The sequence below is a fragment of the Ylistrum balloti genome, unplaced genomic scaffold, assembly GCF_031769215.1.
Source record: "Ylistrum balloti isolate Yb309-2 unplaced genomic scaffold, AGI_CSIRO_Ybal_v1 Utg370336, whole genome shotgun sequence".
Lineage (NCBI taxonomy): Eukaryota > Metazoa > Mollusca > Bivalvia > Pectinida > Pectinidae > Ylistrum > Ylistrum balloti.
The window spans coordinates 255,229-399,407 of NW_026782243.1; the positions used below are offsets into that span (position 1 = coordinate 255,229).

The 144,179-nt window shown below is 35.5% G+C and overlaps 2 protein-coding genes across 2 annotated transcripts; one reads left to right on the top strand and one right to left on the bottom strand.

Moving 5' to 3' along the window:
- Positions 1 to 6,003: 6,003 nt before the first annotated feature.
- On the top strand, positions 6,004 to 45,455 carry LOC132553563 (cell adhesion molecule DSCAM-like). The gene is made up of 38 exons (XM_060217818.1): positions 6,004 to 6,034; positions 11,508 to 11,666; positions 11,894 to 12,040; positions 12,418 to 12,711; positions 16,485 to 16,754; positions 17,259 to 17,555; positions 25,450 to 25,560; positions 27,025 to 27,183; positions 27,377 to 27,531; positions 27,900 to 28,026; positions 28,568 to 28,687; positions 29,140 to 29,337; positions 29,835 to 29,982; positions 30,378 to 30,526; positions 30,969 to 31,100; positions 31,575 to 31,813; positions 32,140 to 32,377; positions 32,525 to 32,671; positions 33,400 to 33,555; positions 33,938 to 34,077; positions 34,453 to 34,603; positions 34,944 to 35,058; positions 35,508 to 35,662; positions 36,244 to 36,261; positions 37,669 to 37,767; positions 38,422 to 38,607; positions 39,005 to 39,180; positions 39,507 to 39,627; positions 40,210 to 40,371; positions 40,966 to 41,214; positions 41,475 to 41,614; positions 42,063 to 42,189; positions 42,579 to 42,710; positions 42,954 to 43,208; positions 43,444 to 43,612; positions 44,082 to 44,218; positions 44,937 to 45,102; positions 45,350 to 45,455. Exons 1-38 carry the CDS (start codon positions 6,019 to 6,021, stop codon positions 45,453 to 45,455), a joined length of 6,066 nt encoding a protein of 2,021 aa, XP_060073801.1. The 5' UTR covers positions 6,004 to 6,018.
- A 12,733-nt stretch (positions 45,456 to 58,188) lies between these two features.
- LOC132553562 (uncharacterized) lies at positions 58,189 to 100,819 on the bottom strand. The gene is made up of 6 exons (XM_060217816.1): positions 100,641 to 100,819; positions 96,734 to 96,882; positions 84,383 to 84,495; positions 69,900 to 70,103; positions 61,981 to 62,074; positions 58,189 to 58,310 (listed from the first exon to the last, which is right to left on the bottom strand). Exons 1-6 carry the CDS (start codon positions 100,817 to 100,819, stop codon positions 58,189 to 58,191), a joined length of 861 nt encoding a protein of 286 aa, XP_060073799.1.
- Between the last annotated feature and the right edge of the window lie 43,360 nt (positions 100,820 to 144,179).

The following is a 144,179-nucleotide window of genomic DNA, read 5'->3' on the forward strand; positions in this document are numbered from 1 at the left end:
TATTTGTTTTATTCTTCCCATTTCCCTTCCTCTATCTTCGTCATTTACAACCTCTTTGACATCTTTCTCCTCCCTTCCTTCCTTCAGCCTTTTAACAAGTCATGTCTCTACGCCCAATCCTCCTGTCTTTCCCTTCAGTGTTCCCCCTTTGACTAGCCACTTCATCCTCTTTTCTTTCAATCTTCTGCTTCAATTCACACCGCCATCCATCCGTTTCTCAAAACTCGTCTCTTCAACATCTACCTACGCTTCTTCCTGTAAAATATATTCATGTTACTTGATTGATGTTTTCTCTAATTACAAAATTCTGTACTTCCCTCAACATAACCTCTCCAGATAACTCTGTATTCCTTCTTTTTTCTCCAAACGTCCGGTATCATCCTCTTTTCTTAACAGAATAAAATAAAAATACAAATACCCCGTTAACACCATCTTGATCATCTTTTCCGAACAAATTTTATTTTGATTCGTTTAATGCATTTATCCTTCTTCCGTCCTTCTTTCCATTTTCCCAATCTTGTGATGACTGTCGACTCCAATAATCGTTCCTTCATTACTATCTATCACTTATTTTATCCCCAGTTACGCGCCATTCAGAGAGTTATCTACCTTTGTGACCGCTTAAGATAGCTGTTTATCTCTTTCCCTACTTTATTCTCTCTATTCATATTCCTTCAGTTTCAATTTTCTCTCCTTATCGACTTCCTTTCTTCTCTCCATCACAGTTTGTTTTCACCCGATCTCCATTCTTCACTCCTGGTGTTAAGATTACGTTAACTTTATGACCTTTACCCTTTGCTCTCTGACCCTGCACTTCATTAAGTTTCTTCTGTCATTTTAAACTTCCAGGACCGACAGATCTTTGGTAAACCAACCCCTGGTCAAATCATGACAGAAATTCTGCAAACATTGCTAAGATAAATACAACATACCTAATAGGATATGGGCACGTGACATTGAGCGTTTGTTCCTGGTATGAATACGGTCACTATCTCTGAAATATATTACATAATATTCAAGCCAGTTATGATAAGAAGATGTTCACTAGCGAAAGGAAATAAAAAAAGTATACCAAAATATCCAAAATAAAGATAATAACATCTTATGAACTTGCGTTCTACAATTCAATTAATTGTATGATATACTTATATGTACAATTATAGACATTTTTGAGGGTGATTGAATAATTCATCATCCAAATAAAAAAATTGTTCACCGAAGGAAAGGTATACATGACATTTTAATGGGTCAGTAATAATACGGGTTATACAATACTTTAACAAGTCACGTCTACAGGTAAAGATGGTATTGTAAATTCCAAGATTCCTTGTTTATCTAATATCTAGGTCAAATTTGTTTCCAAGGTAATTTGAAACAAATTGGCTCTTTTCAATGACGGAAAGAAAATGTCTCGACGTCCAATCATGGTGATTACAGAATTGTATGTTTTTCTGCAGCTGATCTATTTCAGAGTGTGACAAGTGCTGAACATTCGTGCCAGAGGCAGATTTTATGATGTCTACACTGTTGCAGAACTTAAGATGAATATTTGATAACAATTGCGGAAACTGAGGTGCACGGCCGATTTGTAAATTATCTACTTCTCTGACGTACCCCTACACATATACAGACTAATATGTTTCCGGTCTTTGCGAATAGACGTTACGTAGACTTGCCACGGACATGTGTCATTAGTCTTGTTTAAATTGAAATCAAAACATTTTCCCGGGCATCAGCTTTGTATAAACCTGTTTTTGTACATTAGATACAGAAAAGATTGATAGGTCACGTAATTCTTAAATCATCCTAAAACCTCAATATTCTTATTGACAGAAATAAGGGTCTGGCTAGGGAATTTCACTCTGCACAATGATAGACTTAACATGAGGTTAACTGTATATCTATCTATGGAATATAATTCGCCGATGTTATGACTAAGGAATATCCTTATTTAACGTGACAGTTTAAATTATTCTCAATTCTCCAATTCCCCATATCTCTCAAATGTTGAAACGCAGAAAAGTTTTTTCCATTTTTGGAATAGGTTAAAAGTAGACTCTGTTTTTTGCAATCACGGTCGATAATCGGCAATGGTTATAAAGTAATATAAATAACATCGATTATATTCCCAAGTACTTATCCAACTCTAGCGTCGGTATGAAGGGTGGTCTCGTGACCTTACTATTGGCGATCGACTACAATAGACCCAAACGGCCATTATCTACGCGGTATAGAGGTTAATGGTATCATCACACGGCTATTTACACTGGATTATATACTATATTGAATATTTGATAACCAGGTATTATATAAAGACTGGAGCGACAAATGATCAATCGTTTGGTCTTTATCACAGGGTGTTATATACAGCTAACTACACGACCCCAGGCTCACACTACACCCGTGTGTAGAGACGACTGCATCAACTAACGGCATTAAACGAAGAAAATATGAAAAAGTGGTGAAGAACTACTAAAATTGTCCAGTGGGGATTATAAAACATAAAAATAAATTAATAAACTAATTTCGAACAATTATGTGGATAATTGATGAAGCTGATGCCTATATCGTCTGTTTGATTTTAAAAGTTCAATATAATGATATGAATGTACAAGAGAATTGAACATTGATCTGTGAAAGAGATAAAGCCTGATTAGTTTATTTTTTTTATAGAAATCAATAATTGCTGAATTGATTAATCACGTGCGCTATATTTTTAGTTGAAAATTATGATGTATTTTATAAAGATATGAAGGTCATGGTTATCATTTTGAGACAATTTCAAATTGGCGATTGCGAAGAATTCGACATCAAGGACTCTGTCATTTTCTGTTCTATAACTTCCCTGAGAAGACGAGTTCGGAAAAACATGGAAGGATGAACATTTCATGGGATTTTCATTTAATCTTTTAAATATTCCACATGACTGGAGAACTAAACAGTGTCAATAATGTGTTTAATCGCTGCTACAAAACAACGACACTGTAAGCGTATTGGTGACCAAGATTTCGCCTCTGATATGCTTAGTGACGTTATTTAAGATTATCGATTAAAGACGACATGAGAACGATTGGTGTCGATAAATATTTAATTCACAAGATATTAAAAAAAACCGCCAATCGTGATCACATCAACACTTCTGCTTGACATATTGAAATCAGAGCACGTTGCTCTCTAGATATAGGTCAAAGGTTATCAGGAAAAGAAATGAAGATTAAAAAAGTTTCAGTCAATATCGAGGGTCCTTGGGTGGGAAACGTCTTTGATTGAATTTTGATACACAGACTTGATTTGCGCTAGAAATCTCGGAGGGCGTAGGCTCTCTCGCGCTGGTTGCCCTCGTTTTGCAAGTGTTTCGAGAGGGCCGCAACGGGGACTTTCAGCTCAACGTTGTAAGAATGGAAACGATGAATGATATTGATGGGGCGTGTAAACATAGAATTACTGGATCAGTTTGTTTTTATAGTATCTCAAAGGTGAGACATATTGTCTTTCGACGTTTCCTCGGGGTTTCGGCAGATCTGTTACCTTACACGCTATTTTTATAGGAATGTTCTATGTATACGAACTGGTCATTAAATGGGGAATGTGCCCGTGGTTTCAAATTACGATCCAAAATGTGCGGAGTGACAAAAAAGTTTTAAACATTAACGTATTTAGGTGAGCTGGTTATACATACATCTTCATTGACAGCCATATTGCGCCAACCTTGGTGCAAGCTGTCTTTAATGACACGTACCCGGTGAACTATTTTATTTTGACGGAGCATTTATACAGGTTTTAACATTTGAACAGTTGATTATGAATATGAACTTAAAGAAAAGGAAAAAAAATACACTTCTCAAATTTCCGTAAAGAAAATCGAAATTTGGTTTACTTGAGACTCAAAGGATGTGTATCATATACAGATATTAAACTAATTTTCAGTTTACGCGAGTTTTCAGGTGATATTGTAAAAATTAAAGCGCGTGATACTCACCAGAATAGTGTTTTGTTCTAGATAAAAAATATGGGTTCAATAACGTACTATATAATGACAATAAAGAAGCCATGAGAGTCCCCATGTGGGGCCCCATTCCTTTATCGTTAATCATGTAGCATTATGGGATGCTGCAATCTGGTCCTGGCTAGCTCACACTGACGGGTGTCATGTCTACTGATAGGTTTTGCGACCAGAACACAATGTACAAATTACACCATCCCGAATGTCGCTTATTGGGCGGGGAATAATTGTGTAAAATACACGCGCACGGAATCAGGAATACGTTTTCATTAAAAACAAAGGAATTGTAACTATATTAATCATAGCAGAAATTAGAATCAAATTCTTCTTTACATGCTCTTTGTGTTTTGTGCACAAGGACCATGAAGTAGAGACGCTTGTATTGCAAGCAAATAAAACCTTTATGGCTTACCTAGGGTACAAATGTAATTGATTCAAAAGATTGACTATGGTCGTCCAATGGAAAGCATTAGAATTAAACCAGAAACTAGCAAGTATTTTATTGTCAAATTGGAAATTTGTTTAGAGTCTTGCTTAATGAGTTAAACTATCTGCCACAAGTCCCTCCCAAAATCTTAATCAATAGTCACGAGACACAAATGAAAACGAGGCATTGTTTATGACGTCATCAATTACGACCTTTTTGATGTTAACCACTTTGCTAATTTACGACGTCAAGATGGCGTCGTGATCCTTTCACAAGAGAAAGTCAGAGATTGTTTTTCACATCAATATCAATTTACTCATTTGATTTCCATTTTATCTCCAAAATTGATTTACGCGGATTTGGTTTCATAGCCATTCACGTTGATTGTTTTTGACTTTGTTAATTACAATTTAATATAAGTCATTCGATACTCTTAGGGACACTACAAGCTTACTCATACACGCTTTTGATTCCCGCCAGTGACGTTTTCGACTCCGTTGGTCCAATGGCTAACGTTCTAATATGAACAGAGATCAAAGCTGTGATCTGAATCAGATTGAAGGATACCACAGCTAGACAGTAACGGTATCCTGGGTAGAGAGATATTAAGACGACGTTTGCTTTCTCGACTTCCAACATTGCCTGATCAAATTTTTAGAAACCTCGTATCTTATGACCTTGTTTGAATTTGATTTAGAGAGATAAACTACACGATGAAACCGGATCACGGGTTTCAAGCTCTAGAGTGTTACTTTTTTCTTGACATCGATATTTAATTTTTGTTACTATTTATAAATATATCACAATCATACCGCATAAAGCATCTTTTCCTGTCATAAAATCAACAGAGGATTCAAAGTTTATCAGTTAACGCAAACGGCCTGTCAGCACTGGTGTTGGTTTTGACGTGAAATAAGATTTTGTTGAGTACAAAATGTATGTGGGAAAACTTTTTATTTATGCATTTCTGCACTTATATAACCTGTATTTGTTTTTGAATTGCCTTTCAGCTAAAAAATATTGAAAATACAATCAGAAAAGAAAAGAAATAAATTCGATTTGATAATTTATAAGATTTTTATATTAAAATATCTTTTAATCTTCCTGAAAAAAACATCAAATTTTATGGTAAAGATCAATTTTACGTAGATGCAAACGTTTGTTTATTGTTTATAAAAGCGAAACTGCATCGAACAATATTCTTGTATAATGGTTTAGACAAAAAGTCTCATATCTCTTTGTCTTCATTGTTAACACGTCATATGTAATTACAGGGCGTTCGACCGAGTCCCCATTGGATAATTTGAGGGGCCCTATATTCATTTCTGAACCTCCAAGTTCGTTGACGTTCGGAAACACGAAAGGGGCCGCCGTTCCATGCACAGCGTTTGGTCGTCCAGCCCCTTCACTAGACTGGATCAAGGAAGATGGCACTGCTGTTGAAGACATTCCGGATATCCTCGAGATTCTTCCAAACAATACCCTGTATTTCTATCCTTTTGATTCCAACGATTTTCTCGCTGAAGTACATACGCACACATACAGATGTGTCGCCTCAAATGACGCGGGAATCATCATCAGCCGAGATATGGATGTCAAAGCAGGTAAGTGATGCTACCAGATGTGTAAAGTGGATTCAGAGTCAGTTAGGCGCTTAAGCTGCAGATAAATATTACCATTTTGTGTTTGTACCAATGCATGAAGTATATTTTTCCACTTTTAAACATGGAAATCTTAAAAATCGAATTAATTTGAAATGAAATTATTATCGATATACAACCTGGTTCTGTTAACAACCATATTGTACTCATATGACTCCACATGGTCTTGCTGGCTCCCACGTGGTCTTGCTCCCAGGTGCTGCTGTTGATTTTGCGAAAAGACCCCAGGCAAGACATATTAGAGCCATACTGCACCAGGTGATATAATCAATGTGGCAACGCTTAATAGTTTGATCAGATTAAGTCTTGAAATAAAAAAAATATCAAAACGTTTACATGTAGATGTTACAACTGTGTGTTTGATATAGTTTATTACCGTTAAATAACAGAAACCCTTCTGTCGGGGTGCCGAGACTTGGTGCCGAGCATCGTGATTGCAGGCAGAAATTATTGATAAGTCCAGAACACAAGAATACGTTCGCGTACTTTCTGATGTTTGTTTGCTGGATCATATTGCGACGGGGTATTCTAGTTGTAGTAGGTGGCTACCTCACTGAACAACATTCGGGAGTTCTGTCACATGCCATCTTAAACAAATAGAACAAAAAAACCTGGACAGGACAAACCGGTCTCTTTTTAGTTGCACCTCGGGTCGTACATGAGGTTCAGATCCGTAATTTCCATCAGTTAACCAAATATTAAGGATGTTTGACTGTCAACAATGCTACACAGTATCAGATATAACTATGTTTTCAGACTTGCTTCTTTAATTGAAAAAGTCTGATTGAATAAGTGATATGAGTTTCAAATATGGCTCACATAGCTGTTTTTTGTTTGTAAATGCCAAGCATTAGAAGAAAACTGCCTTAATTAATAAACTGAACACTGAATATTATACAGTGGCTGCTTTGTCGGTACACTCTGTATATTCATGGATTCTTCACAAAAAAGTATATATATGTACATCTACTGTATTTGAAATAAAATGTATAATTAATGAATGAAGTATGTGTTATGTTGAGTCATCACGTGACTTATGATAACAAGCTGTACTACTGCACAGAATCAAAGAAATATTTGTCCCTGGCCTTAAACAGGCGAGTATTGATTACCTGTAAAGGTAATTACAGGTGGACGGTCGAACGCGCTACACCTGTCAACCATCAGGCCCTGCGATCTTACCTCCACACGGACTGCCACGTGCCGTGATTTACCTGTCCTGTTAGATCGATAATAACACCAATTAAAGCTAATCTCGATTGTGGAATTTATGTAATCGGCCTGGGATAATATTCTTATCAGGTCCAATGCGCATGCGTTTAGTTTTGATACTTTGTGAAGACGTCACGCTTGCACATGCGCGGGTCTGATATGAATGTTTAAAAAAAAAAAAAAAAAACCCACACACAACTTAAAAAATAAAACGAGTCGGCAAATGAAAACTCTTCCTTCGTTTATTTATCTTGTTATCAAATATGTGTGTTAAATTTACGTCATGACGCAAAGGGCGATAACTGTGATAACATGCGCAGTTGAAGAGTAATAACGAAATAGACGGGTTTTCATTTTCATGGCCATGATTTTGTTCTCAGTTAAATAAAAACTTTTTTTTAAAAGTAAACAATTACATGCATTTAAACAAATAATCATAAAGATAATTAAATAATTGAAAAGCAAAATGTCGGGTGGTCGGGTGGCGCAGTGGTAAAAGAACTCGCATTTCACCTAGCCGCCCGGCATTTATTTCCCGGACGTGAAAATAATATTGGGTCACCTGCCCGACCACGTGTGGCTTCCCCGGATACTCCGTTTTCCTCCACTCTAAGACCCCTCGCGCGCTTCCAGAGTGATCAATATAATTAAGAAAAACTTGTTTCACAATTGTTGTAAAGTAAATAGAGAGGATTTATGTTTATTAATTATAAAACTATTTCCGAAGGAAATACGACACTGAGTTGTTTTTTATTGTCAGTTTTGATAGGTGCAAATGTTTAAGACGTATTGCAACTGAGAATATTTCCTGGTGGATTAAAAATTCCTAGAACCTTCTCAGTTATGTTGAACAGGTGAACAGGTAGCCATACATTAAAAAGTCATCTCTTCGAAAGCTAATAAAAAAATGGCGATTATCTATTAGCATATTCGAATTAGGAACAATCATGATGAAGCAGTTTCTCGATTCACATTCGTTCTTTTGTCACAATTAATGATGCGGAAAACGGATTTATCAATAAAGAAATGGACATTACCGGCGAGTTTTGTACAATGAAGCTACGATATGCACAATGGTAGATTTTATTACGAATTTTATAGTTCGAATCGCTCAATAAATATTTCTAATGAGAAAGCAACACACATGGCCTTTTTAGGCTACATAGCCGATCAAGAATATGTTCCAAGTGAGTACACAGGTCGAATTCAATAATAGCTTCTAATTACCTGCACGCAATCAGTCGTAGATAAGTCTCTCATTTATGCAAATATTATTTCTATTTCATTTTCAAACTAATGTAAGAAATCATGTTTACTTCAACAAATCCTTGCAGCTTCTAATGGAAAACCAATGTTTGCCAACCTTTAGGTATTGTCAGTTCGCATGTCACGTGCAAAACCGGAAGCGGTTTAAATAATTCTAACTAGAAAAATGGTTACAGCGGTTTCCGGTTCGTGATTTCTAACTACTAAAATGGGCACTGTACTTTCCGGTGAGTCTAGTGCTCTTAAGACGTAAAACACGTTTCAAAACAAAGTACGCTGTGAATCGGACAGATTTTTATGCAATTCCACCGCCATGTGAGTTGTTAAAGCATTAGACAGTGATTAGAAAATTCAACTCGGTATTTCGTTACATAAAATCCCTTTTAAATGGCTATTAATGGACATATTACTGTATAAATCAGGAGTATTTAATGCAGTGTAGAAAGCGTGCTGACAGCCAACGTCCATTGGGAACGCGAGGCTCTCGAAATATTACTCAATAATCGGGGAATTTAAACAACGTAGTATATTGGTTGTCATTAGCATATGGTTAGTTTTCTTTCAATATATTTATTTTGTATTTCGACCTCTCCTCTCATCCTCCTCATTATATCGAGTATTGTTGTACTCGATTATTGAGCCCAAGCCCTTCGTCACTCCAGGGACCACACCAGTAATACTATGACGTCAGCTTTACTAGGAGTGATTATCTCGAATCTCGGACTTTTTGATGTACATGGTAACTGTGTCCCATTTTTTACTATTATTTTTTATATCCCGATATATGATGGATTTCCCCCTAGGTGATACACAGAGTGTGTTTAAAATGGATCATTGACATAAAACATGCTGCTTTCTAATAATAATAAATCATTATTGTTTCTCAATCCTATCGTTTTATAATGACACATGCAATAACCGCAGTAGAGAGATTTTAAAAAATCCATTTTAAATTCTTTCTCGGATAATTTCATGTTGTCATTTACCATATATCCAATAAAAGCTATTATGCTGTTGCGGATCTATCTAGGTAAATATTTACAAAAAATATAACAAAATTATACATCGTTGAAAAAAATCCTGTTTCAAATTTAAAAAGAGGAGAAACCTCTTAGTAAGGCATATGCTAAATATAATGTCTCTTTTTTTCATTTTGATGTATATTTTTGAAAATTCACCCTTCGGATTTAAAATATACATGATTGAAAATAGATACAGTGTAAAGTTCAGAAAAAAAATAGAAAAAGTATCGAAATTCGCTTTTATATCTCTTACACCTCTGAAAATATATATGTCGCTTATACCCCTATAGATAACTATGAATGTCGCTTATACCCCTAAAGATAAATATGTATGTCGCTTATACCCCTAAAGATAAATATGTATGTCGCTTATACCCCTAAACATAACTTTGTATCTTGCTTATACCCCTAAACATAACTATGTATCTTGCTTATACCCCTAAATATAACTATGTATTCGTAAAACCTGTAAAAACTTAAATAACATGTTTCATAGAAAAACTGAGAAAACACTAAAAACGGAATAAATTAACTTTTATGTTATATTCAAATATTTCGCATTTTATGATTCCTAGTTATTACATTGCAATGAAAGAGTGTGTATGGGGATACTTGTCATTTAAACTCGGTTTTTGCACGTGCTTCTGAAATTTAAATTTTATTTCGCAAAGGCTTTGAAATTCGATAACATGCAAATCTAATATCAAGCGGTTCCAATGACATGTTCCATATGCAATGAAAATTCAGCTACTAGCTTCTGTTAAATTTTACGTGTTTTTTTCTTATTTTATTTTTTATTTTATTTTTTTATTTTTTTGTAATTCGATGATTTGAATTATTGAAATTGTAAGGAACGTGAACAGTTTATTAAAATATGTCGAGATAGTTTAAGCTCGATAATAGGCTTGTAAAGATATAAAATATTCAGACATTTTATTTTAAAATCTGACTATTATACAGCGGTGTTAAGAATGCGTTACAGGTCTGAAATGGGATGTAAATTGCAGTTTTCTCAGCGGCTGTTTTTTTAATAGCAAGCTAATTTACGTTTAACGCGGTATAAAACCTTTTAGGTGACATGCTCTTTTTTAAATTTCAAATGAATGATTCATTGCTAGTCTTTATTGATGGTATCACTAAGGGAAAAAACTAATAAAATATAAAGTCCTATCTATGACTCAATTATTTTTATTATAATTTCAGAAAGAAATAAAATCCCTTATCTAATTTCATTTCATTAAAGTTTTGTATCGATTGGACACTGCACGGCCTGTTTTCACTATATTATATCTTTCGTGAATGGTGTTACATGTAGAACGGATATAGTCATAACTGACATTCGGAATATGAAATGTTTGTACAACTTCCGGAATGTAGAATGGTGTTACGTCTCACGGACTATGAAACATATTTGTTAGTACTTACACTGTATAATGTACCGCATTGCTTTGAAGCGTCTTTGTGAAGTCAGTTTCTTGTGTGTACTAAATGCGACCGCATGTTTATATTAGATGACCTGAAAAAAAAACACACAAAAAAAAAAAAAAAAAAATTTGAAAAAAGCATACACACACAACAAAAGAGCGTAGATAGTCCAGTGTAGTTAAATGTAAACTATGTTTTTTAGACTATTTTCAATTGTTGGTCATAGCGATCTCACTGATAATTATTCTGTTTCTTTGTGCGACATGAAGCTGGACTTATTCGATGCTCGTTAGTTCGTCTGTTGGTTCCGGTGTTGTATACCTTATTCATATTTGAGAACGTGACATCACTTACTTGTATTGACCAAGATTTACATAACAAGTGTCGTCGATGAAGCAGAAAACGCTTACTCTTCTGGAACACATTGTCTCATTCTACATGTACTTTTACTGGAATTTTGTTTCCATGTCGGTATTTCCTTGTCGTTTTAGTGTTGGTGGATGAATACACGACGTACCATCTGACGTCAAATGAAGTGTGGGCGATGCGCGGAAGCACTGCCGTGTTTCGCTGTAGTATAAATCCATATTTCGTCAAAGATTACGTCAAAGTCGTCGGCTGGGTTCAGGGTACTACTCCGATTGTTGAAGGTAAGGACTTAATTACTTCAGCAAACGTCGATACTTGTTAGGGAATAAACATTGGAAATGTTTCTTTACGTTCCACAAATCTTTTCATCTTTTCATATCTATGCACATTTCTATTTTCACTGTTTAACTGCAGCTGATATCTTCAAATAAAATGTAGCAAACATCGTGTTTTCCCGCGCATTTAAAATGATTTTTTTTTTATCTATATCATACCGACTTATTTATAGATGAAAGGACAAGTCTATTGTATGACGGTGAATTACACATCCGGGACATCAGAGATGACGACCAGTTCACCACCTACCGGTGTGTGGCGAGAAACACGCTGACAGGGGAAGAGAAATCAAGCTCATATGCATACCTTACTGTTCACGGTAAGTATCGGTGTACAGTTGTATAATACAAATGAAACATCTATGACAACAACGTCTCTGGAATGTGTCCCGTTATCCAATGCATTTTATTTGAATACTGAGACAAATCTCGCTGCAATTGTTATTAGCCGTTCTCGCAAAGAGCGAAATTGCAATTTCGATGTTCGAGATGAATAACATAATTTTAGGCGAATTAAACATCAGGATGAAATTTTGTTCTGCGATTATGAAGGTAACGTTGCCTCAGATTATGATATAAAGAATAGTATGTCTCAGTTTATGATATTGAAAATAATATGTCTCATTTTATGAAATTAAGAATAATACTTTGTAGTACAACATGAAAGATTTTAATCGATAATCGATCTTATTTCCAGACCCTCCTGTAGGCTGGATGGCCCCGACCATGGATGACGTCTCGCGTACAGTCAAGGTCAAAGAAGGTGAAGCTGTTGAAATCCCATGCGTTGCTAGTAGCAACCCCTTACCGAAGTACCGATGGCACATGAACTCTCCTACCACAAGTATTGTCATCGACAATACACATTTTGTCCAAAAAGGCGGGAATTTAGTGGTCAAAGCGGCGACAGTGAAAGACAGTGGACATTTCATATGTAATGCGTCAAACGAACACGGATCAGCCACGGCTGTGACTGAACTTATCGTCACATGTACGTATCCATAGATACTAAGTTAGCGCCGTTTACCGCATGCCTATTTAAATTTTACACGTGTTTTTATTGTAAATAGTCGACTTTTTGTTATATTTCACGTGTGGCATAACATACATAGATTAACAGAAACTTGATAATTACTTGATACTTCCGATATTTCAGAATTATGATGATGCTGAAATAATTTGATTATCTTTGATATTGAATTATTTGAATTTATTTTAGTATAATTACTGGCATGTATCAACATTTTCACCCCCCCCCGCGAGTTTCGAGAAAGCGAAAAAAATATAACAGCGTAAACATTCATTCGTATTACGTAAATTCTTAGACAAGTTTGCGTTTGTACTGTCTGTTGTCTGTCGTTCTGTGTTGAGAGAAAAGAAGACAAAAATATTTCGCGTAAAAATTCATTCGCATTACAAAATTTCTTTATCATGTCGACGTTTCTGCTGTTCTGTTATCTGTTGTTCTGAGTTTAGAAAAAAAAAAGAATATTGCGCGTAAAAATTAATTCACATAACACAATTTCTTCGACATGTCTGCGTTCCTACTGTTCTATTGTTCAGAACATCAATACAAAGATTACGCGTAAGGTTGTTCCCCAATTAGGCACGACTTGTATCCCTGTTACAAATGTGTGAATTGTGATTATAAACATTTTCTCAAATCATGCAATAATTCAACTAAATTACAATAGTTGATTATCTTTTCACAGCAAATTGAATTTTTCTTTCATTTAACTTATGGTGATTAAGGCTCAATATAAGTTAATAGCTAATTAATGATGATATTTTAAAAGACTTTTCGGTTCAGGGTAAAACACGGTGGTAGGTACGCTGGTGAAGCGATTTAAATAGGAAACAGACAGATGGTGACGCTGTTTTATGTTAAGAATAGATGAACGACTTAATGAATTGCAGTAATAAGTATTTAGTAATTTCTCATCAATTTCTCCTTGTTTACAACACTTTAACAACCTATTATCAAACTAATTGTGTTTTGTGGACCTTTTTCCGACAAAACACGAGTTTAAGAAACCGTAAAAGTTTCATCTGTGTGCCCGAACTTACTAGCGTTCAGACGTTTTTTTCTAAAATTCTAATGACAAATTTACAAGTTTTTATTTCAAGAAAGCGATTAAGCGACAGCAAGTGCTGTGTTTTGGGAATGTAATATAGAGTCCATTTCTTACTTTTACCAATTAGGTTTTCCGCGATCGATCGTTTTACATGGTTAGCTGTGTACAAAAAAAATATTCATTTTCTGCAAACGTTTATGAGGTGTGGTATGACTCGAAGGTCAACGTTGAAATTGCCAAGCAGCTTCGACAAGGGACGCCAAGCTTATCACTCGAGGTAGTGTAGTACAGTCTGTTTTTTCAATTGCTGCAACTGCAAAAAGACGTTTGGTGCACAAGGAATCAACTCATATGTAACCACATTACAAGACCGATTTTGGTTTTTGGAAAAAACAACTGTAGAAATGTATATGATTTGGTGAATTTGAATCAAGCTGTTTGAACATGGTGTCTGTAACCTCTGAAAATGAAACATAAATACAAAATAGCTGCCCTGAGGTATTGCTAATTTGACGCTGGATAGAACCAGTCTTAATAGACTTCGCCAAGTTGAAATTGATAACGGGACCACTCCTGTATGCTTTTTAAAGTTCTGAGGTTTCGCTGACGTTTGTAGTTTTCCCCTAACTCGTAAATTTTTTCCGACGCTTTAAAAAGCGGAGGCGTTTTTAGGAGATTTATGATTAGTTTGTTTCTACTGGTATCAACTTGCCCGAGCCGTTTATTGTTCTAGGTGTTGTTTGCAGTTATGAGGTTCATCTGCGTAAACAAACATAAAACAAGCATTGCCTTATGTCTATACTCCCAAGTTGTCGTCAAGGACAAAAAACGGAGTTTAAAAAAAAACGGAAGTTTAATCCAAAACGTAAAGTACATTGGATGTACTTTTCACGGGAGTGGTAAAAATGCTATGAATTGTTCTAATACGTTATGTTTTGATCTACGTTTTTAGCATTTTTTTTATCCCATCTTTGAAATAGCAACATAAACACCCTCTATAAGATGATAGATTTACAGCAGGATCCATCTTTCCTTCATTTCTTCACATCCATTGATGTCTTACTGCAGTATCCCTATTCTAAGCATTGTTTGCTAATAATCGTGTTGAATTTCTTGGAAAGTAAGTGAATCGAATCAGTATTAAGTTACACTACCAGTATTGTAGCCCCGCCAACACCGGATATTAAGGTTCATTGTCAGTCACTGTAACAAAACGATGGTGTCTTGCCAGTGTTGTAATTCCGCTAACCCACTAATACCAACACACCTTGTCAGTGTTGTAGTCCCGCTAACCCACTAATATCAATACACCTTGCCAGTGTTGTAGCTCCGTTAACCCACTAATATCAATACACCTTGCCAGTGTTGTAGCTCCGTTAACCCACTAATATCAATACACCTTGCCAGTGTTGTAGTCCCGCTAACCAACTAATATCAATACACCTTGCCAGTGTTGTAGTCCCGCTAACCCACTAATATCAATACACCTTGCCAGTGTTGTAGCTCCGTTAACCCACTAATATCAATACACCTTGCGAGTGTTGTAGTCCCGCTAACCCACTAATATCAACACACCTTGCCGGTGTTGTAGTCCCGCTAACCAACTAATACCAACACACCTTGTCAGTGTTGTAGTCCCGCTAATCAACTAATATCAACACACCTTGCCGGTGTTGTAGCTCCGCTAACCCACTAATATCAACACACTTTGCCCGCTAACCCACTAATACCAACACACCTTGCCGGTGCTGTAGTCCCGCTAACCCACTAATATCAACACACCTTGTCAGTGTTATAGTCCCGCTAACCCACCAATATCAACACACCTTGCCGGTGTTGTAGTCCCGCTAACCAACTAATATCAACACACATTGCCGGTGATGTATTCCCGCTAACCCACTAACATCAGCACACCTTGCCAGTGTTGTAGCTCCACTAACCCGCTAATATCAATATACCTTGCCAGTGTTGTAGCTCCACTAACCCGCTAATATCAACACACCTTGCCAGTGTTGTAGCTCCACTAACCCGCTAATATCAACACACCTTGCCGGTGTTGTAGTCCCGCTAACCCACTAATATCAACACACCTTGCCGGTGTTGTAGTCCCGCTAACCAACTAATACCAACACACCTTGTCAGTGTTGTAGTCCCGCTAATCAACTAATATCAACACACCTTGCCGGTGTTGTAGCTCCACTAACCCGCTAATATCAATACACCTTGCCAGTGTTGTAGCTCCACTAACCCGCTAATATCAACACACCTTGCCAGTGTTGTAGCTCCACTAACCCGCTAATATCAACACACCTTGCCAGTGTTGTAGCTCCACTAACCCGCGAATATCAATACACCTTGCCAGTGTTGTAGCTCCACTAACCCGCTAATATCAACACACCTTGCCAGTGTTGTAGCTCCACTAACCCGCTAATATCAATACACCTTGCCAGTGTTGTAGCCCCAGTAATCATTATACTATTATTTTTGTATTAAGTACTTTTAGTGATTTATATCAAGATGTACTGCCAGTGCTATAACCGGCTATTCATTGTACTAATAATTGCCTTGCCAATGTTGAAGCCCTGCTAATAAGTGTACCAATATCTCGCTAATCGTTGCGCTAATATAAAGGAGTGTTGCCAGTGCTGTATCTCGCTAATCATCGTATCATTATTTTTCTGTGTTACAGCCCCACTGATCACGTACATTGACCCTCCGACACAGGTGATTGATTCCGGACAGACAGCTGTCTTCAACTGTACGGTATCTGGTTTCCCAATAACGTCTATCACGTGGTATAAGAATGGAGAGCTATTGGTTGCTGACGATCGGATATCCATCCAATCAGATACTGTTTTAGAGATTGTGGACATTAGTCGCCAGGACCAGGGGATGTACCAGTGTATTGTTACTAATGACGAGGCTAGCTCACAGGGCACTGCACAACTTCTACTCGGATGTAGGCTATTTATAGAACATAATTACACTAAACTAAATAGCCTTTATTAATATGTTTCCATTTCATTTGAAACTTTATGAAACGAGTATAAGAAATTAAGCAAAATCAAGCAAAAATTGAAACTTCAAGACGAGTTTCAATAAAAGCCCAAATTAAATAAAATAAAATAAAAAAAAAAACAAATTTAAGATACTTTTTATGCATAATTTTGAAAATACATTTTGATGAGTTTTGAAGTAAATATGAAGAAAATATATGCAATTATCCTCAGTTAAAATCAATTTACGACGCAGCGACATTGAATATATCACATCGCAACTGCATTCTGACTGGCGAAGCCAGTGTAAAACACTTCAGGGCACATGCCACTAGAGACATATATACAAATTAATACATGGGAATCAATGATTTAAGAATAAAATAATAACTCTTCCTGGTTTGTTTTCATTCGTCTTGATATAATTTTGGAATATTTAATGAATAATGGTTTTTTTTTGTCTATAGCTGCTCATCCGTCCTTTGTCGATACATTTGTCGACCAGTTCGTGCTAAATGGACAGAGAACGTCGTTACGATGTACGGCGGCGGGAAACCCTACGCCGAAGGTCACGTGGACTTTAGACGGCGCCGTAATACCACATGATTCAAACGTTCACGTGGGCAGTTCTGTGAACTCTCTAGGAACCGTTGTTAGTTATGTAAATATCACCAGCGTCCAGATCCAGTTTGGAGGGGAGTACACCTGTACAGCTAGTAACGAAGTGGGTGAGATCTCGTACACTGGGAGAATCAATGTTTATGGTAAGTAATCAGTGAATAGTAAACATAAAATTAATACACACTGGAAATGATAGTCAGAATGGATAATTTCTATTTTTATTAATATAGTTTTGATTATGGAACAAGACATTTGTCTATACTCAGTTCGGAACGAAAATGATTTTAATTAAAGATGTTGAAAAACATATATATATATGTTTAGTTCATTGCTGTCTGTTCTCCTGCATTAGAAAAAAATGCCTTCACTCTTTTCCTTGTAATGAATGTGTTGTGACGCTTCATCCTCTCAAAGGCGTAATGCCTTCATTTAGTACCCGCATTTTTTGTTATTTTAATTCCGTTTCAAATTTATAAGAGAAGAGCGGAATATTTCCCAGGATGATTCTTCAGCATCACCGCTTCAAATTGGTATTATAAACACTACATACATTAACACTAGAGACTAAGGTCGTCTTCGTATTTGAACTGATTAAATAAAATACTTCCAAAGTAAATCTTCGATCGTTACATCACAAACCGACCTGTCTGAACATGGTAGCTAATCAACAACGCACCGACTGTCAGTAGTATTTGTGCCGGTAACGAGAGCTGTCCGTTTAGTTTCGTATCCGGAGGCCTCTGTGATCGTGACGAGAACCACAAGAGATTTCCCTTGTTACATTCGTCATTATGAGGCAATATTCTAAAAGTGGCCATGTGTTAGCGCCGAGTGCGAGATGATATGGCATTTATTCCCAGTCCACTATGGAGTGGATGTTCTTTGTTACACTGACCTGCTGGCGTTCGCAAGGGAGAGTCACTAAATATCTAGTAACCCATGCTTTAATGAACTTACTAATTAATTCCTACTAAGTGAATCGGAATAACAAGATTTCTTATCTTTATGAATAATGTCTTAATTTTTTGCAATCCCTATACGTCTTTTGATTAATTGTTTTGACTTATTGCTTGCTCCAATGTTGATAAACACTTTGCAGTATTCCTATATGTAACAGATCACGATACATGTAGATAATTCAATAAATATTTTGATCAATAGAATCTAGTAAGTAATATCGACGGTATGGTCCAATATTGGTACTGGACCTTCTATATATAGAATCTAGTAAGTAATATCGACGGTATGGTCCAATATTGGTACTGGACCTTCTATATATAGAATCTAGTAAGTAATATCGACGGTATGGTCCAATATTGGTACTGGATCTTCTATATATAGAATCTAGTAAGTAATATCGACGGTATGGTCCAATATTGGTACTGGATCTTCTATATATAACATCTAGTAAGTAATATCGACGGTATGGTCCAATATTGGTACTGGATCTTCTATATATAACATCTAGTAAGTAATATCGACGGTATGGTCCAATATTGGTACTGGATCTTCTATATATAGAATCTAGTAAGTAATATCGACGGTATGGTCCAATATTGGTACTGGATCTTCTATATATAGAATCTAGTAAGTAATATCGACGGTATGGTCCAATATTGGTACTGGATCTTCTATATATAAAATCTAGTAAGTAATATCGACGGTATGGTCCAATATTGGTACTGGACCTTCTATATATAGAATCTAGTAAGTAATATCGACGGTATGGTCCAGTATTGGTACTGGATCTTCTATATATAGAATCTAGTAAGTAACATCGACGGTATGGTCCAATATTGGTACTGGATCTTCTATATATAGAATCTAGTAAATAATATCGACGGTATGGTCCAATATTGGTACTGGATCGTCTATATATAGAATCTGGTAAGTAATATCGACGGTATGGTCCAATATTGGTACTGAATCCTTACAAAAAAAATGGTCATGGAATCCGTATTATTTGAATAGACATATGATCAATGAAGTACTGACGAAAGTGCGGACAAGTAAATCATCAAATTATCAATGCAACCCGCCCCCTTAAACAAGAAACAAATATTACAAAACATTACATACATAGAACATAAAACAAAGAAAAAATCACAAAGTATAATTGAGAACCATATTGTTGTGTCCCAATAATGCCTTCGGCTGGTGGACGCCGAACGTTCTTTATAAATAGCCAAAAAGCATTTTAAGCAAGTGTTAAAATGATGGTGATCCAAATATTAAAGGAAAATAGATAAACCCCAGTATGACGACCATACTAGCCACGGAAATTTTAATGATGTACATATAGCTGAAAACTTAATGCCCTTATCTTTGTCGATTCTTCAAGTCGATCTACCACTTTATGAAGACGAAGACAATACAAAAAATTACTCACACATACCACACATTAAACAATGGTTAGACATATTGGGAAATTTTATAATTATCACAATGATTTCAATGGAAAATGTTATACTTCCATGCACGATATACATTTGGACGTGTTTCATGCTCGTTAGTAGGTCTAGTTATTTCATGTCGTTTCTCTTGTTGTTATTTTAGAACATGACATTATTCACTTGGGGTGACAAATATTACTTTTCTATACAGCAAAAGACGAATTATATTTACAAAAAAAAATAAAAATAAAAAATAAAAAACAAAAACAAAATCAAAACAAAAAACAAAAACAAAAAAAAAAAAAAAAAATGAGAAAACGTAAATCTTAACTGTGAGTCTATTCGATGTTAAAAACAATTACCGACTTCTCCAGGTCGATATCAGCCGAAAGCTATTAAACTATACACTATATGCAACATGGAGATATAAGTTTTGAACTTGAAATACAGATCATACATTATAGATACAATGAACGTTCAATTCAAAGAGTTCTGAAAGACGATGAAAAGTTACACGGAAACCCAAGCAGAATATGACCATGTGTCCCGCGAGGTAATTGTCTTTCACGGCGACAAAAGATGTTCTGTAACAACAAGACCACCACGTATTCATACGAGCACCGCGCTCGTATAGCCTTGTATGCATTCGTTCAATTTTTTTTTCACGGATCGTCATTTTGATAACTCGAAAAGGGTATTCATGACTAAATAAGGTGTAGAAGACACACCATTTACAAAATCGTACAATACTTACGTGTATAGACACATTTTAAGAGTAAAAATATGCACGGACACCACTGAAGTATACACAAATTCCTGTCTTCTTTAGTCTTATGCGATGTATATTATTTTCACGGCTTGTCTATACCTGCGAAAACAACAAAAATGTTAATAGCACCCCTCCTCCCCATCAGTGATCGGACGAAATGTCGAAATCGAGATGGGAGGTGTACTAGTTCAATATGTAGTAAATTTCATATGTCAGATAATTAATAGAATAACGAGAAATGCAATCCTATCACTCGAACGCAATTATAGCTGTAAGTGATTCAACCAACATCCCGCCATTCTGACCTTGTCAAGCGATCATCTGTTACTAATTGTAACGAGCAGACGATACACTAACTTCTAATTTATCATCCTGTCCCGCGAGAGAAGGCGCTATATCGTAGCCTAAACAGACATTGATTTAAAGCAAATCCGTGTGGAAATATTTTGACTTGTAATCCTCATTGAAAGTTTGAGATTGACGAACATTTTCTCAAAATTATAGCAGGCAAGTATTATAAACGGTAGGCTGTTTCCTCGCAAATCGATATGACCCCACTTGCAAAATGTCAATACGAGTTTGCTTTTCGATAAATGGAAGAGCTGAATAACAATAGGCCGGAAATATCCTGGTTGTATCATTTTAATACCATTTCCCTCGATTTACAACGGAAACAGATCTCATCATATCTGCCAATAACTCATAGGACTTATCATATGCAAATCACCAGTTACTGAAACCGTTTTTGAATATGCAATTTTTGTCGCCTTGATCAATCCTGAAAATCGGCGAATATTGTAAATATAAAGACCAGCGGGGGCCACCAGGCGTAGATGTCGACCAAAATCATCCAACAGGGAGTTTTAATCAAAGGTTCACAAATCGATCGGTTAAATGTTTAATCATTTTGATGTAATACTAAAAGGTGGTCGATGTGGATCTAAATTGCACTATTCTTCTCAGAAGATGACAAGATTTTTTTTTACATGAAACTGTATTTGTTTTTAGCTCAAAAGTGATTGCTTAAACGATATGTTGGTGAATGTTTCAAATACGGTATATCGGAATATTTTTGCACCCCTCCTCAATTTTTTAAAATCATTTAAAAATCTGAAAACATCAGAATGGACATTTATACCAGGGAAAATTCTAACATGAACTGGAGCTGACCTGTCATGCTAGATCAGAGATTTACATACTGACTAGAATTACTTGTTATATAAGTATTCACGACTAGTTCAGGTGTATGTAGCTACATCGGCCCCAGGGTTGTATTACTCATGTGTAAACAATAACTAGTAAACAGGCAAATTTTGCGTTTTATATTTTTTGCGGCGTTGAAAGGGTCACCGACATCACTAACATTTAAATTTACCAATATACTGTATGTAAGTAATGAGGTTTCGACGTGGATCAAAACGACACTATTCATTTCAGAAAATGACGAAAAAGTGAAAAAAATGTTTCAAATCGAACTATTTTTGTTTGTTAGAAAAAGTGACTGATATAAGTTGATAAATTAAATGAATTAGTACATGGCTGTTCACCATCTTCACATAGGAGAATACAACTTATTTGGTTAGCAAGATTTACATAACATGTGTCGTCGATGAAACAGAAGACGCTTAACCTTCTTGAACATTTGATCTTATTCTCAGTAGACCTCATCTAGAGTCTCATTTTCTGTAGGTATTTTGTTGCCGTGCTCTCAGCATTGAGCTTTAAGTATAACTCGTAAACATGTTGATACTGCAATAATTTTTTAAAAATGATAATGTGGTCGCTGAACATTTATTTACCCTTTAAATGTTTCTTACATCGATTGGTTTATCTCTCTTGGTGCAAAACGACCCATCGTTCATGTATGTTGGTATATATAGGATTGTCCAGTTTTGGCATAGACATCGTCTTCGTTGCAGTGGAAACATCATCATGCAGATGCACATCCCGAATCGGTCCTCACCTAAAAATTGAATTGGTTGAAGTAGTTAAATACCGGTATCGCCTGATGATGCTTCAAATGTCGGGGAAATTAATCGTGAAAACAAGGAATGACGTTATCTAATGGCGAATGATAGAAGGCAGACATCTCCCGGGTACTAACTATTACAATGGTTCGGAGTTTCTAGTTACACAACAAATTGAAATCACGCTGATACACACAAAGGCGACCTTCTAGTTAAACATTTATTAGTTAACCCAATTTAATTTTCTATTTTGGTTTGTATTTCTACAGAAAACAAATGATTTCAAAAGTAACACCAAATTTTCAACTTCGAAATTTGCAATATTTTACATGAATTTTTACCTGCAAATACTGTAATTCAAATTAACGTGTGCTATGATGTATTGATGTTTTGCATGGAAGCTCAGTGTTGTGTTATGTAAGAGAGAAAATAAACAACAAAGCATACAGCTTGACATACCAATATGCTGGCCACAGGAACCTGTTTTTTTATTTCCGTTTTCACACGGGAAATGTCCTCACGATTGCCTTTGGAGTTTTGATTGATTTTCCCTGTCATGTCAACTGGATCTGGAAAAAGTTATAAAAACACAATTTGCGTTGCTACAAAAAAAACTAAATGTGATCAAGTTATGTAACAAATCATTGACGTGGTGACGTGGCCTTATCGTGCTGAGGCTCCCGACGGGGGGATAGGGCAACGAAAAGGATAATATGTCGCAACCTCACCTTTTTGACCAAACAGTTTGAATTAAGCAAAATAATGAAGGTTTGATTCTCATAGTATTGACAATAAATCGTAGCATTTAGCAGGATGCCGATTACATAACCATTGTAGAAAACTTTAGAAATATTTTCGTGTCCCTTCCCCTGGTCCCATCACAAATGTGCGATAACCAAGTTCGGTGACTTTCAGTGTGATTTTTGTCATTGGAAGAGAAATCGCGGGAATTCCACATAAACATGGCGTCTGTAATCTCATAAAAAGTACCAAATGGCAAGTTAACGTGCCATCACCTTATCATAGTAATTAATCAACCCTTCTTTATGTTTCGCCCTCTTATCGGTCGGTGTTCGAACCCGATCGCCCGCGAACTAATCTATCATATTGTTATGTTGAGGCGATAACGGTGTCGGGACAATGATTTGTGATGGAGGTCGTCTCGATCTGTTTAAAGCAAACTGTTGTGACACTGTGCGTCGTGTGCGATTTCGTCAATTAATTCTCAGAATATTCAAAATAAACAAAATACCCAGATGGAGCAGATATCTAGTTGAAAAAAGTTTTGCCTTTCTGTTCCGATAATTTCGTTTTTTATTCACTTACAATGGTCGAACTCTTATATATTTTTAAACATCAGAATGGGATTGGCATACCTGGCGCAATTGCCATCTTCAAGAACTCCGTCTTTTCTCCACCAATCACGATTGACTCGTCCTTAAATGACTTGTGTTGTTGATAGGACGTAAAACAAACAGTAAACTAAATCGTCGATTATGGTTCACACTCTGTGACGATATATAAAATAATCAACATAGATTACCTGGTAACTATGTGTCACCACGTGCAAACGGTCATCTACAAGCGATTCTTTTACATAAAGCTGTAACACATTGCAAGCCAACTTAATTACTCGCTATAAGTACACCACCTGTAAATATATTTAGGAATAAACACAAGTAGATGTTTGAGCCGTCTTGTCAACTGACATAATTCGATTGTGCTCTTTATGTACATTTTGTGTTTCATGTTCATGAGACCAAAACATAAACATACGGGCGAAAATTAATCATACCGGCGAGTTCGTATGAGATATAAAGACACTATGACGACACACGCGTTTTCATTACTGGATACTAGACCAGATATCTGTAAAGGGTTTATAGGGACGCCAATAATTTTCTCCTCGCGGCTTCATAGCATATTGATAAATGAATAGTGTAGATTGAAGGTGCACAATAAGGAATTATTTTTCAATTTCTTTTCTAGTTTGACTCGACTAGCAACTAACAAATTTAGTCTGTTTCAGTTTTCCATGAATTTGACAAGATTAACATTGATCTGGGCGTATGAATACATCCTTTACTGATTTTGTATGGGGAGAGAACGATTACACATGTTTAATGCTTTGCCATTCATTGAATTTGTCTCAAGGGCCATTCAATTCATCACCCGATGCAATCGACCAAAGCAAGATTCAACCCTTAAATGTATTATGTTCGAAACATGCAATATCGTTTTCACTAAATTGTTAATATATCTTATTGAAATTTTTGTCTTTCGATGTAAAAGTGCATATGCTTTGTGATTTTTCTCCCAAGATATAAACGAAATATTTCTCAATTTTATTAACATTCGTGCATATGTTTTACACCGGGTGATTTTTCTCTTATGATAAAAACAAATGATTTCACAATTGTATTAACATTGTTACAAATGGTTTATGTTCTGTGCTTTTTCTCTTATGATGAAAAGTATTATTAATATTTATTATAAGCATAAGTACATATGCTTTATATTGTATGAATTATCTCTTGAGAGTAAAATATTATGATTAATATTCTGGCCCCACTTGCATAAAACATCTCAACTTGAGATTTCCTCAAGTCGAGATTTTCCTCAGCTAATATCTCCTTGAAAATATCTTGTATGAAAATTCCTCAAGGAATTTCAGGACATCCTAGCCGATGCCTTCCTCCTGTTCCTTGAGGAAATTTTATACAAGCCGTTTTTGAGGAGATATCAGCTGAGGAAAATCTCGACTTGAGGAAATCTCAAGTTGAGATGTTTTATACAAGTGGGGCCTGATTATATAAGATTTATACATAGTAGTATGTGGATATGGCGCATTCTAACGACATCTGGTATTTCAGCTACGTATTGTCTTGCTTTCTTTTCCAAATCTTAGGCATCCCGTATGTGCGTAAGATGCAGAATCTGACCGCTACGGCCGGCGAACCATTGTCCATCAGGTGTTATGTTGCTGGTTACCCAGTGAAGTCAATCAAGTGGTCTAAAGGTATGATATGTAGTACACACACACCGATACGCACGCACCGACACACACACACACTGACACACAGGCACACACTGACACATACACACACCGACACGCACACTGACACACACCGACACGCACACACACACACTGACACACAGGCACACACGAACGTACACACACACCGCATACGACACACACCCACACACACACACACTGACACACAGGCACACACTGACACATACACACACCGACACGCACACTGACACACACCGACACGCACACACACACACTGACACACAGGCACACACGAACGTACACACACACCGATACGCACGCACGCACCGACACACACACACACTGACACACAGGCACACACTGACACATACACACACCGACACGCACACTGACACACACCGACACGCACACACACACACTGACAGACAGGCACACACGAACGTACACACACACCGATACGCACGCACGCACCGACACACACACACTGACACACAGGCACACACTGACACATACACACACCGACACGCACACTGACACACACCGACACGCACACACTGACACACAGGCACACACGAACGTACACACACACACCGATACGCACGCACGCACCGACACACACACACACTGACACACACGCACACACGAACGTACACACACACCGATACGCACGCACCGACACACACACACACTGACACACAGGCACACACTGACACATACACACACCGTCACGCACACTGACACACACCGACACGCACGCATGCACGCACATACACGCACACACGTACGCGAGCACACACACAAACACCCTCACCCCCCTGGCCCCCCCACACACATCCACACATCCACACACACACACACACACACACCCTCACACACACACACACCAATACACATTTGTTGTCTACCAGTGACTGATATCAGCTAAGTTACATAAATTGATAATTGATAAAGTAATTAACAGATACTAAACCAAGCTATTATTCACTTTACCACACGTTATCGATAAGATAATGGGTAATGTTTTAGACTCGGCATCACGATCGTATTGCAGGATATCTAACTTCATTATGCAATGAAGATATAAATGTTAAATGGTTTATATATCATTAACCCGATTCCCTTATTGGGGCATGACATTATTTGGATTCTACGTAAATTATCATTGCGTTTCCTGCCGAAGTTTTATACTATATATGGTAAAAGGTCAAAACAAAATGTTATCAGTTATAGCATTGTTGAAATCAGTTGGAATATAACATATTTGTTATAGCTGGTTTGAAATCTGGCGAAATATTACATATTTGCGATAGCTGGTTTGAAATCTGGAGGAATATTATATATATGTTATAGCTGGGTAGAAATATGTCGGAATATTACATATTTGCTATAACTTGGTGGAAATCGGTTGGAATTTAAAGTGTTTTTTACACTTGTGATTTATGTAAACTGTGTCTGCTTGTTGACTAGGTGGTTTCGTCCTTCCTCGAAATCATCTCCAAGATGTCGTCAATGGAACTCTTTTAATAAAGAAGGTTCAAAAGTATCAGGACATCGGAAAGTACACGTGTACCGCAAAGAATGGTGATGGTCAGGGCAATGGCAGCAGCCTCTACATTACCGTGCTTGGTGAGTACACCCTCAAACATCGTAACATGTCTTAGACAAAGTCAACAAACCGGTCTACCAATTATTGTAGAGATGAGAATCGTAAACTGTTTTTTTTTCCGTATTAATGATTTAATGTGTTATTTTGCTGAATATTTAACGGTTAGTAGAACCTTACAGAGTCTGTTTTGTTTATTTAAATTTTGATTCACAGAGCCACCGAAGATTGATCCGTTCAACTTTCCGCGCAAGAAGCAGGGTGACCGTGTGGTTGTGTCCTGTGTCGTTAGCAGTGGTGACCAGCCATTACAGATTAAGTGGACAAAGGACGGCGAGGAAATTCCTCCAGACATGGGAATCACCATCACGGTAAAATATTGAGAAACAGAGTTGAAGGAGGGAGTGGTGTAAATGTAAGGGAAACACGGTTTTGAGCAAGGGCAGTAAGAAAGATAACTCTTGCAAGCTACAGACTTGCTACAGGGAAAATGTCTTTCATGTGATTTCGTTCTATACGTGTCAATTGTTCACAATTCATTTACTCTACATATTAAATTTCTTGTTATATTTCAAATCACAAAGACGGTTGGTTCACTGTTATTTTATAATACATCAGATGAAATCTTATGTATTTTGCTGCTGATATGTATTTTGTTTTACTGGACAGCCGGGACGGCAGTGAAAAACATTGTCTTTTGTAAAATTAAATCATACCATGACTTGTTTGTATTTGACAGACGGTTGGAAGTTACAGTAGTATGTTGTCTATCGGTGATGTTACTCCCAAACATAACGGTAACTACACTTGTCAGGCTCAGAATGACGCGGCTGGAGTCAACTTCACAGCTCCTCTTCACGTGGACGGTATGGTTTATCAGCCTTGGTATTATATTACTTACTAATTGTTTGGGTAATTCATTGAAAAAGTTGTCAGAATATTAATTTTCGTGTTGTATAGATTTCTGATTTTTACGATAAATTGTCACAAGCCTATGAAAGAAGAGTTGGTGAAAATTTAAAATTCCATCATACAATTAATTCCTCTTTGAAGAAAATATTGTATTTGATAAAATTGAGATAAATCGTTAATAAATCAATAATTAAAACAAACTATGGACAAGTTACGGATATCGCATATTCAGATTTAAATCTACTGTGTAATAAAATATTCCTTTTCTGTAATTTTATACTTAAAAACCATACATATGGAATTCCCTTTTCGCTGATTCCATTTCAAATACAATTTCAAAGTATTTTATTTTTCCCCAAATTTAAAACAACATTGAAAATGTATTTCAGAGAGTCTTTCAGTAAAATTTCTGCCAAATGAGAAAGCACTCATAATTTTCTTTTTATAAAGATATTGTTTCCTCGTTTCCTATATAGTATGTCATGTATATTTCAGTGCCACCTCGTTGGATCATTGAGCCCGAAGATTCGTTTGTAATCCTCGAGGGAACGGTAGCGTTGGATTGTCTTACTGCTGGAACGCCTAGTCCTTACATAATGTGGATGAAAGCAGCTGGTAACTAAGCGTTTGTTTACAATTTCATGTTAAGATGAATCACGTGGTAACAGAACATAACCACCAGTAGTTCTACAAACATTATCTGGAATAATGGTTTGCATATTAGACAGTTTTGCATATCAGAGAATATTATTTTTGCAAATCAGAGAAAACAATATTACAATTAATAATTGCAAAAATTAAATAAAATGTCAGATACGTTCGAAAATATCACTATTGTGGTAGAAATATCGATCTCTTCAACGGAAAGGAAGGTTAATCATTACATTAGGTAAGCATTGCCCTGATTGTTAAATAATGTAGCAGTGAAGTTTTACTTACATTTAGAAATAGCCCTCTCCTGTATATTGTCTTACCAAGCATAACTTCGGTTCCGAATGACAGGAAGAAAGAAATGTCTCTTATCAGTTTAAAAAAATAAATTTACCTGTTCCTATTACTTATCCCAGGTACAAAACCTGGTAACTACATGGCCTTGGAGTATCTGAAGGATGACGCCGAGAATGCTACCGACAGGATGCAGTTGCTTAGCAACGGGACATTGATCATCCGAGAATCTGAAGAATCGGACCATGGTTACTACCTCTGCCACGCAGACAACAGAGTTGGAGTCGGTCTTAGTAAAGTCATCTTTCTAACTGTCCATAGTAAGTCTGAAAACATTTTCTCCGCAAAAAAAAAAAATTAATATATCAACAGTTCCTATCGTGTAGCTAGACAAACTTTGATCACGTGATCTAAATTAATAAAGTCATTGCCATCTCTAAATTCTGTCATTGTTTATCATGAATTTTACCCTAACAATGCTTTAAACTAACATCACGTTTGCCGTCGATACAATTAATTTTTTTTAATTATTCCTGATGAAATTTTCCTTCATTAATAATATAAGCTTATTTTCTGTTAAAAAGTTCTTTGTTTAAGTTTTACTCTACCTTTAAAGCTTGAATTAAACTTGGAAATATTGGTACCGTTTTATCAAAATTATTTAGATATATTTAGCTTTACCAGTCCCTTTTCCTTGTGTTGTCTTTTTACCTTTAGAATTGTTGTTGATCTCTTTCACACTTACCGATAACGATGACTGCTGGGGTAGTGTATGTAAATATCTATTTGATACTCAGGACACATTTTGTACTTGCAGTCCCTGCCCGGTTCGACAGTCATATGAAGAATTACACAGTTCGACGGGATCACAATATCACTATGGATTGTCAAGCAATTGGTGACAAACCATTGGCTGTCACATGGAGTTTCAATGGCCAACAAATAAGTACTCTACCTAATCCAAGGTAAACTGAAAACATAAAATGATTTGGGGAAATAATTTGCATTGATAGTTCTGTTTCACCATTTTCATTCTCAAACGTACATGGGTAACAGTGTTGATAAGCTGCACCCATTACAAAAGTTGGTGGTCGAGAAATGCAGCCAAAATTCGAAATTGCGACTTCGACATTAAAGAAATAATATAATCACTACTAAGATGGAAGATTTGGCCTGTAGTGGAGAAAACTTCTTTCTTGTTATCACAGGTCGAAATAGCGAAATTTGACTGCACACTGTTTCTTTAACATGAATTAAATTATACTGCACGTGCTTTCTAAATCTTATTGCGTCTAACCCTTATCTGTAATATATTAGTTGCTCGTAAGATTAAGTAATGTATATGTGATTTGTTTAACAGGCGAGACATGAAGACGGTCAGTACTACCAGAGGAAAACTATCCACACTCGCCTTACATCCTGCTGTGAGAGCGGACACAGGCTTCTATGTCTGCTTCGCCAAAAATAAGTTCGGGAACGGCGTGCAGTCGATGAGACTCACTGTCCTAGGTAAACACATCTTATGATGTGTTGGTATATCTATTATATATAAATAGAAATAAATATATCGATTTCTTTACATGGTTGCAACTGCAGGTGATTTAAATGGTACATCATTTTCATATCTCCCGAGATCCCATGAATATATTTTTAAAAATTTTGATTTTGACAATTCAATTTAATCTTCATTATGATGGTTTCTGTCTTAAGTTTCTGAACATTTGCTTTCTGTTGATTGCTTCTGGTGAATCAGACACGAGTTCTACATTTTAACATGCAACTGCAAAAACATAGTTAAGGCGAAGTATTGGATTTCTGTAATAATTACCATATTGAGTCTTATCTGTAAAATAAAACCTGAAATATCACGTCCTTCGTAGTTTATTTGCAGTTAAAGTTGTTTGATATTTTCTGTTTTGTTATTTTCTAAAACGTTATTTATCTGTTGCAGAACCCCCTGAACCACCGGCCAACCTCACTCTGGTCAAGGTGTCGAGTAGAAACATGACAGTTTCCTGGTCACAACCCTATAATGGCAACACGCCCCTCCTCTACTATAGCATCGAGTACATAAACTCTTCAGGTAAACACAGCTATATAGTTATTCTTAGCCACAAATCATGTACGTTTACAGTGTATTCACGTCCAAAAGTTTGAACAACTGGTTATTATGATAATACTCTGATAAAAAACGATATTTCAGTATTAATATTGCTATTGTTTCAGCCTGAAACAATAGCAGGTTACTAAAATCAAATAAAAAAGCAATATTTTTACCCTTGCAAGACAATGATTTTCCTAAGGTTTAAATCAAGATCGCATATGATAACATTATGCGTAGTTTTTTTTATGCATTACGATGTCTCATAACGGCACTTATATCCAAAATAGTTGTCAGTGCTTTAATATGTTACATGTCCGCAGAAAATGTATAAAGCACTGCTTACAGTATTTGATATTGTCAATACTATTGTTATATCTGTATTTATATGAATTTGTAAGAAATTTGCATGATTGAATTGAATTACCCTGTTTGTATAAATTATGTTTTATGTAGGTGTATGGCAGGGAGTCCTCCCCAATGTTTCTGTACAGGCCAAGTTCTTGACAGCCGTCATCAGTGACCTTCACCCAGCCTTCCTTTACTACGTAAGAGTCAGGGCCAATAACTCTGTCGGATTTGGACAGCCCGGCGATCAGATATCGGTTTCCATGGATGAGGAACCTCCTTCCGGACCACCCCAAAAAATACAGATCAAGGCAATTGGCTCAGAAGCTCTTAAAATTTCATGGATGGTGAGATTGTTTATCTCGAATGGGTGTTCTCTTTGTACTCACCGTAGTTCACTTTAGTACATAGAGAAGGAACATTATGATGTCATTAAGCTTTTTCTAGTTTATAAGAGGATTATTTTGTACAAGTGTTTTATGATAGTGAACCCATCCTCTTTTGGTTTTTATTCATTAAATCTCCTATCATGTTTAAACAGCAACGTTACTGTGTATTGCTAAAAAATTGGAAATACTATACAGTTCTGTGGTGTGTACATGTAACTGTACGTCACAATCATTCGAAGCCAGTTATTTCAAACGTTTAAACATTGCTATCACCTCTCCCTTAGCCTCCCAAACTATCCGAAAGGAACGGAGTAATCAAGGGTTACTACATCGGATACAAGGAGACAAGCAGTCCGTCCCGATTTATATACATCACCAAGGCAGTCGAGGGAGAGTTCGAACCCGTCCTGGATATCCACAATCTGGAAAAGTTCACGGAGTATACTGTGCACATCAAGGCATATAACGACATGGGCCAGGGCCCGAAGTCGATCGACTACAGTGTCTTCACCCTGGAAGATGGTGTGTAGACATACTTTCAAAACTAAACTTATTCTTAATCATTGAACGCGAAAACTTAAAAAATGCACCTTCAGTGATGCATAATTCAAATATTTATCTTGATAATTCCATAATATCTGTTTTTACAACGACTATACTGTTTTGTAGTGCCTAGTCAGCCTCCTCAGGGTGTCCAGGCCAACGCCATAAACTCACAGTCCATCAAAGTGATCTGGTCTCCGCCTCCACTGTTTACACTGCACGGGATCCTACAAGGCTACCGTATCCTGTACAAACCTGTCAGAAAAGATGAAGGTACGTGGTTAAAGTTCACATCCCCGTGAAACTGGAAATCCCTCAGTTTGTTCTTAAATCTGAGATCGAAGTACAGTTTTGTTATAGTAATCACAAGTTGAGGAAGGATTCAGCGTTTGATGGTTTTGACTCACCAACTTGGAGGTGCTGTCGTTTTGCAAGTTTACCATATCTTATTCCTTTTATAGATTTTGAAGAAGAAGTGAGAATTGATTTCATAACAATATCGAGAGTTCGTTTAAGCCTAGTTATCGTCTTATCGCATTTTCAAATGTCGAGTCCCTGTCGTTGTCGTGTTCGAAATACAAACACAAGAAGACATCGAATCTCGAATATATCCTGATATTAATGTCACGAGCAGTTTCAGTTGTTTGCCTCAAAATCAAACTCGACAAAACTAGGGCAAAAGTTGAAAAAAGGAAGATTTAAAATCACCTTTTGGGAAGACATTCTGCTTCAACGGTCCCATCTGTCAAAATAACATTGGTCAATCAGAGTAAGTGATGTCACGTTCCCATACGGGAAACAGCAATGGAACTAATGAATATTAAACACCTGTAACTTCATATCGACATAATTTCTCCTTATACGATCAGTGTTACGACCGTATACCTGTGCTGACACTAAAGCCTGCCATTAGTTCTAATGAACTGCCTACCCGTTTCTGCGGGGAACTGTTGGGATAGCTTTAACCCATGATAACGGGTTTCATACGGGTTTGTTTCCAGATGAAAGTGACGCTAACATCCAGACTTCGTCTAAATTAGAGGTGACTATCAGTAACCTACAGAAGTATACTAACTACAGTCTTCAGGTACTGGCCTTCACCAGGAAGGGCGAGGGCGTAAGGAGTGAACCCATCTACATTAGAACTCAAGAGGATGGTAAGTCACGTAACAACAACGTGGTCATCATATGAGAGCAATTATATCTAATCATTTAACTGTTTTGATATAAATAATTATGTCATATGTCTTGACCACACGCTTTAAACTTAATTCACTCCGCATTTCTATCAAATCAAACGAAATTTTCGTTCTGTTAATTATGGTTTTAATAGGTCTTAGGTTCATGATTTATCGTTTCCAAATATAAAAGTCTTGTTCACGGCTATCATTATTCTCTTGATTGGTTGTGCTCTTAAAACAAATCGCACATAAATAGGCATATAGGACATGGATGACTTATGACAAATATTTGCATAAACGGTTAAATCACTTTTGTTTTCAACTTCTAATACTGATTGCTTTGTTTTCGTTCTTACAGTACCTGAGAGACCAGCAAACATCAAAGTCCTACCTGTCAATTCCAGTTCCGTTTTGGTGGCATGGAAGCCTCCTCTCCATTGTAACGGTTTACTTACTAGGTATACACTGTACGTGCGGAATGGATCAGACACATCTGGGGTAGGCAGCTTAAAATTGAAGCTTATTAACAACGAAAAATATCCCCTTTTTAAATGGTTACAAAAATGTTACCGTACAGATGATATTCAAACAGAGCAAACACTTACTGTTAATAAAATAAAAGGGTTATTAAAGTATCAGCAGTTGTTATACAATTAAGATGTTCAATTTACAAATGCTATTTCTTGATTAATACATTCTAAAGACGACACTAGAGGTGGGTGATTTTTTAAACATTTTTTCCTATTCGTGAACATAAATATACATTCAATCATCAAATAAAAATAACCACCAAAAATGTATAATAATGATGATAGCGCAAAGACAACATCACAGTGTTACTGACGCATGTTCATAATTATTTTTTGCAATTAGGAGGTCGCACTTGACGTGTCCCCGTCCTTGACTTCATTTCTAATGTCCGACCTTCCTGTTAACATGGACGTCTTCGTGCAAATATCCTCAACCACAAGAATTGGTGAAGGGGAACGAACTCATGTTGCTAAGGCTTCTCCTCTAGAAAAGGGTAGATTATTTTCATTATTGTTTTCTTATGAAGCATTGTTTTTTTAAATTGGATATTTACATTATTTTTTTTTCTTTTGTTTTGATTTCAGAAATAGAAATAGTATTTCAATTTATTTACATAAGTTGGCGGTTAAATTGCCGCATTTATTAATTAATGAACAGATCTACAGAATTTTGAAATCTGGCGTTATGATTATAAAGCTGTTATTTTGACTTTCATAAATGTTCACAGTAAAATTTGATTACTGTTTCAATGAAAAGTGCATCCAATACAACTGCATCGTTGTTTCACTATAATGAACATTTTAAATAATCATGTATGCATTATGACGGTTTAGTGGCAGCAAGGATAGCCAGTTTCTCGGACGTATTGACGATACCATGGCAACACCCAGTGACGTTACCATGTATGGTGGTCGGTGATCCTGCCCCAACGGTGAAGTGGATGATGCGGTATTTTTTTGTTTCTGTTTATATAGCTCAATATAGTATAATTTGTCTTCAAAACTCTGTAATGCATACTTATGGAAATATTTTATTTTTTGCGTAAGAATACTTTTCCTATCCTTTTCCCAAAATGTTTTAACTACTCTTTTTTTTCTTTGCATTTTTTTTAATTGCCTAATATGGTCCTTTCATTTGAAAGGCCCGTATTCAAAAGCAGGTTATATGACATCCTATTCAAAAGCAGGTTATATGACATCCTATTTTACTATTAATAGTTTAATTTGAGAGCCTCTAACTCTGTCAAGTGTAAACTGATCACACTAAAGGATGTTATGAGTGTTTGTCCATTCATAATATCCGTCTCCATCAATGAACGCCAGACATACCACCAGCTATCATATCTGAAATAATGCATCAATGTGAAAATTAATTTGACCTGCTAACCTTGCTTTCAGTGGCGGGGAGGTGGTTGTAAATGACAGAATACAGATATTACAAAATGGTTCCCTACATATAACATCTGTTGTTGGTGGGGACGCTGCTAACTACACATGCACGGCTGAAAATGTATTTGGATCCGATTCCATTGTGTTTGCCATAAGTGTTCAAGGTAAGAAAGACAAGAACACTTAACATTTATTATGAACTCACTGCTTTTGTACCTTGCACAACAACAAATGATTGTCTTGATAGTGAACTAAATATGCATTGTAATCAAGATGTATATATGATGGTGTACTCGCATAGACTTTAATAATTGAAATGAAACTGATTACAAATTTGTGAAAAACGTAAAATACTTTCACAACATATATTTATTGTTACAATGTCAACTCTTCATACGAACATTCATTAATAACGTTATCAAGATTTGCTGCAGGAATTAAATGCTACACCGTGGACATGTATTGTTCAAGATGGAGTCACCATCTCTTGTTATCTTATTGATCTCATGTCGGATTATGATATTAGAAACAAAGAAATGATACTAGATACATTTTAACTTTTTGTAATTATTTGTAAATAACGTTTTTGAAAACATCTTAGAAGCTATAACTGCAAAAGGATCCGAAACGAAAATATGTAATATAAGACCAGTATTGATTCAGAGGACGAGCTAAAACTAAAAATGATTTGTTTGAAATATGGTAGTTTTATTCCCTATATTTCTTTGAATGCTACTAACATCAGTGAGCGAAAAGCTTGGAAGTGAGTAATACTGCTGTAGTACCTAGCTGAATAGTATTTAATCTTTTTCGTTCTCTATTAATGATTTCCAAATCGTCTTTCAACTCTGATGGTATTGTTTTCGCATGGGTTTTCATAAGACCAGTCAACAGTTAATACTATCTGTATCAGCTGATACATAGCGTTCGGGATTTGATATGTTAATTATGTGACTCACGTGTGTATGAAACTGTACCATCAGAATAATGCCCTATCCTGAACAAATCCTTTTTCATATTTGTACAACAGTATTCTTGTTCATTTATGTCTCCTTGATAAAACTGTCACTTCTTATATTTCATAACTATTATTTTAAAATCTTTATAATAGATTGTGTATATGTTGCTCTCATCGTAGTGACAATTATAAACAATAGTTTTTAAAAAATATATTACCAATTACTGAAAACGCTGTTATAGTAGATTTTTTGTACTTGTTTTATATTTTGTAACTTTGTATCAGGCACTTGTTTTATATTTTGTAACTTTGTAGCAGGCTTCTCATTGGTCAATCGTTTATAGGAAATATTCTGGAAAGGTGTTATTTTTCAAAATTGTAAGATAAGGAAAAAAAGAAGAAAAGTGTTATTGTTTCACTGCAGAGAGAAACATAACACTATTATCAACCAGATATACTTACGTATTTCCCTTGTCGATACTATTTTAAGTAGATGAAATAGACATTACTTTCAGAAGAAAACAACACAAAGTTTAAATAATATGAATATGCATGACCAGCGGAATGCATGGCCAAAGTCATTAAAAGTTAAAAGAATTCCCTTTTATGCAAATCCATCTTTTACAGTTTAGAAATATCATATATATTTAGACTTGATGAAAATGTTCCACAACCTTTTTCTGCATGTTTTTTCGTTTCATATTAACGGATTACTGTAATCCCCCGTGTTTTCTTTCAGTCTCCAATTTACGTAGATCTTTTTAACTTTCATAAGTAACTTTAATATTCCTTTATATTTCTTTTTAGGAGCATGATACACAATTTACTTAATATATATATATATGCGTAAACTCTGTATTATATATGTGCATGCATAATTGCATGGGTGAAAATACAAATGTTTATTGTATACTTTAATGTACGATAATATAAAATGTGGTTTTGCGTACATTGGTCCAGCTTTTTAAACTCTCTCAGATAAACATATATTGTAATTTCGCTTACGAGATATATAAGACTAAAGTTCATTGCATCAAATTTATTTAGAACGTATGAGATTAAAGTAGTTGTTTAAGATCGAGAAGTAACGTTTAAAAGATGAATGAAAATTGATTATACAATTTGTTAAACCAATTACGAATATATTTTACATAAAGTTAAAATAACCACTTTCTTAGCTTTTATTAAATAAAGATAACATTTTGTTTTTAGCTCCTCCTAAGCCTCCGAAGATGTTTATCGCTGCTACTACGTCATCCACAATACAGGTCAACTGGAGGTCAAGCAGTAATGGCGGAAGTCCTATTCAAGGTGAGACAAAAACTCAATCAATATCTTTTAACAATGTCAGCTTACCTCAGCTAATCATTAATAATTTTATTGAATTGTCAGAAAAATAAAAAAAATTATAAAATCTATTTTTAATTCTTACCCCAACAGTTTAAATGTTAATATTCAGATAAAGAGCTTGGCGATAATATGATTAAGTTACTAAATTAGGTACACAGCTTTTGTTACTTTCGACGAACATATACGGATTGTAATGGATTTCATTTAATGAAATGATAATTTCTAAAGTAAAATTACCATTTATGTATATATATTGTTAATGAGAAAGGTTTAGTACGTTCCCGGGAATTCGGTCATACATATTGAAAAGGTTTATTTCATCAGAGGTTAGATTAGATAGATCTAACAGGCGAGTACATTTTTTTTCTGAATTCTTTGAAACACCATGTTATTTACACGTAATTTAAAAGTACTCGAATATTGTTCTGAGTGTTTTATTCGCATACGTCTATCGCTGTGGAATGTTTTTTTCGTCATCACGTTTGTTTGTATGCCATTCATATGTTGGTCTAAGTCCGGGTATTAGAGGGAAAACATCCTTCAATTTAACATATATCTCTTGCTCAACAACATTAATCCAAAATCAGATATCGTTTTGACTTTGTTACTTTCTAGGGTTTGAACTGTTTTATAAGAAGGAATTTGAGTCATGGCGGAAAATGAGACTTGGGGCCTCCAACAGGACGTATACAGCTTCCGCTCTACTCTGTGGTACAATGTACAGGTTCTATATATCCGCCTTCAACAGACTTGGCACCAGTGTTAACAGTGCGCAGATGAAGGTCCAAACAAACGGATCCAGTAAGCATCTCTAGAATCAAACCATTTGCATCCCTATGCATGCAGATGACGTGAACTACAGCTGATGATTCGTTTCTGATCTGTGTAGCTATCTCCTTATATTGATAATGAAATAAATACTGTCACAGCTTCTGATTCTTCTCATATAGGGTGCTGAAGGGATTGATTTTGGCCGCATTTACGTAAAATGGATCCTATCCTGTTAAAACGTTGTGTTATTTGGAACGTATTCATCAAATATTGAAATCTGAATTTGAACTTTTACTCTTGATGAGCTTTGCAGGTCGTGTGCTTTTGATGTATATATCTGATCATAATTCGTTAAATTGTCGTTGTCAGATTCTGTCTTATTGCAGAATTGAATTTTTACTTTGACACGTACTCGTCCCTATTACAGCTCCTATCATGCCTCCTCAAAGCATGCTTCTTAGATCCATCAATACAACCTCAGTTGATCTTGACATGACGTCATGGAAAACTTCCGGTTGCCCAATCCGATTCTACTCTGTTAAATACCAGGTTTGGGGAGATGATGAAGTTGTCGAGGTTTCCAACAGTGTGAACAGAAACACGGTATGTATCAATGGGTTTAGAGTTGTAATGAAAATTTGAAATCAGCGCAGAAATCAGATAGAGATTTTGTCGTTTTATTCGCGAAACGTAATAGCAAAGACACAAAGGTATCCAAATATCAGTGTGACATAAACCCTCAAATTCGTTCATCATTTTGGTTGTGTCTTGTTAAGCTAATGTGATATGAAACCTGATGATATTATCACATACATATACTCGCCTCTGTACGTCCTTATGATATGAAATGGCCCTCCTATCATAGAAGAATAACCAATTTGTCCATGTATTAAATAATATGACAGTGTATTTTGAATTGCTTTGCCCAGTCGAGCTTCACAGTGCAGGACCTACATCCGGCCACGTGGTACGTGATGGTTGTTACGGCCCACAGTGACGCGGGTTCAACAGAAAGTCACCTGAAGTTTGCCACCCTTACCTATCATGGAAGTAAGTATGTGTTTTACATTTAGTGTATTACATTGGGTCTTTATGGCATTCCTTAGACAGAAGTGATACTATGTACATCATGTCCACCACGCTGGGGTGGTCGGGTGGCGCAGTGGTAACGCACTCGCCTTTGACCTTGCCGTCCGGCTCCTGGAACGGACGTAAGCGTCACCTACCCGACCACGTGGGTTTTCCCCGGATACTCTGGTTTCCTCCCACAATAAGACTCCTTGCGCGGTTACATCCTGGCAAACAAGAGTGATCAGTAAAATTTGAAATAACTTGTTTCGCAATTGTTGTAAAATAAATAAAGTTTATAGTTTTTTGTACATGTAATAATAGTTGAATGTAAAAATCCGTTGTAAACTTTGTATCTAACAGTATAAATATAAATACAGTTGCATAACATCGTTGAGTCACATATTTTTTTTTTCAAATTGGGAAATGGTAACGGTAGCATTATTACTTTCTGGCGATGTACAGTTAGTTGTTCGACCCATTTATACGTTAGTTGTAGGTATTGAGAATAAGATACAAAGTGGTTAATTAGCTGTACATTAAAGCTGTTTTATTTTAATCTAGGTACAATTATGCCGATATATGTTGCAAGAAAAATGGAAACACGCTTTTATGAGAAGGCACATATAATTATCCCTCTTTGTGCGGGGATAGTGGCGCTGTGTGTTATGACTGTTGGCATACTGCTCTACTGTAGGAGACGGAGGGAGATGCACCATATCAAAGGTAGACATGGGGTTATTGAATGATACTTACTGATATGAACATATAATACTGACAGTAGGTAATTTTATTTGTGCGCAATCAAATTATGTCCTGGATGTGTAGCAAACATCTCCAGTTTAGGATCAGTCATGTCCGGGATCTTAAATCAAAGTTATATTCATACCAACATTTTACTCTGATCTGTAAGAAGAAAGTTTGGTCTATTACATCAATACTTTGTCTCAGTGAAACTTCTGATTTTGACGCTACAACAATGAAACTCAAATTTGCCTGAAGTATAATGGTCCTTTAAAGTGTGTGGAGCTATATTTTAACCAAACTTCCTAAAGGAATAAAGCCCCTAGTGCAGTGTAATTAATATATATATATATATGTATATATACACATTACACAGATAGGTGGAGAGAAAAACTGTAGTACGCTGCTTTCACCTGTAAGGGATTCACAATTAAATGTTCGAAAAGGTTTCCTGAGTAAAACAAAACATTAGGTTTTTGTGGCCTTCTTGAATTTGAAGGTTTACTTACTCTTGACGATACAAAATATAAGGTGAATGGGATATGAAACATTATTTTTTTATACTTCATTTTTCAGAAAATGCCTCAAATCTACGAAGAGACATCACAGCAGAGACGTCATTGATGAATGACCTTGACAAACGTCTCAACCTTGACCTTGACAGCAGCAGTGGAAACTCAGAGGCGTTCGGCAAGAGAAATGTTAACCTTCTTATTTCTTTGAACTCTGACGACAATCTCACTGGGAACAGTCACACGTGGTTTGGTCTTCATGACAACAGCAAAACTAATAGCGACAACGGATCGTTTGATAGGTCCGGAACAGGTAATGTTAATTCATAAATTTATTATATTTTGAATTTTTGAGATAGGTCCTATCAAGACTGCTATACAGGATGAATATTTTATTAGTTAATCATTTTAACATGTGGGAGGTTTAATAACCATTAATACGTGAATTGTCAATAGTGATGCTGTGTTGTTTTTAGTTAATTCTTTAGGAATAAAATTGCACAGGTGTGATGTTAGAATAAAATCGAAATAGCACCTTATTTTGACTTCGGAATTATCTTTTATCAGACGAAGATGGTAACATCAACCCCTACGCCACATTTAACCAACTGAAGCAAGTGTTGGTGGAAAAGAATGATACAGGCAGAAACGATGACATGATGTTGCCGGAATTCGACGACATCAGTTTGGAGAAGGCACAGGCACAGAAATGTGTATGTAGAACACTTGAAACATTTTATCAACCCTGCTGTCTCTGACGGATGATTACCCTTAGTAACATTGTACCAATGTCAGTCCTAAAATATTCGTCCAAATATTGCTATTTCTACAATAATTTTTCTGAACAGTTTTGAAGATTTGATATAAACTAGACTTATAATCACTGTATGTCTATGTATATTTAACTATATCTATTGGAATGTTTGTTTACTGACCCTCAACTTAGTTTGCTATTGTTCAGACACACTCCCATTACTGACAGTGTAATGTTGATATAGTTAACACTGACAAACCTTATTTCTATATTATAACATTTTCACTTATCACTCCTTCATGATATTCTATACCAATAGAACCCCTTGTACCCTGCTTAAAAACATATAAAATGGCTAAGCATAAATGTCCGATTACTTCAAATATACTGTTTCTTGTTAACATTAGATGTCTACACCATCCGAGCCTTACGTGCCGTTCTTCCATAAAGCTGAACATGAGACGAGGGACCCTAATCCTCCTTTGGTACCAATGAGAGACCAGAGTGCTAAACAGGCCGGGTATGACAACCAAGGTACGTATTTTTCGGCAGCAATGTTGTCTAAAAGTATATCTGAGATACATTTTTAATTTTGCTTTGCACAACCGCTGTATTTTATTGAAATCATTGCTATGCAATTTAATCAATCAGAATCGATTAAGCGCTTTATCCTTATAGATCAAACGCACTACTCCCCGAAAACATATCTATCACAGATTAAATGACTGATGATGTATGCTTTGATAAAGCTGGTATTTCTTTTTGCAAAATTTGCTCTTTATCTTTATATGTAATTACAAACCACGCACCTTGTGTTTATTATGTTTAGGGTAGACTTGTTAGATGTTTCTATATCATTTCTTATGAAATTTGTCAAAACGTGAGGCAAGCAAACAATGAAGTGTTCCATCTATGTTCAATAGGGTTGATATTGAGCCCCCGGAAATACGCCAGTGCAGAACAGATTCATGCGTTGTTTACACAATGCCCACCGAGACCACACAGTACATACGGAAAATCAAAATCAGGATCACACGGAAGCTCTGACGAAAAAGGTACGCAGTCGATTTCATTCAGCATCAGTTGCAGTCTTTAAGAAGGCAGATGAAGACACTTATTTCTGTGATCCGTGAAAATATTTTTGTTATCCATTCTAGCTGAACTTCCATTGAGAAAGAGGGTATAATTTAGTATACAGTATAATTAGTACACAAAGGTAAGCCATAGAGTATATTGTAAACCTAACAAGAAGGAAATCTTACACGTAGTGAATAATGTGTCACTTTTGATATTCACAGGAAGTCAAAGACATAGTGTGATCTCAAGTGTAACGACGGTGTCCTCCAGCCGTGACGAACTGTTGGAGGCTCTAGAGAACGCACGGAAGAATCCACCCCCTCCCGTGGTATATGAGTCTCCACAGGATTCGAGCTCCGGTCCAACTGATAGTTCGGTCGCAACAGAGCCCGGCATCGTGCAGTTCACCCAGTCTCCTCCAAAACCTAACGAGCAGAGACAGGCGGCATGCGAGGTCCCGGGATACGAGTGTGGGTGTCTCCATTTTCTTTCGTGTTTAGTAACTCCTTGTCTAGTAGTGATGCATATGTACAAAATGTTACTGAAGATTCAATATCATAACATGAAACGTCTATATCAATATTATACGACATCTCTGTTACGTCTCTAAACCCAGAAAAACCAATGCTTAAAGAATTATTTGTCCTATTTGAAATAAATGACCAAATCCAAATTAAGCTTATTCTCTTCCTTGAAATACAGGTGCTCAAGGCAAACCGAAACGTTCCATGAAGAAGGAAGCAGAAAGTGACACAACGGATCGTGAAACAACAGATGCTCCACGCGAGACGTTCCATCCGCGCAGAACACGTGGCCGTCACCGTGGTAAACAGCGTGGGACAATTGCCAAGCGACAAATCATTCCAGCATTCGTACCTAGGTTAGTGTCGTAAAAGAAAAAGAAAAGTTTGCACACACACACACACACACACACACACACACACACACACACACACACACACACACACACACACACACACACACACACACACACACAAACACACACACACACACACACACACACACACACCACCACCACACACACACACACCACCACACACACCACCACACACACACACACACCCTCACACACAGACACACACCCTCACACACACACACACACACACCCCCACACACACACACACACACACGTGTGGTTTTAAATGCAATAATGTAAAAATAAAATCAGTAAAATTTGTTTTTCTTTCTTGTTCAGTTGAATTACATATAGATATCTTCTTTCCTGGGACAACATCAAAGTTGATATCTCGGACTGTGTTTCGATGTTTCATACAACTGAAACTTTATATGAACATGTATTATTAGAAATATCAATTTGTGATTCACAGAACTCATAGTAGGACCAGCACCACTAGCAGTGAAGAGGTTACATACACTTTTGGTGGGCGAGACTCCCCACACTCCACTAGTCCGCTAGATGGCGCATACCAGTCCTACCGGAAGGCAGCTGAGAAACAGAAGAAAGGTAAACAGCAATCACTAACTGAAAAAAGTCAGATATAAAAATCTCGGACTGGGTTATCTTTTTCTGAAAACAATTAATGTTTAGGGTCAAGGTCTGCATGTCAAAGGTCAGATTTGTCAGTATTCAGGATTTTCTAAAAGGTAATCACATACATCATCCATGAATGATAAGGACTGAAGCAATATCTTATACAGATGGAAGAAATTAGCACCAATACAAACAAAGAGTAAACTTCATCAGATACAGAACAGAAATCATAGCATCTATAGACACTTCTGCACTTAATTGTTTACTGGGTGTAAGTGAGATACTGTTATATATACGTTTGGAATGTATTACTAGTTGTAAGTAGGATGATATGCCATGTTTTTACCATTGAATAGTGGCACAGTTCAGAATATACACATGTACTTGACGCTGTTCTAAAATTAGCTGATGTATGAGAGTTACAAAATGTATTTAATTATGGGGCTACTGAACCTCCATTAGATTTTGACTTTACATTCGATCACGTTGGAATTTTCCCAAGTGCCTTCTTAGGCTTCAAAGTTTAGGCCCTTAGTTCAATGACAAGTCCTAGAATGACGAAACCATTGTATGATGCAGTTTAATTGATTGTTTTGCACTAATGTATGTAACTTAAGATCATTAAAAGGTGTTTTCAGTTGAGTGTCGGTTGTACAATCTTCATGTATATATGTTCGGTATTATTCACTAGGTGTAAGGGCAGTAGGTCGAACCACACCACATGTGCGAACCCGGTATGATACAACATTAGCTACACCTGGAACGGACGAACACCGCCCCTTAGTCATGTCTCTCGCCGGTCAGTCAATGACAAGTCCGGCAGAAGAAGACGAGGATGCAGTCAGTCTGCTGGACAGGTGAGGATGTCGATCAACAGCTTTATAGAATAGAAAATTCGAAGCATTGAATATAGTGATTAAGTACCAAGAATATGTAAAATCATGCAAGGTATTTTTCGAGATTATTAAAAATCATCAATTTTAATTGATTAATCATTTCTAATTTAATTTGTGACAAGTGCGCTCCAATGCAAAGGCTGTAAAACTTCCGAAATATGTTGAAAATTGTAATTAGACGTTGTTGGAATCTTGACCTTTATTGTAGGTATTACCGACCGGTGCCTGACGATGATGAAATTGCTGACAGCAGTTCTGCTCAAAGAAAGAAAAAAGGAGACAAAGGATATACTGAAGACTTTACTATAGTATAACAGGAATTCGACGGTTACACAATGACGTCACAGCGATCAAAATGCGAGGTCAAAGGCTACATAGACTTTACCTTTGTGTAACACGAGGTAAATGTTCAGACGGTTGGTTTTACCACTTCGAAGATATAGATAATGTATCTGGATTTTTCCTGTTGTAAAACAGAAATGCATCACTTCGACCGGGATTCCATTTGAATATCAAAGACAACGTTTCCATAGCTTTTAAAGAGTCGTGTAAGCAGAGATGGAATAATACTTTTGCACTGATGATTATTCATTCGTCTTAATGTCGTTCTATAAAAGACACATTATATGTATGGTGGAATCAAACAAACTTATTCTGTCAAAAAACATCAGAGTATTGTGAGGTCGTCCTTTGACTGGTGGGGTCACTTATGTAATCAATGAATTACGAGGTTGGCCATGGACTTGTGATGTCAATATTGTAATCAATATCATAGCTTTTACATTCCGGGATCATAAAAAGTGCAATAGAAACTTAATTAAAATATTCCTTGTTGTGATTGTAATATATCGGATTAGCTACTAGTCAAAACGTGGCTGATGTCAACCTCAATTACATGCTTTTGACATATTGCTTACGCGCCATTTTCATGGATGTTTATGAACATGAAATGAAAAACATTAAGTCATTTCTGCTTTAGCAAACCAGTGAACGATTTGTGGCTCAACATTCGATGTATTGATGGAGCTCTCTGCAACTATATAAAGATTCAGCACGAAATTCGTTGGTGACATACAAATGTCATTTATCGTGTTTTATATCAACTATGTCTTTTAGAACTTGATGAATCTAAGATAAAACATATAAAGGACAGTTGTACATAACGTTAATACACCATGATGTCGTTTATAACGTCATGAACGATGAACGTTAATCGACAAGTGATTGTGTCCAAACCACTTGATTAATTATACGTGTATTGAAGGAATATACCCTAAAACATTAAAAACAATATGCTGAAGATGTCAAGAAAGTAGGAAGCGACAGTCGTCAATAACGGATCCATCTGATGATAAATTTCAATTCACGGGCGATTCAAGATGTCTCAGCATTTGCCATTATCTACGAGGGGAAAATCGTGAATTTACTAATTACGTCACGAAATCAAATGCCGATGAAGGAAATAATGAACTGTGTTATAAGACCAATATTCATTTATTGTTTAACATTATTTCAACAGATATTAATACACGTTTTAGTCTGTTTAGAAGTCATTCAGAAGATGTAATATGTCTCGTATACAAATTAAGATGCATTTTGTTTGAATCTGGAATAACTTCTTGAATAAGTTTATTTATTGTTTGATATTTGGGACACTGAGTGCAATACAAAATATGCTATACGTGTATTCACCAGCAACTTCATTTAGTTTTAATAGAAAATATCTTATTATTTATACCACAGAGAGTAATTATAATTTTTCCTTCTTTATGCATTTTAAACATTTATTTATTCTGCAATACAAAACAAAACATTGAAATATTTGTGTTGTCCGTTTGATATGATTGGCACCTATCTCCTCCACTGCCGGTAGTTGGGTATTATATTTATTATTGATAAACTGCCATTCCTTATTTGGACATAATTCATTAGAACTTGACTGATTATAAACATATAAAAAGTGCAACTCTTTAACCAAATACGACGTGACATCTCAAATTCAACAATTACAGTTTGGAACAATCTAGCTATAATTTGGAAGTGATCGAACTCATATTTGTGCATACTAGTTTTAAAATACCTATATTAGCGTTCTATTGAAGGCAAGGGAGATACTTATCAAAACAGTTTTAACTTTGTTAACACATGTTAGTCGCGGTGCAGCTATCTTTCTGTCCCACGCTTCCCGTTGCAGTGTCACGTCATGTCAATTAGAAAATAGCCAATAGCTGACATTTAAACATATTTAGTAGGTGTCTAGCTAAACTTGGTTTAGATGAAATAGCGAAAGTTATCTTTCTTTATCTGAAAACAGAGCAGCATTCTGATACATTTGCCAAGATTACTACCTGATAATCAAAGTTAAGGTAGAATGTGTATCATACGATATTAGGTTGTGTTTAAGAGTTGGCTATTACTTAATAGTGTTGTCATTAGCATTAGACTTACAAATGGAATCAAATGAATCTTCGTTGAAATATGTAGAAATACAAAATTCTCCTGAATTTCTGGTTACAAACATGTTTTTACACAATACAAGTTAAGATAAATAATCTTGTTATGAATTTAATTATTCTACACAAAATTAATCATTTTTATCGAAATACAATTTATTTCAACGGAAATACGTTTGATGCCATATTTGTTCTTTGATTAATTTTAATAGTTGTAAATAATGCTAACGTGTTAGCGATCTTATTGTTTTTGTTAGAATAAGTGTCTAACTTTCATTTTGCTGGTATTGAAAACGTTTATCTGTCTATAAGGTTATTGGTACATGTGTAAATTTTATACAGACATAACATATATTAGTCGCTGTAAATTTACTTAAACTAAGATTTTGTATTTATGTCCTTAGCTCATAACGTTGTAAATTATTGCTGTTTTTTATATTGTTTTAATTGTACGCATAAGATCTGAATATTGCTACAACTATTGTGGATGGTTTTAATTTGTGACGTGTTCGGAATACCGTATACCGGGAAATTTTCGCCCCAAGTTTTGTTTTCACCCTTTGTTAAGGAAGGGCGAATTTAGATTGGGGCGAAAGTTTGTTACATTTATATAATTCTTTTATGTAATTCCCTTAGGGCGAAACGATGCCAATTCGTATAAAAAGGTGCAAGAGCGAAAATATACCGATATATAGTAATGTGTAAAATACAGTAGTCTTAAATTACTTTTATAATGACTATCTATATACGAAAATTAATTTTGAAATATTATCTGTCGTCAGAAGGCAACAGCACTCACCAGGTTATGAAAGACTTAAACTAATCATCGATAACATTAAAAATATGTAAATAAGTTATATTTAAGGATCAGGATATTTTTGGATGGTACTTCAAACTAATTGATTAATTATTATTGAGCTACAAAATACATATCATAATATAAATGTCTTTATACAGACATACATATACCACTTTGCCGCACATGTTCAAAGGTTTGTAAGAGATTCTTTGTGATAAGTGAAAATTTTCAGACATGAATTGAACAGAATTGGAGACAATCTTTATCATTTCATTGAGAAAGACCAGAATGAGATAAATTGAGTGTTAATTTTGCGTTTAACGCTGTTTTATTCAGTAGCTACTATATGATTTTTACTAACATTTGAAAAACCTTTGGGCAACCGGGACAGTATCTTTATTATGCCTATATAATTAGCAAGCCCACTACGATAGGCAAGACCGTTGTTCCCCACATCAATATCACAGATGTGATGTAGGAAAGGAGTTCATGTCAAAGCGGTTGTGCTGGTACTTACTGGTAATGTATCAAGCTTATATTTGAGGATTATTAATTTCATGATACTCTCTCTATCATCGCAGCTGTTAGTGCAAGAAAAAAGAAATTATGGCGAGAATCCATGGCGCCATATTTACACTTCCTTGTACCTAACAGAGGACGATGTTTGTCTGATTTGATATTTCAAAAGAAAAATAATATAGACAACATATGATTGCATTGTATTTGTCCCATGATTTTCAATACATTCCATCAACTCTAAAAAAAATAACGCGGAAGTATAAAATCTATTAATTAAACAAATTAACATATATTATATATGCATGGATTTACAAAAGTGACAGCTATTTATAATTCAAACGTTAAACTTGATTTACTTCAGACATTCCAAAATTTACTATGTGCGATATTGATTAACATAACACAGATATGTACACTTAAATGGTCATTCCATTTTTGTATCCAGTTTGAATCATATTTAGATGTGTTTGAGTGATATTGTATTGTTTTTTTATTTCTACTGATGAAACCATAACGTAATTGGCTTTGAATGGTCGGTAACATTATTTATCAATTTTTATTATCGTCCTAATAAAGTCATCAGTTATATAAATGCTTTAAACCTATACGCCAATTGTACGAACGTCATCAATCACACTAATTACCAAAATAGATCTTAATATGGTAGGAAACAGGTGATGCTGATAATGATGTCATAGAAATGGTCAAGAATGACCACTTACATTTTAACATTCGGTCAGGTGTAGGATTGCGACTCTTTTGGTTTAATACTATGCGATTTCCAGTTAACCACCTGGCGGCCCATTTGATTAAAAAAATACCGAAGTTGGTAATGTCAATAGAATAACGTTCTTATAACAGAACCAGTAGAAGATTTGAACGTGAGGTTTTGGTGACTTCAAGGTCACCTTCACCAGACGTTTTATTGTAAAAAGGCACGTACAGCTAATTAAATATATATTAACGTCCAAACATATAATATGCAGCTATTAATACTTGATATTGTTTTAAATCTTGTTCAATTATGAAATTGTGGAAATATTTTTAACCTGAAGAAGAAAGACAAATGTCTGTTAATACAACTGGATTTAACTATAATTCTTTATATATTTGGATGAGGATTACAACGTTTTGTTGTGTCGAAGTTATTAGTGGTATCAGAAATATTACTATCATACCCCTAATAATTTCGGTATCGCTAACTTTGAACATATTTCAATATTTCGATGTTTGATTTTGTAATTTACTACAGGAGATTTTACATCTTTTACATCATTTTGGCGGAATTTTATCACTTATCTACTGCCTTATCTGTGATTTACTACACCACACGCGGATCATATGCAATGTTATTCGTTGATAAAGAAATACATTCATCTGTTTCAATAGTGGCCTCCTTATCATAATTCATAACTCATCCATGTCTGCTTGTTTAACGTCACCCTTCATTTGTAATCTGCAAACATGACCACAATTACAATCACCGACAGTCAGATATGATAGGATAGCCCTTATTTCTTGTGTTAAATGTGATATTTAATAATAAGCCAAATGATAACAAAAATCTTTTCGAAAGTAACTGTGTTATTTTGTAATCTAGTCAGACGAGTAATCTTTTGTTCGCCAGGTTTGAAGTTTTGTGCACGTGACATAAGTGACTTTTGTCTTTGGAGCATTTAACAAAGCCAGATCATTAAGAACGAAATAGGATAATTCGGGATATTAACGACGTTCTAAAAATATAAATTGTCTCAACAACATAATATTCTTTTCATTTTCTCGTATAATGAGTCCACCTTTTGTGTCTTTTTTGATAAAATCTTGTTTAAACACTAGTATTTTTTTCAGTATTAAAATATATGTTGATTTTTTTAAAATCTCGTCCATTTCAGTTGTAATGTTTAGATTTTATGACGTGTTTTATCTACAAATTAGCAGGTGGGTAGTTATGTGAAGTGTGTAACAATATATTTGACACAAAGGAGAAATAACCCACCGTCATATAACAATCAAAAATCACTGATGGGCGTGGTCATCGGTCGGTCACTTAGTTAATATATACATTATTTTTAAACCTTTAAGATAATCTATTTCGAGATATGTAGCCTTATGGACCAATGATCAAACGTGAGTTCTTGAAAAAAAACTGAATTGTCTTAATGAATTATACTGTGTGATGTTTCGTCAGGTTATCGATGACGTGGGTTTGTGCAATATTACATTTTTTTATTATATGTTACTGTTAATCTTACCACTTTTGACAAGTACTTGTAATTTATAAAAATATCGTGTACGATGAAGACTTGTTTAGTATTATACTGACCAACATTTGATTTTTTAAGATACTAGATTATAAAACGTGAAAAATATATTTGTATTCAGTATCATTTAATAATATAATGTTAATAGACTAGATAATTCTTTGAATATAAACTTATTGTTGTTTAAAGTCCTGTTAATCAAATTATATTTTGTTTATGACAAAAGTTGAATTACAGTCAATGTTTCGTCATTCATAAATTCTGATTTATCACACTTATTTGAAAATACTAAAAGATAAGTGTTATAATCGAAAGGCGTCATTTTAGAATTGTGTTTTGATACAAGGATTTCATCCATGACGAAAACTTGTTCCGAGTCATTGCATCGTCTTCGTCAACACAGAAATGGTCCACCATGTCCTCCTTTATTTGATGCTTGAAAATGAATATTCGTTTTGTATTTAACAGATGTTGGTTGTGATTGTTCAATTTGATTTATTAATTTATACAGAAGTAGACTATTAGTGTCGTGTTCAAGATTATCATGCCAAAATGTCCAGCGGTTGGTTTCAACTATATGCTTCTATGTTGATATACTTGACGATTAACCCTAAGCAAACAATTGGTTTATCATAATGTGGTTTTGTGCCTACATCAACCATTATATTGAAGTATGATCAATCAAAAAATCAATTAAAACTGACGCTTGTCTTTGGAATGTCAGTCAGATGTGTGTTTTACAAATTTACTGATATTGAAATTTATTTATATTTTGATTCCATATGAAATAAACCAATTTCTTAGAAAGTTTGTTGGCACATTTAAACCTAAAATGTAGAAATTTGTATTCGCTGAAGGAGTTTGCGAGCTCTAAATCTATGTATCAAATGTTTCTGAATGATGAAAGATTTAATCCTAGATCGCGTCCATTTCTATTTCAGGTTTAAAAGAAAAATATTCTTCACGACCATTGAAATTATTCAGATGTTTGTTTAAATTACATAAAAATAAAATGATATACTGATTTGATTTCCTCAAATAAACCGACCGTATGAGTATTGGATTATCAAAACATGATTACAAACAGTGTTTCAGATGTTTCAGGACAAGAATATTTGGCATCTAATCTTCTAAAGTGGCAAACAACGCGCTACGTACGAACTGCGAATGAGCGCATAAAGTGCTTACGTCACTGTTTGTGTTGTTACTGATTAGTGTATTAAATCTTTCAACACACAGATCCTACGCATTGTTTCGCCGCATATGTCTGCTGTTACGCACCAGTACCAAGTACACCGCTTCTTTGTATACATTATGGTGACTAAAATTATTTTCAATAGTAGATTTATGATACGGCTCAATATGTTTTGATTTTTGGCGAAATTGTAACTTAGCTAAAAGCATGTATCTTATGCGTTTATATCTTGCAAACAAGAGTTGCGTCCCTTTATCATAATTTCGAAACAGATGTCGGGCTTCATCACACAGCATTTACACAAATTTTTATAAAGGGAGATAACTCTAGTTTGCTTTGTAACCTGATTGCATACTTCATGTCACATCATTTTCCTCTCATTACATCAATGTCGGAGGTACGTCTACAGTCAGTGTGTACGGAGGCAAAAATACCGAGACATAAAATGGCTATGAAATAAAATATACAAAATAATTTTATGTTGTGTTTGTTTATCTAACTCAAAAAATGATGTCGGGAAATAAGGGAACCACAACAGCTAAATGCTTGCAACTTTTAGAATAAATAACTGTTTTCAAAATGTTCAAAGTAGTTGTTAATAGGAAACATTCTGTACATGGAGAATAAGACCAGGTGATCTGGAAGGGGAAGCGTCTTCTGTTTCATCGACACCACCGCCTTGTAAACCTTTGTGTAAATATTGGGGGAAATGTGAATGTTAAATCAACAATCGTATTTAATATCTATATTATTTCAATAACTGGCATGGCTGTTTAGATTTCAACTCTTCAGATTAGACGAAACAGCCTTATAATGTATTAAGTCATTATCTGATAAAATACGAAATAAAGATTGCGATCGTTTGAAACAGATAAATCAATGATTCCGTTTTACACATTACAAAATAATTTCACTTAAAAAATATTGCAATGTTACTTAAGTTGCCTTTTCCCGAATTGAGGGTGGGAAAGCAATGCATATGACAATAAACTTTCAGACCCCAAAAAAAGAAGATTGTACGAAAGCATACAAGTGGATTATTTAAAAAAAAAACACAAAGAACTTGATACAGCAGAGGCAAACAATGAAGTGAACTGGTTCATACTGCTGTTTCAGTCTTCTAGGACTCGTCAGGGATGTTACATCATACAGCTGTTTCAGTCTTCTAGGACTCGTCAGTGATGTTATATCATACATATGTCTCGTCCTTCTAGGACTCGTCAGTGATGTTACATCATACAACTGTTTCAGTCTTCTAGGACTCGTCAGTGATGTTACATCATACAGCTGTTTCAGTCTTCTAGGACTCGTCAGTGATGTTATATCATACATATGTCTCGTCCTTCTAGGACTCGTCAGTGATGTCACATCATACAGATGTCTCGTCCTCCTAGGACTCGTCAGTGATGTTATGTCATACAGATGTCTCATCCTTCTAGGACCCGTCAGTAATGTTACATCATACAGCTGTCTTGTCCTTCTAGGATTCATCAGTGATGTTACATCATTCAGCTGTCTCGTCCTTCTAGGACTCGTCAGTGATGTTACATCATACAGCTGTCTTGTCCTTCTAGGATTCATCAGTGATGTTACATCATACAGCTGTCTCGTCCTTTTAAGACTCGACAGTGGTTCTAAGGACCAAAATTTGAGAACATTATAAGACAAAAGAGGAAAACCAAATAGGTTGAAACATTTTTTCTAAAGTTAAAGAAACCATTCTACTAATCTGATGAAAGAAAACCTGGCATTCTGGTTACGTCAAATTGTCCTGAAATATCATCAGGTAGGTAGAGGGTTTCGAAAGTCATAAGGACGAGAGTGTTGTCTCCAGATCACGTGGTCTTATTCTCTTTGTACTACTTCTGGATCATCCATGAATATCTTTCTTTTGTTCATATTTTGTAATGATGTTATCTGTACGTGCTTAACTTATTATTCTGTTCTAATGAGGGCGTTTTATTGTATTTGAGTTTGGATTATGATTATGTTGACAAGATAGTATTGTTTTATGGTGAAGCTTAATTCATTTAGTCAATACTCTATGGACAACTTGCCTTGACGTAAGGTGAGCCATTCACTTGAGTACAAATCCAAGTGCATTTTTGCTCAGTCGAAGTCCTGTTTATTTTCTATTTTCCTACTTTCCATTTTTGTGTGATCTCCTATATCATTGTTGACATAACATGAAACTTGAGAAGAAATGTATGATACTACACTGCATATGATAAATAGGATCTTCTAACACGTGGTATATTGCATACGTGGGGTAGACATCCTCCTGAATAGGCTGAGCTCAGATTGTATACGTGGGGGAGACATCCTCCTTGCCAGATTGAGCTCAGATTGTATACGTGGGGTAGACATCCTCCTGAACAGGCTGAGCTCAGATTGTATACGTGGGGTAGACATCCTACTTACCAGGCTGAGCTCAGATTGTATACGTGGGGTAGACATCCTCCTGAACAGACTGAGCTCAGATTGTATACGTGGGGTAGACATCCTCCTGAACAGGCTGAGCTCAGATTGTATACGTGGGGTAGACATCCTCCTTACCAGGCTGAGCTCAGATTGTATACGTGGGGTAGACATCCTCCTGAACAGACTGAGCTCAGATTGTATACGTGGGGTAGACATCCTCCTTACCAGGCTGAGCTCAGATTGTATACGTGGGGTAGACATCCTCCTTACCAGGCTGAATTCAGATTGTATACGTGGGGTAGACATCCTCCTGAACAGACTGAGCTCAGATTGTACACGTGGGGTAGACATCCTCTTGAACAGGCTGAGCTCAGATTGAATACGTGGGGTAGACATCCTCCTTACCAGGCTGAGCTCAGATTGTATACGTGGGGTAGACATCCTCCTGAACAGACTGAGCTCAGATTGTATACATGGGGTAGACATCCTCCTGAACAGGCTGAGCTCAGATTGAATACGTGGGGTAGACATCCTCCTGACCAGACTGAGCTCAGATTGAATACGTGGGGTAGACATCCTCCTGAACAGACTGAGCTCAGATTGTATACGTGGGGTAGACATCCTCCTTACCAGGCTGAGCTCAGATTGTATACGTGGGGTAGACATCCTCCTGAACAGACTGAACGCAGATTGTATACGTGGGGTAGACATCCTCCTGAACAGACTGAGCTCAGATTGTATACGTGGGGTAGACATCCTCCTGAACAGACTGAGCTCAGATTGAATACGTGGGGTAGACATCCTCCTGAACAGGCTGAGCTCAGATTGTACACGTTGGGTAGACATCCTCCTGAACAGACTGAACGCAGATCTTGTATCTTTATTGAGGTGATGCAGCAGGATAAAGTAGTCAAAATCATGTATCTTTATTGAGGCGACGCAACAGGATAAAGTAGGTGTGGCAGTCTGATTAAGTATTCCAAAACTTGTATTTTTATTGAGGTGACGCAACAGGATAAAGTAGTCCATAACTTGTATCTTTATTGAGGTGATGCAGCAGGATAAAGTAGTCCATAACTTGTATCTTTATTGAGGTGACGCAACAGGATAAAGTAGTCCATAACTTGTATCTTTATTGAGGTGACGCAACAGGATAAAGTAGTCCATAACTTGTATCTTTATTGAGGTGACGCAACAGGATAAAGTAGTCCATAACTTGAATCTTTATTGAGGTGACGCAACAGGATAAAGTAGTCCATAACTTGTATCTTTATTGAGGTGATGCAGCAGGATAAAGCAGTCAAAATCTTGTATCTTTATTGAGGTGACGCAACAGGATAAAGTAGTCCATAACTTGTATCTTTATTGAGGTGATGCAGCAGGATAAAGTAGTCAAAATCTTGTATCTTTATTTAGGTGACGCAACATAATATTACTTATGGTTGTAGTGGGGTATTTTTCATTTCTGTCTAGCAATTGATGTTTAAATGCTCAAACTACAATCGATTTGGAAAGGCGAATGTTTTCTTACTTTTTTCTCTCTGTTTCCTTTTTTGTCAACTCCGTTTTCTGGAAAAGAGCTAAGATGCAGTTACACAAGTAAATTCATATACTCAGAAATCCTGTGGGATGAAATTAAGCTTGAAGATGCCATTGATTTGGTCTCCATTTTCGAAAAAACTTGTAAGACTTTCGATCTAGAAGAGCGAAACGCCTCAATAACTAAAATGGGCATGGAAGGAAATGTCGATTTCGATGTTGCGACATCAACATAACTGATGTTTATTTTACACACAGAAAATATCGACATACCAACGGAATCTGAAATCAAACTCAAATTACACGGGGATTCCTAGAAAGTACAAGGGCAATAAGCTAATGTGCTCCGGAAGAGTCCGCGTCTTATGCTTCAGCAACGACGATCCCGTAAAGTAAGTCGAAGCCAATTTAGGTAAATAGTGTCACATTTCCAACTGAGATCATAGTAGGCAACAACACAGTCATCAGGCAGGACAACGGGATTCAAAATTCATCAGGCACAAGGTAATAGAATGCAACGTATTTCCCTAGGAAAGCATTATAACGAAGGCAAAAAGTCCCCAAAATCTTCATCAACTTGTATGTCTTGTTTATAATTTCTCAATCAGTTGCTAATATCTTGCACGAAAATCGTGTTATTGGGCGCAAACCTTGTTGGAAACACTTTGCCCAAATCATATTACATTATATATTGTGTAAGATCAAAAGGACTTACATTTCAAATATTTGTAAGACACTTCCATATTGATACACAACCTGTATAAAATGTAAACATGTCACAGCTGTGTTGGTAGGTGGCTGAATTATTAATAAACATCTTAAACATTAATAAAAAAAAACAAAACAAAGGTTATAGATCAGCATATATTTATATTACAATAAGTTAAACAGATAAAATTGCACATTGTTGAAAGTTCACATAAGCCTGATTAATGACAGTGTATATGCATAACTGTTGTGAGGAAATAGTTTTTTTTATGAATTCGATTATAGTGAACCCAATATCTTATTCTCAAAGAGCAAAATACAATATAGGCATATGTGTTTAATATTTTCCTTTCAATTATACTTTCTTATTTTCTAGGATAATCTTTATCTTCAATAATTAAGTCTCGCTTCCTGTTGTATACATAGTTGTATGACGTCAAACTGATCAGTCAAGTAACTGACGGCAAAAACGCACACCATTTCACAGTAGTAAATAGAAAAGACCAATTCATGAATTTAGCGACGCGACCGACTGTTTCATAATATGAAGCAACAAGAATGACGGATATCATCAGTATTCTATAATGATTTATTTTTGTTTGTAAAGGTCATACATTTATTTTCTCAATCATAACTGTTGTACGAAGTTCAGTAATACAAACGTAATTTGTAATTCATAAGAAAACAGCATTATTATCATTATTCTTATTGCCATGTAACTCAATAGACACGCACGTAATACATTTGCGTATCAAACATGCATAATATAACCTATTGTCATGTAACGGTTTGGCAATGAAATGACGTCACACAGAGTGAATTGTGTCATAAATTGAAAGATTATGACCCGAAACGACTTTTTTGAAATAATATCTGCCTAAATATTTTAAAATGTGATCAATACGATATCAAAATTCGCTTCCAGTTCACATGCGAGTTGTGAAACAAGCTTGAAAATGAGATAAAATTCCTGTAAGATAGTATATATTTCGTAAATACACAATATTCAAAATATCGTGTCGTTCTATAAGATCTACTGCACCGATGTACATAAATAGTATATGGACGAAAATTTGTTATAACGCATTTACAAATTAACTATAATGTAATTTAGGTTATTATCATTATCTCCTTCAAAATTATCTCGATTTATCACACTGCTCCATAGGATGTAGATTCGTCAGGCCGGAAGTAGCTCTTCAGAGAGGACGTAGTCGCAACATCATCCTCCATCTTATAGTTCACTATGGTGGAGGTTTTGGATTTTGTTTCATCTGCAAAATTTAGAAGAAAAAAAAAACAGGATAAAGTTTCTATCATTTCTAATTAAACAGATGGTGTAACACTGGTAACTGTTTTAAAGAAATTATTAAAAAAAAAAAAACAAAAAGATTTTTTTTCTAGGAATTTTACTAGAGCGAAAGTATTTATTGGTTGATTTTTTCTAATGATGTTTGAACAGTTGCATGCATATCGTTGTAACAAGTACGGGCCTTGCTATTTCTGTTTGTTCAAAGTGACAAAGAAGGGCGTGCAGGAAAATAGACATGGTGATAAATAACGCGCAAAATGTCATACGGGACAAGTAATGATAAATACAAGGACATTAACAAACTTAAAACACAATTACGATGGTACCCTCACATTCTATAATCTAAGATCTAATTACACAACAAATGTGTCACGGAATGTTTACATGACGACAGTGCTGTGAATTCTATTGTAGAGAAATATCACATATCATATTTGTAGCCAGGTACGGTGACACGTTGATACAAAACCACATGAACACAAATCAATCAACGTCTAAATATTACCATGAGTAGATATTTCTCAATCATGAAATTAAGAATTTTTTCCTTACTGGTGTGTAAATTGTGTTTTTAAAAGATTTTTATATGACGCTCGCTAGTGATTCATGTTCTTTATTTTAATGCAGTCCTCACAACAGGTATCAACAACAAAAAAAATTTAAAAATCTTATGATTTTTCATCAACTTGTGATATTCCCTATATTTACATATTGACATATTTGTATTTACTTTACGATAATAATCGTCATTCATTGAATGTTATACGCACTGACGGAACAGCCCGACGACTGATGGAACAGCAAAATAGCTGACTCCACTTTGGCGGGAAAGGTTGTAAGATTTCAGTAAACATCGATATTGTTGGAAACCAAATATGCAATATTCACCGGAAACAAAAAAAAAGTGTTAATAATTATATCATGCAACAATTAAAGCGACGGAAACATTTCTTTTTACAATTTAAGTTATAAAGATAATTGACAGGATCAAAATATCTCAAACAGTATTGATTGATTATTAATTTAAATGAAATAAAAAGCACATGGTTTTTAGGTACCTGTCAATGCATTATGTGAAATATGAATAATAATATTTTAACGACAGTTGTACTGAATGTAGAATTCAAGATGGTGTACAGGTGATAAAATATGAGGTGATGAAGAAAATAAGAAATGATTTGTAGAGTTCTACACAGAAACTTGATATAAAGATTAATGCACAGTGTTAAGCTATTTACTCGTAACGACCTGATCCTGTTAACATTCCATCTCACTCTCACGACATGCATGTGTAATGGAGCTTAGGGGCCTCAGGCGAGACAAAACGAAACACCATCAAGTAAAATGTCTAAATTTCATTCCATGCGAAGTAATTAACAGGGAAGAAGAAACTTCCCATGTTGCATGCTTTTCGTTAATAACTTACAGTGACGTCACAACCGTCTGATCTTGTTACTGGTCGTGCTTTCAGAAAGTGTCACGACAGTCGTGCTATAAGGACTAATAGCTAAGTTTTACACGAACAGCATTGTTTGTGTCACTCATTCTTCCCTACAGAGTTCGAGTGATCGTGTAGAATGGTGATGGTTAGTTACATTGTGTAACGTATCGATATCTAATTAAATGAAGTATTTGTCAAGTGAACATTTTTAATATAAGAGTTAATAGACTTATTTTACAAATCGATGCTTCAGTTCGTATTATCAATTAGATTCGGCTGAGAGAACCAACATAATATGTTCTGATTGGATGAATTACAATGTTAGTATAAGTTCATTGATTTCAACACAACCGTTTTGTTTACAAAAAAGCGAGCAGCAGTGACCTTTGAACTTAAACCATTCCCAATGACAACTAAAATTTTCATCTGGTGTAAAGTTTGGGAGAGTGTTGGTACGGTGTGAATTTGGACTTTATGATATATTTTGTACACATGGCAATGTTTTGAAAATCAAGTGTGACCTTTGCCATTTAACCTTGACAAATGACCGCTTAACTCTATTCAGATGTAGAACTTCGTGTGGTGATCTCATGGTGTGAAAATGAAGGACAACTATCTATGGGTTCATAATGTAACTTGTTTACAAGGATTACGTTTTAGAAATGGTCAATGATGACCTTTGACGTTTAACCTTGACCTGTGATTACGAAAATCATTCCAGGTGTAGACATTGGTTGGTTGATGACACGTTCTCAATATAAATGAAATGTGTCTAGTGGTTTATGAGTTGTCGTGTATGTTTTTATTATTTCAGAAGAGGTCAAGGACAACATTTGACCTTCATAATATATCATACACACAAGACTTTCATTTGTGAGATGGTAGAAGGTGACCTTTGACCTTTCGGCTTGACCGATGGTTGGAGACCTTGGCGGGGTGTTGATTTGGTATGAATATCAATCAATGTTTATTGAAGCTATATTCAGAACACAGCTTCTTTTCAAAAGAGGTCAAGTTTGACCTTGAAATTTTAACCTTGATCACCAAAATCTAATCAATATTTATATGTTGGTTTTGTTTGTAGATTCATTATTGTTAACATGAACTAAATCTTTCTATGGTTTCATTCATATCTTGTACAAACGCACAACCTTCCTATCTGTATAGAGTATAAAACATCGATACAAAGCGTTTGAGGATACATGTATATAACATACATACAATATTTACATCAACCCAGCTTTATACCCGTGAACAACTGGTTGCTTGAAATATCAGGATGAACATAGAGACTATTTATCTGATTCCGTTCTTAGAATAACAAAGCAAGAGTATTTTATGCAAAATTACCATATTCTACCATTAAATATAGCCCACTTGCATTGCAAAAATATATTTATCTCTCATTTCAAATGTAACAAAATACTGCATATATATTATATCTTAAGATGAGATATGATTACAAGCTCTTTAATATACGGGCCTCCCAGATGTTACTCAGTAAGGAAGGTACAAGGATATTAGACTCCGCGCTAACGTGATCCTTGCAGTTCACGTGGCGATAAATCTGACAAACAAACAGACAAGCAGATAAAAATACCTTAAAGTATCTATTTTTATTAAATGCACCTATATGTGGCGACACGTGATGTGCTGTTTAATACGTACGGAAGAAATTATACTAAAGCAAAAGATCGTGTCTCATATAAGCCGACTGAGAATTAATTTTCCTCTGTCGCTTAAAATGTTTAAAAAATAAACCTTTGTATCATTGACAAGACTTAATGGGACAAAACAGTTATACGATGAAGTTTAATTCATTGTTTGACGCTATAATTGTGTGGAAAGGTACTTTTCACTTATGTGTCTTTTGTTTAATCTGTGAAGCGGTCGTGACATTAATTAAAACTTGTTGTCTCTGTTCTTTAGTTGTCTGTTTTGATTCCGTTATTGACCATAGCATTTACACATTATCTGATTCTCTTTGTCACCTTAATTGGTGTTTGTGGCCTTTTCCGGTAAAACAGCAGCCATTAGTCTGTATCTCTATCGAGTCGCTACGTCAGTAAGAGTCTATGAGCATTAAGCTACGTCCGATTGACTGTGGCGAGGTTGGAAAGTACAGCGGATATACACAGCAGTGGAGGCACACTCTTCTGAAACCATACATAATCCATTTGTTCATACTTACCGGAAGTACTGCTTGTCCGCCGAAGGCACCTAACGGGGGATACCTTAGCATTGAGTTTTAATCTGATGTCCTTGCATGTCAAGCGACGATAGCCCTGTACAAGAACGAAAAATATCATTAGAAAACAGAGATAGCTTTACCAGTCACTAAACGAATTAATGCTATCGAATGGAGATAAAATTGTTTCCCTTGATAGAACTCTCTAAGTATCAAATGGCAAATATAAAACCTAGTCCTCCGCTTTACGCGTCGAGAAACATTCTGATTTCATGTGCTGAACAAAACACACGTGTGTACAGAAAAAGGTCAACTGAACTCTGGAATAGCTATTTCAATGTGGTAAAACAGGTCACCCAGGCCGTTATATATGGTATTTATTCATTCTCGTTTGTAACACTGTTTTTGCCAAATGTTAAAAATACTCGATCGCCATAAAACGCGTTTCACATCATGAACTCAAGTGAAAGAAACACGATATACAACAGTATCACTCATTGTCTAACTTCTCTCTATATCTTAACGCATTTTTTTAAAAATTCTAAATCACCTGAAACATGATATTTATCTTAGATATTCCATGCGATATTTTTGGATGCGCGCACACTGTGAAATGCAGTTTAGGAAATCTCATCAAGTGCATTCATTAATTATAAAAATTAATAGAAAGCATGTTCCAATGTCTATTGATAACACCAGACTTAAATGACAACATAGGAAAGTGTCCATGTTTTCGTGTACATATCCTGTAAATGGAGAGATGAAATCTTGTCTGCCTACGTAATAACCTTTCAATCAATCTCAGTCAAGAAGACGCTTCCTTTGATGGTCTATAACACACAGCCGACAATATTCAATATGAATAAGTTAATGTGATACGCAAGCATATAATTGAACGAGAAGTGATTGAGTTTTCAGTAATAGTGTAAGTGATCATCGAAATACGTAATTGACAGACGGAGGGCATCATCGTGCCAGCAAGGCAAGTTTTTATCAATTATAACAGACGATATCGACGGGAAATTGCGACGAATGTGCCATCTCAATGATCAGCCAGAATAATATAATTCGGCATGAAGTACTCATTTGGAAAGGTTATTTCTGCAGGGATGACATTGACATGTCCCAGACTCTAAAGCAGAGATCTAACAATGATAAGGTATAGTAGATATAACAGTGACCAGGATACGAACATCATGTCTATCTATTGATGTTTATTGCATCAACTCAGCAATCGGGTCTTTGTAAAATATCTAATATTGTAGTAAAGTATGTCTGTTGAGAAACATTAGTGATCACATGCCCATGTGGCCACTGCCAAATATGGAAGTAGTTATAAATAATGAAGTTTCGGCAAGACCCATCAAGTCGCATTACCAAGATAGTGGTCCTTTTGTAGCGCCGAGATTCACTCCCTGAAGTAAAGATACTATCATTTGTACTTGTGCTGATAGCGGCATTAATGTCCTGATGTCTGAAAATCCTGACATGATAATTACACCTACTGTAACTAGTCAATATATGTCTGGGGACCTCGCTACACCCCACCAGTAGAACGAGAAATCCAGAGAAATCTGTCGCCAACACCGGTACAACATACGGAATGTCACGAGAACATTAGAACCAAACAGACTTGTCACTGGAGCTTAGGTTAAGGGCTATAAATGTACAGTTACGGAGTTATAGAAGATTTTATTCAGAATCGGCGCCAACTAGAATGCAGAAATCTTCTCATCCATCAAAAGCACAGGATAATACAAGTGCCCAGATATTTCGTGCTTCGTTCATATCAATCGTTGACTCGTTTGAAATTGCTGTCGTTTTCATATGTTTGAAGTTTGATAAAAATATCAAGGAATTTGAGCGTTATGTCCATTCAATAAAAGCATTTTACAGTAAATATTAGTGTAAATGTTATGATGAGATATTGTAACGAAATCAAACGTTGAATGTTAGACACAATTTTATAGTTTTGATATTCATCTGAGACAGTGATATATATATATAACACGACATCTGAGACAGTGATATATATATAACGTGTTATATATATATTACTGTCTCAGATGTCGTGTTATATATACATATCACTGTCTCAGATGTTGTGGTCTATATATATATATATATCACTGTCTCAGATGTCGTGTTATATATATATATATCACTGTCTCAGATGTTGTGTTATATATATATCACTGTCTCAGATGTCGTGTTATATATATTTTTATCACTGTCTCAGATGTCGTGTTATATATATATCACTGTCTCAGATGTCGTGTTATATATATATATCACTGTCTGAGATGTCGTGTTATATATATATATCACTGTCTCAGATGTCGTGTTATATATAGATATCACTGTCTCAGATGTCGTGTTGTGTATATATCACTGTGTCAGATGTCGTGTTATAGATATATCACTGTGTCAGATGTCGTGTTATATATATATATATCACTGTCTCAAATGTCGTGTTGTGTATATATCACTGTCTCAGATGTCGTGTTATATATATCACTGTCTCAGATGTCGTGTTGTGTATATATCACTGTCTCAGATGTCGTGTTATATATATCACTGTCTCAGATGTCGTGTTGTGTATATCACTGTCTCAGATGTCCTGTTATATATATATCACTGTCTCAGATGTTGTGGTATATATATATCACTGTCTCAGATGTCGTGTTGTGTATATATCACTGTCTCAGATGTCGTGTTGTGTATATCACTGTCTCAAATGTCGTGTTATATATATATCACTGTCTCAGATGTCCTGTTATATATATATCACTGTCTCAGATGTTGTGTTATATATATCACTGTCTCAGATGTTGTGGTATATATATATATCACTGTCTCAGATGTTGTGTTGTGTATATATATCACTGTCTCAGATGTCGTGTTATATATATTTTTATCACTGTCTCAGATGTCGTGTTATATATATTTTTGTCACTGTCTCAGATGTCGTGTTATATATATATCACTGTCTCAGATGTCGTGTTATATATATATATCACTGTCTGAGATGTCGTGTTATATATATATCACTGTCTCAGATGTCGTGTTATATATATATATATCACTGTCTCAGATGTCGTTGTTTATATATATATCACTGTCTCAGATGTCGTGTTATATATATATCACTGTGTCAGATGTCGTGTTATATATATATATCACTGTCTCATATGTCGTGTTGTGTATATATCACTGTCTCAGATGTCGTGTTATATATATCACTGTCTCAGATGTTGTGTTGTGTATATCACTGTCTCAAATGTCGTGTTATATATATATCACTGTCTCAGATGTCCTGTTATATATATATCACTGTCTCAGATGTTGTGGTATATATATATATCACTGTCTCAGATTTTGTGTTGTGTATATATATCACTGTCTCAGATGTCGTGTTATATATATATATCACTGTCTCAGATGTCGTGTTGTGTATATATCACTGTCTCAGATGTCGTGTTATATATAGATATCACTGTCTCAGATGTTGTGGTATATATATATATCACTGTCTCATATGTCGTGTTATATATAGATATCACTGTCTCAGATGTCGTGTTGTATATATCACTGTCTCAAATGTCGTGTTATATATATATATCACTGTCTCAGATGTCCTGTTATATATATATCACTGTCTCAGATGTTGTGGTATATATATATATCACTGTCTCAGATGTTGTGTTGTGTATATATATCACTCTCTCAGATGTTGTGTTATATATATATCACTGTCTCAAATGTCGTGTTATATATATATCACTGTCTCAGATGTCGTGTTATATATAGATATCACTGTCTCAGATGTTGTGTTATATATATATCACTGTCTCAGATGTTGTGGTATATATATATATCACTGTCTCAGATGTTGTGTTGTGTATATATATCACTCTCTCAGATGTCGTGTTATATATATATATCACTGTCTCAGATGTCGTGTTGTGTATATGTCACTGTCTCAGATGTCGTGTTGTGTATATCACTGTCTCAAATGTCGTGTTATATATATATATCACTGTCTCAGATGTCCTGTTATATATATATCACTGTCTCAGATGTTGTGTTATATATATATCACTGTCTCAGATGTCCTGTTATATATATATCACTGTCTCAGATGTCGTGTTATATATATAGATCACTGTCTCAGATGTCGTGTTATATATATAGATCACTGTCTCAGATGTCGTGTTATATATATATCACTGTCTCAAATGTCGTGTTATATATATATCACTGTCTCAGATGTCGTGTTATATATAGATATCACTGTCTCAGATGTTGTGGTATATATATATATGTCACTGTCTCAGATGTTGTGTTGTGTATATATATCACTGTCTCAGATGTCGTGTTATATATATATATATCACTGTCTCAGATGTCGTGTTGTGTATATATCACTGTCTCAGATGTCGTGTTGTGTATATCACTGTCTCAAATGTCGTGTTATATATATATCACTGTCTCAGATGTCCTGTTATATATATATCACTGTCTCAGATGTTGTGGTATATATATATATCACTGTCTCAGATGTTGTGTTGTGTATATATATCACTGTCTCAGATGTCGTGTTATATATATATCACTGTCTCAAATGTCGTGTTATATATATATATCACTGTCTCATATGTCGTGTTGTGTATATATCACTGTCTCAGATGTCGTGTTATATATATCACTGTCTCAGATGTTGTGTTGTGTATATCACTGTCTCAAATGTCGTGTTATATATATATATAACACGACATCTGAGACAGTGATTTATACACAACACGACATCTGAAACTAATCTCAACCAACACTGTTGCGTTTTTGCTCTGTTCTTACTGTTTGATTTTTTTAATTGTATAAACCAGAGATATATATTATCCTCAGTCGATGTTGGTACAAGGTTTACAAGAATATGTTATCAGACTGCTGGGTTGCCGAGGGAACAGTCTTAGGGCTATTAAGACATATCTACCTCACGTTTCCTAATAAAAAATTCAGACAACAGAAAAAGATCCAGTGTTGTAACAAACTCACTATCCTTAATCCGATATCACACCACATGTGACTCGATCACCTTACTTAAATACCTTCTCTTTCCACGAAAATCTACGAAATAATCTAAAATTTGGAATTTAATATGCAATAATTCACTCCTTAATCGTTATGACGTCATTATTGTTGGCATAAAAACAGCGATTGTTCACCTTCATGATTGGCTGTTAAACATGCCGGATGAATGTCGATAAGGAATAATCTATTTTAGTTTGAATTGTTTTGTAGTCGGCACACGACAGCATTATATCGGGCACAGTATGAGATTTATTTCCATATCTATGTCAGTTATATCGGCCATAAATGTCAAAAAGACAGCGTAATGCTTACTTATGAACATAAATCATGAACATCGGTCTTAATTACAACTGTGACTCTAGAGAAGAGGTACTGTACGCCAGTGTAGCAATAATCTTTAGCAATGAACCGGTCACACAGGGATCAATGCTTTTGACTGCAGCGAAAACGCCAAGAGCCTAATCAATTATTCAGCTGATTTCCAGCAGTAATGCAGATGACGTCATACTCATCTGAACATAAAAGGCAATTACGTATAGGATTTCTCTATACAATATAGCACTGAAATTCCCTTGCAAACACTATCAAATAACTTGTCTATTTCGTTCTTGCTTACCAAAACACTGTATTCGCCTCTCTCCATAACATTGATACAGAAATATAAAGGTACCATACACACATAACTAGAAATGAGGCATCATTTTGTTATTCTGTTATCGCAGGCTGTTGTTCTCTTTACAATTTCCTTATGGGATTTTTGTTGGTTTCTACATTATTTTGAGATTTGAGGTTTTATATTTGTGCTAGTTCATTTGAATGATGATACTAGAACTATCACAACTATTTGTAATTTAACTGATGCGAGAAAAGTTTTAAATTGATGTACAATATCATCTCCTTTTAAATTCCATATTTGCTGAAAAAAAAATATTTAGAAAAAATTATTGTAAAATGAAATAGTTTTGAGGAGAAAAAATAAACGTGTTAAAAATAATTTAACATTTATGTAAATCAGCTTATTTCCCAGTGGGATAACTCGGCAGGCTTCATGGCAATAACAGGTAATGTCATCACCAATAGGGAAGTCACGTGAATTAGTTACATCACGTGATAATAAAGTTCTGGAATCTTCGCGTTGGCTCCTAATGGCAGACCTATCGGTACCGTCACGTTTATATTTATCTCGGTGTCACGGTTAAATGCTTTGAGATGTGGTAGAACACGTGATGATCAGACGCTGGTATACACAATGCAAACCCGTAATGGCGAGGGACATGTCTATTTAGTCTTTTCCAACCACTTCAGCCATCATGTGTGATTTTTATGTCTCCGCATGCACGTACAAACGTAACATTTTGATGTAGATTCTGATGGGGTATGGACTCGTCTTGATCGAAATATAACGGCGAAATGCCTTCTTACAAAACACAGAAATGACAAAATAACGTGTGTTATTGAAATAAGATGACCATCCTAACTTAGTTAGAATGATACGGGGTCCAAATCTATCTGGCTGACTCGGCATGGAAGGAGACTTAAAGGCGGAAATAGCTTCATCAGAACCGCATCATACTTAATTATCACACCAGACGGCGCCACTCTGCCATCACGACACAAACCACATTGGTCAGTAACCAAAAAGGACATACGAAAACTTGAAGATCACAGATACGATAAGACTTGAACGTTCCTAACGTTAACAGTCTCTTCAGGTATGGTTATGATTTTCATCCTGCAAACTTTATATCGGTAAACGAGGTCGTAAAGAAATTATGCATTAAGATAAAGAGAATAACTTCTTTGAGATGGCGTTTATGTCTTATATGTTCCTGATATTAAGTACTGGTACATGACCGTTGATATTGCAATTTGAAAAATAAGTAATTTTGAAATATTGGACTGAACAAAACACCATGTCGTTTAATGCATACCCCAGTACAGTTAAACTCATAAAAATGATTTGAAAATTATTTCGGAAAAAAGTAAATATTATCAAATTTCTAGCGTTTTTTCGTCCAGGGAAGAAAAATTATTTGATAATAGTTCTGTAATAGTTACAATTTTTGAGCGGTGTTATTTAATACTATTTACAAGTAAAGAAATAAATCGAAAAAATGGATATAAATAATATAAAAACGGATTGCAGAAAACATTCATTTAACCATGATTTCCCTGAAGTTTCATCTTTCTTTTATCCTTTTGACGAGGATACAAAATGACAATAATCGAGGAAAGGTATTGATTCTTGACGTTGTTCTATTTGAAGTAAATATGTGAAGAAATCTAGTAAACTCTCACGGTCATCTGATCATTGAATTTCCGGAACTGGAGGAAACAAAATTTTGCAGACAAATTCATGATCAGTTCAGACAGGTTTGAATGAAATCTCGTTAACAGAATTTGAGTTTAAAGTAGGTGATGTTCTGGGAAACCATGATTGTGCAATCATTCCACGCAATGGCTTCCGTGCTTCCATCTGTTAAGTTTTCACGACACCAATAATATATATCATTATTGGCATCATTTCCTTAACATCCTCATCAGTTTCGAACTAAATGACCCATGTGGAAATGGAGAAGACTTGACAAATGGAGAAAATGACGCTCATGGTGATATAGGGGGCAATCCCAAAATAGCCCTTATTTAGAAGAATTTCATAATCATATCATTCAGGTCTGAACTGGATACCACTTGAGAAAATGTTTCAACTTTCAAAATATTTACGTGGACGGCGCATGACATTTACGAAACACAGTGTTTATATGTCGTTAAGATTCTTCCTGTCATATAGCCTAAAATAGAAAACAATTGGTAATCATGTAGTGACTTACGATATAGCAGGGCGCAGTCAGTAACCAACATGGACTGAAGCAAAGCCACCATTTTGGAGAGCAGTCAAAGCAATGGTTGTAGGTCATGTGATTCGTGACGTATATCCGGCTGCGCCGACATTTTGTCGTCTGGAAATCGTCACATCCGGAGTAGACATCTATCGTCTGTAGATACCAACCCTCTATGATATCTGAGAGGTCGATCTGTGGAAAAAACAATGAAGAGTCGTGAAGGGAGCTTACACAGAAAATACAACGATGTTCTATCTCAGATATGTTATCTGGGCATCTGATCATATATATACCATATCAGAAAAGATTTTACCTAATACCTTTACATGTGGTCGCGACAGCGAAAATGAGAACAGACGCGGCTAGCCTTATTCTGAGAGAAAAAAAACGTCTAAAGTCACGAGACATAATTCTTCCTTTTTTGCACATGGTAGTCGAAGAAGTTTTCTTTCTTTCTGTTCTTTTTCTTTAATGATTATGCAAATGTCAGTATTTGACATTTTGTGATATCGTTATGAAAAAAAAAAAAAAAAAACGCAACTAAAAGGTTAGAGCCTGTAGGTTCTTTTGATCGGCAACCCCAAAACCATCGGGATAGACGCTGAGCCAGAGCTGTTAATACGATAAATCGATAAAAGAACTCGGTTCAACTGTTATGTATCCATTTAAAAAAAATAATACCAATCTAATAATATGATTTGCAGGATGATTTCAGCATACTGTACAGGAAGAGTTCTCTGTTAGTTTCTGTATGATATTTACGATTTGTACGGGAGATCACTCTTCGTTTATTTAGATTCATTTATTTCGCTCTGTCACGCGCATAGCGTGAGACAAAAGGTCATTTTACAAAGTAAGAATTAAACCATGGCTGGCAAATTAAGTTTTGACTAATTCCATCGCAATACATGTATGTTTGATAACAAAACTGACCTTTCTGTAGAAATCGAATACATGCAAGCTTTACCGATAGTGAAAACCGGAAGCAGTGAATGGAGTAAATAAAGTTGTTGTGACTTGTAATACAGGTTAACAATATTGATAGATTACTTAATAGTACATTCAACTTTTTCTAAGAATTTACAAACGCTTATTTAAAATGGCAAGCATTCCCTTCATCTTAATGAAACTTGGGTATTTACAACAAGAAGTTTGGATGAATAAGTTTCCAACTTGTAGTGTCATTCGTTATATAGATGGTAGTATTCATCACCAATTTCATTAGAACAAAACGCACAAACTCTACCCTGGTGTGGAAGGTCTCTCTAGCGTCCCATTGCAATAGGAAATTTCATATTTGGAGATCGAAATTTACTTACTTCCATTTTACTAAACATTCTCTACAGAACCATGGTGATCTTTAGTTCGCATTGTCTTGTGTACCGTACCACTTTTTTTAGTGTTAAACGTTTCCATGGCAACATTCTTGAAAATATTAGTAATTATTTGGGTAACCTCATTTATAGTTTCTTGTGATACAAGATTATTATTTTCCAAATCAAAAAGTTCACTGTCTCTCTGAACCAGATCTGTGAATCTAGGATTTTCTATCATCAAATCCATTTTACATTGACACTGACAGGAGTTTGCTTGTTATCTATCATACAAGTTGGTATAATACCCTAACCCCATAAAAAGTAGCCTCCAATGCACATCTGATATCAGAAGATCGAAATCAATTACTTCAAACTATGTATATAGAGGAATATTATCGCACGATACAAGATGATAAATTACAGTCTTAATGTGTAGTTTTACATGATAAACATGTACCAATTAATTTGTCATTCCCAACACGGCCATTTAAATATATGATATGTTCTACAAGATTCAACTAATTTATATTTTACAAATATTTATTTTACTACCACATTGACTGACCAGTTTTGGAGGAACACTTATGTTATGTAATTTTTCGAAGTCTTATGAATAATTATACAGCGATTCGCTATTAGCAATTTCTAGTGCTTTAATCAAATCATTATCAGGTTCTACATAATCTTGCTGTTTTCCTGTTTTTACGTTGAAATCATCTTAGATAGATGAAACATTTCTGTTTCAATCTCATTAAAAGTCTCTGGTGAAGCCTAAATATATCCTTCAGGTGTTATATTCAGGTAGTAAAGCACAATCAACATTAAACGACAGTTTTGATAATACCAACCATTGGACAATTTCTGATTTTGTATTGCTGAAAAATATAAATGACTTGAATGTAACAACTATAACACCAGATTTTATTTATAATATATGACTTTACATTTACATAAGTATCCGTCAGGAAGTGAAAAGTACATCAAACTGGCCAAGTTTAATCTCAGGCAATATTAGAATTATAAGAGAAATTCAATAAAAATGACATCTGAAAATTTTCATTTGAAATTGCCCAAGCCTCATTGACTCTTGGCCAATCATGTTGTGCCTTTTAACCATTAATGACATAGACGGTTCAGGTCAGAATGTAGGTCAAGGTATATGGAAAGTCTTTCATTTTTTCTCTGGATGAATTATTCCGGGTGTATACAATTGAGATTCAGCCGAGATGAGCTTTGACTTTACACACATTTAGGTAAGTTGCTTTAAGTTCCCGAAGCTCTTGGGTATGACCTCCTGTAATGGTTCTTTATTTACCACTTTGCTACAATCCCGAATTGTCGGAGAGATTTTCATGTCCGTTTACGACACCGACAGGTACTCCTGAGTTGTCCCTGAGGTAGGGCCTAAGGAGAATTCTGGGATGAAACCTGAGGCGGCGTCCGATATGGATGATGTTCTTCCCACAGTCTAGAATCAAGGCCTCCAATCACTGACTGCCGTCCAAATATTTCTGCGGGGTTGTCGTCGAGGCTGGTTGTCATAAACGTTACTCCTAGGTAGAGGGAAGTAAGCAGGTCTTGCGAGGTGACCTCCTGAACCTGGAGGATTATGACGACAGGGTTATCCTTGAAATAGTGGGCATGAGTGATGGAGGTATGCAAAGACGACCATTAATATAGATTCTGAGGCCACGTTTCCGAGCCGCTTTGTTCATGGGGTATGCGAAGCCGTTCATTTATCTCAAGCGGAAATTGTTCATTAACACTTAAGTGTTCCTTCCCCGCTAACATCTTAGGTGTAGCGTTGAGAACCGTTTCCCGATCTTTTCTAGTAGTGAATTTCACTACTATAGATCTCGGTTATATATTTAACACGAGGAAAAATATTTTCTACACCAAATTCATCTGTAATGTAGTTTTTAACTGTTCTTTCAGACTCGTCTGTATTTCCGTTGTCACCATTTTCTTCAATATCGCTAACGATTATAGTATTTGTCATTGATCGTGTCCGTGGTTCTAGAATACGTTCTCCCCGTTCATGGTTTTCCTCTCCTGTTGTCCCCCCCCTTTCCTCCAATATTGTATGATCAAAGTCTGCTGCGTCTATTTTTAGACTGTTTATCTTGAGTTCATCTTTCATTTCTCTGAATGAACAATCCAGAACTGCAAATTTACCCTCAGTTGAATCCAACCATCTAAAAATGGCCTGCAAACCTTCAAGTTTGTTCAAACGGTGATGAATACCATTGGTTACATTTTCCAGTTACACTGTATTTCCCAGTTATGTTGTAGAAATAAAGGGGGTTGGGGTCCCTTTCGGACGATCAGGTGACGTTACAGGCCCCGGGACTAGAGACCCACCAAATATTATACTGGGTCGACCCGATATCGACCAGGTGTAAGTCTCGCTTGAGTTATGCTCACTAGTACAGTTCACAGGCGAGGATGTCTTTTTTCGATTTCCCCCCACCATTTTATTCTATTCACCTTCATATCATAGATACAGGTTACTGGATAACTCATACCTGAAATTATCCCGAAGATGTTCTCTTAGTGTCGTATTTCACATTTAGTGATTCTGCACGATTGTCCACCCGGCCAGCCACACGCACCGAAAGTAACGATCATTACTGTACCGCAGAAGCTCAACGACGTCAACAAGATCCCTACCTCTGAAATATTCTACTAAACGTAGCCTATAAGGAGGACTAATGATGATAACCTGATCAGTGAAAAATAGGTAGGTGTGTCTTGTGAGTGTAAAGATGTAAGAAAGTTTAGTTGGAGTGGATATCTCACTTGCACTTGCAAATTTCGCGATATCGTGAACCATGAACATTTTAATGTGTCTTGTATGAAGCAACCAAGGATTGATTTTTTGTTCTAGTTGTTTACGTTCCAGATACAGCTACCTGTGCTATAGTCATGATATCATCGTCATGGGATATTGAACACAAGTTAAAACATTTTGTCTATGATAGTACCATTATGAGTCAGCTCTCATTTGGCATCAACTCTAGATGTTGTAGATTTCCTGCAGAAATCATTTCAGATCAGGACAAATCATTCATAGATTGGATGGGAAGCGTTGATCAGCTGTATCATTCACAACTGTACACATCATGTTGATGCTTTCCGAGATCTTCCCTCTGATTCTAGTGGTGGCGAGTACAGTTATGCGTTAGCTGAATCCTCAGATGGGAATGATATCATGTTTGGTTCATCATATCCAAGTGGATGTGATACTACTGAATGCATAGCACAAGGTAAATACCGCCACGACACATATAACTGTAAATTACATAATGGTGAACCATGCGGTATAAAGATGGACTTTTGAATTCAGAGGAGATTGTCACCAATGCATGATGAACTTAATATTACAAGTAAAGCTAATCATATTGCTCATCGTAGCTCTTCTGTCAAAGAAACACAAGATAAAGGAGAGGAAAAAGACCACATTAAGAGTTCTTTTTTGTCTTTATGGATTCCGTGTTTGTAGAACAATATTTTACTTTATACATGATATCAGCAAAGCAAATAAGGCAATAATTAGAAAATCGCTGTTAAACATGCCTTGATTCAAAGAAAACATGGAAATTCTGGGAAAGCTCTATATAATATGCTGTCCATGAATGACAGACAGCATATCAAGAAATTTTTGACAAAAGACAATGCATTGCCTATCCCTTGTAGATTATAAAATTATAAATCAGAAAAGGTGCTTCTTTTTTAATCTCTGACACAAATGCCGTGGACATGTGTTACAAGTTTTGATACACTGGCTGTTGACATGAAGCCTCGACTTGTAGGTCTTTGTACATTTCGGAGAGTAAGGCATGATTTGTGTGTATACATCACCATCATGAAACCACAAGTTGTCAAAACTTTTCACTTAAACCATCTATGACTTGTACAGCAAATGATGATGAGAAGAAACAAATATTGGAGGAAAACGGAAGCCATGTCAACCAGACTAAACAACAGAGAGACCTATACAGCAATGCACAGAAAGCAAATTAAAGGTAAATCGTTTCCAGAAAAAAAAGAAATTAGAAGGTAATTAATTGAACGATGACGTCATATTTTTCAAGAAGCAAGCTTGACACACCTTTTGTATGTTTTATTCAATAGGACAGCATTTTTTTTCTATTTAGTGGATAAGACTGAAAACTCTGGGATAGGGAAGGGAGATCACTCAGTTGTCAGCATGGTCCATTGCTATTTTGAGCATTATTGACAAGGAGAAAAATCGCCAACATCCATTTTGATAACTAGTGAGTACAGAATAAGAAACATATTGTGCTGTGGTATGCCCTTTGGAGAGACTAACTGGATAATTATATCCGTTCCTAAAGTGTATCACACATATTGTATTTTAACCTGGATTCCTGTACATTAAAGTCTGTCATATGTCAAAGGTTATCAAAGAGCTGGAGTCGTCCATAGTTTTAATCCTCGCCATTCTTGTCCTCATTAGTACATCTCTGCATATGCTAAATACAGTTCAGGTTTGGGTGTAAAATAATAACGCTAAATTTAACATCCTATTAGATTTATTATTGCACGTAATTGCTTTCAATTCTATGTTGATATCAGTTTTGACAAAATTTTACCTCTAGGGAAATAACTTTGATATTCATAACTATATTTTAGTTTGATATTGTCATACAATTTGTGGGTGAAGTATTTCAATATTTTGTCATCCCACATTCCATGATGATTGCCGGTAATACAAAGTTTTATCCGGACTGACATTTTGGTGTTTGCAAGTTACGCCGGAGATCCAATTAAGTTGAAAGTCTAGAGGAAGTTGCCAAGACAGTTACAAAGTCCTCACGTGATGGACATAACTTTCAACAGTTGGTGAAAGATAAAGACAAACCTGTAGTGTTTAAAGACTGGAAGTCATATCTAAATCAACATTTAAAGCCTTTGAAGAACTTAACAAAATATCATAAATTTTGATTGTTGACTCTACTAAGAAACAGTGCGTTAACTTGATTATTCTCCCACGGTATATGTCTACCTACTGTAGAGAAAGGAATGCCTTCCTTCTGTTGATGACGAACCAGAAGAAATGGTATCGATAGGACTTGATCCATCTGGACAGTGGTATTTGTAAGACTGAAAGCTCACATAGCATTGCATGTACTAAACCCACTTAACCAAATCAGACGTGGGCCTAGAGGAAAATGAGTGTACGATTTGTCATACAAAGGAAAAGATTTGTTATTGAGATGATGTGAGCTCACGTTCAAATGTATGTATTGTGAGTATGCAATCTGTTCCGTAATCAAAGGGATCTTTGACTGGTAAGAAATTGCTAAATTGGTCAATTTTGAATTGATTTTTGTATGCGTTGGCAGTTGGTATGTCAGAATAGAAATAGAAAAATTAGAAATAGCTATAATAAATTACGTTCACGGCACCATAATTTCTTGGATAGTTTGCATAATTGATTATCTCCCTTGGTGTTAAAGCTCATTTAAAATAACCTGTGATTAAAAGATAATTGCTGAAGAATATTTTTTAAACTTAAAAGTCAAGACTCCGCGTACATATGTACATATCTCCCATTTTGAAATTTGTTGTCTCAATGTTTATACTATTTATAAAAAGTAATAGATTGTATCCCTTTGCTGCATACAGCGTATTAAATGGTAAATGTGTGCTGTTATAATTACTTATGCGTTTTCTTCTAAACTTATATTTTCTTGTTATTTCAAATAAGTGTTTGACTTTAAGAGATTCGAATATACTATATTTGAATTCGCTGTTGTAGTTACCTATACTGTCATTATTTGACTTTTTTTGTGTAAATTCAAGGCATACAAACTCGTATCTAAATTGAATTTTCTCCGTGATGGTAATATACAGACCACTGATATATTGGATTTATATATTTCATAATGTAGGTTTTCAGAAAATGTATAAAGCTGAATGTACGGTTTTTCCTCATCTGGTCCCATTTTTGCAGCGCAGATAGGGACACATATATTTGATTTAATCTGATACCAGGCGTAAGAATACAGTGTTTTGTTTACTGATAATCTGCTGGAAGATCATTGCGAAAGCTTCATCATATTATACTGCAGTAACATTTATTCAGTTAAAGGTACAGACGACCTTTTATCTGATACGTCATCAAACTCTTTTTGCATTTATCGGATCTCATCAACTAGTCCTATGACAATTCGTTGATTATTTAATGTTTCATGTACACTTCTGATGTCACCGTTCGTGTTGATATCCAACACCTGACATTTGTGTATTGGATTCAGATAGAGGGTTTATATTCCATAACGTTATGGTTATGTCAAATACCACTGAAGGAAAATTAGGTATCATGCACTATTTCATTTTATTTTTCAGGATCAAGAAATGCACGTACGATAAAAGATGCACATCAAAGCTTTACACGTAAAACATCGGGGGCCCGGGAGGATTACATTGTCAATTAATGAAGTATTTGTAAATAATACGATGTAGTTACAACGTGTATGGTACAGAATTAATCTCTTTACAGTGAGAGATATTTCTCATTCATTTAACTCCCAAATAAATGACTTAACTCACAATAAAAAGGGACAAATATGTTTTTCTGAACAAGTCTTATGTCTGTTTAGCCATTACCGATAAATCTTCTAGTCAGGTCAAACAACACAGCAAATATAACATATAAATGATTCATTGTTGGTAACAAATTGTCAATACAAACTAAAAAAGGATACGAGTTGGCAGCTCAACAGAATACACATTAAGATTGCAAGCGAAGTTTCGAAGCAGCTGCGTGTTAAAATGTTAATTATTTAGTTAACTTAAAGCGTTTTTATAATCAGCTGTTCAGATACAGAAACTGATTTACAAAAGTGACACGCTATTTGTGTCTTGTTGTGCTATTAACGAAAACATTGTAGATGTTTTTATTACGTAATAATGTTAGGCGTTTCAATTGTCAGACTTAAGTAGATACAATGAGTATTGATGCTATCACCGTGAAAACCTACCGAACGTCGGCTTGAAATGTTATTTTATTTTAAAAGGCGACCTTCGGCGTGCTTATTTTACAATGCGAAAAGGCGACGTTCGGTTTGTTTTTACGTTTGTTAGAATAACCATGTCAAACGTAATCCCTCTCTAAGAAACAGTACAATTCCCAATAAGAGCATTACATGTATGACAAGCCCTAAACGTCCCCGTATTAACGATTGATTTGACACCCTACCAGCCGTGATAGCCGATATAAAAGGGATGGTGATGGAACGATGAATGAGTCTATATCGGGGCCAGTTAGTTACATGACAGGGCAAAACCACTTAGGTCAATGTTAACAACAACCCAATGGGTATTATACAAAAGAGCATTCCGAAGACATTTACAACTTGGATAGAATAATTTGACAGGGATGGCGTGTGACCCCGTTGCCATAGTGACTCAATGAAGATTTATTTCTGAAGACTATTGCTAACAACATTCTTATTGCAGTATGAACGTTAATTCATATTATGGGAGATAAATGTTTATATCTGCAGTAAATTAGATGGACGACATATGTTGTTATGTAAGTTTAGTACGTATCGTCTATCACAGAAAAGGACATACATCTGACATTGTCTAGACTATGTCATAGAATGGAATTTAAGTTCCGAATAGGGGATCGGTCGCCATGAAGGGAGACGGTAACACTTCTGTCGGCACCTGTACTTAATGCTGAATTACAACTTGGCGTATGTAAGATATCAGCTGAGCACGTTTTAATATTATATTTGCTTTTGTAAACGGATTTATTTCACATGGTAGAATCCAAGACGGAAATTTTAAGATAAAGAAATTAAATCGAGAAAAATGTTGAAAAGTTTTATGTCTTAACTTGTTTAAATTTTTCATTAAATCATTGTTTCTAATAGTTTACTATTATTATGTCAAATGTAAAATACAGAAGGAAATTAAAAAATAACACTGGTTGAATTGTTTCAAACGATAGCCTTACATTATTTGAAGGACAAATGCAAATTAAATCCAGCTGATCTTTTCCATTTAAATTTCATGAATCCTTTTAAATGTCGTTTTAAATCTTCAATTATAAAACGGAGAAAGGATTATAGTAAAGATGGCCTGCAGTGTGGAGAATGATTCTTGGCAAGAATAACGATAGCTCGCTACCCGTATGATGTACGCCAATCCATTCTGTGGTAACACGCGCCACGACGTCCTGATGTGAAGCTCAACTCTAAATAACGCAAACTTAATTACAGTACCAGAAAATATTATGGTAAAAATTAATCCTGGATCCGGTTAAACCGACATTAAAAATCTGCATTTCATTCAGCATGACGAAAGCGTAGTACAACGTTACAAACTACATACTTGAAGAGAATTTAGACAATAAATACAACATTTAGACTTTTTTGAATAACATTTGATATAATATAACTTGTCATATATATATATATATATATATATATAAACAGAAAATGTACATCGTGATGATTTGAATTTCCTTATAGCGAATTTTCCATTTCTGCAACACGCCTGCATCTCAAAACTGGTCGTCAACTATGGGAAAAACGTATAGCACAAGGTTTCATAAGATTCAGACTGATGAAAATGTAAGTAGTATAAGGTAAGTGTCTTGGACGTCATTGTGATCTCATTGAGAGGTATGATATTCCTTTGTGCGATATCAAGGTGGACGTGTGTAATGTTCTTTAGGTTGCTTGTTGGTTTTGTTGTTTAATATCTTATTTTCATTTGAGAACGTGACATTACTTGGATTGTTCAAGAAGAAGCAGAAGACGATACTCTTCCGGAACACTTTGTTCTATTCTCAATGCACTATTTTTACAGGAATTTCAGTGTAAACCATACATAATTTGCAATGATAATTTAACATCCTTTGATATTTGATTATGATTATGTTGGTATTTTCTTGTTTTAGTCGGCGGTTCAGATACTGAAGTATCAAAACAACATTAATTTGTATATATATACCGTACGTACACATTTTATTATAATTATCATTACTAAAAGTTTGAGGTAGACATAATCATTTTCAAATGTTCATCGAAGCGGCACATTTTTTTTATCTATTCCATAATATATATATATATATATAAGTCATATACCTATATTTGTCTTCTGATAAGAATATTAAGAAAGAATGAGATCTACACAGGTCGACATTAGTTGTTCGTGCTGATTTTTATCATACAATTGTTATATCAAATGAATATACATTATTCATATAAGTAATATATAATCAAGTGTAATGTAAGGTTAACAGATTTCTGAATTGGTGCATATATTTAACTACGATATTGTGAAATAAGTAAACATAATCATAATTTTGCGTCTTTGGATCTGCGTTTAAGTGAATGTTCTGTTATCTTTTCAGTATTCCTTTTATTTTTTCATTTTATTTTAAAAGAAATTTGAATACTAAAGAGCAAATTCAAATAAAAATGAATTGATTTGAAATTCAAACCAAACTACGCGTCACTCTATCAGTTACCTGACAAGGAAATATTACAACAATTTGCTATTATATGATACATAATTTTACTTCCTGTGTCTAAAGTTTGATCTTCCTTTATAAACCTTTATAACTTGGATGAATGATCAATATCCTGGCTTAATGACAATAACCTGAAACCAAAGTAGCAGATTTAAGCTGGGTTCTAGATATAGCTAATACATTGATTATATAACTATTTCCGTAACTTCCTGCTGCCGACACAGATATAAAATATATCGATCATTCAATATTTTCATAATTCTATTTCACCAGAAGACATTATCGATGTATTCAGTTGTATTTCTGGGAAACGTTTCTGGCTCGCAACATTAGTATCAACATCATTTTACAAATGTGTAATATGTGTAATATTCCGGTTAGAAATTGACAATATTAGAAAATTATCAGTCAATAAGAGACAGATAAATGCCCTATAGAAGCCCTCTGTATATCAGGACGATGTAGTTCGGAATGATCTCATGCTGCTTTCTGGAAGTCTTCTCTTTATTCAAATGTGATTCGTTTTCTTTTGAATCGTCTTGGGTTTCAAATTGGGAATGGAAGGCTTTCGATGAATATTTAACATGCTTGTACGCGTGAGCGCTGGCAAACGGAATGATAAACACATTATTATCGATATCATCTGGGACCTTAGAATGATTGAAAACACCTCCTGTTTCAAACAATTAACACGTGCTTCTCTTCCCGACACAGTGTGCACGACAGTAAATGTATACCTATCACATTTACTTACGTCGGACATTATACATTATATGTTATGAAGACTGTTTGAAGGGAGATAAAATGATGAATGTTATTTTGAAGATAAACCAAAGTCATAGCATGTTTTTGTATTTCATTATGTCTAAAGCATTAATTATGTAAATAAATGCATGAAGAAAATAAATTGACAAATAAAATAAATAATAAAATAAATAAAAAGGATATATTCAGATACCACGGTGAATTATATTTTCCGTACCATCAATGTTCATGGAATATCGTCCCTTTAATATGTAAACACTGGCAAATAAGCATACTTATAATTTGTTTGATAACAAAAATGATATTTAAGATTAAAGGAAAAAGACTTAGATAAATTAGAGTGAAATGATTAAACTGACCATGAAGTTGCTTAGTGAGTGTAGGAATCGTCAATAACGGCAAGGGCTTGCATTATAAAAAGAAAAGCCATATTGAAAATTTTCTTTCTGACACAAGCTGACACAATGGGGCATACTACACCATTTCTTCCATAAAAGCAGTGACAAATGGTTTACACTAGTACCTATTGCCTTCACAACAAGTACAAGTTGAATGATTAATGTAGATCGTTTTTCCTGACTGAAATCAATCAAACCAACAGAGCCACAAAACGTCATTCTACGTACGAAATATGAAATTTAACGTAAAATAAGTCAATTAATTCATACAAATTGCAATTTCATCATGGCTTTCTGTCTTCTCTGGAAACCAAATCGCAAATCTATAACCTACTAATGGGATTTGAGTGAAAACTAATACAATCAAAGATTGTACCAAAAGACACAAAAGTGAATAGCACATACAGCAGAGCAAAATTAGGATCTAAAATGAATCATACAGCTGTTTCATCCTTATACGACTCGTCAGTGATGCTAAGGACCTAAATTCTGAAGCCTAGTTGGCGACTGAGTAAATCCAAAGTGATCACTAGAAAAGTCAAAGTGTAGTCGAGGAGGTGTAGAATCCCAATTAGATAAATTTTGGAATTTTCATGTATAAGGTAATTTCAGACAAACATCCAGCACATGTGTTTTCTGAACCGGCCACTATTCTAATTAACGAAAACAACGAGGATTTAGCTAGAATGTAGCATAACATGTGTGTCCACCGATTAGTATAGATCTTGCAAAATAGGACTACTTTTTATACTGTGGACCTTGTTCATCACGTATAGAAATATCCGTATATTCAACGTATACATACATTGTACTCATTCCAAGTTTTTTTTTTGTCTTTTTTATATATTCTGTACGCTAAAAAAGGTAGAGAAAACTTTAAATATAGGTATGACACGTAACACCATGGTTAAAATACATTAATGGCTACAGGTCCAGCAATAAAAGAGGAATTGAAGAATAAGCCATGTTTATTTTGTAGACGAAGTTATGCATTGTGATTGCAACGCGTGAGATAAACAAATCCATATTAGCAATCAGTGCTGTATCAGAGGCGTCTTTTACAGAAAAGTGTCATATAATGCTTCCTGAAGATTACGATTTTCCATCAACGGTTTCCCAGTGTGACAGTCTGCGTGACGTGAATGCTTGAATGTCATGTTAAACTACTGTCTTTGTAACATCGACGACGTGGATGGGGAACTCACAACAACATCTGCGATTTTTAATCCAATTAATAATTCAGAATTCCTTTTAAATGTCCGAATCCTTTATCGCACTAAGAATAATGACTTCCGATTTCCAATTAAGATTAAATACCGAAATATGCTAAGCGTCCTTGATGTCAAGTGTTTTTTTTAAACTTTAATCCTAACAAATTCTTCAAAATCACATTTTGGAAGAGCTTCGAAGAATTATTTTCTGTGACAACGGAATGCTGATTTATGAATCTCCTTTCCCGAAAAGAATTAAAAGTGAAAGCGGATTTGTGAATAAATCTTCTTGAAAAGAATATTGCAAGTGCGCGCGTTTCCTTTATGACATAATTTATAACGTAATACAAAATTGTATGATATGTTAAAGCACGTCGTATTTCGAACTCAAAGTACTATTTATTGACCCTAAATCTAACAAAAGCAGAAATAGAATGTTTATCAATGATACCACATAATTGTTATCAATCTGCTTCTCTCAAAACTCTTTGTTGTAACTTGAAAGTTGTCGATATTTTGCACGACAATCGTGATATTGGTAGAGGCACTTCAATATCGAGTCAACTCTTTGGGATTCTTTACAATTCACATACATTTGTACATTTCATTCTAATATTTGAGTAAACTGTATCACAATAAGACTGTATCTTGTAATTCAAAGTAAGCTCTATACACATTACATGGTGGTTCCGCTAATGTTCAATTTGTTCTCATCTATGGTAACTTACATCGATTGATCAAGATTTACATGTTGGGTGTCGTCAATGAATCAATGAAGCGGAAGAAACTTTACTCTCCAGAACACCTGGTCGTAATTTACCTATACTTTTTTCATGGGATTATTCACATGTTGCTAATATCTGTGTTTTATGGCCACTTTTATTTCCGATATCAGGTTTACGTAAGTCTAAAACGAATTAAAGGATTAGGAAACATTCTGGCTTCTAGTGTGAAAAATAGGTTTTTTTGTAATGTTTTACAGTATAATTCTTTTTAGCACAGGATGCGACAGATTTGCTCCTTATAAAATGGATTGGCTTATCGGATCTAATGTCGGTACTTATCCTTCAACCAGCGTATATTTCAATGCGTCATCTCAAGTTTCAGCACTCTAGGTCATTGTTATCGCTGTGGAGTCCTTGGAAGACTTAACAGCTTCATGGATTTGTTTATAATCCTAACCTATCATTTTGTAATTTGAAATGTGTATGCAGTTTAAAAACATATATATATACATGTACACTGTGATAGAATTACCATTGACCTCTATACAGAAGCGCCATCTTGTTGTCACGAAGGTGATTGCGTCATTCAGCGCCTTTCGCAGCTGCGCTCTGATTGTCTGGTGACGTGTATTGAGGATCACAGCATAATCACCTGTAAAACACAACAAAAATGCCAAATATACATTATATTACAAGACAAGAACAGTAAGCTTATCATTTAATTTTTACCATTTCGTTAACAGAAATCTAACACACAAAAGAACATACCGACGTACCATCAAAATTCCCATTTAAATGTAAATTCGATCAATGTAGGAGTAACTATAAAAAAGGAGAGATTCACAGTAGGAACCCTGAAAAAGTACAAAGGGAATAAGGTCAGGTGTAACAGAAAGGTAAGCGTCTTCCGTTTCATCGACAATACCTACCATGCAAATCTTAGCCAATCCCAGAGAGAAATTTCACAAATGAATACACATGTCAACAACAACAACAATTAATTAGTCATATAAAGGTCGATTTCCTGGGTCGGACTTTATGTTGCAAAAACAGTTTTGAATTACAATGACAGAAATACTTGACGGTGATAATTGCACTTGTGTTACATCAACTGCGTGACGAGTATGCTTGAATGTCATGTTATAATACCGTCTTGGTAACACCATCGACGCGGATGAGGAACTCTAAACAACATCTGAGATTTATAAGTCAATTGTTATTGATTATAATATCATTTATTATATAACATAACAAGAGGTCAAAGGATATGAACTCTGAGTTCGCTATATCGTTGAAATAGAAGTAAAATAACTTTGCATGTATGTAATGCAAATTCGGGGCATGATCTTGCCAAAAAAGTTCTATGAAATCTGTTCAAATTTACAAAACTCCTCACCTTGATCTGGTCAAACGATACGGAATAACCGTATGAAATATCGGAAATATTTAGTAATGAACTAAAACAATTAAATAATCTATTTTGACTTCTTTCGCCTTGACATAAAAACCCGTAGGCGGTGTTTGTAGTTTTAAATAACTTTAAATGGAGAATAAGCAAACATATAAAATGAACTTTCACATTTAAATTCTTTGCCTTTTATGTATAATATTGAAATACTGGAAACTGTGCAAACATCATTTTATGACTGTGATTGCTTACATAATATAAATTATGAATCGCGGCAAACCTCTTGTGTTCTGAACCATCATTACGTTGCCATTCCGTTCATCACATTAAGAAATAGTTTTTTTTTATTAAAGTAACTGGCATCGCATGATGTAGAATTAGTCTGGGAAACAAAATGATAATCGCCCACAATGTTTATGCGACGGACTTGTGAATGAAATTATAACGACTTCTTGCAAATTATCTGTGAACCCATAAAACCTTATGAAGTTCCATCTTTCCTTGAAATACATAATATGGAAAAACAAACTAACCATACTTAAACAAGTATAACTTGTTTTTTTCAGAAACGAGAGAAATTGAAAAAATGGGCAAAATCGAAGTAAAATTGCATGCTGGATTTAAATCCCATTAGAAGCAGAAAATGTCTATTATATATCAGCGATATCGAGGCCGTCATACAATAACATGTCTTCCGTGACATTTATTGTCTCCAGGGAAATCTCATGATTCCGGTACTGTACAAGTCTTCAAATTAACTGAACAATTGTCAAAACTAAACTGTCACTACAATAAAAAAAAACAATATTTCTAGTTATGAAAAATGTTTCCCAATAATGAAAGTTCATGCCTTTTCTCTATGGTCTTTCTCGTAAACATCGCAGTTTTAGTTTGAAAGCCCCATAAAATCATTGACTTAGGTAGAATGGAAAATGTCATTTCCTCGATTACCATTTATCTACGTAATGTAAATATTCATCCACTTTGTTTGTTATGTAAAACTGATTTTGATTAAAATGTTGATTTAGATAGAACTGAAATTATGTATTACCGTTGAAACAGGAGTACATCAACGATACAGTTGTTTTTGCATGTTTTGTGTTTGGTACAACGTTAAAGATTATTAATCTATAAGCAATTTTGATAAAACATGTGTATGTATATTTAAAATGCCAGTGGCAGGAGTTTATACATTGTCTGCTTTAAAGATGCGTGCATGAATATAAATTTAAATTTACTTGTTTAGCTTTCCCCCCATTAGATTTGAATCAATGACATGGCTATTATTGTCATCGCTGTTAGGTTCTAGCTATTGGAGAAATATAGCAAGAACATGACACATTCAAATGTATGGAAAAGGAAACGGCATTCAATCATATATTTTTGCATATAATGCATGTTATGTTTATGAAATAGAATTATCCAACGTTATATTCCACCACGTTTTGAAGAAATAGACATAATGTCGACAGAGCAGCGGTAAAACATGAACATTAAAACAAGAAAAACGGAAAAAATAAAAACAAATATATGTTGATCTGGACAGGTTTATTTGAATCCTACTTACTTTCCAATACCATCAAGCCATTTAATCTTAAAGAACTAGATAAATGAATCTGAAACCAAGACTTATCGATGGAAATCGGAATCGTTTAACCTTATATTGCACTAGGAAATGAGCTCAAGATGGTTACTCTTCAACTGTTCAAAACTCTTCATTGACTAAGGAGTATATATACTCAACAAATAAAAGAAAGGTTAACATGTTTCCTTGGCGAATACTTGTAAATGAGTGAAAACAAACTGACGTTTGTGCAATATTAGAAAATGGTAATGTTTTACATTACAAAATCCAAGGGGGTTACCAAAATCATTCAAGCGTGAAAATCTGTATTAGTGAAAGAACTGCACGAGGTTTTCTGCGACTAACTTGTATCTTCGCTTGAATTTCATAAACATTCAAACTGACAACTGTTCCTTAGATCCTTAGGACTTAGAAATCACCTAATCTTGCTATCTTTCAACTTTATCATTATGTCCCGGCTGTCACAAGTACAGAGAGAAAGGGCTGTAGGCATGATCCAGGCTGGGGAGTCTCGTCGTCGAGTTGCACGACATTTTGGTTGCAGTGTTAAGACAATTTGCCAGTTGGTAAGTCGTTTTAACCAAACTAGGTCAACATCTGATCGTCCCCGAAGCGGCCGACCCCGTAAAACGACCGCCAGGGATGACCGTCGTATACGATTGATACACTTGCGCAATCGATTCGTAACCGCAGTAGAGACTACAAGGACATTGTTTGGGCGTCGTGTGTCTCCCCAAACAGTCCGCAACAGGTTGAGGGCCTACCAATTGAAAGCGCGCCGTCCCTACACTGGACCCAATTTGTTGCGACGTCACCGTAATAATCGGCCTAACTGGACCCGTGTTCACCGTCGTTGGGCCTTACGACAATGGAACAATGTTCTGTTTTCAGATGAGTCCAGGTTTTGTCTGCAACACGGTGACGGAAGGTGCAGAATGTGGAGGCGACGAGGGGAGCGTTTTGCGAACTGCTGCGTCGCAGAACGGGACCGCTTTGGCGGTGGAAGTGTAATGGTTTGGGATGGTATTTGTGGGGGAGCTCGTACCAGGCTTGTTGTGTTAAATGACAATTTAAGCGGCATTCGATATCGGGACGAAATTTTAAGACCAGTGGTTCTGCCATTCTAAAGACGCCACGGCGTTGGCGCCATTTTTCAAGAGGATAACGCACCAGCGCACACCAGTCGCATCAGCAGAACTTTCTTGCAGCAGAATAACGTACAGGTGTTAGATTGGCCATCTAAATCACCTGATTTGTCACCGATTGAGCATGTCAGGGACGTTCTTGGGCGACGCGTGAGAGAACGTCAAAATCAGCCGTCAAACTTGCAGGAGCTGGCCCAAGCTGAATGGAACAACATCTCTCCTCGAATTATCCGCCGGTTGACGAGTTCCATGCGACGACGCTGCAATGCTGTTTACTTCGCAAACGGTGGCCATACCTGTTACTAATGGTGTTACCTTTGAAATTGACCCCAATGTTCTTTACAGTCGAATAAAATCAACTGAACGCAAAGTTTTATAATGAACTATGACTGCAGTTTTATCAGAATTGATCAATTACTTTATTCGTACATGATTGGTAAGGATTGATGAAGGGATTAATTAATTAATCACAGAATAAAGTAGTGTTACCTTTCTTTTTTTGTTTAGTATATTCTCTACGTCGTACTCAATTCTGTATTGCGGAACGAATATGTTAACGAATATAAAGAAACACGAAATGATCGTGATAAACTAAGGATATTGAACTATTGTAAAACATTAACATATAAACAATCGATTTATTCGATTAATCGCAATCATGAGACCGTTATTTTAACTTTAACTACACCAATTAAATACCGAAGTATATAGATCGTTGATGTTAATTTTTGTTCACGGTTGATTTTTCCCTGTTTTTATTTGTGTTAATCTAACAAGACTTCATCAAGTGGTGGTTATTTCGATAATCAAATGTATTTGTAATGCTAGCTAGTAGTTCATGTAATTCAGTGTACAGCGAGAAATGAATGCAAAACTGCTATCTCCGTATGCAAATTTAATAGACTTGTATAATTGCTTTAGTTCCTTATACAACAAATGATTGAAATGAAAGAGAATAACTTATTACGTTATTCAAATATAAAATGCAATATATCATTATTACGATTCTACAAGAAAACGCAATTTCACATTTCTCTTGGAATAAAGAATCTTCTTGCAACGCTATAATATCCTTTGAATATTAATGAACAAACTAATAGCTTGGGATTATTGAGAGAGGCAACTGATCTTGTCCAATACTGACATGGTCACAAGAGTAAGATTTAGGGTAGAAGATCAATTGCAGCTGCAAAGGACGAAATGGGTTAGCAAATACAGAAATCTCTAAAGGGAGCAAAGAAAATCATTCTGACATTATAGAAGAAATAAGCTGAAGAGAAAAAAAGTATGTGGGTGAACAGAAATCAGTTTCTCTATGAACTCATGCAGGATTCTGTAGTGGACTGAGAACAATTCTTCGAAGAAGATTGCAGAAAAAAAGCCAGCCATGATAAACCATATGTATATTTATAAAGCGCCGCTTGCTTGTTTCATTTCATCTTCTTTTGACTAAGTCAAAGTCTAGCTAAAACACAGAACATCTTAAGGACAAATTCGAAGATTTAGATTTTATCGAAGAACAATCAACCTATGTTATATGTAGAAGACTATAACAGTTCGAGATTCAAAAATCTTATTTATAAAGTTGATTTCTAGAGGTCAAAATCCTCGAAGTCTTATGAAATATACGCAGACTATATCTAGTACCTACACCTCAATAGCAAGAGATACCGACATGTTAACAAAATATATAACATTATCAAAAGAAAGATTGACATGGCGGCCCTGAAAAAAATTCAGCATTTGTTCATGAAGGGTAAATGCCGTCTGCTTCATCGACGATATCCGTTATGTAAATTTTCGTCAATCCAAGTAGGTAATGGCACGTGCTCAAAAGAGAATAACGTATAAAACAACTGAACTAACATATCACTATGACGACCGTTCAACTTCCACATAATTTTCTCCTTTATCATCGACTTGCATCTTTAAAATCATTTAACGACTTCGTGTACGACAATAATGATAATGGGAACAGGCTATTAGATATCGAATCAACTGCGACATATAAACATCATATATTTTTAATCACACTTCTTGAAAAAGAAAACTCTCGTAACAAGAGAATGAATGCGTTCGTTTAGTTAAGAATGGGGTTTGATGGTGTACATAATGGAAAATCAAATTCTCTTATTGAGAATTTTTTTTCTTTAAATTTAAAAAAGAAGAGGTAAAATTATTGATTTCTGAGGGTAGTGCACCTCCAGCTCTAGATTTAGAGTCTTCTTTCGATCACTTTGGGCTTTCCTTGGTATTCAACATTTAGACACTAAGCATCACTAACGAGTTCTTGAAGAACGAAACTGTTATATGATGCAGTTGGATTCATTGTTTGGCTGTTCTGTATCCAATTAAAATGTAATATTCATTTGTGTGTCAGTTTTATAATCTTCTAGTTAGTTGACGCTGTTGGTGGCCATTTAATCCCCGAGGTTTGCCGTTATCTGTATTCCAAGTTTTAATTCATACGAATTGTGACAAAATTAAGAATAATACATTTGCACTAGACGTTGCTCTAAGTTTATCTGATATTTAATAGTGCTATTTGTATAATTGGACAATTGTCTCTCCAGCGTGAGAAAAAAAAAATGAAAATGCATACTTCTATATTTATTGCAAAAGAGAGTTTAGAAATTTTACTTTTATTCTAAGCATCGTTCTTAATTTTGGTGTGTCATTCCATACAACGGTGAATTGTCTAGGGATATTTTAAAACAATTTGTGATAATCAAGTATCGACTATCTAGCATCAAATTTGTGTAAGTATGTCTTTTTTTGTCCTTATTGAAAAGAAGTTAAAAGCTGATAATGTTCCCATCTTGGTATTTTCTTTTTCCTTTTTTTGTGTATATAAAGAGAATATACCAACACATCATACATAGCATTTTCGCAAAATGGCGCTGTAGAAAATCCTCTGTTTCAAGGGACCGCAGAATCATCATTTTCAAAAGACCCCGCTATTATCTGATTCGATCAATGTAAAAGACGATTACTGTTTGTAAAAGCGATGTCACTTTGTAGAAATATACATATATAGAAATATAGTACAAACACGTTACGTCCGGATAATACAGGCATTTTATGAGACTGTTTAGAAATAAAAAGACTAAATTTGTAAGTTTCTTGTTAATAGGTACCAACGTGATTGCGAACGTAATTGGCATTTAACAAAGGGCTACATTATCAATAGACAAATCAATATCCCGGTTGTAGGACCCAAGGGAACCCGGATGATGATAATAGGAGCCTACAGTTGACAGATTAAGACTTGTTTTATCACTAGAAATTACATTTCTACAATAACGGCTGAGAACGTGCAGAATGTCTATGATGCTGTGCAACGTAACAGTCCTAAAAAAGACCTGACCTTGTGAATATGAGTTCGATACAGGGAAAATTCAACAACACGTGGTGTTATCTGCAGTCCTATAGATATAGGTTCTTCAACGAGTATTAATATTATATATTTTAAGTGAGTCTATGTTCTTTTTCATTAAGCACTTCGGGACGAAATGTCAACAAGTCTTATATTACCTTGGTGAGTAAGAAACAGTGACGAGCTCCACTAAATTTCATATAAAATGAAAACATTGTAAAGACATTGTTTCATAAGTTAACTCAGAAAGATACATATTGGCCCGACAAAATCACACTGGGACGGCCATATCGTTACATTTTAAATTCGCGATGTAATGTCATTGTTCGTATGATGATGTCACAAATAATTTTTGACTCGCGCAGCAAATGAAATCGTTATAAGGTACATTACCGTACTGATATATAAAATGATATCATATGGACGACCTCATTTGATTACAGGTGAATTTTGTAATTATACAAAGATATGCTATGGTATTCAAATAGAAGTTTTTAACACAAACAGTAGAATATTTGTGTGTGACGTTTCGAGGACATCATTTTCACCTCCATCAGACCAGACGTTTCCATCCACATATGTCTCAACCATACATTATTAGTTCGGAAATTTAAATCAAACTTCTTCCGATTGAATGACATGTAATATAAGGAATAATTTTAAGATGGTCATGATTTTAAAATATAAAATATGTCAGAAATAAATGTCATAAATAATCAAGACCTGATAATAAGCAAACACACTGCAGTCCCCGGCAGAATGATTTACAAGATATTTATGTCTCCAAAAGTATTGTCGATAGGGATAAGCAGCAGTAACAATAACCTATTATTCCAAATGACAAATAAATCACTATCTCTTTAACATTCCTTATCAATCGAATGTAAAATTGAATTTTAAATATCCGTATTGCTAGAAAGCTGCAAAACGTAACTGTTTTCTCATCTATGGTGAAATGCGAAAATATATTTATTGCAAACATTTGCGGAATGTTTTGCAAGAATACACGTAAATACGTTTAGAGTAATTGACAAAATGTATATACAGCAGACAAAATACTAACACAATATGGCTTAACTGTGAGGAGTGTGTGCAAATATCAGCGAAGCTTTAGATATGTCAAGCTAACAATACTTTAAACATAAATTAATTGATGTAATTGAAATGTTGAATTATCCATATCCTTAAATTCCTTTCTCATAGCATATTTTGGGGCATTATATCTAAAAAGGCTCGCATTAAACGTTCAAAAGGTGTTTTTGTCTCGTAAAGAAGGCAAAATTGTCGTTCAATTTAGACAATTTTTCTACGTTGAGATGAAAGCCCTTACTTTTGCACACTTCAATGCTGATGATATAGCAAGTAGGATGATAAATGAGCAAGAAAGACGAGATAACTGATTGCAATTGAAACAGAAAAAGGACGCAATATGACGCAATTTGGCATTCCAATTTGTCAAGATAATAATTGAAAATGATTCGACGAATGATATTTCATCCCGAGATTCTGGTGAAAATTAGCGTCAAAAGCTAATGTATAATTTGAAGCCATTTCAGTTTCTTGAATAGATTTTAAAATAGTCATGTTCTCTGTGAATATTCGGTAGAAGATAGTAATATGAAGACGCAACGTAAAAATAGCAATTGAAGAGGATGCTGGAAGCGTTATATGGTTATCCATGCTGACGACGGTACTGGAAGAGTAACGCGGTCATCCATGCTGACGACGGTACTGAAAGCAATACATGGTCATCCATGCTGACGACGGTACTGAAAGCATTACATGGTCATCCAAGCATTCTTTTAACTCAATACCGCAACGCAATGCATATTTTCATAAATTGTTACATACCCTCCGTTTTAGTCGAGATTTATTAGTTTTTTACCGAATAGCTTATCATAGGCAGGTCGACATGCTGGGATGTGTTTTTATCAAAAATTAATTTCATTTCTCTTAAGTAAATACGTTCTATAAAAGCGTTATGATGACCCATAATATTTTTCAAACTGATTCTACCCCACCTCGTAACAAAAAGCAGGGATATATATCATAGTAAAACGTCAAAAAGGAGGGAATATATAGCATATCACTTGCTTTGCTTGTGGAGTTGATCTACTGTCTGCATAAATTAATCAATCAATCAATCAATCAATCAATCAATCAATTAAGGAAGACACAAGAGATACAGCACGAGATGCATGTGTGCGTTTTACGTGATATCCATAGTCTTTTCAAAATGAAGAGTAAGATCACAAGGAACCAGTCTTTCTGATCTTGTTTGTGAGCGTGTGTTTATTTCAACCTTTATTGTGCAACCAGCAATTGACTATAAACAACCGTCCTGACAAAAAGAATGATTAAATTTTAGAGAGTAAATCAAAGTAAGTTAGCTGATAGTGACTCATTTATGTTATGCAAAACACAGATTTAAATCAAAATATCGAACGCTATCTTTGTGTTCTGTGATGATGTCGCCTACGTAAAGCACACATCACAACTGTGGTTTACGAGGTAAAACTACGTTTCATGTAAATAAATTAACGCATCGAATAATGACAGGCCGTATTTCATCATATATACATATAACATACATTATAATAGAAACATGGCCACAGACAAAATTGATTTTTTGATTCTGAAGTTTAATGAATAAGTGAAATCATGACAAACTGCTTCAGTTCTGGATGTATGTTCTTAAAATGCGAATTTAGAGCAAAATAATGTCAACTTTGGCGAATAAAACACACCAATCAAATACAAAGTTAACGCCGTCATCAAACATCCCAGGAGCTGAATTGTTCGGTATGTGTGTGTATCATCTGTCTTCATAGTTATAGGTCAGAAAGACGCGCAGTTGCTGTTAATATAAGCATAACATGTTAAGCTACATTGATTTTTATTCCACTTCAAACGTTGAGAACCTCTTCACATTACAAATATAAGATTATCAAGACTTTCAATGATTTCATGAAGTACTATACTGAAGAGTAAATGGAACGAGAACATGCAGCGCTGGATTCACTTTCGGAATTAATTTCTTTCGTTCAGTATATCACTTGTTCCATATATAATAAGCAGTATGAAAATAAAAAATGAAATCCAAATTCACGTCTGAATTTTCGACATTTTGACTATATTACAGTGACAGGAATATATGTGATGGCGAAGAAATAAGGGAATTTATAACGATTTTCTCTCAAAAAACGACAACCCACAAATTTAGGGCATTACCAAGCATTTCAAAACCAAATATCATAAAGAACTAGCAGACATCCTCGCTTATATTGCTCTACAAGAAGCCTTGCATACCCTGATTTTTTGCTGACTCCGCTACTGCTTTGGCAAGACTGTTCTCCATACCTCATTTGCAGTACTGTAGTTCTACTCATTTCCAAGAAATGGGCGTCTATACCCCATTCAAAAATATTTTTATGTAACACAGTTCCTATTATATAATATTCTTTATCAAATCCCCGATGGATTCGTATGCTAGCCTAAAGATGACGAATATCTGTCCGGTTTAGGCAGAAGGTCGACATCAATATTGGACAAGTTTATTATAATGACATGCTATCATTGGTTAACGAAATATGAGGAAGAGAGAACGATGAGGATAATGGCTGAGACACATTTTAATCAAAAACTTAAGAAACATGTTTCAATGGTGGTCATTTTGTAATATTGAGGAATTAATTTTAGTGTGTTCGATTCTCATCAGTATACCTGGTGGTTCCGGTAGTCGTCCCGTAAGATTCACTCACTTTTGTACAACAGGTGTAGTCGACGATAAAGCAAAATATGCTAGACTTTCATGAACACGTGGTCTTATTATCCTTGTACTTTTTCAATGGTCTCCTTGTAAGTCATTACTTTGTACATGTTTTAGCAACGTTAAACTGACTCTAGTTTGAAGTATACATTTATTGACATACCTATGAATTAATTCGTTTTAAATTGTCGTCAATAAAGAAGAAGACACTAACATTTACTATACCCTCTTCAAGCACCTGACCTTTTTCCCCACTATTTTTTTCATGAATTACCATTTTTACATATTTTTGTCATAGTTCTTTCAAAATTTAAACCAAATTGAGATTTTATCGAAATTTGCGTCTTTTCCTTGTAGTCTTTCATATATTACCAAAGGGCAATGATCGATTCTCACTTTGATATCCTTTACACTAGTTAAGTCAGGAGCTGTCATCAGAGAGGATGATTAAAATTCTTAAAAAATAAATTTAAATGAAGTCTTAAATGTAATTAGGAGTTTGAGAAGCCTTTCAATCAAGCTAATTAATCAAACCAAAATGTCAATCTCGCTCAGACCGTTCTGAGGGTAATTTAAGCATACATCACATTCTGATTAAGAATCTCCAAGTCACAAAAAGACTTTTTATGTTAAATGCACGGCAACATATTCCGCATTTGATATGCTGCCAGAAAGATCATGTCCTAAATTTGGTTTAATATTGAAAACCAGTAAATAATAGTTAATAAACTGCCCGAATGATGGTTAAAAACAATTTACAAGTACTTCATTATCATGTCTACTCACATAAAATATAATCTTTTGATAAAGTATCAGAAAAAAATCAGAAATTTAGCCGATTCAAAATGCAAATTTTGGTAAAAATTTTCCTAAACTGTATGGCAAAGTTTTGTCTATGTAAGATCCGTCGGTAGTTCTTATTATTATTACTATTATTACATTCTTAACGGCCCGTCAACACATAAAATGGCATTAGGGCCATCAAACGGTAGTTCTAAAAATCAAAATGTAATAATAAAACAAATCTGCAACCATTTGCTTCCTTTGACGTAGGTAAACGTGTAAAAAGATGATTTACAAAGCGATGTGTGACATATTAAAACAAGGAAAGAAAAATCCTTCATCTTAAATTGTACATCAGACGAAAAATTAAAGGCATCAATTCGTCTCATCCTATTACACAGATTAACTGAATATTGTTGTTAACATTATTCTCGTTACTTTCTTAGATTGACAAGAACTTACATCGTGAGTGTCGTTGATGACACTGTGCACCATAGATGCTAGATCTTCTGGAATGCATGGCCTCATTCATATTAAACATGGTTTTCATGAAAACGTTTTCTTTTTTTCACTTGTTTAAATGAATTTGTCTTTCAATCACTTTAGATTTTCTTCAGTTGTTTTCACGGCTAAAGCATATTGGCCGTTAACTTAAATGACGAGGGAACATCTGTATGATGTAGATAGAATAAACCTATTGCAGGCAGCTAATGAAACCTTTATTCCATCATAGATCTATGTATTTATTCATAGCGTATTCCGTTATAAACAAACCCCAGATCATATGTAAAGATAGGTGATTCGAACCAATAACCACAACTCACCTTCCCATATCGACACGGTGTCAGCGCTGTATTTGCTGGCTACCATGGTATGGACCAACGTCACACGCATGAGAAGAGGGCGATTTAATAGAAGATCGGACAGCTCTTCAACATCACGTTCAGTATCCACTCGTAAGATATGTCCATTCCTGTCAACACAACAAATAGTATATTAGAAAGATAATAAATAAACCTGTTGAAAACGTTGTAAGGTAACAGCTTTTCTGTTAATTATAAACTTAACGGACAATACGGACAAATATATCCTTCATAGAAGGCAGCTGATCTGTTTATCTGTAATAAAAAACATAAGAAAAAAGCCATGCATCCAGTTATAATCTGGTCTATGCGTCTGTCCTGATGTCTGAAATATCTCCGTCAGCAAATTACTCATTAAAGCACTGAGCTGTCTTGTTTTGGCGTTTATGATCGTATAAATGACGGGCCCTTGCAGGCACACGTTACCATGTATATAAATAATTATTCCCTCCGCATGTTGCTGTCTTATTCCGGTTATAATTTGATTCGGACTAAACAAATAGATCGACTGAAGCCATTTTTTATGATATTTCAGAAGATGTTTTTGGTATTTCTGTGTCAGTCATGAATACTCTATTGATAATGATTTGATGGACATCCATGATACATCAAATCACAACGCCTTTTAATATGTATATATCTTTATGTATTTGTGTCAAAATTAATCTTTATAAACATTTTTTGTTGGATTACAATATTTTATTCAGTAAATGTATATGTATATTAAATGTAATGTATATCACGCCTGGAGTTTTACAACGATATCAGACATCCGAGAACTAAACGTAATAAGGATACGTCCCGAATGCCCTTGATGAGAGTAATCAAATTTCTTTCTATATAAAGGAACTATGATATGCACTACGTGGAATTGAATTAACCATGAACCAGAATTTTGTATCTATCATTGACTTGACTTTTCATTACTGCATGTAGTAAAGTGTTGCCTTACAATCTCGCGGACATGTAATAACAGCGAACCACGACTTGCATAGAATCCACAACGAGGTGCCTTGAAAGCATATCAGAGCGTCTAGAAAGCACACTCTTAATTTTCACAGCAGCTCAATTTACTTCAGAAAACACGAAAAAAATAATTTGCCAGCGGCTCTCCATCCATTTGTGTCTTTTTTCATCCTCGCCAAAATACAGCTTATATTTTTTAGACACTGACTATGTATTCTCTAGATATATGTAATACTGTGACATAAATTGTTTGTAACAAAAAGGCGCTATCATTACAAAATCGTCCGTTGTAAGCTTTATAAAAACGATCAAACTTATCCAGGCAATGATAGAACATAGATAGAAAAACTGATAATACTGATACGAGAGAGATAGCATAGGACCACATTATGCCGTAAAGTAGGTCTGTGATATGAGCATTCTCCGACTGAAGGAAATCTGTATCCAGCTAAATCGGGTCCATTTCTCTGATGCCTGCCAATACAACACATTTGGTTTTTACATTTTGACAGCACGTATGACAGGAGTCAGCAATATATCTCAGCTAAGTAAATAGAGACTCCAGCTGAACGACAAGATTGGTCGCGAAGGACTCAAAAGTCAATATTTAGTTTACACCATTATAAGCGTGGAATTGTGTATTGACATTTTATGCCAATCTGAAATAAGCGCTGCTGCCATTTTTATAGTCTATGAACTCAAATATCTATAACATTATACCAAAAATGCTTACGTGTTCCCGCTCACAATCATGTAACAAGATAACTAGAAAAATAATAGCCGAAAAAGTACTTTTGCAATAATTTGCAATACAATCTTAGGAACCAATTTTAGTCTGAGCTCAATTTCAATTTTCGATAGATTTTTACGACTCTACTTCTTAAGTAGGGCTAAACGTATGGGAATCCGAAATGCGAGTCAGCAAAGTCGATTCACGCTTTTCGACATAAAAACAGGAATGGGAGTGAGCACTAATGATACATTGGAATCAATATGATAATATCACCTCTGAAAAAATTAACCCCGAGCAGCTATTGACTTTCTATAGTCATAAGGTCTCTGACTGTACTGTTTAATGTCAATAACAAAGAACAGACAACGATATAAAGTGTCTGGCGTTAAAGCGAGAGGTCTTTGTCCACAAATTCATAGGCTTATATATGAACAATTGATCAGACTTCAAAGTTTGCTCTTCGTAAAGGGAATTCTGCTTGGGAACTGTTATTGCACAAATCAATTCAAGGAATGTTTGAACACATTCTGTTTTAACAGGGAAAATCACCATTGATGAACAGGACTATGTTATAATCGTGACCGGGGAATTGTCTAAATATAAAGAAACATGTCTGATGCTTTATAAAGCCTCTGTTAATCGTGTCGATATCACCTCAGTGTCCCTTTCCACCCTTTTCTTGCCCTTTAGGGATGTTAATATGTAATGAATCTCATCAATAAGAATTCATTCGCCAAGCAACGTTTAACAGACACATATTGGCAAGCGTTTTAATGACACGGCACAAAGCCATAAAATCCCGCGTTTTATTGGTTATCGTAATAGTCAAAGCGGAAGTCGAACTGAACGGCTTCCGGATTAAGTCACGTGACATACAGTCGACATTAAATTAACTACTGTTTTATTATCATACCTTGTTCCGAAGGGGATGTCGTTAAACAAAATGAAAACCATTTACTGTAATTAATTAACATTACAGGATATAAAATCCACATGAATCTTCTAATGAATATGTTCAGTAGCACCAGTAGAGTTCCTTATCCGAAATTAACGACAAATCGGTGCTACATCAGGTTTGTCCTTGGATTCTCATCCTGATCAATGAGGATATGGTATGTCACAAAAACACCACCTATATGATGTTAAAGACGTCTTCGAAAAAAAAACAACAACATATATTTCGGTAGACTTCTTCCTTCGTTATAAACAGAGTGAAAAACAATAATCACGTGACTTAATTTTAAAGCATGTTACTGTACCTTTGTGTACATTACGTTATTAATACGATTTTTCTTATTACTGCAATAAACATTGATAAATAATGATGGTTCTTGATATGTGCTATCCGGTTTCTTTTTCGACTGTCGTTTTAAAGTCGTGACATTTCTTTCATTTCACTTCTATATATTGAAGAAGGCGACTGTCGTTTTCGTTGTCGACACTTATCATTCGCAACACCTTTTGTATTATCATTTTACTTTTCAAACGTTCGATTTGATGTCAGAAATTGTATTATTTTGTCTGTTAACCAGTCGCCCCGATAGAATACTTCAAGATCATGTCAATGGTACGTTTAACGGGAGGCAAGATTTATATAAAAGCTAACTCAAATGACAGGAAAATCACCTCGGATGCTGTTCGATTCCTCACCCAGTTATGTTCGTGTGAACGTTTGAATCTCCCCGGCTGCGAAATGTTAATCAACAGTTGTTATAGATCGACACCGATTAACAAACACAACACCCCGGACATCAATCTACAATCAGTATCGATGGGTTCCGAAAAGCAGATTAGACGGGAAAGACTTTTGACACTCCTCGTCCTGTTACCCCCTCCCCTGGTGTCCAAAAATAAAGAGTGAATGGAGATCCTGTCAATGACAACAGTAATTAATTTTCAACGTAAACGATGGTCCGTTAGAAACTGATTAATCCCAAGTTTAAGTAGGTTACAACAGTTCGGCATCAACCAAAATCCCATGTCCCAGAACATAAAACCAGTAACATCTGACTCTACTGTATCTCACTCCAATTATGAAAAGGTGTTATTCACTTGTGTGTCTTTTGTATAATCTGTTGTCCTCTACGTTAAAGAATGACATAGCATTTTTTTAAGGAAAGTAACCGAACGGATTTGACACTTAAATAAATGCGAAAGGCGGTAACATACTTGCTGGAAGCAATAATGTGACGTAAATCATCAGTTTCCGGTGCAAGATGGAGGATGGCGTCCCAGGCGATGTACGGCGGAAGTGAGTGAGGCTGGAGGGAGCAGTCATTGATATGTTTGGCGGTGATGAGGTACTCCGACCAGGGGGTGATAATCACCGCCTCGTCATCCATGGTCATGGCGTCATTTGATCAGACTGTAAAAATGAAAGTGATAGTAAGTTATCTACAACATCCGGCCTTTGACCTATATTGAGCAAATGAGGGGAAAGGCATGTTCGATGTTTGGAGTTTGGACGAGAATTGTTTTTTTAAAAGTGAAACTTTAACCACTTTATTCATCTTTATTTTAATTGTAAAAAATTATGGTTGAAAAATCAGAATAATACTGGTGTATTTTTAGATACAAATTTGATATGAAGTATAATGTGACTAAAAGGTGAATTAGACTGCATTAAACAGCTGTTTGTACTTTCTGGACTCGTCAGTGATGCAAAGGACCTAACGTGTAGAAATTATAGAATATATATAAGGACACTCGTATGTCTAAATAGGAATACATTTACCATGATGAACACACTATCAATGGTATCTGTCCAGTCCATCTTTCCAAAACACGTTTTACTTATTATTACAATTTGCATTAAAAACAATTTTGCTGTATGTAAATCACAAAAGTATTTTTTTTTTATTATAAAAATATGATTCCTAGCACAATCTTACTGGTCTCGTGTCATGCAAACTCACACTGACAATTAATTTAAAGGTAAAACGACACTTATATGAATATCTAGGGCTAAACAAAACACTATAGAACATACGGGTCTAGATCCATGGAAAGGAAGAAGAATGCAATGACAATGCATAAAGAAAGATAAAGGCGCGTTTCAGTCGGAGTAAACAAAAACGCCAATATCGTTATAACACGTTATGGTGTGCGTGGTATTTTGTAAGAGTGTAACAGTCGATCAGGATGTTTTCCTGACATCGACTGAATGATACTATTCCTAATCCCACGAGATCTACCTTAAGCAAAGACATCGGTGTTGATGGAAAATCCCCAGTAATAAGCTCCTCACATCTACTGTTATGTACTTAAGTGACACCTCTGTGACAACTCTAATGGGAAACCAGTACGGTGGATAATGTCTCAAACCAGCACAGAAAATATCTTGTCTTATTGGCGACATGTTATTCTATAGTTCTGTACATAAGGGATTCCTACAGTACAGCTAGCATCCTATACATTGTGACTCCAAAACCATTTAATATGTTGCTGTATGTTGACATAAAAAAAACTGTTAAATGTAAAAATATAAAACGTAAGCTTTTTCATGGCATCTCTTTCTTTCTTTTTGATATATATCTTTAATTTGTACCTGAAATTATTTACTTAGAAAAGAAAAACGAATAATGTAAATCGAAAATAAGCATGTAATCCTGGTAAAATACTGGCCGCAATATACCACTCGGCTAGAGAGACTAGTAAGTCTGGGGTCGTGGGTTCGATTCCTAGCGGAGGAAATATATATTGACCTCTGTTACAAACATTCCTTGTGTGATAACTGAGTTTGTAACAGTGAAGCATCGATATCCGGACGATAAAGGCAGTCAGGGAGTATTCATTCACATTCATTTACAGTAATTATTTGTAGTTGATTATCTTTAAAATGTTTAACTTGAAAACAGCTGTTTGATATGACACGCCGTTGTGTAACATTTCTTGACTTATTTTGGTTTGTTTATGACTTCTTCATGTCGTCTTCTCTGAGATTATATAGACAGTGTTTATTTGTTTATGTTAAAGGTGATTTTTATATTGTTGAATTGGAAAACACATAATAGAAACAAGCTGGCTATACTGCTGGGATTTCTTTGAATTGCAGACTGGTTGCAGTGGAGCGCCCTACGAGGCCAATCACCGGCGCTGCAACGGCGAGATAGCTAGCACTTAGATTGCGTGATTACTCAAGGAACATTAAACAGATGGGCCGCTACAGAAACAAGACTACTTGAAAAAGACGAACATATTAAACCTGATTTTAAAGGTGAGATCATCCAAACAAAAAGAAACATCGAACATTGATTAAGTGTCATGTGATCAACTGACAAGAGCTTAAGAATATTGTACAAAAGACACACAAAATAATAACACCTTTTAGTACTTCTTTAGCTGTTTTAGAAATAATTCAATTCTCGTTTAGCAGCAATCTGAAGTAAAGTCTACATTTGAGAAGGTTTATGGTATTATAACAATTTTTTGAAGTATCAGCTTTTGACGATGAGACAATAATTGTGGGTACTTAGCATTAATATATAAAAACATGTTAAAAAAACTCTCATTAAAATATATTTCTAGATAAGGATAAATAATAACCAGATTAAAATAGATATTCATTATCCTCCCCCCGCCCCGCCCCCCCCCCGAATCTGTTAGAGGCAATAAACGATATAATGAAAATGTGAAGTGTGTGCAATTGTTGATGATATACAACTGAGTTGTAGGCGAAATCGATCAATTTTCCATGATATATCTGTATTTCCGGTCACCGGAAGTGTTGATCCTGTGTCCTGATCGAATACTACATGAGGAAATGACACGATATACAAGAGTCGCACAACGTCTTACAAACGTTTCAAAACTAAAATTAATGGATCGGTTGAGACAAAACACCAGCACGCAAGCGCAAAGGAAATACCTAACTTGAGACACGTCTGTGTGACATAAAACCAGGAAATAGGTTTATCCGGTTTTGGACAGAACCTTCTATGTTGTCTACTCCAGAGTCTGATCTTCCGTAGAAACTTTAATTGGTGAAAATTTATAATGAACAAACAACTTCCGGTAGTCAGGAATCCAGCTCCAGACCCACACTTCAATTAAAGAGCAGTTTTCATTCCATTTCATTTTCATTTTCTTATTCTCTCAAATGTTATTTTGCTTGATCTCGAATGCATTGATTAATCAATTAATAAAGTATCTCACTTTCCAATTATCTTATTACGCTGGTTTAATATAACTTTTCTATATTAAGTTTTCCGATAAAACATGAACAGTCCCTAAGTGTAGATTTAACATGATAAGACAAATCATCCAGTAGCTTCACCATCATTTAAAATGTCAGGATTTCAAAATAAGAATAGGGATAACGACTATCATATCAGCAAACGTAGACATACCAATGCGCATTGAAAACGTTGAACTCCGCATCCTGCTGAAAAACCATCCGTTAAAAGTTATAAAAACTTACACAATACTTGTTACCCTTTGTCTTGTCAAAATGCTGCATAATCTATCTATTGTAATATGCTGAATTCATTTTTTCTGTAAAAAACATTTGTTTGTATTGAGTTTTTTTTCATTTGAAGGGTTTCAATACTTTTCTTTTCTCGGCGACAGAAAGTAATCACGGAGAAAAATATATTTTGAAAAATACTGATATAGAAAGAAACTTGCGGTCAATATCATTACTGCGAAAATGCATACCACTGTATTCATGCATTTGGTTAAGTAGTGAAAATTTGTAACAACTTTACAGAACAAGCCTACGAAGAGGAAGACCAACTCTGATACGGCAATGTCAAGTGAAGAGATAAAAGTGAGATAAGGAGAAGACGAAAGGGCAGAGTAGCATAAAATCCGCATACAAAGCAATAGGACTGTAAATGAAGCCATTTAAAGAGCAATGTCAGAAAGACACTGGGGAACATATAAAGTACTGCTCGGCTAATCTCTGTCAGTCCAGAAGCATCTACCAACGACAGCTTGGACAATTTTCCTAGCTTCACGATCAGGCCCATCTCCCACTGGATTAAACCAAAAACTGAAGTTAATCGAAATGTTAATCAATATTTAGATGTTTAGAGCAAGTTTGTGGTAGACACAGCTATGTACTTCTATTACAAGATATTTGCTCAAACCCCCATGGCACGTGTAATTCAACAAAGCGCATTTCAGAATATAAACATGTACTTAACCAATTTTATTATTTTCGGATATAAGAAAAGTCTTTGTAGTCATTGGTCTGCTGCTCCTAACCTGGCCTTGACATCTTTGTCGGTCAAGTTTCGAAATCTATGAAGCAATTTGCTTCATTGTTCCGTTTTACTTATAAATGTGTATTGAATGTTCATATCATTCTGTGTGTTTTGCACATTGTTTTATAGTGCGCTTTTTGAAACGGAACATTATTACACTTGTCAATTACAGATTATAATACCAATATTGCTTGATCAATATACTCAAAGATGGATGGTTTTCGTGAAAACTGGTTTAATTTTATGAAGGCATAGTTTTGCTTATATTTCGCGAATACTTTATTTCGCGTTCTTACATGTTCAGACATATTCGCGAGTATATGATTTCGAGAACCTGATCTAGAAATGACAAATGACGAGCTATCAAAGACCAGAAGACTCCAACATCAGGAAGCGAATCAACATGAGATATTTTCGTATAAAATAATCGTGAGGGTTTTGAATTTGTGATTGACTCTCATCGTGTAATAATACCGCGAAAATAAATCAAACGCGAAATACAAATAATTTACAGTACTTCATAATTCTTTATTTGATAAACGCTGTAAATAATGGAAAAAAATAACAAAAGACGTGGTTAACAGTACCTGCACACTATGACGTAAATGAGATGGACCTTCACAAACTGTTCTACTTCATAAGGTGTAGAGTTCTGAATGAACCACACGATCCTAGCATATCAATTATAGGCAATAAGGAGTAAATTATTCACGATGAACTCGTGTGTAAAAGAAACAGTTGATGTATATTATCTGCAGCTTTAAGTTCGTATCTCAAATTGTGCACAGACTACTTTATCAAACGTTTACAAGTTTTATCTAAAATTGGTTCTAAAGAAATATAATTCTCTTGTAACTCTTCTGACCTAGAATCAGCTGGCTCCATATTTTGTCCCGGATGTTGCTACATTTAAAATGCTACTGAAAATATCAACGAATTCTGGAATACAATATTAGCGTTTACTGCCAGTTATCTCCTGAGGAAAACTTCAGTTAAGAGACTCGTTTTTCATTGCCTAGTCGATTTCGTTACTTTTTTCAGTTGATTTTATGGTTCCGGTAAAGAAAGTCAATGATGGATGTGTTAACTTTGTGATATTCATCTGAAGCGTTAGAACTATATAACTATTACCTGCAATACACGTGTACTTAATTATGCTACATACATCCTTAAGTCCAAAACCAAATACAGTCAATCGTGTAAGGTTCAAATATGACCATTTGATATCGATGAAAAAACAATAATTTTATTATTTATTTTTTAAAACGTTTAATGTCCATCACCATGACGATAATATTGTTCCAAATATATTAAACAAAGACGTTTTACGAAAAAGTAAGAATATTAACCTACAGGTAATCAAAATTCTGTCATTGTTTAACATTGGATGTGTAAAGAGGCTTTGAAATAAAGACTGCTAACTTCTACGGAACAATGGAGAGAAATACTGATAACAAAACATCATTGATCTTGTAATTACAAAACCTGTCACAAACCACTGAACTAAACAGAGCAATGAAGCAATTTCCGTATAAATCATAAATGAAGTAAACAGGAACAGTCCATCTAAAGTCTACTGTTTAAATTGACTTGGGAAAAAAAAAGAAAAATATTTATGAGATGAATGACGTGACTACTTTTTAAAGGCATGAATCTACAGCGGTTCTGTGACTGTTCACCCGTACAACATAGTCGATCTATCTACTACCGGCGTATGGTGTGACACGTGACAATATGATGAATTGTTTCTTTTGGATGGAATAAACACATCAAAGGAAAATTGATTACATTTCCGTAGTCACTTCTGTTTAAAAACATGATAACTAATTAAGTCGTATTTCCATCCATCATTATAACGCCACCTGTAGGCGTCCTTCAACATCCAAGGTCAGCTGTGCTCTTCCTGTACAATCACCAAATCACATGTGGAATTCAACTGTACTGTCTTCTGATGACCGTTGTGTGACATTCTCTAAGATTTGATATAATTTTACCATCTTCATGGATACTAAATTTTCAATGGTGATTAATAGTATATTAAAATTGATTATTGATATTTGTTGTCAGATATGTTCTTTCATTGAATTGTGTCCAATGTAATGTGTTTATCGATAGTATAATATTCATTCCATGTCGTATATGAATATCCTTATCTGATGTTTATGTTGCCCTATGGTGCCGGAGTGCTGTAATAGACGACATTTTCGACAGTCCAAAGTTTTGCGAGTTAACTAACACTTGACATTGCAAGAATGCAATTTTCGTGGTGATATTATTTTCTTCAGTGTATTATCTTTTTCGCGATTTTCTCTATTCTCGAACATAACACTCATTCGAACCGTTTGGAAAATAATGACCTATAGAATACATTTTACTCATAGCCAGTTAGAATGTACAAAATATCGGTTATGATGCTGATCAGGACTTCACAAACTCATTTTATATATGTATTAAATACACCTATAAGTCTACCTTCATATCCCACGGATATTACTGTGTTATTACCGAGGGTTGCCGGGTGACGCAGTGGTTACACGGTCGACTTTCACCTGAACGTCCGGGGTTCGATTCTTGACGCGAATGTAGAAAGGTATGGGGGCGCCTACACGACAATAAGTGTTTTCCTTGGTTACACCGGTTTCCTCCAGCAATAAGATTCTTCACGCGTTTCTCATCGTGGACAACAAGAGTGATCAATAAAGGTTTCGTAACTGTTGTAAAATAAATAAAATTTATTATTATTATTGTCACTATTACAAGCAAACCGGTTAGAAGTATTTATATATTGATGTATAACGCATGAAGTCTATGCTTTTGATCAAATTTAACCGCGAGGAGAATATTCACCAAAGTAACTTTACGATACAGATACAAGATCATTGATATACATACAGCTAAACACGAACTCTGCTGATATTGATTGGAAACTACGTTCAGATGCATCCGTTTCGTTTTAGTGAAGCAGAATTTATTTGATTTCTATATCTTTCACCATACCATCAGTTAGTTACATTTTTGTAACATGGATGACAATATCGAGAGCTATCCAGTTACGTCACAATAGTTTTATCGACTATTTGCTCCACAGTACATACGCGGTGAGCTTGTAAATATCACGGGTACACACATGTTACTTCAGGATGAAGCAGTCGATAAGTTTCTGTTTTTTATGTTTCCCTGTTTAATACTATGTATCTATGGCACCATAGCTTATCGACTGTTTGCTCCACAGTACATACGCGGTGAGCTTGTAAATATCCCGGGTACACACATGTTACTTCAGGATGAAGCAGTCGATAAGTTTCTGTTTTTTTTATGTTTCCCTGTTTAATACTATGTATCTATGGCACCATAGCTTATCGACTGTTTGCTCCACAATATAAGCCTATAAATACCCCGGGTACATACATGTTACCTCAGGATAAAGCAGTCGATAATATTCCTGAATTTTTATGGTTCCTTGTTTAAAACTATGTATCTAGGACACCATAACATATCAACTGTTTGCTCCACAATACGGCAGCAACTAGACTATGAATAATCCAGTATGTAACTTGCTATCTTAGGAAAAAGTAGACGATAAGTGATTCAAACAAAAATGGCGCCTAATGTACAAACAGACGTCTAAAACTGTGATTCAATGGTATATACTTCGGCAAGTAAACCTTGTACAATGTGTGGTCAGATCATCTAATTTAGTCACGATAAACAGTTGTTATATATCCTTTCCGATCACTAACATAAAAAAATCATCATTATGTAAAAATTACTTTCTATATTGATGTTCGTTGGCCTGACAAACGTCTGAAGATGTAAACTAGCTGTTCCTTCAAGGTCGACCATTGATGACGCATACACAGCATTGCTTTTTTTCTAAAAGCATTCACAGATTTTTAATTACAGAGGCGGATCTGAAGTTACGCAACCTTCTCAATTGAACGAGAACATTCGAATTATTGGCATTTTATGTGCGTTTTAAATCATTATCTTAAAAATCTACATTAAGCCAAGTTTTCTTGCTGTTTTAGGTTCGGCCTGAAAGATGATTTCGCAATTCCTCTTTATTGGAAACGCTGATACTGCTGGCGACAAAATACTTTAACTGACATGCGCAGTGGGAGAAATTAACGTCTTGGAAAGGTAGTAAGAACTTAATACCTTGTATATTGTTTCCAATCCCAAGACGAGTTACGACAGTAATGATCCACTCTGTTTTTCTATGCAAACCTCTTAGAAACAATACAAATTGTACAAGGACATTTCACAAATCTGAGACAAATGACCTATCTCAGAGGAAGGTTTCAGTTTCCTTTCAAACGTGTCAGCGATGTAATAGATATATATGTGTTATTCCTTGTAGCATACCCAGACAACATTAAACTATCTTATGCAAACATGTCTGTTTATGTGATTCTGAAAATTCTTGGTTGTTTTGTATTAAGACGTGTAAAGCGATAAAAATGTTAATTTCCAGACTTTGTTATTGTCTGTATATAAGTTCTTAGCCTGTTACCTAGACACCACTTAAGCTGCCATCCGTATTCGATGGTTGACTTATTATTCCAGAGCAATTTCAAATGCGACTGTACCTACATCAGGCATCAAAATGTGTTTGTTAAACCCTATTAATGTATCAAGGATTGAATCACTGACTGTTTAAAGTTTTGAAAAATTTGGATTGATGTTTCACCAGCCGAGCGTGATTGAGTATAACTTCAATTAACCACAAGGGTCTTGTTGTTTATGGCGGCAGCTTTCTCTGTCTGTCTGTCTGTGTCTGTCTATCTGTCTGTCTATCCCTCTGTCCGTCTTTCAGTCCGTTTGTCTATCTGTCCGTTTGTCAGTCTGTCTGTCATGCTGTCTGTCTGTCATTGTGGCTGTCTGTCTGTCTCTGTTTGGTTAATGTTACTTTATTCGCGCCTATAATAATTTTCTGTGTTACTTCATACACGTATCTTAATTATTGTATGTACTCCTTTTGGGAAAAGTATTGTTAAATAAAGATATAAATGTTAACCAACGAATCTAACGGAACCTTTGTTCTTAAAATAGATATATTTCAGGATACGGAATGTGAACTGTCTCTAAACACAGACCTCTTTGTCACGAGCTGAGTTCGGATGAATGCATGTATGTATTTATAATCATCTTAACTACAAACTCCATGTAAACGATAAAATATGTTATATATCACAAAGACGGAAACATTCCGTTTTAGACGGTAGACGGCACATCTGCGTGATATGTCTCCCGGGAAACACACCAGAAAACCTCGTTATCACACAGCATGCTTATCATATAGCGATTTAACTGACATCACGAGTACAAATAGGTAGATTCTTCACTTCAAAGTACAAACCAATATATAATCCATGACCAAACCTGGTCGTGCTTCTATCAATGCCATCGACTGATGCTGCGGTCGATTCATTTTATAAACTTCCCCCTCCAGCTTTATAACCAACCTTGACAAGTGAGGATAGTTCATAACCCCATTCAGTGATGGCGGTAATCATTCGAGTCTGCACATTTCTCTCATGGATTAATTATAAAAAAAATATTGAAGACATACAAAAGCGATTTGCAGTACTGTGCTATCAAGTTTTAGCTTGATCACCCTCTATAATGATTGAGTACAGTGATGTGCACCTCTCAGCTATCTGACAGCAATTCAACGACAATAACACAATATTACAAAACCAATGCACTGATCTTCTGTACATGTTTTCTGACGGCTGGCTTCATACTTGCTTAGTACAAGACTTTAAATTATCCTCATAGCCGGAATAACTTTTTAGGTAATTCCAAAACGTCGAAACTAAAATCGGATCGTTCTTTGGTATAAATAATTTAATAAAAACATTAGAATTAGTCTTCGAAATTATGACATGTAAAAATAAGAAAAATATCTGCCGGAATATTTTAGGAAATATCGACTTTATCAAAATGAAATAAATACCTCTCTCTTTCCTGTTGCATGCAACAGGCTTATTTTCCTAAAAAAAAAATTCATGAACTGGTGATGGATGAAAAGGACGACACAGATGGGTGTGAAAATGCCGAACAAAGACAAAATTTCCATCTCAAACAGCCTTTCCAACTCTTGACCTCCATCTCCGGTCAGCGTTTTCTTCTAAGCTGATGTCTGACCCTTGCTTCTTCGCTGTGTAGTACTCACAACGCATGAAACTAGAGAATTTGCTGTTAAAATATCTGGAGTAAAGCAGTTAAGAAACTACATAGCCCATACGCCATTCGTAAAAATCTAAACTTTGCATCAGGATGTTTTGCCATTTGAAAAGGACACGTAAATATCCATCAGAAGGTTTCTTTTATTTGATCGGAAGAATGACGGTTCCAATTACTAACCCGACACATTGAAAAGCTTTTATCCCGGAATCGACCGTTTGTGCAATAAATTACCCATTCAATACCATTACGTCAGAGACCCGTCAGGTGCTTTAATCACACAAGAAAGAACTTAATAATGGAAACGACAAAAAAAGTGGAAAACGGGTTATGTCAAAGTAGACTATTTGGATCCGAGTATCCAATATATCTATTAAACATCGTTTGATATTACGATACAAAAGCTGAAAACAAAACAGACGAAACCACGAAGAGCACGTGAATGATACCGAAATCGACATCATCGACACTTTCTACTCGTGATGTGGGGCATTCAAGAAATGAAAATGCAGTCGCAATTGAACACTGTTAAAATCTCCCCACCAGCTTGTATTCTGATGAGTGAATATCACAGGCTGTATACTGACATTCCGTATCATCCACCGACACTACCTAATGCTACATTACGTCGCCTCCATTCCGGTCAGAAACAGCCTGATAATGTCTAAACCGAATTACATGCGGTCATCATAGTTTAAATATTTCTCTTCCTAGTGAGAATGTCGCACATGGCTCCCTTATATATTAAGTTTACATTTGCGACTTAATGGTAATCATTAAAACTCCCGTTTTTTTAGTATCATAACCAGAATTGAGGATTTCTTTGTTAACCAGTGGAACATCAGTATATAATACCTGTATGGGTATCAGTGTGTGTGAGAGAATATTCTGTATCGACATTTTTACCGTGGCACAAAGATTTAAAAAACCCAGTAAGATTATTACGATGTTAATGAAATCTCGCTTTTAAAAAGCTGGGATGCTGCACATCAATTACTATGTAACTGTGACGTTCCTGAAGGAATCTCGTCCAGGGCCAATCTCAGCTTACCATTAATGCATTGGTGCTAAAAGGCTTTTCCGGTTCTTTCATTCTCTCGAAAAATGTTAAACCGTCTCTTAAAACATCACCGGCTTCATGGAATATTACAGATAAAGTTTTCTCATACACTGCTCAAATGAATGTGGAGATGCATCGACAATATTCTGAGGGTGTAAGATTTTAAAAGGAAGAGTATTCAATTTCACACTTATCATTTGATTTCACTTACATCGAATACTTAGACAACTAGAGGTTTTCTCGAGGTCTCATCGACTTCGAGACAACGAGACTACTTATTTGAATGTATTTAAGAGGTAACGTTATTATCATGAACTCTTTACATTGCTAATGTTTTTGTTCTTTGCGCCGATGAGACCTTCAATCTGATTGGTTGCTTGTGTGATAACTATAAAACCCTGGTTATCTTTTCGATTCCCCAATCAAGAAATGACACTGGCATGCTCACCCCTTTCTCTCTACAACTCTACGTGTCTTGTCCTGGGGGTTCGGGGAGGTGGAGGGACCTGTGTATCCCATAGACATGTCATGAATATTCACTATAACCAAGGTTATAACACTGCCCATTTTACTACCAATTCAATGCCTCGCGTCTCTGGTTATACTTATCACACGTCATTTGCCAAACATCGGTTCATGTGGGATAAGTTCCACCTTGAGACAAATTTCTGACGTTGAGTCGTTTATTCCCAAAGTCATACATCGTTTAATAGATAATATCACTATATATATATTGTAGCAGAACCATCGGTCAACACAATGACCCTAGGTTGACCTTGACTTCACGTGGGAACTACGAAGTATACGACCATTACAAGCTATAAATAACACTATATTGTCTGCAGTTGATAAAAATCATTGTAAGTGCCGTTACAAGCATGCATAGGCTAAACATTTTGGCCGCTGTTGAACACTCCCAGATTCCCGATGGGAAACTCTAGTCAGAACCCGAGCAGCCATTGTAGGTCGATCTACTGAATCTGGGTTGGTTTCTCCCAATCAAAGGCTAACTCTATCATAAAACCTTCGGCATCTTTCTGCTTTTACCCTAGTCTGTTAAATCGTCATTCAAGTGTTTAAGTTACAAACGAGAAACGAAGAAATGTCATATCCCGGAGAGTCAGCATCTAACTTAAACTCGTCCCTTTACACCGACAGCAGGTGCAATTAAAGCAGTCCTCATCCCTCACTTACTAAACGTCAAACAATGAGTAACCAGTTATACTTCATGTCTTTGACTTCCATCAAATGGTCGGACGCTCAAAATACGGACAGTATACAGGAAGATAATGTTAAAAAATGGCGCCGATCTAATTTTTAATCACCTCTGACGATCATGCAGTTGGGACTTGGATATAGTGTCTATACACTACGTGAAGGGCAGATAACTCTATTTTACAGATGAAGCAATCAGTGGTTATCAATTTTTTATTGATATCGAAAAATCTCTCAACATTCGCATTTGATGCCAGGAGTTGTGTAAGGGATCTCCGTTTTTTAGGCATTCATACACTGAATAAACGCCACGAGACTATTTATTTTGGAACAGTGGACTTTTTCCACGCATTCCTGACATTGCATCAGGAATATTTAGATCAACAGCTGTTTTTCTGACAGAGGTATTTCCTATAGATCAGACAAAATATCTGTGTATTTCCTATAACATGTTGTAAAATGTTAGGGTAGGTAGGTGCATTATTTAATGTATGCATTTTGTAAAAAAATCAATAAGTATCATACCTTTTTATACTATTGAAGAGAGATTTAGAGTTGAACAGTGTTTCTTTAAAAATTGATATATTTTATGATTTTTTTTATGATAGGTATAATTACCAGAAACAAGAAACATTTTTGGTTTGGCCTTACCAAACAGAGTTCATTTTTAAGAGATTGTTTTTGATAGAATATTTCCCCGTGAGAAGTCACGGTGTAAAGTATAATCTTACATCAGTAGGCGCTAAATCAATTCCTTAAATATTGGCAAGTACGAGGTTCATCTGTTCAACTTTTGCACTTCAGCATGACGTAAATCATAAAACATACATGTAGGGGGTGAAATCGACATCTTGTATACCATTCCTCAACACACAACACGTCTTGTTTTTTTTTTTTTTTTTTGTTGATAGGAATAAATCCCAACAACCTATGGTATACATATGGAAGCTTATGGAGATGACTAGGTTACCATTAAGGGGGCGTGTCAGGAGGATATCGATCCAACACTAATTATACATGTAGTCGGTTATTAATCACACCACATGTACCTAATAACTCATTTTTTTATATAAGTACTTTGTGATATATCTGGAGTTGGTACATATAAATGATGGTTTATTTATGCCATCCAGCTATGTTAGGTCGTGTTATTTCGTAAATCTATCAAGTCGAGTTTTTACAAAAAACAAGTGAAAAACACCTTTTCTATCGATTTGTAATAGATACAGTAGATACAAATGTGTACGAAACTGCATCTCGTAAGTTAGAGCCTTTATTGTAAAAATTCAGTGATCTAAAAAATGTTAACAGAATTTAGAAAAAAATATTAATGTATGCATAACTTACATAGCGTCAAGTAGCCTGGTGGACAAAGCGGACGCTTTCGTATTTGTTTAACTCTTATCAACTGCTATTATCATATTCAGACGACGTCCATATGTATGCCAGGTGACCACGTGTGTTTTTTTAATAGACCGTTTTAAGAGGTAGCGCTGGAATCAAACAAAAGCAAGACATACCTTGTGACAGTCGATTTAACTAGTACAAAGCTTCATGTTTTGATGATCAATACTAATGACATCTTGAGTTTTGACGCCTGCAGCTGGTGGCCGCGATAACTCATTCAGTGCAGATTAAAAAGATTTTAAGCCTAGGTACCGGTGAAGATCCGATGTCAGAGATTCGCTTATTCATTTCCGTGGCGATTTGAAGATGCAAATGAAGCGGTCTGTTTTTTCGTGGTTGGCACTAAATTCTAATAGCATGCGACGGACCTCCCGTATGTTGTTTTGTAAGGTAGCCACCACCAAATTTAAGGAGCCATTGCCTCAAAGGTATGCCTGGCTGTTGAGAGGGAAATAAAGCCGGCAAACGAATACCTGTACCCGATATGTTTAACAATCCATTTTTATGATAAAAAAGCACAGTGCTAGTATTGAAACCAAACTGATGACTGTAGCTTATAAAGCAAGAAACGTTTTGAAAAATAAAATAAGTTTTCCTCTTGATTGTAACGTTACCTTGAAAGGATAAACAATTACGAACATTAAAACTAGACAATAAACTCATGACCGAGATCAGAAAGGGCATATATAATACACAACGGGAACACTTTCGTCTGCCCTTTCACAGATTTACACTTAGTCTATAGACTAATATCAGATATATATACGGGACTGTGTTGGTCCCATCGCGTGAGTGTCCTTATATCTCTATCGCTGAGTTGTAAGACCGTTATCCTAAAGCCTTTATCAGAACAATGTCCCGCAGAGGCCATAAATGATATTATATTTCACCAGAGGACCGGACTTACTACATTTTTGTCTACCACACGACTGTCTACCACACGACTGACTTTCTTTACGGTAAGTGTTCCATTGTGTGAAAAGAATTAATTAACTAATGTACAAGCATATGAGAATGAATCTATTATGCAACAGGATCAGGTTTCCCGTCCAATATCTAAAACAATTTTGACCTCTTGCTATTTCTGTTGGTTACTATCCTGTTATGGTAACTATGATACAATCAGCAGTGAATTCTAACATAGCTTACGTAGGCCCACAGCATTAAAAACGTCCCCAAGCAAAATAATAGGAAGATATTTTTAAAACGCCAACGTTATATGGAATAAATTGTTATTTCGAAAGCAAAGACGATTTTGCTTTTTAATTCTCATTATAAAATCCAGTAAAATAAACAACAGATTCAGGTCAATATTGATAAATTGATTATTTTTTTCGGTACAGATATGATTTATTTATTTCTGATTTCGATTCACCTCGTCAGTGTTGAGGTTAGGGGAGTATTGTCGTCTCGCAAACAGCCATGGTAATTTTGAACAAGTCTCCCTGTTAAATGCAGTGGCTGATGGCTAAATGTACCCCACTGAACAACATGCTGGATGACCGTCAGATACATTTCAGATCTACTGCGGGAAAGTGTCTTCCCTAGGACAAACCTCGGTACAGGATGAAAAACTTCTAAACGCTTACCACCCACAGAAGGATCTCTCGAACCACACGTGTCAGATCCTCACCTGACTTGACGATACCCAATTCTCTACCGATCCATTCCGACCTCCCAGAGTTACTGTCCTTCGTTTCACTCAGGTATAGAAATAGGCTTGACAGCACAGAGGCCAAGAATGTAACGTCTGCGCAGTCGCGACCCACGTGTCTGGACAAAATACGGTACTTAATAGATAGTTAAGTTACAGTCGAAAATTTGTTTTGTTTAAGTATGACATCCATCGCTGTAAAAATCTTACTTATTCGACAGTGACTACAGGAAAATTGTGAATAAATATATATCTGAAGTAACGCGGGAATATTTTTATCGATAAACAATCCGATCTCAGGGGCGGATTTAGAGGGGGGCGTGGGGGGCGCACGCCCCCCCTAAAATTGGCAGAGTAAGGGTGAGTTACGAAGTATACTGGATGGTCTTGGTCGTATGTTATGACTATCACTGTTCTAAACAGCTATAGATGACTTAAGTTGGGCTAATTTTCAAGTATACAGTAACTTTATTATAGTTGATCACATAACGACAGAAAGAGTTAAGTAAGTTAATTATAACGCCCCCCCTAACTTAAATTCCTGTATCCGCCCCTGGATCTGGTTAACACCTTCACACCAGACAAGACATGCCAAGAAGGAAATAAAGGTGTATACGTATCTACTATGGTATAAAATTGTATTACAAGGATAGGCTCATATAAACGTATACAAACTTGGACATGCGGACCGACTGGAACGGCGGGACTGTTACAGACCACAGACATCGATTTAGACAACAGACACACTTACCGAGCGTTACAAACCACAGACAGATGGACCGATTGTTACTTATAACAGACACGTGAATAGACTGTTACAGAACACAGAAACATGGACCGACAGTTACGGACCAGAGACACAAGGACCGACTGTTACAAACCACAGACACATGGACCGACTGTTACGGACCACAGACATTTAGACCAACTGTTACGGACTACAGACATGTGGACCGACTGTTACAGACCACAAACATATGGACCGACTGTTACAGACCACAAACACAAGGACCGACTGTTACAGACCACAAGCACAAGGACCGACTGTTACAGACCACAAGCACAAGGACCGACTGTTACAGACCACAGAAACATGTACCGACTGTTACAGACCACAGAAACATGGGCCGACTGTTACAGACCACAAACATATGGACCGACTGTTACGGACCACAGACACAAGGACCGACTGTTTCAGACCACAGACACATGGACCGACTGTTACAGACCACAGACACATGGACCGACTGTTACAGACCGCAGACATTTGGACCAACTGTTACAGACCAAAGACACATGGACCGACTGCTACAGACCACAGACATTTGGACCGACTGTTACAGACCACAGACATTTGGACCGACTGTTACAGACCACAGACACATGGACCGACTGCTACAGACCACGGACATTTAGACCAACTGTTACGGACTAGACACATTGACCGACTTTTACAGACCACAGACACTTGGACCGACTGTGACAGACCAAAGACAGTAGGGCCGACTGTTAAAGACCAAAGACACATGGACCAAGTAATCGAGACCAAAGACAAATGGAGCGACTGTTACGGACCACAGACATGTAGACCAACTGTTACGGACTACAGACATTTGGACCGACTATTCCAGACCACAAACATATGGACCGACTGTTACAGACCACAGACACATGAACAGACTTGTACGGACCACAGACACATGGACCGACTGTTACAGACCACATACACATGAACCGACTGTTACAGACCACAGACAGAAGGACCGACTGTCACAGACCACAGACATATGGACAGACTGTTACCGACCAAAGACACATGGTCCGACTGTTTCAGACCACTGACACCTGGACCGACTAAATGAGTTTTACAAACACTCGTTCAAACTTGAACTATGTCGATGCTATTCAAATGCTGTAATCTTCATACGGCATTTAGCTAAAGCTTTTCCCGAGCTGCCAACTATACGTATTTTGTTTGATTTGATTTAAGGATTGTGATGAAATAAAGTATAGATGAACAACATAAGATACTCTAAAATATTCTGCTTTAATCGGAATATGATAGGGCTGATGGCGGAGAATTTGAAAAATTTGAAAAAATTGAAAATGTAGATAAACAACATAAGATACTCTAAAATATTCTGCTTTAGACGGAATGATAGGGTTGATGGCTGAGAATTTGGATCCGAAGTAAAACAATACTATTAGATATCGTTCTACATGTAGTATTATTACTTGAATTCATTTTAAATATGGATTTTCGCTTTCTAGACTTTCTGTGTGAATTCTAAAATTTAACCCGTCTCAGGAGAATACCTAATGAGTTATTATGAACTTATAGTGTTTCGGCATGTCGTGGAGTGGAACTGTAAATTAAGTTCAAGGAAACCTTGCTAAGAGATTTCTAACGACAGCGAAAAGATCACAGCGCTATTAAATATGCTCTAATTTGCATTGGACTATATTACCGCGAAAGGGATGCACATGCTTATGTATTGATAACCAATACAGGATTCTGTTTTCTCTGTCTCTGTGACATAAACTTGTTTTAATACATATTAGATAGCACTCCGTAATCTCATTTCTTATAGGTTCCAATTAAGAAGAGAGCGATATAGGAGTAGATAGGTCCCATGAAACACCGCGTGATGTTTTAAAACGTGATAACATTTCAGTAGGTACGGGGAGTCCCTGAGTTGACATATTGGTCCGCGTCATTTAACATAAAATTTCTCTATGTCTGTCTATGAATGCCTACGTTTTGGTGTATATTATTACTGTCACGTGGTGCTCAAACAACCATTATAGTAAATACGGTTACTGTGATTAGAGTCTCTTTGGAAAGTAAGGCGATTTAAAACTTTGGCGACATTAATACTCAAACATGGCGACAAATATCAAACTACTGCTAGTTGGTGATTTACTATATCATGTCGTCTTCGTTTATGTCCTTTTTTGGCAGGAAAAAGTGACTGGGAGGGGGGAGGGAGAAATGTGACTGGAAGATCACTCGATCAGGAGTACACACATAAAGCATTACGGTAATAACTATGGTTTCATTCAACAGATGTATTGTAGGCTGATCGAAATCGGATTGGAAGGTTGCGTAACATTACTGGGACCGGGGGTGGGGGAGGAGAGCAGGGGGAGGGGGCAGGGACCAGGGGGAGGGGGCACACAAAATATAATAAAATATAATTCCGCCTGGTGCGTTTAGATACAGTGTATACATTTCTTTCGATGAATATTAGATAGGCCCCTGGCTTTCATCAGTGAAAGCAAAAAGAACATCTATTTCTAAGTAAAATGACTATAAATTTTATCGACATTAACTCACACGATTATATAGAAAAGTTTAATGTACATACAAGATTGCGTAAAAGACTCACATATAAAAAAATCTCCCGTGGATATAAAATTTAGAATTTGATGTAGTATAGACACGTAATGTATAAAACTACATCATACTGTTTATCGTATTCCTAGGAGACTCGTCAGTCACGATAAAGCTGGAAACTGAGAAAAATCATCCAAAAACATCGAAAAAAATGTCAAAATCTAGATTGGAATGTGCACTTGGCCCGTAATTTAAAAGTTAGCTTTTATGTATCTGATAATTGCAAGCTGAACCGTGCCAACTTTCAAACGGAATGTAGTTAAATGAAAGAGATAGCGAGAAAACACGAAACAGACAGTATTGATCACGAATCAACGAATATGTAAACATATTATTGGGTATGTATTTCGGAATGTTAGCGACCCTACAAGTAGAACATAGAATAGAGGAGTGATAGACATCCTATAGAAATCCTCACTCGGAAACACCTACCTTTTAACGGAATGTGGAAACAATATCCGTGACATGAAACTGATGTAATGCCGTATATCACCAACTCGTTTCCTATTTCCGGCTGAATTATTGTCCGAGGAAACACTTTACATTTTCCAATAGGTTGCGTAATTTTAAATCAAAATATGTACCAATTATTTGTAAACGATGTATGGACAATTCTCTACTATAAACGATTTGAGACCAAGCCTTTGGATATATTTAAAACAGCAGCCACGTCCTTTAATTATTAATGGATATGTTGTAGGAGAGACTGTAAGCAGAACAACGAAAGCTCTCCCCGAGGAAATTAATGTCCTTTCATTGGATCCAGGGCGTCCTGTATGCTTGCTGGTCCATAGCAATTGATAAAATAATACCTTACCTAGTATTAATAAATTTGTTAGGTTACTAGGCGTTCGTACGGTACGCTTTAATGGTGTGGGTGTGTGGGGTTTATATATTTCTGAAGTGATGTTGATCGCGTGGTGGCGTTATTGATACGGAACTAGGCTATTGAGAGGCGACGGCGGCGATGGTAGTGATGCTGTAGCGATGAATGTCGTAGCAGCGATGGTACATGCGGATTGTGTTGTGGCGGTGACAACATTTGCAGTGGTGAAGGGGATCTCGCAGCGGCGGCGGTACTATAGTGATGCTATAACGGGGGACGCCGCGTCGATGAAGCGTCAACAGTAATATTGAGTAGGTGGAGATGGTAATGATATAGGTGTATATCAAACGGCGTTACATTTTCGGAAAACATTTGGTAAATTTCAGAAAATTAGTTTCAAGGATGATTACCTCCCCCTAATCTGATATTTGGATTGGAAGTTGTTTATTTATTTATTGTAATTTCATGGCGAAATAGAGGTATATCAGTTAAATTAATATGAATCCATGGATGCAACATATGTTGCATTTATAGATCAAACATGTATTTTGATTCGCAACATACTAACATTTTTGCCCCCGACGTAAATGAATTTTTATGAACTCAATTATTTTTATCTACTTTCTTCACTTGTATTTTTGAAACGTATTTTTTTCTGTTATCATTTAAACCTCTCCAAACTAGAGAAGGTACATTGTAGATATAAAACGTTTCATCGAAAATCCGCACGTGCTTGTGCGTGCTTGTTTGTAGGTATCCATGGCGATACGCAACACTAACAAACTCAATGTTATAAATAATCAGTATTTATGTATATCTTCGTATCGACAGTATACTCGTTATTCAGTACTTATAAATAATTTGAATATATTACTCCCGATGTGGGCGAATTCACTTGTGTAATGTCCCTCCCAATTAAGAACAAAGTTTGCCTGTTGATGACAACTGCTGTTGTTATGAGCGGTAGGTCAGTCAAATCTGGGATGCTGCCGTTTTAAAAAAAAATGGATTTCAATTTACTCAACATACAAGGAAAAGTGTACACGCATCATCAAATTTTGATCTGTTTTCATAAAAATAGCAAATCACAAACAAACCCAGCCGACAGTAAGCTTTACTTGATTACTGGTGAACTAAATTTACTGGTGTTTAATCTGGCTACAGTGAATCGCAGTTAACATTTCCTCGCGGTGGTAGCAAACCAAATAATAAATAATTTCACCACTTCTTCCGTTGATATCGAAAAGTTGGATTCATTTTCAACTGAATATACAACTTTTATTGAAGACTTCTGTGAACATTTTCTAACAATCTTTAGATATGAATATTCTGGTTTGTGCCGGTATACGCAGTGAACAACAACTTTAAAATCAATTTTGATATGACAAAATTTCTTTAACAATCTGAATGTAACATAATGATTTACGGTATCCTTGGGTATTTGATTGTCGAATGAAGTAAGGACAGTGATAATGACAAAGCGACATATATGTAATTGTATATTGTACAATTGCTACAGTAAACAATTACTATTGTTTTAGCTGTGAACGACATCGATCTTTTTCTCCGTGTAATTACACCACATGAAATATGAAATTCGCTTATGTCTAAGATTTACAGATTGTGAAAATGGAAACCATTAAACTATATGCCGGTGTAGCACACCAGGATGAAATAACTTTACATCAAATATCACATAAAAGTCTGGATTTATACAGTTATACCCACGTTCATATCAACAAACAAAGCATATAATTGTAAATGTCGGAAAAGGGTTGTCAGTTAAATCATAGAATTCTTCATTCTTTCAATGAACTACCGCCATAACCAATTACGACAACACCATACACCATGCTACGTTGCTAATCGTGCCGGTAAATTGAAGTTTTCCTTTTCGCAAATCGAGTTTTAGTCGGAAAGTGGAGAACAGCAATCAAACTAGGCATAACGCACAAGGCAGACACAACGTACCGATCGGGAAATTAAAACGAAATACTGATCAATATTTTTATTCATCTTTCCTCGCAAGAGTGCCTTTGCCGGTCTAAAATTCCTGACTAGAGACGATGCTTATAAATGAGGTGAGAAAGTCAAATTATTGCAAGATATCGCTTTTCCTCGTTCAGATTTAGTGTTGTGTGTTACTGTTTCTACAATGTAGATAGTTAGGTCCATCTTTCTTTTTTCCCGTTTCTTTGTTTTCTCGCCGTCAATATCGAGTTTGACTTTGTTCTTATCAAGGGAAAGGACACCGGCGTTTTAATTCTATTCATCTATTCAGTTATATACAAATTGACCATATACTATTCTTTTCTGGCCCAGCAATATTGATGTACATGTCGGCCATTATTAACAAATATACCACGACTCCGCCATTATCATATTAGTCGATTTTTTCCTCGATATTTGTCGTCTTCCAACGTAACCAACATAGAAAATTAGCAAAATATAGCGTGCGCTTTATTCGGAACTTGTCGTGGCTGTTCGTTCTTGTTCAACACAAACAACAACAAATGGACGTGAAGGAGAGGAGAGGTTCAGGATTGTTAAACGTACAAGGACGTGTGAGAATACGTTAGGGGTCTTAATTACAGATAAAATCAGAAATCAGATGTTGTGTTTTATTTGATTTTGTTTTATCAGGTGAGGAACTTATTTTACAGACCCTGACCCCTGAGCCGTTTCATCCCCCCAACGACCCCCCCAACCAGAATACTGCTTGTTCATTACTGCAAAAGCGGCTCCCGGCCTCACCTTGGACACATTATTTCTTGTTCCCAGACTACAAGAAGTAATAATTACCATCTCAAGATAGAATTTTATCAGTACGCTCTGACTTAATCAAATCTTAATTTTTTTTATCTTGAATCTAACACTTTGAACGAAATCACAACCATGTTTAGTTTTCTTACATCGGCGAGAGGCAGATGCTGTATACAGTTGTATATACATATAGGGTCGCGATCACTAAGTCCTCTTCGGAGTTTTTAACCACTTCCCGTCCTTTTTTCAAGTATGGGCAAACTGATAACGTTATTTAATCGCCAAGGACCCTGTTTAGTCCACTGAACATTTTGAGAATCATTTGTATATCAAAATTTGTCACAAATTCACAAAATATCGACGGATATTGCAACCATCGATTCTTCCGATTTGCCGACACCGACAGGACCACGAATCGAAATTCCAAAACATCAAAGAACTGCGGATAACAAAATCGAGTTTCCCTGGTAAGCATGTAGAGGAATATCTAAGCGAGTTTCAAGTTATTGTTAATACACTGAATTTCAATGCCGTCTCCCTAAGGACTGAAACAAAACTGCACGAGTGGTGCTTTCGACGAGGTTCGAGTACTTGATGTGTAGGGATTACTAAAACATGTGATAGCACATAGATAAAATGAGAGGATGTTGCTATCAATGTTGCTAGATTGATTGAAAGAAAAAATAGAACAAAGAGTAACAAGAACATGTACTCCAGATTGTGACATGATTCACCAGAGTAAGGTTTGGGTTGATGTATCGATACATTGTATCTAATAATCGTTTCCATTCCACGTTAGTAAAATCTGTTGGAAAATATTTCATATAATCCAATTCTTAATCACATGATCTTTACAATAAGTAGTTGATATGTTTAACAGATATTCCTGCACATTTAAACGTCGTTAGCTCGAGTTCATACTTTTTCACAGACATGGCTAGTACAGGAACAAAAGCAAACCATAGCTTCTTCCAGCTTGAATGATATTCTTGGTTAAGGGTCATAGCGTTTGAATATTTGAAAATCAACAAATACTCCAATGTCCACTTCCATATCTAATGAATGACACTATGTATATATCACAGTTATTGCCCTTGATCAGGTGACTTTATCTAAATCAGACGGAATGACATTCTTGTCATAATCTGTCTCAATGCCGGCGTGAAATCCATTTAAGCGTCTTATTCTTCCTGTTTTTATTTTTTCTCTTTCTTCTCATCTTTTCTTCTCATTTGGCTTTTTGGTTATGTTCTTTAATCAGATTTAGCAGACATTTTGAGAAATATGTCGTTGTCTTGTAATAAGCCTGTCAGAAAACCGAGATAATAAAACATTGAAAACCAAGATGGAAATGACATGTACACGCGAGAGAAGCTCTCCATTTTCTCTTTCTAAATTTTAACTACATATCCTATATATTTTTATTCTACAAGTATATGATGTATGTCTGTCTCGCCATTACAAGAACTGGAAGGTGATGATATAGATAAATTTGTCCAACTTTTTTCAAATAATGTTTTTCTACTCTTTAAACTATACATATTTTTTTTACATCATTTATTACAGTTAAAACTTTTGTAGAAATTTGAAATATTACAGTCATATGGCCATTTGCCTGAGGCGTGTCTGGTCGTACTGTTACGTACGTATGCATTGGTCATTTAAGATCAATCAAACCCAGAATATTACTTAGGCTGTCACATTCAACCTACGTGTCAAACGTTTAGTATGAATAGCCCTCCGTTGATCTGATAGAAAAGAGTTGGCCACACAGGAGAGACAGAGGAGAAAAGCTAGGCTCCACTACGATTGTAAAAAAATAGATATATATTCATCCTAAAGTAAACATGAAGACCAGACATTGGATTTATATTCATCACTACACTAACTCAACAACATCAACACCATGAACTCTACAAAACCACAACAAATATATTTCATTATGGCATGGTTTTTGTTGATACTGCATACATAAATACTTGTAGAAACTTTATGTTATAATCTATGGTGGAACTTCAGATAATTCTTTAAGAAGTGTATTTCACAAACATGATTATATAATACAAGTTTATATTTATGTACGATATACTTATCCTTTGTTGAACATATAAAAGTCGCCGACTATGAAAATAAAAAAAAGTTCGTTTTCGGCCATAAAAAGAGATCCACATGTAGCAATTGGTACCGCCAGCTCTACTTCTACCTGTATACACCCGAGGAAAGTTAAATTTATAGATTTATTTTTAGTGTGTTTATCTTAATAAATATTCATTAAAGTTCCACTCAGTTATGCCATCATCTTCACATTTTTGCAATTTTTTTCATATTTGCATCCAAATATTCTGTTATATGTACATAATTTCCATTTTGTCATTATAACATTTGCTTTTTCTGTATTAAATGATGTTTGACCTCTTTAGTTTGTATAACATTTACAGCATATACAATATTAACATCAATCACAGTTGAAATATGTTTGTGTTGTTTGTGTCCCCAGTACTTCAGTACTTTGATTTATCATTGTTTTTATATATCTGTCCATTTTACAGTCGTCCCAGTGTCTCCAGTACGTTGATTTATCATTATTTTTATATATCTGTCCATTCTACAGTCGTCCCAGTGTCCCCAGTACTTTCTACAGTCGTTCCCGTGTCCCCAGTACTTTGATGCATCATTATTTTTATATATCTGTCCATTCTACAGTCGTCCCAGTGTCCCCAGTACTTTGATTTATCATTGTTTTTATATATCTGTCCATTCTACAGTCGTCCCAGTGTCCCAGTACGTTGATGTATCATTGTTTTTATATATCTGTCCATTCTACAGTCGTCCCAGTGTCCCCAGTACTTTGATGTATCATTATTTTTATATATCTGTCCATTCTACAGTCGTCCCAGTGTCCTCAGTACTTTGATGTATCATTATTTTTATATATCTGTCCATTCTACAGTCGTCCCAGTGTCCCCAGTACCTCAGTACTTTGATTTATATTCGAGGTATTGTATAGGTCCGTCATAGTGACTCCCGTTCTTGACTTCTGACCAACATCACAGACCTCGGTCTATATGACTTCAGCTGAACAACATGACATTATGTTTTTGTATACATGACTTGTTGTGTGTATTCCTAGTGTAGAAGAATCTATCACTAAACATGCTAGTATATAGTAAACAAAATACGGGAAGATTTGGTGATATCAGATATTGATAAATGTAAAGTTTGTGGATGTAAGACAGCGTTTAATGTATTTGGCTATCACAGCCGAGATACTCATATCATCACATCATCGACTTTCACACCAGTTCGAACTTAACACATGTAAGGAATCTAGCATACATGGCGTGAATGATATCAGTCCGGTTCTTTTCAGAACTGACGTGAAAATCAAGGCTTTTTATGGCATCGTATTTTACCACCAATGTTATGGAGACAGAGCTTGGCCTGCTCACGGCAAAGAGACAGTGAAATGACATGAATAGCTTAAAGATCTGACAATGTCAAGAACGGGATGGACAGGATATGTGATCGTTTGGAAGTCAGCACCGTTATTAGGCAAACTCCGGCACTAAATCAGATACAATGTGTTTTCCTTATCAGTCCACTAGTGTCAATATCAATATTTTCATTCACAACAAAATGGCTGATGGGAGTGAAAAAGAGGTCAGAGGGGATTTATTTTGCCCAGATGTTATAAGATAATGAAAACAGTACGTTAAAACGGTCTCTATACAAAACAATTCTCTTTGTAATACAAACAGGAAATTTGTACGATAAATACAAGATTCATATCAGAACCCGACAGAAAACAAAAAAAAATCAGCGACAATGCTCCACGATATTGATCCTACTTCTACTAAATTACAAAAAGGACGGGAATGAAATAGCAATCTGATTAAAGCCTGGCTCTAAGTAGAGTCGTACATTATAGCAACGACCGTGTTAAAATCATAATGACATGACATCTCTCCTTTTATCTCTATCTGACGTTACAGTCTTACAGTACTATCACCACTGGTCAGACATCACAGTCTCGTTATACTGCCGACATTTGTCCAGTGTTGTCAGACATCACAGTCTTGTTATACTGCCAACATTTGTCCAGTAACAACAGACATCACAGTCTTGTTAAACTGCCGACATTTGTCTAGTAATAACAGACATCACAGTCTTGTTATACTGCCGACATTTGTCCAGTGTTATCAGACATCACAGTCTCGTTATACTGCCGACATTTGTCCAGTAATAACAGACATCACAGTCTTGTTAAACTGCCGACATTTGTCCAGTAATAACAGACATCACAGTCTTGTTATACTGCCGACATTTGTCCAGTTATAACAGACATCACAGTCTTGTTATACTGCCAACATTTGTCCAGTAATAACAGACATCACAGTCTCGTTATACTGCCGACATTTGTCCAGTGTCGTCAGAGATCACAGTCTTGTTATACTGCCGACATTTGTCCAGTAATATCAGACATCACAGTCTCGTTATACTGCCGACATTTGTCCAGTTATAACAGACATCACAGTCTTGTTATACTGCCGACACTATCACCACTGCCGACATTTGTCCGGTAATAACAGACATCACAGTCTTGTTAAACTGCCGACATTTGCCCAGTGTCGTCAGACATCACAGTCTTGTTATACTGCCGACATTTGTCCAGTAATATCAGACATCACAGTCTCGTTATACTGCCGACATTTGTCCAGTAATAACAGACATCACAGTCTCATTATACTGCCGACATTTGTCCAGTGTTATCAGACATCACAGTCTCGTTATACTGCCGACATTTGTCCAGTAATAACAGACATCACAGTCTTGTTATACTGCCGACATTTGTCCAGTATTATCAGACATCACAATCTTGTTATACTGCCGACATTTGGTCAGTGTTATCAGACATCACAGTCTTGCTAAACTGCCGACATTTGTCCAGTGTTATCAGACATCACAGTCTTGTTATACTGCCGTCTTTTGTCTAGTAATAACAGACATCACAGTCTTGTTAAACTGCCGACATTTGTCCAGTGTTATCAGACATCACAGTCTCGTTATACTGCCGTCATTTGTCCAGTAATAACAGACATCACAGCATTGTTAAACTGCCAACATTTGTCTAGTAATAGCAGACATCAGAGTCTCGTTATACTGCCGTCATTTGTCCAGTAATAACAGACATCACAGTCTCGTTATATAGCCGACATTTGTCTAGTAATAACAGACATAAGTAATAACAGACATCACAGTCTTGTTAAACTGCCGACATTTGTCCAGTGTTATCAGACATCACAGTCTTGTTAAACTGCCGACATTTGCCCAGTGTTGTCAGACACCACAGTCTTGTTAAACTGCCGACATTTGCCCAGTGTTATCAGACATCACAGTCTTGTTAAACTGCCGACATTTGTCCAGTAATAACAGACATCACAGTCTCGTTATACTGCCGTCATTTTTCCAGTAATAACAGACATCACAGTAATATCAGACATCACAGTCTTGTTAAACTGCCAACATTTGTCCAGTGTTATCAGACAACAAAGTCTTGTTATACTGCCCTCATTTGTCTATAACTATCATACTTCAATGGGACGTTATTCATCTATATAAAACTTGTATATGCTGTCGTGTTTCGACTGTTGACGGAAACACACTCTCCTTTAGACTGACATTTGTTGCCCATACCCTTGGCCTTGAAGAAGTTGTGATCAGTTGCACCATGGCTACGTTAATTACATTCAAGATAGGAGAGATATTTCAAGTCGTTTTATTGATGACGGATATTTAACTTAATTAGTTTTTGACGTTGTACTCAACATTACGCTGGATCATTCAGAGAGCCTATGATAAAAGAGAAATCTGAAAACTATTCTAATTCTCATGTGTATATGTTGACACTTTCTACTCTATATTTCACGTAGTATGTTTTCTAGCAATTTTCTAATTCAATAAATTAACATTATAAACATATTTTGACAAATCTTCTGTTACTTAATCAGGCAGCTTCGCGCGTGCAACAGCGATTCCTTATTAGAGGAAATTGATTGATATCTGATTAATGCAAATATTTCTAATTAAAGTTACTGTGTTTTATAACACATATATGGCATCACGTTTGATTTTATAAAGTAGATTATCTCGACTAACCATACTCTTCTTTGTGCTTTTAAACAAGTTGATGTCGAACATGAAAAATGATAAGAGAAAATCAGAAATGGAATTTTTAAAAATTATAATTTATGAAAAAATGACGTGTGCTAAATGATGCTCAAGAAAAAAGATAAGGTGACAAAAATTTATCGTTGGTTAGTTTTCTCTTCTGAAATCCACACTACTTCCCTAATATACAGAGAAAAACCCAGAGAGATGATAAAATCAAAATTAACGAGACCCAATACTAATTTCACGTTTTAAAAATATCTATCCGAGAAACAATAAACTTCTACTCCTATAGACAATATACTATGAATATTACTGGTTTTTTTCTTCTCATATATGATCGTAATTTAGGTTCTTAATCTAGATTGTGTTTTTGCTAACTGGAGATGGATTTATATAAGTTGTAAAACTTGTCTCCAAATTAAATGTTGATCACGTGTTTGATGTCATGTAAAGAGAAACGAAATAAATGTTAACATGCTATTTTTAAAATGTATTGCAGCTTTCAGTATACAAAATTATAATTATAATAAGTTAAAACAATTAAGACACTTTTTATTTATCATTCATTTAAAAAGAAGAAGAAGAAGAAGAAAACGAAGAAGAAGAAGAAGAAAACGAAGAAGAAGAAGAAGAAGAAGAAGAAGAAGAAGAAGAAGAAGAAGAAGAAGAAGAAGAAGAAGAAGAAGAAGAAGAAGAAGAAGAAGAAGAAGAAGAAGAAGAAGAAGAAGAAGAAGAAAGAAAGAAAGAAAGAAAGAAAGAAAGAAAAAGTTGACATGTAGGAACATGCTTAGAGAGAAGAAGAAGAAGAAGAAGAAGAAGAAGAAGAAGAAGAAGAAGAAGAAGAAGAAGAAGAAGAAGAAGAAGAAAAAGAAAGAAAGAAAGAAAGAAAGAAGAAGAAAGAAGAAAAGAAGAAGAAGAAGAAGAAGAAGAAGAAGAAGAAGAAGAAGAAGAAGAAGAAGAAGAAGAAGAAGAAAAAAGAAAGAAACAAAGAAAGAAAGAAAGAAGAAAGAAGAAGACGAAGAAGAAGAAGAAGAAGAAGAAGAAGAAGAAGAAGAAGAAGAAGAAGAAGAAGAAAGAAAGAAGAAGAAGAAGAGAAGAAGAAGAAGAAAGAAGAAGAAGAAGAAGAAGAAGAAGAAGAAGAAGAAGAAGAAGAAGAAGAAGAAGAAGAAAAAAGAAAGAAAGAAAGAAAGAAGAAGAAGAAGAAAACGAAGAAGAAGAAGAAGAAGAAGAAGAAGAAGAAGAAGAAGAAGAAGAAGAAGAAGAAGAAGAAGAAGAAGAAAGAAAGAAGAAAAGAAGAAGACGAAGAAGAAGAAGAAGAAGAAGAAAGAAAGAAAGAAGAAGAAGAAGAAGAAGAAGAAGAAGAAGAAGAAGAAGAAGAAGAAGAAGAAGAAGAAGAAGAAGAAGAAAGAAAGAAAGAAAGAAAGAAGAAGACGAAGAAGACGAAGAAGAAAGGAAGAAGAAGAAGACGAAGAAGAAAGAGGAGGAGAAGAAGAAGAAGAAGAAGAAGAAGAAGAAGAAGAAGAAGAAGAAGAAGAAGAAGAAGAAGAAGAAGAAAGAAAGAAAGAAGAAGAAGAAGAAGAAGAAGAAGAAGAAGAAGAAGAAGAAGAAGAAGAAGAAGAAGAAGAAGAAGAAGAAGAAGAAGAAAGAAAGAAAGAAAGAAGAAGACGAAGAAGACGAAGAAGAAAGGAAGAAGAAGAAGAAGAAGAAGAAGAAGAAGAAGAAGAGAAGAAGAAGAAGAAGAAGAAGAAGAAGAAGAAGAAGAAGAAGAGAAGAAGAAGAAGAAGAAGAAGAAGAAGAAGAAGAAGAAGAAGAAGAAGAAGAAGAAGAAGAAGAAGAAGAAAGGAAGAAGAAGAAGACGAAGAAGAAAGAGGAGGAGAAGGATGAGGCAGAGGAAAAAAGGAAAAAAGTTAAGCCAGTGTCATTTGCCATGTACCTCGAGTATAATTTTCCTAGATCTTACCGTTCATACTGTAATGATCCTTTTGTCCGGAAATGTTCCTAATGTTGTATGTTTGTCCAATCGATAACCCGTGAATGGCTTTTTCTCACATGTTATACTTCTCTTCCTGTGTTTTTTGACTTCCTTGTAATACTGTTAAGAGATTAATTTCCTAAATCACAGGAAATAGTTACACGCCAAAAACAAAATACCCCGGCGCAAGTAAACAAGAAATATATTTTAAGCAAAGCGACATAGTCTAAAACAGTTTTAAAGAACACGATCTTTTCGCAACTTCCTGTCACTTAGAAGTTGAATAAAAGGTTCACTTTGGAACACATCGGGGAACTCGCGTATTTACTCGTGCTAAATTGCACTGATAACAGGGTGATGCCGGAAGCACTTCGTATCTGATTCTGCTATCGATTCTAACGATGTAATTTTTTCCCTATTGGACAGGACGTCCATAGGGACAATTATCATCGTGCATTCTTCCAATGACCGGCCGTGTATTCATCAGTTCCGAGGTGTGCACGTGCGTTTCTTAAGTACCGGTTTCCCGCCAATCGCGTGTGTGCGAAGTTGATCGTAGCTCCGTTGTGTGAACACCGAGATTAAGCGTCCATAACTACTGTGTTGATCAACACACTGCCATTCCACAGACAGCAATCGTGTCTTCAATCAACTGCGATACTCTCACGTGTTTTCAGATATACAATTAAACTGCCGCGTAAGCGACAGAATCAGTAGCGAGAGGCTGAGACGAGGAAAAGCAACACGCTGTTTAGTGATTTGGTTTATCGTGTTTATGAGATAACCTTGTAGTAATACGGGGAGATCCGATAGTTATCTGTATATTTCAGTGGTATCTTATGGACAATCTAGATATTCTAATCACCATTGTTCTATTTGTTATGATATATATTTTGTGTTATTACGTGCACGTGCACTGAGATACAGAGATATTCTGGACGGTCAATTTTGACCGATGAGATTTACCGTTCAATTTTGACCTTTTTAAATAAAAAATCTTCGCATTGTAATGAGATATGAAAGAATGTCCTGGTCTTTTTCACAATGTTAACTTGACAATAGAGTGAATATTGACACACTTAGATAATTAAATATATAAAACAATTAAAAAAACGGCAAACTACACGTATATAGAGTCAATCAATGAATCAGTTCCTTAATTAACCAATCAATAACTCAATCAAATAGAAATGTTTTTGAAGTAATGTTTTACAAACATTTAAACTTAACAGAACAAGAAATCCAGAAGGACTACAAATACATTATAATTGGAATAAAATACGATGCTTTACTTTGCGTAAAAAACTGATAGATAAAAGTTTTCAATGAATCCGATATTTGTCTGATAGGAACCTCGAGTATTGTGTCTAACTGTTTTGGTTTGCTTACCGTAATGTGTTTTAGGTCCTCCTTTATCCATGGTCCTTAAAACGTTTGTAACGTATAACAGTCTATGTGTCAGTAATAATTCCTTTGTACGATTGCGTGTTCAGTTCCATTCGATTCAATGCGGTCTCGTAGACGCTTGATAACGTGATCTATTGCATCACCAGTCAGAGATAATGAGAGGTATTGACTTATTTCTCGTGACTTTAAAAATCATTGTGGAGGATCTTGTCGATCGATGTTTGTTTACACGAGCAGGGACATCTTTTGCTCCTGTTGGCTGGCATGTTATTTTATCTTTTGGTCATATTTGTTTCTCGTAAAAAGACGTCAGACGAAAGAAAAAAAATGGGTATGATGCTAGACGCAATTTTCAGATAAGGACACCCCCGCCCCATTCAACACCCCCCATCCCGCACCATTCACCACCCCCCCACCCCGAAACTAAAAGGGAAAAGGAAAGAAATCGACCATAATCTTTATCCCGTCCAAAAATCCCATACCTAAAATGTGTTCGATCAGTCGAATTGACAGCCAAGACATTTACGCCGTCACTAAATGGTCACTAACTACTTAACGAGGATCTTTCTTTAATTCCTAATAAAAATGACAGTCGTATCTCAGTTACAAGAAATCACCTAGGTTACTCGGTTAAATCCTCCTCCCCATCAACATTGGATTTGTCCAAACCCAAAGAGAAATCGAAAGTAGCATTTACTGCTGTGAACCAACAGTTTCACTCTCACTCCCTACCCCCCCCCCCCCCCCCCAAAAAAAAAAAAAAAAAAAAAAAATAAATAAAAAATGAGCGACGGTCTTTAAGGTCCAGCAAACCGGAAGAGAAGGAACCCCCCCACCCCTCCCCGGGGTAGACAAAGTCTCATGCTGAAATACCCTAAAACATTTAGGTATCTCAGCGATATTTTCAGTTGGCTCATCTCCCATCTCCAGGTCACATACATCTTATTCTTGGTCTGCTTCAAAATCATGCAAATTAAACAACCTGATGAGAAACAGAATACAAAATGTTCTCAAAACACTGCATTTAAACTGTTACTGGCCGTGGATTGAGAAACAGAATTACTCGAGGTCACTGTGCTGATAGTCTGTATGAATACAATATACACATGTAGCTACTATTCAGTGATTGTGATAACTCACAATGGAAAATATATGACAGTACAGAGCAAATCTATGATATATCGTGAACGGCAAGCGTCGACCACATTCAGATTGTGTCAAGGTGTAAACACGTGTTTTCTACAGGTTGAACAATGAACACTTCGATGAGCGCTGTGACATGCTGTCGCTCATCACCTTTGCGATGGGTTAACATGAGTCAATTCACCAATAGCTGTCAGCTCGATTCCTCCATTCACAACAATATGTTAGTCGTGTTTGGTGGTAAAATTTTCCCAACAGAGTATTGGTATACCACGAAAACAAATTCTTGATTAATGAAACAGGTATGTTACTATCTAGAAATGGAAAATCGAAAAACATTAAACTCATTTTAGGCATCGTTATCATTTTGTTTAATAACAGTCAAGAGAATTATAAATAGTGTTTTACATCTTAAACTAAACTCACGCCATTGTGTTCACACCAAAAACTAAACTTCTACACACCAAAATTGAACACGACTTTGACAAAATTCAGCATTTCGTCAAACTTTATGGGAGTGCTCGGAGCCATTATTGGTATAACAAAGAAAAACCCTAAACGTTTTTAGAATGTTAAATTAAACTCAAAATATATGAGACGGGGTAAAAGATTAACAGAAGAAAGATTTGCAAAACTACACCTGAAAAAATGTACAAAATAGGACCAGTTGTAACCTTTCCGACTTCATAGACAATCTCCGAAATAAAAAAAAAAGACGTTCCGTAAAAAGAACAAGGTTAAGAACAACAGAACACCAGGTATACTAATAGGCATTGAACACGTCGCTAAACACATACAGAATATTTCTCAACGAAATCATGGTGACATCAGCCAGAATTTCATACAACCTGACTTGCGAGTATATCTGTCAGATGTCAAGATATTGTACGAGAATCGCGATGTGTAAACACTTATTTTTTGTAATACCACATTAGTTCCTTGTAGACAACTGAAATACAGTTGTCTACAAGGAATGATTGTGATATTACAACAATGTGTGGCTATTTGCCTCCGAAATACGCAGAAGACAAACGTTTTAATGACTTAAGTCCTTTCTACATGTACGTAGAATACACCGCGCGTATCGAGTCTGTATCAACAGAGAGCAGAGCTGACGGACGCTACAGAATATACCTGAGCGTATAACATGGATAGTTAGTGCAAACATGTAAAACAGCTCTAGTTGATAGGAATTCCGGCTCATTTCTTCACTGTAAAATGTATACCAGACATAGGAAGACATATGTCCGACCTGTGTCAGTTCCTTGTCGTGTGATTTACCGGTATTTTCTGTAGAGAACAACGGGTATAAAACATCAGAGATCAGAGTGTTAGCGAAAAAGCCTTCCTCGGGACATCTTGTTCTGTTAACATGTAATTCAAGGTATGTTATTACAATAGATTGCAAAATTTGTCTGTTTTTTCTTTTCTTTTTTTTTTTATCTTTTCATGAACGGTCGGGGTGATTTTGAGGCATTGTCTGTTTATACATGTGTACAGATGTAGCACATGGTTTTCATATCACTGAACAACATGCTGGAGGCCCAACGCATGTATTCTAGAGCTACGGGAGTAAAGATACTTGTCCAATAACAACCACGGTAACAACCTGCGGGTTTTAGTTTAAACAATATTTCATTCAATAATTAACATCTAATACGTATAGGATTGTAAAACAATCTTAGGTACAACCTGGTATTAGGTAAAATTCGTCTTTTGTATGCAACATACACTAGCTTTGTGTTATTACTCCATCGGACGAATATGTATATAGCCACAGACTTGATTACAATGGGCTTTTCACGGATATTACGGTTCCTACACATGGTAAAATCACTCACTCATTTTCATCCTTGTTATTAAGATCAATCAAGACAAGTTGTTACGCATTCGTTGCAAAATCACTCAAAGTTAACAGGATTAAAACTGTGCAATCATGAGAGTGTTAGATTATGTACATAAATTCAATAGGATTGTCAGAACGTTATTTCCCGATAGGTACCCTTCCGTTGTCGATAATAGAGTTTGTTTATATTTCAATGACGAAATTTCAACACTCTACGAAATAGGTCAAGATCAACACCGCTGGGTTCAATCTATAAACCTTACTTCGGGTCCGTTTTTTGTGCCTTTTTTCTTAATTAGACACATTGTGGTTCTATATCGGGATTATTTAAAAGATCGTGTTATCTTGAATGTGAAAATCATTTGGTCGTCGTATTTAGCGCGTTTAGATGTTTTTCTCCTAATGTTCCGTCTGATGAAGGAATCAATATTCCAACCCCTACCTCTGTCATTAGGACAAGACCGAGACCCCTTTTTATACATTAATTATTGGAATAGTACAAAATATTTTATCCAGGACAGAACACCGGGAGGAAGAATACTAACAATGCTTAAAATAAATGTTTTGCCTAAAATTAAATCTGCCCGGAGCATGACTCTGAATTTGATTTCTTGTTCTGTGTTTTAATCTGAACGTGTGCCATTCCCGCTAAGATGGGTTAACATGAAATACGGTAGGGGGAGGGGATGCATTGATTAAGTAATGAAGCCCCAAGTGGAAATAGAAAATGTTTACCTCTAAAATGTTTTGGATTTCCAACAGTTCGCACTGATGGAATATATACGGAACGGGTCAATATCGAACATTTATGCTGTGTGAATGATAATCGTGTTTTGTGACAATAAGCATTTCATTTTCGCAACAATGAATATAGATTTTTTGCCAAAGATTTTTTTCTTTTTTTTTTTGCAAAAAATAGGATATATATATTTTTTTCAAGAAGTATGTTTTGTTGACGATTGTACATTGTATTTATTGTTACCGATTTGTACAGTACAAGGTTTCGTTTCTAAAAAACAAATGAAAAAAAACCCAAAACACAAAAAAAAAAAAAAAAAAAAATCTAAAAAAAAAAAAAAAAAAAAGCCCAGATTACCTTCTTTTGTTACCACGATCCTGCTATCTATTTCCAGTCCCAAGGTTACTTGTGTTTTTATTTACACAGCTATGTCATGAAACATAAGGTTACTACATAATTTACTTACATCAGTAAACCTTTGACATTCAACAGATATTAGGGACTAGAATTCAACCTTATGTTACTGCAGGGGGAGACTTACAGTAGTGTATTGATCTTACACTCGGGATAGAGGTTCATGCATCTTACTTTGATGATTTGATAGTTACGCCTACAGTCGACCTGATCACGAATAAACACCAAAATCCGCTCTAAAGTATTTTCAACGTATTTCATAAACATTTAATGAGGGATATTGTTTGATCTTGAATATTTTTGGTTTAATTAAAACTTTAAATTTTTTTTTTACATCCGCGGAAACTCTTGCTAGTTTTCCAGTAAGCCATTTACTTAAATGCCTGTATTTCCTTAAATACGATTACCAGAAAAGACATTGTCATTCACTTTGGACGAGGTTTTCATCTCCAAAACATTTAGAAAACTACTACTTCATTTAATATTGTTTCTTAAAGTCAATCTTAATCAAACTTAGTGAAGATTTAAATTTGCCTTTGCTAATTTCCCTTTCCTGGATTGCGGCATCCCCGCATCACCAACGTATGGTGCTAACATTTCGCAGTTGATTCCGTATTTCCAGGTGGTTAGTGGACAGTTTTACGATCGTCATAATGATCTCATTGAGAAATATTCTATTTCTTTGTCCGATATGAAGATGGACGTGTTTGATACTCATTAGTTTACCTGTTGGTTCCATTGTTGTCTACATTGATGCCATTGGGTAACATGGTACGACTTTCTTAAATTGACTCATTTTCACATGGTGGTTGTCCTCTATGATACAGATTACGCCTACCTTTCCGGAAATTCGGGTCTCATCCTTATAGTTCTTTTTCGTCTTATTTTGCCACCGTTTCATCAAATTTGAGCTTGAATTAAGTTTCTCTTAACATGTTTGTATTTTGTATTTTCTTTGTTTCTTTTTAATGTCGACTAGACGTATTACAGCAAATTAATGAATAACAAAACGAGTGAAAAAAAGGAAAATATTTAGTCTCTGTAGACTAAAAAAAGTATCTATAGACTAAAAAATGTATATATAGACTAAAAAAGGTATATATATATATTTACTGGTTTTCACGTGAAGATATTTGACTTAATCTTAACTGCATCAATCCCAATTTCATTCATCTGCAGAATTGGAATTTGAAAAATTGTTTTTAAAAATGTACACTAACAATGTGAAAATTGACACTAAAATTCATATCTAAATAGGACATGCATTTTTTTAACGTTGTTGACGAAAATAAGTTATTATGATATCGTTTTTATTATCAGTCTTGCTTTAACTGAATCAAGACGACTTATTGGTTCAGCTTTATCAACGTCTACGTCATTCTGCTCATCTTAAAATGACAATCAGTACAGACAGACGACGGAAAATACTAATTTACCACAAGGTTAAACTGTATTCATGTATAGGCAACTTCTGGTCAACTCGATCGGCACTATTCTGGAATCAGAGAGCATTCTGGGAACGATAGGATAACAGGGGACGTAATTGAGTGAACAGGGGATAAAAATGGCGGACTTGATGAATTTGTATTTTTGATATCCTGATGTCTACATCTCGCCATCTTCCCGATGCACGGTATCACATAAAACATCAACACTAAACAAAAGGACTTGTAGAACATGACGGTACTATAACTACAGCTTTGTAAGTGCAGTAATGATTTTAGTGTATTCGGGTACCGTCTCGGTAACTGACGATAGAATGATACCAGTAACCATTTCAAATTTAATACAGGTCAGTAGCTGTTTATAATTAAACAATATACCCAATATTCATCAGAATCCATAGTTGGAACTGCTAGAAATGGTGACCATACTCTTTCCGGCACGTAGACTCAGAAGGACTTCCGAAAGTACCAATCGAGTTGACCTTTTTGAAGCAACCTAGTCCTCCAACAAGGGATGAATTTTCCCAAAATAGACCAAATTTTGTCTACAAATTCGGATAAATATTGTTTAAGATACCGTTACTTGCGTAAAATCAGTCTATAATTGCGTTGTTTTAAGCATTCGTGATATATGGATAGCTTAAGATGTTGTGTTTATTTGATTTCTTCAACTAAAGAGCCCTCTCAATGTCTGCCAGATCAACGATAAAACTTTATTCAGAAACATGTTGTTGTTATTCAATACCATTTTAGGCTTTAATCACATTTTTCTTACGGCTTCTGTGCTGAGTCTAAAGGTCATATAAAACATGGGATGTCTTCTTATGTTTTCAAGGAAGCCATTTAGAAGTATTGGTTTAAAACCTATCACAATTTCTAATCTATTTAATGGTTGTTTTAACACCTTCTTCACACTTCATCGGTCATGTATATTTCCACTCTAGTTATATATAGTATAGCGTTCGTTGTTATTTATTCTCTGAAGCAGTGAAACATGAAGTCTATCGGAGAGTAAATTCTTGACCGAATATTATAAAATCGACGTTCAAATTACCAAACGCTTCAGTCAGCTTTGTGTCAGGTAATAGATTTTCACATCACCTGTCAAGTGTTTTCAAATTCATCTATATTTCGTTTTTTTTTTATTAAGGAGCCAGAACGTTATAGATATTTCTTCATATTTTATTGACTGGAAATGTTGTTGTATACTAATAGATAATATATAAATAAAGACTTTCGAACTTGAAATTGAAAGGGTACCGGAGATATCGGTGCCGGAATTAGTCTCATTAATCAACACCAGGATATGAATATTGATGAGGAAAAGTCATGTGATACGTTCAGACGCGGTCACAACCAAAACCAAAATCGAGGAAGAGGTGAGTTGTACGTCCATGTGACATCGCTTTTAAAGAGATTTTACCGATAAACTAAAAATCCTGTATGAAAATCATCTAACGTATGTATTGATCACATCTTTCAATGCTTAGATATGACACAAAAACGTGCAGATTACGAGAAAAACTACGACTGATTGCAAGGAGGCCCTCAAATGGGGGCTACGATACGGTAACGAACATATATACCATCGCGAAATGGATATATCTAAGGCAAATATTCGATGATAAGAGTATTTATGAATATGATTTTAGAGTGATACTACACGAGAAAGCCAAACAGAGAGTGAAACAGAGTATGAACCAGCCATCTCGCTTGTATTCTTTTTTAAAACTATTTATTAGGTTAGATTGGTAGCGATTTACTTTAAAATTGCGATATTACAGGGTTAGTCAGAACTTTTGCTACCCGTGAAAAATAGAAAATCATGTTTTTTTTTTTATGTCAGATAATATCGGTCGAGGAGAGGATCTGGCTCATTAAACACGTACAATTTCTATTATTTAATTTCATCATATATAATGATTTTTTAAATTTAGGTTTTTGCTATTTTAAACAACGCAGATGATACCGACATCCTAAGAGCGTAAAAAGTACAAGAATACGACCAGATGTTCCGGAAGGAAAAGCGTCTTCTGCAAGTCCAAATAGGTTATACAACGCTCCAAAATGAAAACAAGCTAAACAACGACGGAACCACCAGGCAAACTAACGAGTATAAAAAACGTCCAACTTGATATCGCACACGCTTTTCAAATAAATTTACTCCTGCACAAATTTGTATAACATTACGTGATGTAATACAAGGGAAGCAACTCCTATTTAACTTAATATGATAATAAAAATTTGACTAAATATGGGACATTTATAGAAATGTATACTAATCAATAGTAATTTTTCAACTGAGTTTATAAAATATTCGATGTGATATTATTTCCTCACATCAAGAGATGGAGCATAAAAAAGTCAATTTCACTATCCACATGGCCAACCACTGATGAAGCGAAGACATTCAGTCTCATCCAACGGTAACCTTGTGATATTAGGGAGATTTGAGATTGAAATTCTTAACTTTGTATACCTAAACTTATGAAAACCATGTAATAAAACTTTTTTAAGAGGGCGCTGCTTCCCGAGTGTACAGAATACTGTAAACCACTAAGATTTTGTGAATACTTCATTTCGCTAACTTCCTTCTTCAGACATATTCGCCAATATATGATGTCCCGTACGCTGATCTACAAATGACTTTAAATTCGTGATGGATGAATTATTAGAGACTCTTTAAGACTCAAATATCAGTAACTGAATCTTCGCACATTTCCTAAGAAACAATATGACAGGGGTAGTGAGTGTCATGTCATGCCCCTCTGATCTGTTATTTAATTCAGCCGTCGCGACATCCTCTTGTGAGTTATCCATGCACATCATAATTTTTGAGTACGTGTGGAGTGGATGGATGAAACTGCTCTTCTGGTCAAAAGTCACGTGGACCTTTACATTCCAGCCAAAGTCTTTCCAGCTAGACGTAGTTAATACAAATGTTCTGACTCAACTTTTTGCACTCACATTTCGACCAGAATAGCTACCACGTTACCTACATGTACCGATATTCTAAGGCCAAAACCAGAAAACACAAACGTCACTTTGGACTCAAAATAGAAATCAATGAAGCCGAAAATCCTTCTGGTATTGCTACTAATTCCAACACACAACAACAATCCGAAAATAAATATTCTAAAAAAATAAAGTCCTTTTTAATGCGCCAGCGAGGACAATGCACACAAGCCAAGCAAAGAATTGTGATCAGTGTGACGGCTTATAAATAGAAATAACTCTATAAATTTATTTTACTGCGAAATTTTGACAAAGTAGTAATTTGTGAGATTCAGGATGATGACAGCCTACTGGGCTGGAATCGCCAATCGATCGCTCCGTTCTCCTGATACACCTTCCAAGCTTTTTTCCGCTCTCCTTGTTTGGTCTGCTGCGATGTGCATCAAGATATAAACTAAACAGGAAGTTAAACATATCGACTTCCGGTGAGATAGTCTTACTGGTTTTGATTGATGTACACTCAATTCTGATGCAGCACGTGCAATGTTATCCTAACTCTTACAAGTACAAAAAAGTGACGAATTCTAGATAATTGTACACAATCAGTCTTATTCAGCAAAGTCCATCGTAACGCAAACCTCAAGACATTGTTTCTATCAAATGCCCTTCGTACGTAGTATGGAATATTATCTACGTAATGAATAGTGGATCCTGGTCAACATCATCATCAGTCGTATCCAGTCTTAACCCATCTCAATATTGGCAGGAAATCCAACCAAACTACATAGATCAAGGCTGTTAATTTACTATACAAATGTTCCAGACAACAAGATCAACACAAAACTCATCTCTATCAGTTGACTGTTTGAATCAAATGGCACTTCACAGTAAACATATTGAATAGTTTAGCTTCATTTTCATATCGCTGCAGCTTAGATTTAAATTCACAATAAATTGTATTATGACGAAAACGTATAGATTAAAATGAAAAAGAAATCAATCATGATTCCGATATTTCAGCACTGATTTTAAATGGCATACATTACCTGCATGAATGCCAATTGAATTCAGGCTAACCCAGTGGGGCCTCTTTATCCAAAATGCCATGGGTTATTCTGCAGAGCAGCCTACATACGTTTTGATTCAACTAATTTTGTTTATTTTGTAACAAAGCACAACGATTTTGCTATCTGCAGTGTGTCGTTATGATTCCAAAACAAGACATTGTAAATATTGCGGAGGATTGCTGTCGGTTAAATCTAATAAACAAAACAATCCATCAATGAGTTCTAAAACGGACGACAGCTGCCGAGGTGTCCCGCGTGGGCAATTACAAAACGGAAATCGATGTCGGTTGATCGTAGATCAATCAAAACGACCTCACGGCAAAATTGAAATTAAATTCATTTCTAATATTTGATACAACTGATAAAAAACAGTTCTGTTTAGTCTTTCAACGGGGAGCGGTAAGGAATTTATGAAGACTATCCTGTAATGGATCTCGTAGGCTGCGGGATTGATAAGACTAGGCCAGACAGGTGAAGAAATCATCCATTTTGATATCTACACACGTTTTTATCTTACTCTCGGGTGAACCATGAAAACATCAAATTTCAACCAACATAGTCATGCAGCCGAGGTTTTAGAAAATGTCAATATTGATATACGGAGATGGAAACAGATTAAAAATGTGTTTATTTACATTGATAATGTCTGTTACCTGGAGATAACAGCACGTGCCAGTTACAAATAAATTAATGGTTATTTGTGAAGGACTATATTGCAGCCTCGCGTGTGTTAAGTGTAATGATGATGGTCACACAACAGTGAACGCGCAACGCCATATTAGGAACATTAAGATTTAATGTTCAATCCACAGTGTCATTCCATTCATACGCATTCTAAGATGTGCAAATTTGTACCGATTCAAACATATCCTATTGCCATAATCATTAGCAACAGGAATTGGGTACAGGCTATTACGACAGTATTCAAGCTCTCTCCCAAAACAAAATACATTTGACAAACAAAGAAGTCATGAATCTAAGTTTATGATTAAACACACACAGAAAAATTGCGTAGATATCCGAACAAAGAAACCAAACTAGACCTACTGTAATTTAGAATTTATTGTTAGATTTAATAAAACTGTGAATATTTCTAGATATCATTCCATTCATTTATACGGTCAGATTTATATTTCCGGAAAGAAGGCAGTCTAAATTTAAAAAAAAGTACATTTTCAAGATAGAGAAAAATAAACGTCTCTGATGTTCATTATGTTGACAATAAAGGAAAAAATGGAAAGCATTTTCACAAAGATTTCCACGAGATGTGGAAATTGTACTATATCCTAACCTATATCACAGTGATCAAAACGATCAATAATTCATCTTCCAGTATGTTCAATGTATAATTTGATTTTCGTCATATCTTAAAAGATCTGCTTTACTGATCCAGGAAACGTCCATACTTTATCGGATATAGTGTACTTTTACTGTGGTTAGCAGTTCCGGCTTATGACGCACTTCACTTACAAAATCAATCCGGAAGTGAGATAACGCTATCATTAGTTTACGAATATTAAGATATTACATAGATACAAGAACATAATCCTATTGTTTTTATTCTTGTTTAAATGGATTCAATACAACGAGATATGGGTATATTATCGTCTTTTGCGGTTATAAACATGAATAATTATCAATATGGAAGATGTGCTTTTAACAGGAAGTCGTGCTATAAAACGGATTCTGCACTTAAAGACCATTAAATGTGTGAAGATCAATTTGACAATAATGACTTTTGTTAGATTTGTGTTTTGTACTTAACCAAGAAAGAAAATAATGGTATCCACTTTCGTATGATAAAATCTATTTATAGCTTCTACTTGCTTTTG

Excerpts from the sequence above, each read along its gene's own strand:
- LOC132553563 (XM_060217818.1), top strand. Across the intron at positions 29,338-29,834 it reads CATCTTTCTAACTGTCCATA|TCCCTGCCCGGTTCGACAGT; the intron begins GTAAGTCTGAAA and ends TTGTACTTGCAG. Across the intron at positions 41,615-42,062 it reads AGGCACAGGCACAGAAATGT|ATGTCTACACCATCCGAGCC; the intron begins GTATGTAGAACA and ends TGTTAACATTAG.
- LOC132553562 (XM_060217816.1), bottom strand. The coding sequence starts at position 100,819 with ATGACCATGGATGACGAGGCGGTGATTATCACCCCCTGGTCGGAGTAC. Across the intron at positions 96,883-100,640 it reads CACATTATTGCTTCCAGCAA|GAATGGACATATCTTACGAG; the intron begins GTATGTTACCGC and ends TTGTGTTGACAG. Across the intron at positions 70,104-84,382 it reads GATGGCGCTTCTGTATAGAG|ATCGACCTCTCAGATATCAT; the intron begins GTCAATGGTAAT and ends TTTTTTCCACAG.